The 144,179-nt window shown below is 44.7% G+C and overlaps 1 protein-coding gene, 1 long non-coding RNA gene and 1 pseudogene across 5 annotated transcripts; 2 read left to right on the top strand and 1 right to left on the bottom strand.

Moving 5' to 3' along the window:
• Positions 1-22,728: 22,728 nt before the first annotated feature.
• LOC146064460 (uncharacterized) lies at positions 22,729-36,054 on the bottom strand. The gene is made up of 3 exons (XR_014471811.1): positions 35,773-36,054; positions 29,195-29,443; positions 22,729-22,949 (listed from the first exon to the last, which is right to left on the bottom strand). It is a non-coding gene; the product is annotated as an uncharacterized LOC146064460 (long non-coding RNA).
• RHBDD1 (rhomboid domain containing 1) lies at positions 35,799-119,097 on the top strand. Of its 4 annotated transcripts, none has more exons than XM_083177970.1 (8): positions 35,799-35,939; positions 60,034-60,533; positions 62,038-62,170; positions 88,068-88,153; positions 89,936-89,989; positions 96,574-96,693; positions 99,978-100,100; positions 118,369-119,096. In XM_083177970.1, exons 2-8 carry the CDS (start codon positions 60,101-60,103, stop codon positions 118,437-118,439), a joined length of 1,020 nt encoding a protein of 339 aa, XP_083034096.1. In that variant the 5' UTR covers positions 35,799-35,939; positions 60,034-60,100; the 3' UTR covers positions 118,440-119,096. The 4 variants fall into 4 exon arrangements, with proteins under 4 accessions (XP_083034096.1, XP_083034095.1, XP_083034097.1 ...); XM_083177969.1 differs by lacking the exon at positions 118,369-119,096 and adding an exon at positions 104,497-105,080; XM_083177971.1 differs by lacking the exon at positions 99,978-100,100 and having other exon boundaries at positions 118,369-119,097.
• LOC146062994 (uncharacterized) lies at positions 42,081-45,941 on the top strand (annotated as a pseudogene).
• Positions 119,098-144,179: the final 25,082 nt, after the last annotated feature.

Below are 144,179 nucleotides of genomic sequence, written 5' to 3'. Positions count from 1 at the left end.
AAGGCTGCTGAGTAAAACCGGCTGCCGCCGGCGCAGGTCTGACCAGCGCCGCTCAACCTGCCCCAGGCTTCTGCGGACGCCGGTCGTAGAGAAGATGAGGCGGCGGGCAGCAGTATACGCCCGCCGCTTGTCGGCATTACTGACATATGGGCCCCTGGGCCCCAGGTGACGGTCCATCACTTCCACCAGGGCCAAAAGCTCTGAGGTGGAAAAGGGCCTAGCTCTTGGACAAGTCATATTGGCAATGGCGCAGTTATTAATTGCAGGTACATATATCACTTTTGGTGCTTGCTGATTGGTCGAAAAAATTGTTTGTTTGGTATTAACTTTATTAATCCTTCTTACATTAACAAACTGGATGCGAATAGAAACTTACGCAGACCGTTCCGATATACACACACCACAACCAACAGCATGCATTCAATGAAGAGAGAAGTACTGTATTTACAGTGTGCGGAAAATAATACACACAACCCTCTACTTATAACTACGCTGCTTAAAGGGGGCACGATACACCGATATGCATGGAGAGGAGTACTGTATATACAGTAGGCGGAAAATAATACACGCAACCCTCTACTTATAACTACGCTGCCTAAAGGGCCACAATGCAACATGTTGCTGTATGACAATTTCATACACATTACATATGTAAGGAAAGCATTATAACGTGATGTTTTGAAATGTGACTCACAAAGCATACACGAACTCCAACAGATACCAGCTGACAACACTCGTCATTGGAATGACAGGTGCCCACATTTCACGATGTAGCACAATGCTCCACAACCTGTGTATGTGCATATACAGGTGTTTGATCAGGTGCGTTGAGACCTGCGTAATTTAAGCGGGAATTATCGGCGGGAAATATCGGCGTAAATTTGCATCTACATTGCGGGAAAAAATATACGCCCCCTTGTTCATGGCGGGAGATTAACATATAAATATTCAGTCAGATACAGCCCACAATTGCTGCAAACATGTCTGACGATTCTGCAGCAGAGGACGCTCTGCAGAGAGCTACAGCACAATCCATGCTTGATGCACTCAACAAGAGGGAACAGGAGCGGAGAAGGAGGGCCCAAGAGAGGAGTCGCCTGCAAGATCAAGCGGGCCCCTCAGTAACAGGCCCTGGTGAACCTCCACCAGCTCCACAAGGGCCAAGCAACCAGCCAGAACAAGAGGTTGCATCTCTCCAAACAGGTGTGACCCAGCAGGTGCATGGTGAGAGAACTGGGGCCACCAGAAAACGTGCTGCAACATCTAGGGTGATGACTGAGCAGGATACCACCACCAGAAGGAGAAACCCTGCATTTGTAGAGGCCGAAATGCGAATTCTAGTGCCCAGGGCACGCGAATGGATTGAATTGGCAACCAGGAAGCCGGGTGCCAGTGCAAGGAGAAACCTTTGGGACAAGATCACAGAGGAAGTGAACCAGGTGTCACCAGTGGTCAGAACTTGGGACGCGGTGAAGTTAGGTTAGTGTGTTTGTCAGGGCAATTTTTCAGCAGTCTCCAGCAGGAACTGAGGCCCTTATTCTAGTTCACTCTTTCTGCCCAAATATTTCTTAGATGGACAAAACCATGTGCACTGCAGGTGAGGCAGGTGTTACTTGTGCAGAGATAATCAGATTTGGGTGGGGTTTTACACCTGCCTCACCTGCAGTGCACATGGTTTTGTCCATCAAAGAAATATTTGGCCACACATGGCAAAAAAACATAAGATCACCCACACTAGGAAATGTCACGTAGCTAGGGGTACCACATAGTCCCTTTAATTCCGGACACATATTAATTACACAGGTTCTGTGGCTGGCTGACTTCAAGACTCCACTTCACCTAATTTTAAACTGCCACAGAACCTGTGTAAGTAACATGTGTCCGGAATTAAAGGGACTAGGTGGTAACCCTACACGTAGCACAGTGGTGCACATATCTCATGGTGATATTTGTATTTTTAAACTTGTAGGTGGACTGACTTCAAAAGTGCCCTGAAGAGGAAGATGACTGACCGGTACAACCACAGCATGTCCACCGGGAGCGGTCCTATGCCTGACCATTTGGAGTATACCCCCCTGGAGCTGGACTCCTGTGACGTGATCGATGTGGGGGAGATCAGGGGGATCTCCAATATGGACAGTGAGCTCCCGGCGGAGGTCTTTGCTGCTGCTTTTGATGGTAAGTCACAGTAATGCATTGTATTTAGAAAGATATTTTTTATTGCGTATGTGATGGTGACATTGTTTTCAATTCTTATCCTAGCAGAAGCAGAAAGTCAGGATGTACCGGCAGCATCTTCCTCTGCAGAGCCACAGGTGGAGCAAGTGGTCCAGCCTCCACCAAGACGTCGCCCCCAGCCCCAGCCACAGGAGACATGGAGTGAGAGCCTGTTGGTGACGCTGGACAGGATCGAGCAGCAAGGGGTGGATGCTGTGATCCGTCAGCAGCAGGTGGCGGATTTTCTGGCGGAGTGGAAGGCCACAAACCAGCTGCAGGTTGAGGCCTTGAACCGCATTAATGAAACTCTGGCGGCTGGCATGCTAAGCATTGGCCAACACCTCAGCCGCCAGAATGAACTTCTTGCGGAGCAGCTGTCCACCGCCAGGTCCCTAAGGGACAATCCCCCATCTGCTGCCCCACCCCAAGCTGCTCCCCAACCTTCCACCTCGGCTGACCCTCCTGTGTCGACTAGGGGAAGATGCCGAAAGCCAGCTGAGCCAAAGGCCCCTGTCCCCAAGGCCCCATCTAAAAGGGGCAAAAAAGGGCCCAAATGAGACCTGGTTCACTTCCTCTGTGGTTGGAGGCCAAAGGTTTAAATTGCACTGGACATCCGCTTCCTGAGTTGCCCATCGATCCATTTGCGTGCCATGGGCATGAAAGTTCGTATTTTGACCTCTACAAATGCAGGATATTTTTTTTTGGTGGTGTGTATCTTGCTTAGTATTCACCCTGGTTGTTGCAGTACGTATTCTGGTGTCCCCATTTCTTTCACCATTGCATTTGCAGGGTAACACATGTTTGGAGATATGCAACCTCTTGTTCTGGCTGTTTTATTATTTGTGTGTCTATTTTATTTTTTTATTTGATTTCTCACATTAAAGTGTCAAGCTGTGATGCTGAACAGCAAATAAATTTATTTTACAAATTAAATCTAAATTGTGGTATGTGTCATTTCTTGTGTGAAACAAATACTAGATTTATGTGTACTTACTGACCAGGGTATTTTTGAACATTTGTTGAAGTGTGGTCGAAGTTTCCCATGTGTAACCCTCTCCATGGCCATTCCCATGTTCCTATCCAACTTTTCCCTGCTAATTAGTTTGTGTCAGCACATGTGCAGAGCAACTTAATAGGTGAGAAAGCAGTTTGTGTGCAGGTGAGGTAGCTCCTACAGTAGTAGGTAAAAGCAGGTCCAGAACAATGCTTTCCTCATGGAGTGGGTGAGGCAGACAAACAAGGGTGAAAAGGTACATTTGTGTAGGAATGCATATGTGTCCTCCCTAAAAAAAGATGTGTGAATGGGCCAAACATGATAAATTAGCTTGTGAACAAACATGCCTAACTTTTTAAACATATATGATTTGACAGTGTCATAAGCATATGTAGGAATCCTTTGTTAGAGAGATGAGAGTGCAATAATGTGATTGGTGGCATCTTACATCCAGAGTGTAGTCAAATCCAAATCATAGCAGATGAGATAGTGGTACAGGTCATTATTTTGGGTACTATACAAAGATTGTGTGGAAAATAGTGGTCATGGGCTTCAAACATTGCTGAAACATCCTTTGTAGGTGTTAGATGTGGTTTATGTTATTGTATCCTAAATACAAAACCTATGTTAGTATTAGAGTGAACACGTTGACACATGTCGACTTGTGTAGATTGAGTGTGCTACTGCGTAAAGTCTATGAAAGCACGTAGTGAATGTGTCTGTTTAGCAAATACCTACCTTAGCGTATAAAAAGATTCTTACCTTAAATTAAACAAACCTTTAAATGTGGCGAAGTATAAAAACATAAGCTTCCAATGTGTTTGCGTGCTGTATGTGTGGCTTGCAGGCAGTGAAATCATGGTTTGGAGTTAATAGACTGCAGCATTGCTTATTACATTCAGGTGTATGTGTTTGAGTAGTAATCAGCGTTAATTAGCCAACTCAGGCGCACGCTGGCATGCGGTATCTGTAGGGGTGGTTTGAGCTGGCGGTTGGCGGCCGCCTGTTTGGTGTCCGAAATGAACGGTGCCTTAGTCGATCGTGCGGTAGTAGCACCGCTCATTTTTGGTGCACACCCCCGTGTACGCCCATATTTACACCCATTTTCCCTCATTATTTCGGCCGCTCCCATCAACACGCCCCTATGCCGCCCCATTACCCGTACGCTCGCGTACAGGTTTTTTCACACGTTGAGACACCGGCCGTAAGCGTTGTGGAGTGTTCGCGCCGGCGCATTAGCGTATCTGCACATGCGCAGATCGTTAAAAACCCCGGGACGTACGCGTACGGCCCGGACGCTCCAACCAGAATAAGGCCCAGTGAGTACACCCTTGGTGTCAAAGTATACCAGAAGGACAGTCACACCAGGTTACGCCTGTAAGCGGTATTCTGATAATCAGGTTGTAAATAATTATTTAGGGTACACCCCTGGTTCCTTGCGGGTAAATTACCCGGCACAGGTAGTGTGTGAACTGGTGGTACACTATGGACTCACCACCGTGTTCTTTGTGATCGCAGCTTACCCGTTAGCAGTGAGATCGCCGCGCTGGTTTCTCCGTGGAATGCCGGAGGCGCCGCTTGTACACGTCAGTACTGCCAGCGCCAATAGGAGCAGACAGCTGTTTCGCTAAGACAAGCTTCCTCAGTGCTGTATGTATGAATGATAGCAGCAGTGTATGTATGTAAGTATGAATGAGAGCCGGAGTGTATGTATGTATGTATGAATGAATTAGAGCGGCAGTGTATGTAGTATGGTTGTATGTATGAATGAGAGAAGCAGTGCATCTAGCATGTATGTATTTATGTATGTATGTATGTATGAATGAGAGCAGCTGTGCATGTAGTATGTATGTATGAATGAGAGCAGCAGTGCATGAAGTATGTATGAATGAATGAGAGCAGCAGTGCATGTAGTATGTATGTATGAATGAGAGCAGCAGTGCATGAAGTATGTATGAATGAATGAATGAATGAGAGCAGCAGTGCATGTAGTATGTATGTATGTACTGTATGTATGTATGTATGATAGTGGCAGTGCATGTAGTATGTATGTATGATAGTGGCAGTGCATGTAGTATGTATGAGAGCGGCAGTGTATGTATGTATATATGTACAATATGTATGTGAGAGGCAGTGTATGTATGTATATTTGTACACTATGTATGTGAGATGCAGTGCATGTATGTATATCTGCACAGTTTGTATCTGAGAGGCAGTGTATGTACAGTATGTATGAGAGCGGCAGTGTATGTATGTATGTATATCTGTACAGTATGTATGTAAGAGCAGTGTGTGTATGTATGTATATCTGCACAGTATGTATGTAAGAGGCAGCATATGTATGTATGTATGTGAGCGATATGTATGTACGTATATCTGTACAATCTGGCAGGTATTCAATGCAGCCGGCGAGGGGGTTAAACAGCGAGGATTGCAGAAAACCTGCGAACCTCACTGTTTAACCCCCTTGCCGACCGCTCACCCTATTCAACGTTCTGGGGAGATTTTCCCAAACAGCGAGACCCGCGGCTAATGCAGGAAACTCGCTGTATTTAGCCGCGAGTATTGCTGCTTCTAGAGCCGCATGCACCAATTCCCCCTTGCTCAGAAAACGGAGCGAGGGGGAATTGGCGTATGAGGGGGGTGCATTGAATACTGACAGGGTGAGTGGTGACAGCGAGCAGGAAGCCTGCTGGCTGTCGCCGCTCGCCCACGGCATGGAATACCCCCCTTTGTATATGAGAGGCAGTGTATGTATGTAAGTGAGAGGTACACGTGTGTGTAATTTTATCAGTGATTGATATGTTCCTATGCTAGTATACGTTATGTACTTTACTCCATTTGATTATATATATAATATTTATCCTCTCAATGCAGTGCCAGCTGCCTAATTTCCCCGTTGTTTTATTGTTGTTAGACTGTCACCTACATCTAGTGTGTCTGTGTATGTTACACACTTTATCCTTTGTTTTCATTTTTTCACAATGTTCCACTGATATAGCACACATAGGTAGTACAGAGATGTTTTACAGTGTAGTGTATATTATTAAGGGGTCACTATGAGTGTAGTGGTATGTGTAGAGGGGACGGTAATGTTGCTTAGGTTATAGTGGGTCAATAGTGAATGGTATAGCGGGATCAGTAATGTAGTGCAGTGCATAGAGGAGTCAGTGATGTAGTGGTGTGTGTAGAGGGGTCAGTGATGTAGTGGTGGGAATAGTGGCCAGTAATATAGTGGTGGATATAGAGGGGTCAATAATATTGTAGTTATTGCATGTGATTCCCTAATAAATAGATTTATATAGATACAAAATATTAATGTATAAATAAATACAATTATATAAAATGTCGGATTCAGTATTGAATCCCGGCGGTCGGGATCCCGGCGTTCAGAATCCCGACGCCGGAATCCCGACAGCTAAAATGCCGACAAGGGGGGGACGTGGATCGCCCCCCCTTGCGGGCTCGCTGCGCTCGCCACGCAGCGGGCCCGGTGCCTCGCTACGCTCGGCACACTAATTTATTCTCCCTCCAGGGATGTCGTGGACACCCACGGAGGGAGAAAGTGTCGGCATTTCGGCGGTCGGGATTCCGGCGTCGGGATTCTGAACGCCGGGATCCCGACCGCCGGGATGGTAACTGCATCCCAAAATGTCATATCATTTTTTTGTAATTCAGCACAGGGGAGGGGGCGCTAAAACATACCCTTGCTCCGGGCCCCGTGGCACCTAGCTACACCACTGCTCTCACCCTATTACATTTCACCCCAGATGTTTCTTTCTCTGTATATATGGGGTTAGCTCACATCCATTTTGAAGTTCTCATTAATGAGGACAGCGTAGTTTCATTCATGAATTACGTTGGGAGTCGCTATAGTAACCAGCTCCTATACCTCTAAGTCAACCTTGAATCACCCGATGTACTGTATTTATAATTGTGAAGTGGTTGACTCAGCTAATAATCCTGCGATCCCTCCTGTACAGCTCTGTGTGCACTGCCTGAATGTACCTTCTAAATAACATACATATAATACACTTGATATCCAGGTAATTTAGGGTGATTCAGATCTGAACGCACAGGTCCGAATACGCTCCCCCGGCCGAAAATGGGGGTTTGCGCATGCGTTAATATGCGCATGTACAAGCCCCTGGAGCGAATGCCTTTGGCGAGTTTCACCCTCACTTGGGCGTTTGCTCACTGATGGGTGGGCATGGGCTGGGCAAGGGTCAGATGCAGATGACCGTCCATTGGTTTATGGATGTGGACACAAAACTGGTGGCCGCGCCCATGGAAACAATGGGCGTGTCCATGCCTGCTTGGGCCGGGTGGCTGACATCACATGTTGTCAGCACCCGCCCCCATTTTGACCATCTCCCTCCAGGATAAAAGTAAGTATAGACTTTCTTACAAAGGGAGAAAAAAAAATCATTCAACGGTGAGCAACCATCAAATGATATTTCCTCTGTGCAGCCGCATACGAGTGGATGTGGCCGCACGGAGTAAAAATACAAATATATGCAGCATAGAGAGCAGGTCTGAACCAAGCCCTTATTATGTAGCGGGGATTGCTTTATGGGTGGCTATATAGCTCTGAATCAACTTCATTATTCTTTATGTGCATATTTATAGAGCAGTTATATCTAATCGTATGCAACGTTTGTAGTGGTTAATTCAGTACCCAAGCTCACATCCCTATTGTACAGTCTATACTGCTGCAGGGGTTCTTCTCTCCAGTCTGCAAGTACCACCAACAAGTCATGTTTTCTGGATTTCTCTAATCATGCACAGGTGAGTTAGTTATTTTTGCTGGGTCTGTAATTGTTCCAAAACGATTAAACCCTAGTGCAACATAACCTATGCCACCTTAAAACAGGGGTTATATCCACATAAACTATAATAAAAATGCAGCTCCCAAATGACAACACAGTTACTGATGAAAAACATACCTACAATCAAGTCGATAGATCCATCAAGGAAGCACAATTAATCTATAGATGAATATATGTATTCAGTATTGAATCCCGGCGGTCGGGATCCCGGCGTTCAGAATCCCGACGCCGGAATCCCGACAGCCGAAATGCCGACAAGGGGGGGACGTGGATCGCCCCCCCTTGCGGGCTCGCTGCGCTTGCCAGGCAGCGGGCCCGGTGCCTCGCTACGCTCGGCACACTAATTTATTCTCCCTCCAGGGGTGTCTCCCCAGGAGGGAGAATGTGTCGGCATTTCGGCGGTCGGGATTCTGAACGCCGGGATCCCGACCGCCGGGATTTTAACTGCATCCCGAATATATATTTAATAACATATACAATGAGCAGCAAAAGATAACTGATTAACAATCTCCAGTTCTACTAGTTGTTAAAAAGAGAGAAAAAAGTCCACACTGTACATTAAAATCAGACACTTGTGCCCTCATTCCTCCTTTAACCTTCAGTCCAATTTTTTCAAACAGTCTGGTTTCAATGTTTAAATTATTTGAATTATTTTTTTTAAATAAAAAAATGGTCTACATTGAATGTTGAACGATGTTAATGTTCTTATGTTAAAGTGGCTCACCAGTGGATCTGCTACTAGCGCTAGGGCTGTTTAGCCTGACTAGACGTTGGACTTGAAGGTGTTAAAATATCATTAGGTGATTGCAGAATCTCCAGAATTGCTGATGAAGTATGCTGATACCTAGTAGATTCATGCAGAAATTTTTATCCAGCGGCAATTAAGTGTAACAAGAAGAATAGAGGATAGCTCTGTGAATTCTTTAGTCTTAAGCACTATATTTAAACTCTATGAACAGTCTGTTATTAGTGTAGGGAGGGAGGGCAGCGGGCCACACAGGCAAGATAGGACTTCCAGGATTTTTAACATTTCACTCCATTCTGTTTTTCACCTAATCGCAAGGATGCTTGCTGGCCGCTCAGCTTATCAGAATGGTTACAAGAATAATCAGTGTGGCCTATCAGCCTGATTGGTGGCGCTGATTATACTTGTAACACAAACTGAGTGGCCCAGGGGTATTCTCTGCTTGTCTCCCTGCCACCAGATGCATATGCATGCTGCCAGCCCCAGGACACTGAAATTTTACTGGCCTGGGGGACATAAGGCACTCTGCCCCCCAGCCCACTACTGGCTATACATGCGTTGTAAAGGGAGTATACACCAATAAATGTCATACAAAATAAAGGTTATTCTTGTTCATTATGTATGAACATGGACGGCGTGGGTCATGGGTTTGATTCCCACCATGACCCAAACAGTGCGGAGTTTGTATATTCTCCCCCTGCTCGCGAGGGTTTACTCTGGGTTCTCCAGTTTCCTCCCATAGTCCAAAAAATAGGATTTTAATAGACCTAGCGGTAAATCCTTTTCTCGTAGTCCATATGGAATACTGGGGTTCAATACTATGGGGATAGAGATCCTCCGCAGGAGAGACAGGCACATAAGATCTTTCAGTATGGGTGCACTGGCTCCTCCCCTCTATCCTCCCTCCACTAGTCAGTTAATGAAAAACTGTGCCGAAGGAGAGCAAAGTATATGAGGAGTAAGCGAGTAAATGTGGTGAGATTCATACCAGCACACCGTCACAAAAATAACAAAATAGGTGAAGAAACCTATAATAATAACCTATGGTGAACACCATAACTGAAATATTTAATAAATATATATCTGTATATATATACATATATGGCAACAAGCCAATATTAGAACGTCACTCGTTCAAAAAGGCAACCAGCCAATACAAGAACGTTAAACTTCAACAAGGCAACAAGCCCAAGAAAGCAAGGTATTACATGCAGCAGAAAATTCCGCACTGAGGCGGGTGCCCAGTATTCCATATGGACTAAGAGAAAAGGATTTACCGGTAGGTATATTAAAATCCTATTTTCTCTAACGTCCATTATGGAATACTGGGGTTCAATACTATGGGGAGGTCCCAAAGCCATCAGAACGGGTGGGAACGTGCGGAGACTGCTGTAACACCGATTGCCCGAACTGGGAATCCTCCCTGGCCAGGGCATCAAATTTGTAGAACTTTACAAACGTATGCTGCCCCGACCAAGTAGCAGCTCTGCAAAGCTGTAAGGCCAAGCCTCCTTGAGCAGCCACCCAGGAAGTCCCTACAGACCTTGTCGAATGAGCCTTCAATGAGGATGGAATAGTCAATCCAGCCATCCCATAGGCTTGTTGGATCGTGGTACGTATCCAACGGGCAATAGTCTGCTTTGATGCAGGAGCACCCTTCTTCTGTGCATCGAAAAGCACAAACAGACCATCTGTCTTCCTGAACCTAGAGGTTCGCCTCACATAGACTCTCAGGGCCTGAATAACATCCAGGGATGCCGGAATCCCTGGATGAGCCAAACTGGACCACAATCGGTTGGTTTAGATGGAAAGCCGACACAACCTTAGGCAAGAATTGCGACCTAGTCCTCAGTTCCGCCCTGTCGCTGTGAAAAATCAAGTAAGGGCTCTTGCAAGAAAGGGCCCCAAGTTCGGACACCCTCCTGGCCGAAGCCAAGGCCAGCAGGACCACAGTCTTCCATGTCAGAAACCGCAAATCTGCCTGATCTAATGGATCGAACCAGGATGACTGCAAAAAAGATAAGACTACATCCAAGTCCCATGGCGCAGTGGGCGGCACAAAAGGGGGTTGAATTCTTAACACCCCCTGAAGAAAAGTCTGGACCTCAGGTAAGGATGCCAGTTTTCTCTGAAAAAACACCGACAGGGCCGATACCTGGACCTTTAAGGACCCCAGCCTGAGCCCCAAGTCCAAACCTGCTTGCAGGAACCGCAAGAAGTTACCCAGTTTAAAATCCGCAGGTGGTAGGGCATTTCCCTCACACCTGGCCACATATCTCCTCCAAATGTGGTGATAATGGGAGGCCGTTACCGGTTTTCTGGCTTGGGTCATGGTTGTTATGACCGAGGAATCCAAACCCTTGCGCCTCAGGATCTGCCGCTCAACCTCCAGGACGTTAAACGAAGCCAAGGCAAGTCCTGGTAACCGAACGGCCCTTGAAGAAGAAGGTCTTCTCTGAGGGGCAGGCGCCAAGGGCCTTCCACCAGCATGGCCTGAAGATCCCCGAACCAGGCTTGCCGAGGCCAATCTGGTGCCACCAGGATTGCCTCTGCTCCTTGGTGTCTTATTCTTTTTAAACACTTTCGCCAGTAGTGGTAACGCAGGAAAGAGATATACCAGCCGGTATTCCCAAGGCCAAGTTAGTGCATCCACTGCCTCTGCACAAGGATCCCTTGTCCGAGAGCAGTACCTGGTTACCTTGTGGTTTCTTCGAGAGGCCATGAGGTCTATCTGTGGAGTCCCCCACAGATCCGCAATGGCAGTGAACACCTCCTGGTGTAATTCCCATTCCCCGGGATGGAGGTCGTGGCGGCTGAGAAACTCTGCCTCCCAGTTGTCCACTCCCGGTATGAATATGGCAGACTTGGCCAGAACGTTTTGCTCTGCCCAAGAGATGATCCTGGCAGCTTCTCTCATGCACGGCATGCTCCTCGTTCCACCCTGCCTGTTTATGTAGGCAACCGTGGTTGTATTGTCAGACTGCACCTGCACAGCCCTGCCCTGGAGCAGCCTTCAACAGGGCGTAGTAAACCGCCTTCAATTCCAGCCTGTTGATATGGAGCTTGGCTTCCAACAGGGACCATCTGCCCTGAAGATGGACACCCTGAACCACGGCCCCCCATCCTCTCAGGCTGGCATCCGTGGTCAACAGAAGCCAATCCTGGATTTGAAAGTAACGGCCGGCCAGTAGATTTGTCGACTCCAACCACCATTGGAGCGACAGCCTTGTGGTTGCAGAGAGTGTTATCAGCCTGCGTATCTGGCTGCGGCACCCGGACCACTCAGGATATCCAGCTGGAATGTCCTTGAGTGAAATTTGGCATACTATATGGCCTCGAAGGAGGCCACCATCTTGCCCATCAGCCTCAAGCAGAGGTGAACCGACACCTGTGGGCCCGCCAACACCTCTATCACCAGTTGCTGGATTGCAGCCACCTTCTCTGGTGGAAGGAATACCTTCTGTTCTGCTGTGTCCAGGATCATGCCCAGGAACAGCATCCTTTGACTTGGGACCAGGGATGATTTCTTCAGGTTCAAAATCCACCCGTGGTCCGAGAGCATCCTCCTGGTCAGCTGAATAGCACTGCAACAGGCTCCTGCCGACCCTGCCTTGATCAGCAGGTCGTCGAGGTACGGGATGACATTCACCCGATGCTGCCGTAGAAGGGACATCATCTCCGCCATGATCTTCGTGAAGATGCGGAGCCGTGGACAGGCCAAAGGGCAACGCCCGGAACTGATAATGTTCCCTTCCCAGCGCAAACCTCAGAAACATTTGGTGTGGGGGCCAAATGGGGACGTGTAGATAGGCGTCCTTGACGTCTATGGAAGCCAGGAACTCCCCTGGCTCGAGACTGGCGATGACCGAATGGAGGGACTCCATTCTGAATTTGAACACCCGCAGGTACGGGTTCAAATCCTTCAGGTTCAGAATGGGCCTCACTGACCCATCTGGCTTGGGCACCAGGAAGAGGTTCGAGTAGTAACCCTGCCCCTGATCCTGCACTGGAACCGGCAGGATTACCCTGGACTGGAGCAGTCCCTGGATTGCCCCTTGTAGGAGAATCCGGTCCTCCGCTGCTGCGGGGAAGGCCGACTTGTAGAACCTTCTGGGAGGCGGTCTGTCGAACTCCAACCTGTAGCCCTGCGAAATAAGAGTCCTGGCCCAGGAATCTAGGCACGAGGCATCCCACACCTGGCTGAAGTACGACAGACGACCCCCCACCTCGAGAGGATCCCGTGGTGGGGAGATCCCGTCATGCTGACGGCTTGGAGGCAGCTGCAGTGGCAGCACGGTCCTGTGTGCCAGAGGGGTTAGGTTTCCTGAACTTACCCCATCCACCTCTGTTGGCATTGGACGCACCTCTGGCCCTGGAGCGGAACCGAGTCCCGCGAAAGGACTGCTGGGTAGGCAAGGTAAATGGACATTTTGGCGCAGGAGGGGCTGATGGAAGAAAAGTGGACTTACCAGCCGTAGCCTTGGAGATCCACTCATCCAGCTCACTCCCAAAAAGCCTCTCCCCTGAGAAGGGGATACTTTCCACGCTGCGTTTGGAGTCCACGTCCGCCACCCACTGTCGCAGCCACAGGGCCCTCCGGGCTGAGACCGCCATTGCAGAGTTGCGGGCATTTATGGCCCCCCATTCCTTCTGGGCCTCGCATAGGACCATTGTCGTTTCTTGAATGTGACGCAGATTTTCACCTATCTGCGCCACCGACATGTCCCCCAGCAAACCTTCCTGGATCTGGGTGGACCACGTGTGAATGGCCTTAGCTATCCAACAACTGGCCAGTATGGGACGTTGAGAGGCCCCACTAGCCGTATACATCGACTTGAGAGTGGTCTCCAGTCTCCTGTCAGCCCCGTCCTTAAGGGTGGAAACACCTGGGACCGGTAGTAACACCTTTTTAGAAAGGCATGAAACTGAGGTGTCCACAACGGGAGGCTCCTCCCACAATTTTCTACATGCAGGTTCAAAAGGGTATGCATTTGCGAACCTCTTTGTGAGCTGGAACCTCTTCTCAGGGTTTTTCCAGGCGTTTTTGAAAACACCCTCTAGTTCCGCCTGCTCTGGGAAACACACAGACTGCTTTTTCTGTGTCATAAAGAAAAAGTCACCCTCCGTGACTTCCTCCAGAGGGAGCTCTAAGACCTCCCTAATAGCTCTGATAAGAGGCTCAGGGCCATGTACTGGTGCCTGTTCTTGTACAGGCTCCTGATCCTGCAACTCCTCCCCCTCATCAAGGATATCATCCTCTCTGTATCAGGGGCCACAGCCGACAAGGGCCCTTTCTGAGGCTGGCTAGACTGGCTGGGAAAAGGAGTGATGATATCCACCCTAGCTGACAGGATGGCTAAATCCTTCTGCACCCTCTGAGTCTGCTTTGTATATGCAGCTAGCTGGGATGAGACTGAGTCTAACAGCGTTTTAATGCTGCTGGCCCATGCGGGCTCATTATCTCCCTGTGACACCCCACTATATTGTGGGGGCACACCACTAGCCAGAGAGGTAGTCCCACTAGGCTGTGGAGACATACAGGGTTCACAGGTAACCTGTGACTGTGAGGCAGGGATAAACTTGGTGCTGCACACCATGCAGGTCAGTTTCTTCACCATTGTGAAGCTGGACACAGCCACACCACACACACACACACACACACACACACACACTCACACTGATTTGTAAGTGTTCTTTGGCTATGTGTTAAAGACTAATATCTTAACTAGCCAGTGTGGGGTAAACAGAGCTACTTGGGAATCCAGGGCACCCTGTAACCTGAGCTCACAGATTGGAGAGAGCTGGTTCACAGTAAAACACACAGTAATTCTTCAGAAAAACAGTGCTATGCAATATTCATATGCTAGGCAAACACAATGTAAGTGTTAATTAGTGCTATAACTTGCAGTCTCTGCAAGCAGAAAGATCCCAGATTCACCCCACCGATGAGGAGCTGTTAATGGCTACCTCAGCATGCAGGAAGAAGCAGGAAGTCTTGCCCAGCAGAGCCTGGTCCCACTCTGAGCTAAGCCCCGCCCCCAAAATGGAGCTGGTGCTTTTAGCATTAAAAAGCTGGCTTCCACTTGGTGACATAATCAGACGTCACGGCCTGGTCTACCACTGCTATGCAGATGATACCCAACTGTACCTGTCCTTTGCTCCAGGCACCGTTAACACAATAACAACCTTAAATGGCTGCCTAGCTGAGCTCCAGGAGTGGTTGAGTGCCAGTTGGCTGAGACTGAACCCAGATAAAACAGAAGTCCTGATGATAAATCACAGGACAAGACGGCAGCATAGCCAACTGACAGGTCTTAAGCTGGGGGGCACAGCACTAAAAAACTCTGATCATGTGCGGAATCTTGGTGTTGTCCTGGATAATGGCCTGACACTTAAACATCAGGTGTCAGCCACAATCAAATTCTCATTCTTTCATCTGAGAAACATAGCCAGAATCAAGCATTTAATTCCCTCAGAAGACCTTCCTAAAGTCATACATGCATTTATATCATCACGACTAGACTACTGCAATGCTCTCTACCTGGGTCTTCCAGCAAAAGAATTGCACCGCTTGCAGCTGGTACAAAATGCAGCCGCCAGACTATTAACTAACCAGCCCCGCTCCTGCCACATAACTCCCATTCTCTACGCCCTTCACTGGCTACCTGTAAAATGGCGAATCGTTTTCAAGATTGGCTTACTCACTTTCAAGGCCCTACATGACCAGGGCCCAAGGTACCTGCAACAGCTGCTGATCCCTTACTGTCCTACTCGATTACTACGATCCACTGAAGAAGGACTACTAACAGTACCCAGAATCTCCCTGAATTCATCTGGGGGTCGAGCTTTCAACTTTGCTGCTCCAACTCTGTGGAACTCTCTTCCTCGCACAGTGCGAGAAGCGCCCACTATAGAATCCTTTAAAAATAGACTAAAGACATACTTATTTACTCAAGCATTTCACTGACATCTACTGTTAAGCTTGTTTTGTATTTCGAGCTGTAAAGACAATGTGTGAAGCACTTTGAGTCCTATTGGGAGAAAAGTGCTATATAAATATCATTATTATTATTATTATTATTATTTTTAGGCTTATCTGTGCTTTATGCAAAAACCAGACATTGCCATAGCCCTGGTGGTCCAGTGGCTATCTGTACCTGCCAGCAAATATATAAAAGATGGGGGGTTCGCGCGGTATCTGCGGGAGGTCTGCCGCTACTGTCAACGCCATCTTGCCACACATAAAGTCGGGGTACCCCCTGTGGGGGACCCCGACCAGTACTCATCACTTGTAGTCTTCAGACCCTGCCAGGGGAGGTCTGCTCGCCCCAGCACAATGCTGTGCGGTGACAGAAACCTCTCTCAGGACAAAGTCCTGCAGCAGGGCAGCTCTGCGCCTGAAGAGGCCGGTGACTGACCCTTTCCCTGGCACCCTCGAAGCAGGACTGCTGCCTAGGTCTAAAAGCAGCGCCCCAAAATAACAAATTAAAACAAAATGTTGAAAAATCTCTTTGGAGCTCCCAGAAGTGCAGCCTCTCCTGAGGCACATTTTTCTAAACTGACTAGTGGAGGGAGGATAGAGGGGAGGAGCCAGTGCACCCACACTGAAAGATCTTATGTGCCTGTCTCTCCTGCGGAGGATCTCTATCCCATAGTATTGAACCCCAGTATTCCATAATGGACGTTAGAGAAATATACTGGTAGGTCAATTGGCTTCCAACAAAATGAACCCCAGAATGTCTATGTGTGTGTGTACATGTGGTAGGGAATATGGGATCCGGGCAACAGGTCTACAGCAAAAAGGTCAACACCATTAGGTCGACAAAAAAGAAAGTCAACAAGCAAAAAGGTCGACAAGCAAAAAGGTTGACATGCAAAAAGGTCGACACAATCATTAGGTCGACAGTAAAAACTTTGAGATGGGGTTTTTCACTGTTTCTTGAGCCGACATGTGCCGACAGGTGGTATTTCATGCCCTACCATCCACTAGGGCGTGCTGGGAGAATAAAATAGTGTGCTGAGTGATGCACTGTGCCCGAAGCATAGCGATCGATGCAAGGGGATGCCGTGCACTTCAAACTGTGTCTATGTCAACTGTGTTGTGAAAAATCCCATGTCGACCTTTTGACTGTCGACCTAATGCTGGTGTTGACCTTTTTGAATGTCGACCTTTTTGCATGTCAACCTTTTTGCATGTCAACCTTTTGTATGTCGCCCTTTTTGCTTGTGGACTTTGCTTGTCGACCTAATGATTGTCTACCTTTTTGCTGTAGACCCTTTTGTCCCAGTTCCAGGGAATATAGATTGTAAGCTCCACTGGGGCAGGGACTGATGTGAATGTTCAACTATACTCTGTAAACGCTGTGGAATATGTGTGCGCTATATAAGAACCTGTTAATAAAAAAATAGATAACATGCACCTCTGCTACTCAGTCCACGAGCCTCTTCTCAGAGACAGTGATGGCCTGCAGTATCTGCTCCAATATAACAATGGCAGGCATCACCATGTCAGAAAAGGATGGTGCACAAACAAGGATAGGTGCTTCCTTCACGGCAGCAGAAACTGGAACAACTTGTACAAATCTTCTGGACCATTACGTAAGTATTAATAATGAAAGCAGGTCAGGGGCGGGCTGGGCCGGGGGGCAGGGTGCCATATGCCCCCCGGGCCAGTACATATATGCGGGACTAGGGCCGCTTGTGCTGCGCATACCTGACAGCCGGGAAGGATCTTCTGCCTGCCTCCCCGGCTGTCAGTGTCAGGAGGATGCGGCCGGCCGCTGCTCAGCTCACTGCTGTGTGCACTGTGCAGATGCTTAGGAGGCGGAGGGCTCTGTGAGGGGCGGGGCTTAGCTGGGCTCCGTGAAGGGGGCGGGGCTTTAAGGAGCTCCGTGGAGGGGGCGGGGCTTATCGGGCTGAGCTGGGGGAGACGCTGACAAAATGGTCACTTGCTAGCTGAGGTGACTGCACTGCTGGGTGCAGACAAGCTAGCAGCCTTTCTGATTGTGCGGCTCACACCTTCCTTCCCTCCCTCAGTAGCCACAGGATTTATACAGCTGCTGCAGCCCTGGAAAGAGGGATCTTTTAGAGGCAAGGGGTGTATGCAGCTGTACCCCATGCAGTAAGTAAGCCACAGTAAGCTACTGTTTTTTTTTTTTTTTAAATGAAAAATTTTAAATCTTAAACTGCCTACACTTTACACAATGGGCCTGATTCAGACATAATCATACACAGGGGCGGATTGGCCATTATAACTACCGGGAAGTTTCCCGGGAGGCCGATGATAGTGAGGCCAAAATACCATCCCCAGGCTCCCTGTGTAATGTGTCATTCAGCAGCAGCCCGGCTGCTGAATGCGGCTCAGCCTCCTCTCGGCCGCCTCCTCCCTCTTGCGCTCACTTAAGTTCTATAGACAGCGCAGTGCATTGCGCAGCGCAGTGCTACAGGTCTCCCAAGCCAGCGGCTCTTTGAAGTGCGGCACCGGCCGCCAGCCAATCAGAACTGTTGTGTTCCAGCAGCCGCGGTGATTGGCTGCCAGGACATGAGCTCTGATTGGCTGACGAACCGGAGCCATAGTTCTCTCTGCCGGAGCCGGGGACTAGATGAAGCAGCAGCGGGCGGCGGCAGCGTGAGTCGGGCTGGGGTCTGGACTGAGCTCTGGGCTGGGGTCTGGACTGAGCTCTGGGCTGGGGCTGTGCTGGGCTGGGGCTGTGCTGAGCTCTGGGCTGGGCCATGTGCTGGTCTGGGCTGTGCTGAGCTCTGGGCTCCCTGGGGCTGTGCTGAGCTCTGGGCTGGGGCTGTGCTGAGCTTTGGGCTGGGCTGGGGCTGTGCTGAGCTCTGGGCTGGGCCCTGTGCTGGTCTGGGCTCTCTGGGCTGGGCTCTGTGCTGGTCTGGGCTGTGCTGAGCTCTGGGCTGGGGCTGGGCTGAGCTCTGGCTGCATCTATGGCCGCACCTATGACAGCCACCCCAGCCCCTGCAAGAACCAGGTGCACACATGGCTCCGCCCCCTCTCTATTATATGTTCCTCCCCATCTACCTTCCCTAGGGATGTGTCAGAATCACAGCACACCTGCCCTGGGACAAGCAGTCCCCTTACTCTCTTTAATGAGTGGGGCAGTACCCAGCTTCCTTATGTCCTTGTCCTGTGCCAACCTACTCCTGCTGTCCCCAGCTCCCACCTATTCCGTCCTGGCTCTCCTCTAATATGCAGCACTCCTCCTAATACAGTACCAATTCCTCCTTTCTCCGGCTTCCACTGCAACCTGCATCTTTCTGCCCTCTCTAGCGCCCTACGCCTCTCTAGCGCCCTGCATCTTTCTGCCCTCCATAGTGCCCTATGTCTCTCTCTATCCCTCCCTAGTGCCTGTGTCTCTCTATCCCACCCTACATCTCTCTATCCCTCCCTATTGATCTGTCTCTCCCTGCCGTCACTGTCTCTGCGTCTCTCTCTGCCGTCACTGTCCCTGCATCCCCGCCGACAATATCCCTGCATTGTGGCCCACTTCTATGTGACATAATGTGAATTTTGGCTCCTACTATGCGGCAGAATGTGAATTTTGGACCATTCTGTGTGACATATTGTGAATTTTGGCTCAATTCAGGTGGCATAACGTAAATTTTGACTCCTTCTTTGTGAATTATGGTTTATTGTGTGTGGCATTATGCAAATTTTGGCTTATTCTGTGTAACATTACATAATGTGAATTTTTACTCAATCTCTGTGAAATTTGGCTTATTCCATCTGGTATAAAGTGTAAGGGACAAGTACAGTATAAGGGGGTCAACTATTGTGTTGCATAATTTGCGTAAGAGGTATATGGTGGGGTACACTACACTCAAGGACATGCCCCCTTTTGAGCGGCCACACATCTTTCCCTGCAGCGTGCACGCTGAACCATCACTTTGCCATACCCCCACTTAAAAATATCTACTTCAATCACTATATATATATATATATTAAAAAAAATTTAAATATATTATATTTTATTTCGTCATTTACTTATGGGCCGGTGCTCTGTACTTGCCCCCCAGGCTAAAAGTTGCCAGCCAGCCCCTGAAGCAGGTGCAAAGTCAAGCAGCAGGAATCAATGCCACCAGCAGCAGAGTATCATAGCACTGGTATCCTTAATAGCATGTAGTTGGGGCAAGAGCGTTGCACTGAATAGCAGCAATGTGGCTGAGGAGATCAGGAAGTGTAACATATGCATCTTCTTCCTATATCTTAAAGCGGCACAAGGCAGACCCCAGGGAACTACAGTATAGTGAAAATGGGGGATCAGAGCTGCATGGGGTTGCACTGCAGAAGCATTCACACAGCACTTTGGACCTCCAGAGCTCCTACCTAGTTACTGGTGACTTATTGGATTTGGGGAGAGGTGTTAGGAGTCCCTTGAGGGCAGCAGGAAATATGGACTTGAGAGCAGGAAGACTTGTGTCTTACTCCATGCATATCCAGGCCATTCCCCTAGTTTATTTGGTTTTACACATAACAGTTATATTAAAATACAATCATTGAAGTTTTTACAACATGGTTACCTTAGATAAAAACTCTTCCCTCTGCTCACAAAGATAACCTTCGGAAGGCTGTGCGCCTCACCTCATGGTATAATTTGCCAGTGTTGTCTTCAAATTGCCCCCCTTTCTGATCTTTCATTTAGCATCAGAATTAGTATTCCCAGAGGCCTACTTGGTGCCACAAGGGTTTTTCGAATGAAGGTCCTTTACCGTTGACTGATTATCACGTATGTAGTGTTTTGTGGTTAGGGAGTGTGGCGTGCGACCCCCCCATTTTTCTCTTCCCACTTTATTGATGTATGTGGTTTCTAATTGACATTATGGGCCTTATTCTGGTTATTGCGGTCCGTTCCGACTTCTTTCGGAAATGACCGAACGCCACTCACGGCGGACATTCTAAGAACACACGCCCACAGGACGTCCGCATCACTTCGGACGGACTGGCTAAGAAGAGGGAGTGTCTTCGGACTACATCCAAACGTGCGTGTGTGGTGGGAACACAAAGATTCTGCACGGTCTTATAGTGTCCGACCGGACGGGAAGCTGACCATACGCACCGAGTTGGTGTATTTCCGCAATCCTCAGTAATATATTCGGAACTCATGCTTCTGCAACATGACACACTTATCCAATTAGGCAACCTCATAACACATAGATTAATTTTAAATGTAATCAATTAATTCCTAATTGATAATTTAACACATTACTTGCACTTTAGATTAACCCTTACATCATGTTAAGTGGCATTACTTCATTGTTGCCCCTTTACCTATGTTTTATGTATGCATACTACTGTATATATTAATTGCACGTCAAATGCAATCTTTGAAAATGTGCAAATTGTGATTAACACATAATAAATGTAAATTAACTACAGTTATAAGCACAGTGTGTGTGTGTGTGTATACATCATTATGCATATTGGCTAATGTTATATGTACGACAATTATATTAATTTTGTGTCATGCAATGATTTGCTCACTATAATAAAGGTACTCTACCTCGCTGTGCTAAAACACACACATACACACCAACACACCTTCAACACCATTTATTCATTACCCTTCACTTTATTACACTGTATGCAAACACACATCTAAATACAGTATATACCTTTTGCAAGTGACATAAATATATTACACCATTTACACATATACTGTAATATTACACAAAAACACACAGACAACTTCTAACTGTCAATAAAAATTTATTCATAACAAAAAATATAAAAAAAATTAAAGTAGCAGGTCTGAAAGATCCTGCAGATCTGCAGCCAGCAGTAGGAGGTGCTCTCTCATTCCGTGGAGGGCACCTCGGACGCCCTCGCCAACTTCCCTCTGGTCATCTGTGGGCATGTTAAAGGGGGTTCAACATTACTATTGATATTCATGTAGACATTTTACATTGTGATACCTAAATTCAATCAAAATGACCTACAGGATGATAAATCATAGATACACACATAGGCGACTGCTTCCCACATGAAAAGAACTACTATGATGGTGACACCCACACAGTGGTTTACACTACACAATCTGTTACTTATAACAGAAATTGTCGATGTATGTTTCAAAAGCCCACCAACACTTGAACCTCACTCAAACTTGTCCTGCCTTACCACTCAGCAATGTACTATAAAGCTACAACCAGTATAAGTTCTTCCCTTTTTGCATAAATATAATCATGTCATGCCAATGACATGTGATCAAGTTGTGGCTCTCATTCCTGTCCTTTCTGTAATACATACTAACCTATGTGTGATGTTGCTGCTGCTGGTGAAGGCTAATACCATCAGGGTTTCAAAATGTATAAGCAACAGGCTAATGGATACATTATGGCCTTGTTTGTGATGTATATTTTATGCGCCTACCCTGCTTTTCAATTATCTATAGAGGCCAAACATTTTTGTACAATGTCCCCCATACTCCATTGATGCCATAGTCCATCGTGTCATTAAAAAAACATACAGATGTTTCGGGATTCATCTTTGCAGGTGATGGCGATGGCGTCGCCATCACCTGCATCCCCGCCATCTATATGCCGGAAGGGGACGCACGCGCACGAGGGGCGCGCGCGTCCCCTTCCGACGGTGCTGCCCTCGGTCGCCGGGTGCCCACACCGGGCGACCGCACCCCCCGCAGCCTCCTCGGGTCCCCCCCAGCAAAGATAAAACCGGCCCCATCTGTAACACAAACCACTAATCAAGTACATGAGGCTATAGATTGTAAGGTTGCAGCAGGGCCCTCTAACCCCCAAGTCTGTCTGTTGTTACCCACTTTGTTTTATCACTGTTTACTATTGTAAAGCACAACGGAATCTGCTGTGCTACATAAGAAACTGTACATAAATAAATAACTAATGAGGCATTATGTATACGTACCACTTTCCACAACCTCTGCACCCATTTCTTCCACCAGGTTGGTGGGTGGAGGGTAGTTGGCTGGTGGGAGGGTGCCTTCTGTCTCCGCAGTGTAGCTGGGTGGTGAAGAGAGGGTAAATCTGGAGGTTTGGAAGTGTGTAGGGGAAGGCTCGTGGGTTTGGGTAGGGTCGTGAGTAGGGGAAGGGTCGTGGGATTGGGTAGGGGAGTTGGAGTGGGTACTGGAGTGCGAGTGGGTCTCCTCCTCACGGGCCTGTCTTGCTCTTTCCCGTGCTGTGAAAATAAGATACAATAGAGCAATGGATGAGTGACAATTAAGGGACATTAGTTTATTCATAAAATTCAATATTCATATACAAGTACATATTATATCCACATGACTGCATGTCAATGAGGAAGTATCACACATATAGTATATGCCATTTATACCTCATTGACACCCACTTAACCTCATTGACACCCACTTAACCTCATTGACACCCACTTAACCTCATTTACTTATATTAGTTCTTAATGTGAAAATGAATGCATTCACTGGCAATTATGTGTTTATAGCGTAAAAACTCACATGAGGAGAAGATGAAACATCTCTGCGCCTCTCCAGTCCGTGAGCGGGTACCAGCCGGGAGCAGCGCGTCTGCCGGAGAAGATGTCGGGGTCGTCGCCGGGGACCAGGTGAGTAGGATTTCCTTCCTCAGGTACCCCTTTTGGATTACTTCGGATCCTGGACCCCGGAGACATCAGCCCTGGAGCCCAGGACCCTGGACCAGCCCCGGAACCAGGACCAAGGCCCCGGAACCGGACTCTTTAACCCAGGAGCCCCGGACCCAGGATCCAGGGACCGACCTACGGGCTCAAGGTAGGTAAGTATCAGTATGTGTGGGCTGTGGATGTATTAAACTTTTATTTTTCTGGGTGTCAGTGTGTTTTATTTAACTATTTTTTGTACTGTGGAACTACAAGTGCCAGCGGGCCCTTTAATGCCCCGCATGCTGGGACTTGTGGTTCTCCAAGTCACAGCATGCGGGGTAGGCTTGCTGGGACTCATAGTTCTACAGTATAAGACAATAGTTTTTATTCTTTTTTTTTTTACACTTTTCATCAGCCCGATGCCCACCGCCCAGGGGCATCGGGGACAGCCCCGGACTTTCAGCATGGGCTGGTAAGTCCTGGAGGGGGGGGACCCCTTCATTGGGGGGGTCCCCACTTCCCCAGGACCCCTACCCATGCTGACCAGCCACGGGGATTATGCTTTGGCCGCGGGACCTTATATAATAAGTGTCCCCCGGCTGTGGCATTACCCTGCTGGCTGGTTGGGTCTGGTGCTGGTTCTTAAAATACGGCGGACCCCTAGTCATTTTGTCCCCCGTATTTTGGGAACCAGCGCTGGGCCTTGAGCCTGGGGCTGGTTATGCTTAGGAGGGGGACCGCACGCCGTTATTTTTTTTTATATTTTTTTTTTCAACACACCGCACAGTACTGAAAATGTGCCGATTTTCATGACTGAAAATCGCACATTTTCAGGACTTAAAAATCGCCCGAAATCGCACTTTTTTCCGCAAATTCGCATCTCATTACATATGCGAATTCACTGCAAAAAACTCGATTTTTAAAAGGTGCTATTTGGTTATTACATTTCGCCCCTGGTTTTATTGCTATTTTTTTTCTGGGGGAGGGGTGTGGCGTTTGCGCCGCGAAAGCATAGCGTTATACGCTGCCGTACGGTACGCTGCCGCATGATACGTAGCAGTACAGAACGCTGCGTGGGGGTGATGTAAGCAAATTAGGGACATGGGTATATATAGGTGTGCTGCCATAAGGAGAACATGTCTGGGTCTGAGTTTGACAATGGTACTGAGCATGACCTCATCATGGCTCGGCTGGAGTCCATTACCTCCAATGTCCATAGGATGCCCAATGTGTCCCTGAGAGGTGACCAGCAAGTGGGGTCTGCAGGCCCATCTTCTGCAGGGCCATCTTCTACCTCAGAAGAATCATTGGGAACACAGCAGGTGGCATCCCAAGAGAGTAGCCCAGCCAGCACTTTGAGATCAGCAACTGGTAAGCGTGGCCGGAAGAGGACAACAGAGCAAACAACAACAAAGAACAAACCATTCCAACCGGAGGAACTACAAATACTGGTACCCCGCGCACGGGATTGGAATGAGTTGACACACAAGAGGTTGACACCCACAATGAAGGAGAAGATTTGGGACGACATCACTGCGGAGATTAATGCGGTTGCTCCACAAATACGTGAACAAGATCGTGTTAAAAAAAGTTCTAGTGTGTACAACACCGTTAGGCGTACTTATTACAAATACACAAGTACATGTGCTAGCACACACATTGCTCTGAGACTGTAAGGCCCTACATTGTTTACCTATTAGTGGTTTTATGTAATTATTACAAATATACGAACTCCGCACAGGTAGGGCCATGCAGGGTATTGAAGCCATGCCCTCACTGCGCTGAGCCAGTAATGATAACCATTACACCATCCCTACTTGTCCTAATTAAAGCAGTAATTTAAAAAAAAATAAGGTGATATGTCTAAATTTTCACATTCTGACATGTGTCTGATATTTCTATTGTCCTTAGTTATTGTGTGTAACCTGTTTCAGTGTACAATTGAATGAACCACAATATATAAGTATTGCAATACAGGTAATGTGTTTATACAAAGGTAAATGACAGCTCACGTTGCTATGCACAACCCACATTATTGCCATGTCACATATTCAATATATATTAAATGGCGACTGTGAATGTATATCAATATGCTCAATGGCCATGTTCAAGGTGATTAGTTTTAGTTTTGAACTAATGTAAGTTATGTTGAATGAAGCATCCTAAGAAATCAGTAGCATATAACAATGCATGCTATTACAAACTTCAGGTGTGAGATGTAATCATTTTTATTCTTTGGTTGCAGGTGGCATGATTTTAAATGCAACTTAAAGAAGAAAATGACCGCACGTTGGGAACACTGCCACACCACTGGGGCTGGACCCATGCCATTAAAACTGAAGCTCACCTCCCTGGAGCAGTTGGCCGTTGATTGCGTCGCTGTAGAGGAGATCCGGTGGTGAGCAACATGGATAGTGAGGCCCTAGTGGATGTATTTGTGGCTGAACTAGAAGGTAATTTGTTAGCATGACATAACTACTTTTTGATAAGTTTCAAGGAATGTGTTCTATTTCAGACCCATCTCCAACGTGCGGTAGTGATCTTCTTGAGGAGGAGACAGTGGCATCCATGCCATAGGTGCAGCAGCCCCCACCAGCCACACCGGATGTTGAAGGGTGGACGCAGCTGCTTAATACCATTCGGCAACAGGGAGAGTCAGCAGCAGAGCGGCTGAGTAGGACCGAGGAGGTCATGCAAGCTATTGTCGGCACATAGCAGGCAATAGCTGGGAGCCAGCAGGCAATAGCTGGCAGCCAGCAGGTCATTGCTGATCAAGCTGTTCGGCAAAATGACCTGCTGGTGCACCAAAATGACCTCCTCCTACGCCATAATGAGCTTGTGGCGGAGCTAATCGCCACCAATAGGGCCCTATTATCCGTCGCTTCTGCTGCAATTCCACCATCAGCACTCCCTGCTGCTCCCCCCAACCCACCAGCACAACGTGGCTGTGGCCGAAGAGCTACTGCACGTGGCCAGGCCCCTACCAGGGCCAAACGTCCACGAAAATAAAGTAGTATCCGCATTAATCTCCGCCCTTATGTCGTCCCAAATCTTTTCTTTTGCTGTGTGTGTCAGCATCACCTGTGCAATCCAATCCCGTGCAAAGGGTACCCACATTTGTGGTGCCTTCGGTTGGAATATTTTGCTTTGTTCCCCTGTTGCCCTCTTTCTGGTTCCATTACTGGCTGCTGGTCTCGAAGTGTTGTGCCTATACATTTCTTGTGAAGCCACCTGATGTGTTCCTAATGATTCTGCTGTGGCTATGTGTAAAATTTTATACACACTCTTTATTATTTACCCTTATTATTATTTACCCTTTATTATTTACCATGTGACAAGTAACATGGTTAAACTATGTTATAAATTGTTATTATTTAATAAATAATTTTTACCACCTCCACATGTGTGCTGTTTCCGATTAATGTAATAGTGAGATGTGCATTTATCTATGGTTAACAGAGTTATGTCCATTGCTTGTCGTGTAAATGTGGGTCAGATAGCAAAAATCCAGTCGTGTTTGCAGCATATATTCTATTATTTTGTAATGGGCCATTTAGGCAGCAATGCTTCTGTCACATACCTAGTTATTTCTGCATATTTGTTCAGCATGTTCTCTCCAGTTGCTGCATTCTCAGGATATTCCAGCCTGCACTTCTGCTGCCATACATTCAATGAAAGTCTGTGTGCTGCTAACTGCACACCTGTGAGAACCCTAGCTAGCCCAGAGACTCCTGGTCAGCCATTAACTCCTTGGCTCCCTGTTTGGTGAAGTCATGCTAGCTCTCCTCTTATGCACTGATTATTCCATGCAAGGCAAGGGGTTTAAATATTCAGCTCCTGGACTAAGAGGTTGCTCTCAGCAAAGTCACTACCACGTCCTGATACCAGGGCCGGTGCCACCACTAGGCAGCTCTAGGCATTTGCCTAGGGCGCCGGCACCTGGGGGGCGGCAATTCGCCCCTCACCCCCAGCGAACTGTGTAAAAAAACTTGCAGGAGCGGTCAGGGGTGTCCGTGCGGCAGGGGTACCTGCGGCGCCGTCATGTGTATAAAGCTGGCTGCGGCTGGCGGGGTCCCTGCAGTGAATAGAAAATAACTAGCGCTATGCACGCGGCGGCGCGGGAAGCGCTAATTATTTTCTATTCACTGCAGGGACCCCGCCGGCCGCAGGCAGCTTTATACACATGACGGTGCCGCAGGTACACGGACACCCCTGACTGCTCCTGCACTGCAGGGATGCCGGGGCAGCAAGTTTTTCCCTCAGGTACCACCCCCGGCACCGGGGCGACCCCACCCCGACTTGCCTGGGGCGCTCCGGTGCCTTGCACCGGCCCTGCCTGATACCAGGTACTCCACAGGTTCCTGGGTACTTGTGAGTTATCCGGGCTGCCGATTTTGTCCTTAAGTTTGGTTAACTTAAGGACACCCGACCGACGCGATGCCCACGATTTAGCTCCAAATCGGGGGCATCGCGTCGGTCGTGGCCGTTATAAGGGGCCGCGACGCGATGCCCCCGATTTCCCATAGACAGTAATGTTAAAAGACACGATATCGGGGGCATCGCGTCGGTCGTGGCCGTTATAAGGGGCCGCGACGCGATGCCCACGATTTCCCATAGACAGTAATGTTAAAAGACGCGATGGACCCGATTTCCCATAGACAGCAATGTTAAAATAAAATTACAATGTGAAATTGGGCAATATGTTTTTAAAATAAATGTTTCATGGCCCCCCACCACCGTTAACGCCACCCCGCTATTGACGCCAACCCGAAGCGTGGCGAGCGCAGCGAGCCCGCGAGGGGCGGCGGTACGCGTCCTCCGACCTTTTCATGCCCTACTATCCACTAGGGCGTGGAGTGAGAATAGAATAGTGTGGCGAGCGCAGCGAGCCACCGAGCCCGAAGCGTGGCGAGCGCACGCGGACACCTTCACAGGTATCCGCGTGTCCTTGCGGGCTTCACAGGTGTCCGCGTCCCCTCGCGGGGCTCGCTGCGCTCGCCACGCTTCGGGCTCGGTGGCTCGCTGCGCTCGCCACACTATTCTATTCTCACTCCACGCCCTACTGGATAGTAGGGCATGAAAAGGTCGGAGGACGCGTACCGCCGCCCCTCGCGGGCTCGCTGCGCTCGCCACGCTTCGGGTTGGCGTCAATAGCGGGGTGGCGTTAACGGTGGTGGGGGGCCATGAAACATTTATTTTAAAAACATATTGGCCAATTTCACATTGTAATTTTATTTTAACATTGCTGTCTATGGGAAATCGGGTCCATCGCGTCTTTTAACATTACTGTCTATGGGAAATCGTGTCGGAAATCGGGTCCATCGCGTCTTTTAACATTACTGTCTATGGGAAATCGTGGGCATCGCGTCGCGGCTCCTTATAACGGCCACGACCGACGCGATGCCCCCGATTTCGGGCGCGATGAAAAAATCGGCAGCCCGGATAACTCACAAGTACCGGTTCCTGACCTGCATCCAGCTATTGTGTGCTACATCTCTGCTGTGAAGCTTCCAGTAATCCTGCCATTCAGCTATATCCAGACCCTCATCAGTTGCTACACTGCAATCCTCCAACTCTGGTCCAGTCTCTGGTTATTCTCCGGTCAGCTCTACAGTGCTTACAGTTCACCAACTCTGGTCCAGCTATATCTTGATCCCAGCAGCTGTCAGCAAATCATCCAGTCATCCAACCATCCAATCTTCAGTCATCCAACTATCCAATCTTCAGTCATCCAACCATACAATCTTCAGTCATCCAATTCTCAATCATCCAATCGTCCAATCTTCAGGTATCCTTCTGTTTCTTTAAACTCAAATCCTGACCATTACCTTGTCCTCTCAGAATTTCCTGCATGTATTCTTGTTTATTTTGCAAAGGACTGCCATCTCAAAGAATTATTGAACCTGGTTATATTATCCGTTGTATGAGTTCATTCAATAAACTTGTTCGTGTTAACCCATCTCCTGCTGGTCACGCCTCTCTTCCTGAGATCCGCACAACACCATCAAATCCACCATCTGACCACTCCAGTCACGACTGATTCCACACACCCATCTCGTGACCGCTTCCAATTGAACCTGTGAAAAGAGTGTAATTAATCACTAATGACTAGAGGAGTGGATTGTATTGTGCTTAAGGTGCGGGCGTACTAATTGGGCGATCCGAATGCCTAGCGCATGAACCAGTGCTCTCCGAAAACTGAAACTTGCTTATGGACTCCGCAGATTTCTGCCGTGTTGGTTCGCTTACACTCGGTGTCCTGTCCGAATGCACGCCTACAAATGTTCGTGCACTCCCATGTGTACGCCCAGTTTTGCCCACTTTGAAACCACGCCCTTGTGTACGCCCACATGACGCCCATGTTACACCCATATATCCCGAGGGAGTTCAGTGCACATTTCTAGACGGTATTGGTGAGAACGAGTGCGCAAACACTACGTTGCACATGTGCATTGCGTTGCATGCGCAGATAGCTAAAAAGCGCCCTCCGAAAGAAGGCGGAACAGACCGCACCAAGCAGAATAATGCCTTATGTGCTTTGTTCCCATTTGGGTTTTTTTTTTTTTTTTATAGCACTGCATACATGTAATTTAGTGGAATGTGTTATTCTGCGACAATTTTATGTTTATCTGCAATGTACATTATATTTTGAGTTCTTCCAACATGGAACTATGTACATGTACTTTATATTACTTGCAGTTTTTTTCCAAATAAAGCAGTGGTTCCCAAACTTTTTTGAATCATGGTACCCTACAGCATCAAAATGTTTTGCCTAATGTTTCTTATTGAGAAATTTAGATAGATATGTATGGTTTTAACCCTTCTACAAGTTACCGAGTTGGGTCTGCCGGACTTTTAGTGCTTATGTTGAACATTGGCCCCCAGTTCTGCTGCCACTTTGCTAGCTACCTTATATAGACCCATACTTACCTCATGTTTGGTTACAGCTGTGCAATATTTGCCTAGAGAAATGACAGACTACAATTTGGGCAAATTTAATTTTATCTATATGGATCTGGTTCTGGAAGCTAATGGGGCCTACACATGGGGATATGTGCTGAGCATTCTGAGCAATGGTAGATCGAAGAGAACGCTCGGCAAGATCGCATAGCACACAGCGATGTGCCGCTGAGTGATCTGTTAGTGCCATTGTTCTCTGTTGAGATCATTGGCTCTGACGGGCGATTATAGATTTATCCATCATGCTGGATTTTAATCGCCATGCGATAGTGATGTACAGAGCAGCGAATCGCTATCGCATGGACCCTACACATGGAGCAATTTTAATGTAGGGGCATTTTCTAAGCCATCTGTTTAGATGGCTTAGAAAATGTCCTCAAATCGCTACGCATGTGGGCCTCTTTAGTCCAATATGAAATCTGATTGAGTTGGGGATGGCTAGTGCCCATATAAAGAGTAGTAATGACAAGGGTGTTCTCTGGGACACTTCTAATGACTTGCTTTTATCAAAAGCGTGATAGTGGGACCAAATGGCATAGGATCACAGCACTATGACAAATCCAAAAATAGGCTACTCTCGCCCACTACAGCAAATCAGAAGCAAAGGAACAGGACATACAGTATGTGGAACAAATGTAGTTCGTAGTAACACTTTAATCAAATCTGACTGTGATTTAGTGCAGGATTCCGATCTAGTCTTCAGTAAATCACATTTGACAATGTGACCTGGACCGAGGCTACTCTATGTTATTCTGTTTGATATTGTTGCCTTTTATTTTTAAGGTTACTTCCAGTTTTTAAGTTGTTTATTAACAGTATGTTCCTTTTAAGCTGCGCTTCTCCCAACAGCTGTGTGTGGGAAATGGGAATACATGTAATATTAGTTACACTGCTAAACACCAACAGTTTCAAACAGTGGGGCAGATGTATTAAGCCTTAACAAGAGATAAATGCAAAGGTGATAAGGAGAGATAAACCTCCAGCCAATCAGTTCCTTACTGACTTTTTTCAAATACAGGCTGTACCATGGCAGTTAGCAGGTGATTGGCTGGACGTTTATCTCTCCTTATCACCCTAGCATTTATCTCTTGTTAAAGCCTAATACATCTGCCCCAGTATTCCCAGATCTATAGAAAAAGATTGTTTATTTATCAAAATCTATAATTGGAAGAGACACTGGTTCAAGGTAACAACAGCCCTTTTTCAAGGTGCAGAATTCTGCACCTTGATAAAGGGGTGTTGTTACCCCGAAACGTTGGATGTCATGCACTTTATAATTGGATAAAAACATTTGGAATTAGTTGAGTCTCTGAGTGCCTCTATTGTTACGAACTGAGCAGATGATCTAATATGATGTGCACTGTCTTAGCTTAGAATAGAAATCAGTCTATGAAAGTTGTCCAGTACTTATCTGGTCATGGATTTAAAAGCAGACTGTCTCTCTGGTGCAGGCAGAGCCTTTCATTGTTCAATGATGCATACAGAGACTGTCCCGGAAAACCATGGTCTTATCCATATTTAATTAGATGAGCTCTACCCTACACTGGAAGTGCACACTGACTTGATAAAAGCTAATAACATGGTAATACACTTTCTTTTAATGGTGCTTATCCTTATATTGTGCTTCTGGTACTGCTGGATTGCCACTTGAGTAAGATCCAGCTTGTATCAATCCAAAAATTGAATTGAAAATGCTAAAAAAACTTTTGCTGCCTTTTAGTGGAAAAATAAGCATTTCTTTAAAGTTCATTGTAGGCTAGAGATATCTGCCAACATGCATCCAAGAAGTTGGAATAAATCTGTCATCTAGCCTCCCCCTACCCTATTCACTGCAAGAGAGCAAGTAAGGCCAGCACAACTACTGTAGTTTTTATTTCACTCAAGACTGCAAAACAGATACCTACTTCTGATAAGACTTGTTATATGCAGTAAAGGATCACAAACTGCCACATACATACATCGGTACAGTATTTATCAAACAAGAATCATTTTTGGTGTGCAATAATGACAGCATCAAACACAAACTTCTTGTAAAACAAAGAACTAGAAGACCTCTTGAGACTAGAGCTGCCAATTTACAGTATTCTCTACCATGTCTGATCCGACTCTCCTACAGATTTCACATTTTTAAATGCTATCTGAAAAATCAGCTCTTTATTATGCTACCTAGACTAAGGCCCTTATTCTGGTTCACTCGCAAAGACAAACTCCTTCTCAAATGGACAAAACCATATGCACTGCAAAGGAGGGGGGGGGGGCAGATGTAACATGTGCAGAGAGATTTAGATTGGATGGGTTGTTTTGTTTCTGTGCAGGGAAAATATTGGTTGCTTTATTTTTATACTGCAATCTAGATCTCACTTTGAAAAAAAACCCCACCCAAATCTAATTATCTCTGCACAAGTAACATCTGCCCCACCTGCAGTGCACATTGTTTTGTCCATTTGAGGAGGAATTTGCCTTTTTGATTGAACCAGAATAAGGGCATAAAGCTAGTAGGCTCTTATACCCCCACAGCAGGATTGCCTACTTTGTGCCTGCATTCTCTGGGAGAGGGTAACCAGCTCCTTGAAGCCTGTGGCGCAGCAGCCAGCATGACACAAAAGGGGTGGGCCGCAGCTATGAGGGAAATTATGTGTTTGGGCCGTGGCCAGCATGATAGAGTCATTATGGCCACGCCCCTGCAGTGCAATGCCAGTATTACAGGCATTACACAGTGGTGGGAGGTGCTACAATGACGCAGTCCGTGACATTTGGTCCCACAGACCTCCGCCGAGGGCAGGTCCTGGGAGACTGGCAGCAATGTGGGGGACTGATTTTCAGGAGTCTCCCAGCCATTTCGGGAGGGTAGACAACCCTGCCCTAAAGTACACGTTCTATACATGTCTGCTCATACTGCAGTCAAATGTAAACATAATTGGCATAGTGATTGGAAAGGACTGTATTGAATATCAAATACAAACAGAAAGAGTTATAAAAGGATCACCATTTCTGTACAGTTGAGTACACTCGTCCAGCTTGAGTTTAAACCGGAAAAAAGTTTGTGCTTGCTGTATTGTTGCTATGGTGACAACACTTCGAGAGAACTAGAAGAATACTCCTGATGACTTCATGAACTTTCTGCATATAGATGAAAACTCTACCTTCCAGGAGCTTCTCCAAGTGGTCAGAAAACTCACAGACGGTGACACCTACAGTATTTTCAGACACCCATTCATGCAGAGCAGAGACTGGCTGTTATATTAATGTTTTTGACTATTGGAAGGATGCTGATTGATCTTAGTCAGTGCTATTTTTGTAGGAAAATAGGTTCAGGAACTGTGGGCGGGGGCAGAAAATGGGCGGTGATGTGGGAGGAGCTACAAAAGGGGCGGAACATTACATTAAAAAAAGAAAAACATAATTCCTCACTCCGGCACGCTTATTATACATATGCCACACACAGAGATTCGCATTATACATATGCCACACACCGTGATGCCCATTATACATATGCCCCACACTGTAATGCCAGGCGTAAGTTCATCAATGTAGCCCGGAGGGATAAAGGGTGCTGGAACTGTGACAGAGCAAAGTGCCCTTTCAGGGCTTAGTGCCCGGCGGCTTGATACTCCGCCACTGGTGAGAGAAGGATCATGTGTATGGATGTTACACACAGACACATAAAACATACATAAGTAGACACATATGGACAATATGTGGCAGATGTGACGTATGTATATACACTTATAGAGTACATATTCAGTAAGTGAAAGGCACAAACACACATACACACTAGTGTGGTCAGTATGTGACAGGAGACATATATGTAGACCCACATGTGGTCAGTGACAGGCGTCTGACACACGGACACGCAGGTGGCGGCAGTGCAGAAGGGGGGACAGCAGGGTGACAGTGCAGGCTGGGTGCAGGCTGCAGGGCCCAGGGTGACAGTACAGCGGGTAACCGGGGCTGCCCTCCTCTCTCTTACCTGCTCCCGCAGTTTGAGGATCACCATGGTGCGCAGCACTTCCTCCTGCATGCAGCTCCTCCAGGCTCCGTGGATGGTGAGGGCGGCCTGTGCCCGCGGGGTGAGCAGTGGATGAGGGGGGGGGGGGGGGTAGCAGTGTGCACTCCGGCTCCTGCTTGCTGTACCATCTCCCGACTCCCACCTCACAAAGCCACGGCCACCGCAAAACCCTATGGGGGAGGGGGGGAGCCCGCAGATACTTGCTCCCTAACCAGCTGGAAGTGTGAGAGAGCAAAGTGCTCCGTTGTCTCACAGAGTTCCGCCACTCAAGCCAGGTACAGCAGGGAGCGGGGCGGACCGTCCAAGGTACTGATGCCGGGCACAGCGGGGAGGACCGAGCGGACGGACGAGCAGGGCGCCTCTGTGCAGCGGGACGGAGACCAAGATGGACCATGGAGGGAGTGTGTCCTGAGTCCTCACTGCTGCGGTGCCCGGCCGTGACTCACACAGCCGATATTGTATGAGCCACGGCCGGGCAGCGCAGCAGTCAGGACACAGAACAGCACGAAGCGGGCGGGCGGCGGCAGGGATGATCTTCCTTGCCGCCGCGGAAACAGAGATTGGAGATAATCTATGTGCCTGCGCCCGGCGTTGAACTTCCGGAACGCCGTTCCTGGTGAGGTCATTTTTCAACTGATCTTCAGGAACGGCGTTCCGGACCGTTCCGCCACAAATATAGCCCTGATCTTAGTTATAGCACAATAATACTTCTATAAGTCCATCGCTCAAGTTCTTTAAGAGCAATAATTGAAGGTTATTTATTCAACTAGTAAGCCCGCTCAAAGCAAAAGCTTTGAAAGCTAGTCTGCTACCTTCTGTGTTTGTGCGTGTGTGATAAAGGGATGTAGTTTCATTACAGGTCACATATCCATAGCGACCTTTCAATTCCACTTTATGATAGCAGTTTAAGAAATGTTTTACTGGAGTTTTGGAAATGTTTTACTGGAATTTTGGAAATGTTTCACTTCACTACTTTTAAATATACGCTATATGTGATGGCTCTGGGAGCGTCTTTCCAGTGAGCAATATGCAGGATGTGACTGTTAGAAGCTTTAGCTGTAGAACTGCAGAAAACTAGCTGCTAATGATGAATGCAGTCTTTTCCATTCACTTTCTATCTCTCTCACAGAGTGTAATAATAAAAGCTTCTCAATGCCTTTATAAATAAGATATTTGTAATCTATATCTGAGATATGTCAGTGCTTTAAGATAGCTGTAGACTCTCCTCAATGCAGGGGATTTGATGTCTCTCAACTGTGTTGGATTTGTTTTGACTGTAACTTCCCTGTCAGCTGTAAGTGTATAGCTGCTGCTACTGTCTCTGTCTCACTCTCTGCTGTAAGCTCAAAGAAAGTATATTATGTGCGCTGCTGTCAATTTGCTTGGTACAGCCTACACTGGCCATATATGGAGTTCCTGGGGGCTGAGCTCGCTCACCACTCCTCTCTCTTCTGTATTGTAGGCCTTCTTCCTGACTCTGCCTGGTGCTGCCCCTGTGATGACGTAGCCTGTTTTCTGAGATGCTCTTTCAGGAATGCGCTCTGGATCTGCTGCTGACGCTTCCTGGTAACTGCTGAGAGGGAGGAGACGCTGACAGCACTCTGGTAAGTCTCACTCCCCTCTGTGAGGTAGCAGTAATGGCTGGGTCCTGCTCTGCCGTCCAACAAGTCTGCTCAGGAACTGTTTAAAACTGTCACCTGCCTCCCCAGTATTTATCAGTTCCTCCACGAGCCTGACAACTTTATTTATGGCATTAGGTAGCATACAAAAGTTCTGCCCCTGTAAGCAGGTAAAATGGTATATTCCTCCAATGTTGTCAGATTATTCGGTCTATACCATTTTTACTTTATGAGGGGAAAACAGTCCTCAGTTCTCAATTTTCCTTTCTTGAGGAGTTTTAACGCCTTAATACTTTCTATATGGCATTTATTTATTACTAATGTTACATTTACCATCCTCTATGAGGAATTTACTGTATAACTTTAATACAACATTTAATATCTATGTATATATAGTATATAGTGTCTTTCACCACTTTGAGGGTATTACACTGCTATTGGCTGATAGCAATATGTTGGCCAAAGTAGGATCGTAAGTAACTGTCATCAGAGACTAGGCTTTTATGGGATGCGGTCATTTGGTCTGCAGCATGATGGTCGACATGGGAAGAGGTCGACATGGTTCTAGTTCGAAAAGTCTTTAGTTTGACAGGTCATTAGTTAAAAGGTCGACATGGGGTTTTTCACAGTTTTTTTGAGCCGACATGTGCCGACATTTCATGCCCTACCATCCACTAGGGCGCGGTGGGAGAATAAAATAGTATGCCGGAAGCATTGCGAGCGATGCGAGAGGATGCGGTGCACTTTAAACTGTTGAACTAGGGACCTTTCGACCTAGACCCATGTCGACCTAATGGTGTTGACTTAGTGACTGATGACCATCATGCTGTAGACCAAATTATCCCAACCCGCTTTTATAGGGTAACACAGTATATGGCAGCAGTGCACCACCATCAACATGGCAGTAGGCCTGTGCACTGAATTGTATAGGGACTATTTACTATAGTGGGTTATTAAGGTTAGGACTGTGATATTGTTATGCCAGGGAATGGGCTCTGGATTGTACCTAGATCAACCAGTGGCTGGCCAATATATTGTAGCACTGGACCACCAGGGCCCAGCATTATATAACCACCACCAGGGACTAGGCGATATATGGTAACAGTGAGGCAAGTTAATAAAGGTACATAAGTAGGTGTGTGGCATAATGTGTAATGGACATTGCGGTGTGTAGCAAAATATGTCATGGGCATTGTGGTGTGTGGCATAATGTGTAACAGCATTGCGGTGTGTGGCATAATCTGGCATTGGCGGCTCATACCTCTGTGGAGGAGGGGGGCTTCCACAATGCTGCCCCCCTCCTCTGCCGCTGGTCTCCACTGCCGGTCCCGACCCCCATTGTGGAACCGGCGCATGCCCTGGCCCCCAGCCTCTATGGGCTGCTTCAGCAGCAGTACATAGAAGCATATTCACAGTACTGGGTCCAGCACATGTGCAGAACCCATTTTTGTTTTTATGGGCTGCCCAGAGCAGCCTATAGAGACATCCCAGAGGGAGGGAACACAGTGGTGGATTTTGCCTGATGCAGCCCATAGTTAAAAACCACCACTGGTCAGGTGGTTTATTCTAGGTCACTCTTTCTGACAAAAACCCTTCTTAGATGGACAAAACCATGTGCACTGCAGGTGGGGCAGATGTTACTTATGCAGAGAGAATTAGATTTGGGTGGGGTTTTACTTCAAAGTTAGATCTATATTGCAGTGTAAAAAAGAAAGCAGCCAGTATTTACCCTGCACAGAAACAAAATAACTCACCCAAATCTAATTCTCTCTGCACAGGTAACATCTGCCCCACCTGCAGTGCACATGGTTTTGTCCATCTAAGAAGGATTTTGTCAGAAAGAGTGAACTAGAATAAGGCCCAGTGGGGCAGATGTACTAAGCGTGGAGAACAGATAAACTGGAGATAAAGTGGAGATAAAATGAAAAGAGATAAAGCACCAGACAATCAACTCCCAACTGTCATTTTCAAACACATTTCATTGGCTGGTGCTTTATCTCCTTTCACTTTATCTCCACTTTATCACCAGTTTATCTCTTCTCCAGGCTTAATACATCTGCCCCAATGTTCCATGGGCATTGCAGTGTGTAATGGACACGGCGTTGTGTGGCATAATGTTTCACAGCATTATGGTGTAGCATAATACATCACAGGCATAGCATCAATATCACTGTCTTAATTAAAGTGATTGATATTTTTTCTATAAAACACTTATTTAATTTTCATTACATTACATTACCTTAAATTTATTAGTTATTAGGCAGATATATTTTTTAACATCTTAGCCCAATGAGTATGTGAAGTAGAATAAATGATCTAAATTAGTAAATATAACAATGATTTAAATTAATAAAAGATGTTTAGAGAGCGCCACACAATTTTTGAAAAATTGATTACAGTTTATTATAAAAAATACATATAAAAATAAATATAAAAATACACAATTAGAAAGTATGTGAAGTGTCCATCATATTGGGATTTGTTTGTGATTGGTCATCACTGGCTTAAATTTGACCAGGACCTAACTAGAGACATTCTCCTTGAGAAAGACCGCAAATGCAGTTGAAAAAGCGGTCGTAGCTCTAGCTACTCATTTTGTGTGGAATTGTGGACTGACCAGGGTCGCCAGCTGCAGCAAGTAGGGGGTGGGGCCGGCGCGTATAGCACAAAAGGAGGTGGAGCCATGGGTGGGACTAACCAAATGAGATTGCAAGCAGTACTCACCGCTGCTGCTCCAGCCGCTCACGCTGTCGTTCTCGCTCTCCGTGCTGCCAGTCCATCAGAGCCCTGCAGTGGCTGCCACTCACTGCTCCCACCGCTGCCGCTCACGCTCTCCACTTCATGCTGCCAGTCTCCGCGGTGGCCGTCACACAGGACAGCGACGCCATGATGCCAGGTATGTCATGATGTTGCGCTGGTACTAGCACCCGCCCGCCGGAACTTTGGGACTCGCGCATGCACAGTCCAGCAAGAAGGCTGAAACCCTGAGAGGATGGTGGGGCTTTCCAGGGGACCGGGAGAAAGATTCAAAATTCGGGAGACTCCTGCTGAAAGTGGGAGGGTAGGCAACTATGCTTTGGACCATACAGTAGGTGCCGATTCTGTGGGTGCTGAAGGGCCCGAGCTCCCACGCAAATTGATGAGCACTCACGGGCCCGAGTCCCGCTGCTGGACCGAATACCTGCCTGGCCTGATTTGGAGGGTACATCCCGGGTATACCTCCCATTTCATGCGCTTATGAGAACTGAAGCCTTTTAGTTCTCCACCATCTGGGTAATTGGCCAATTTTATTTTCACTTGTATGCATACATGTATGTTTTTATGTGTATAAAATAAAATGGTTTCACACTATATACCATTTCTTCATTTATTTCCGGTATCATTCTGAGTCTCCTTTGGACGATCCAATGTACATCATCATCTGATTCAGGTTATTCTCCCATCGAGAGGAACGTATGGTATTTACATGGTGATAAAAACAATCTATTTTTGGAGAAGAGGATCGTTCCTTCACCCATAGGGATGTATCATTCTCCTTTTAAAGGCGCCATCGGAGGGAACACCTATACAGTATCTTCGTTTTTATGTTATTTGTTAGTGGTGTAGGTTCACCCACCTCAGGCTGCCAGGTGCACTGACTGACCCATCTTTTCTCTGTTGATAGTCAAAAAAACCATGTTGACCTTTTGACTGTCGACCTAACTCGTGTGTCGACCTAGTCACATGTCGACCTAGAACCTTGTCGACCTTGCTGTATGTCGACCTAACGGTGTCGACCTAATGACTGTTTATCTAACTGTGGTCGACCAAAAGATCCACACCCATCTTGCATATCATCTGCCTTTATCGAATTGTTTGTATGGGGCTTTTGATTTGGGTGTGGTGTGTTCTAACATAAATCTAAATTTCAGTGTAAAAATAAAGCAGCCTGTAATTACCCTGCACAGAAACAGTATAACCTACCCAAATCTAACTCTCTATTTCTTTCCATTTTACATCAGTCGCACTTGCAGTCCTGAAAATGTTTGCTGGGTTCCTAAATGTATATTCATATCCAGTGGTGTAATTGTAGCTGTTCCTGCAATGCACTAAGTTACATTTTGTAAGCTGTTTTGTTATGATAAGTTGTATCTGGAAGACTGCCAAGTTACTAGTACTGTATGTGTCTGGTTACACAATGTAAAGCTTTGTACACACAGGGCGATTTTAAGCACATATAGCTGGCAATATGGTTGCTGAGCGACTATATTGCCAGTGATTTGTATGTGCTGTAGGCGATAAATCGCTGGGTGCGCGCTTCCGTGGTCACTGGTCGCAGAGCATGCTCCTGCGAACAGCTATTTCCCCCTGGGGCTCCCCCGGCAGAGTCTCCTTTTCATTAGCGACCATCTCTGGTCACTGATGAATACAGGACACTGAGCAATATATTACTCAGCCAGTGGCGTAACAATAGCTCCGCAGACCCCGCGGTCGCTTGGAGGTGCTAGGTAAGTTTGGGCGCCGTAGGGTCTGTGGAAGCTATTGTTAATGGGACTGCCGCCGAATCTCTACTGCCTGCGCAGTGCCTGTCTGCACTGAGTCCCGATGCTCCCCCTCCTCCTGTCCTCCTGTCATTTGTAAAATGGCCACCCCCTTCACAGCAAACAGTTACTAAGGATGCTAGAGGAGGCAGAGACCACCTCTTGCATCCGAAATAATGGTCTGCCCTAAGGCGGTGGCCATTTTGTATGTGACATTCTGAGAGAGGAGCAGGAGCACCAGGACTGTAGACAGCAGCAGGTCCAGCGGCGGGGGGGGGGGGGGGGGAGGGGGGTGTACCAATAGTAGTTATGCCAGCAGGGCTGCCAGCTGAAATTGTGGGACACAGGACTGACAATAGGCAGGGCCCCCACACCTATTGTTACAAAAAATATTTTCTACAGATATTTTGTATATACCGTGCTAGTTGGCACTTCACGGAGGTGTTACAACGTACCTGCAACATATATTTTAAAGGTAAGCTGTAACCCCATAATGCTCATTACATATTGTCACACACCGCTATGGCTATTACATATTATACAACACACCATAATGCCCGTTACATATTATACCACACACCGTAATGCCCATTGCATATTATACAGCACACCGTAATGCCCATTGCATATGGTACAGCACACCGTAATGCCCATTACATATTATACCACACACCGTAATGCCCATTGCATATTATACAACACACCGTAATGCACATTACATATTATATTATTATATTATATTATACCACCCACTGTAATGCCCATTGCATATTATACCACACACCGTAATGCCCATTGCATATTATACAACACACCTTAATGCCCATTACATATTATACAGGACACCATAATGCCCATTACATATTATGCAGCACACTGTAATGCCCACATAAATGTGGAAAGGTGAAACTGTCACCATTATTTCATCCTCCACAGCCTCTGTGTACATTGTTGGCAAGTGACTCATCAGATGCCAAACATTTTCAACGGAACATAAGAACATACAATTCTTCTTTCCAGATGACCTCTTTTGGAACAACAAAACAAATAGCCGAGCCAGGATATACTGTATGCCAACATTCAAGGCACAGGGGCAAGTATATCATAAAATAGGAAGCCTCCAAGCTTTGCCTACTGAATTTAAACAAATTTACTTTGTTGCAGATAATATCCAACAAGCTGAGCAGCGTTGCCAAAACTTTCAAACCATAAAACAACACTTGGTGTAGCAGTTGCAAGAAATATTTCATCGAGAAAATTAGCTACATAAAAAGCTTCAAATCGACTATAGAGAAAGTCGCACCAGAAGTCAAATTAATTATTTTAGCAGATAAAACACCGCAAGGTGAACATGGGAGACGTTTCAATGCACCAGTGGCATCAGAAGTAGCAGTAATAATGTCTGGAACACAATATGGAAGTCGAGATATACTATTGGAGACAAAAACTTGCAGAAACTCACAGATCTTATGATGCCTTACAGTATCCAATATTGTTTCCAAGAGGAGAAGATGGATACCATTTTGCTCTATGTCAAACCAATCCAGTTACAGGAATTCTGACAACACGAAATATTTCAGTTATGGATTTCTATTCATAAATGATCATGGTGCGTTCTTCAAATTTCAATATTCTTCTCCAAGGTAAAGACCTATTCCACCAGTTCATCAAGGACATGTATGCGAAGATTGAATAGGAAAGACTAAGGTACATTCGTCTGAATCAGAGGTCACTCAGGGTGGATGAATATGCGCATTTGAGGGATGCTATTATCAACGACGGTAATGTTGATCATTTTGCCTTCAAGCTTCCCTGGTGGTCCAAGATATATGCACGAGCATACACAGGAAGCAATGGCGTATTTGCAGAATTATGGTCGGCCAGATCTCTTTTTTACATGCAATCCCGGTTGGACTGAAATCCAAAATGAACTATTTCCTGGTCAGAAACCCCACAATCGTCATGATTTGTTAGCAAGAGTTTTCCACCTGAAACAAAAGACTCTCATGAATCTCATTACCGAAGGCAACATTTTTGGAAAAGTACAATGTCATATGTATACAATAGAATGGCAAAAGCGAGTACTTCCTCATGCTCACATTCTGGTATGGCTTCAACAAACTTTGCATGTACAAAGAGTTGATAGCTTCATCAGTGCAGAAATACCAAATCCAGAAGAAGACCCAAGCCTATTTAGCATTGTAACAAGTCAGATGGTACATGGTCCCTGCGGAAATTACAATCCATGTTCCCCTTGCATGAAGAATGTAAAATGCACAAAGAGAAATCCACGTTGCTTTTTAAAAGAAACACAAACGGGAAAAGATGGGTACCTACTCTATCGACGCAGAATCCCATCAGATGGTGGTTTCACAGCAAATAAGACAGTTCGGAGATCATCTGTGGTTGTGGATAATACATGGATTGTCCCTTCTTGTCCACTTTTAACAAGAATCTTCAATGCTTACATAAATGTAGAGTTTTGCAATTCTGTCAAGTACATAAAGTACATTTGCAAATACGTCAAAGGCTCTGACATGGCTGTTTATAAACTAACTACTAACGAAAATGAACATAATGAAGTTCATCTGTATGAAATGGGAAGGTATATTGGCACCAATGAAGCAGTATGGAGAATACTTGATTTTCCGATTCACAAGCGCCACCCAACAGTCATTCACTTAGCCGTCCACCGCGAGAATGGACAAAGAGTCTATTTCACTACAGAAAATGCAACGTTCACGGCTCCCTCCAGAAACTACCCTTACAGCCTTTTTCAAACTTTGCTCAGAAGACGAGTTTGCTTGCACAATATTATACCACCAAGTTCCAAGGTATTACACGTGGAACAATGCAAACAAAAAATGGATTTCTCGCAGAATCGGACAAAGTGTTCAAGACCACCCAGGAATCAAGTGTAGTGTTGCACTTGGTCGAGTGTACGTAGTGCATCCAAACAACTCGGAATGTTTTCACCTGCGATTGCTACTACATGAGTTACGAGGACCTACTTCATTTAATGATCTTAGAACATTTCAAGATAGACTTTGTGAATCTTATAAAGAAGCATGCCAGCTTAGAGGACTTCTTGAAAATTATGAACACTGGAACAGGGCACTTGTCTATCACCAAAGACGTTACGTAACCTGTTTGCTGTTATGCTCCAAATATGCTCCATGACAAGTCCTTTACAATTATGGATTGACCATAAGGAAAGCCTGTCTGAGGATATACTACATCAGGCCCGACTTCAACAGCACAATATAGATCTACAATATAATGACTCCATCTTCAATACAGTTCTAATTATTATTAAGAACAAGATTAAATCATTAGGTGGATCAGATCTACAAACTTATGGATTGCCACAACCTTTAAGAGACCAACATTCAAGAGTACCTAATGATTTACTAGCAGAATTATCTTACAATACAGATCACCTTACACAATATTTAGAAGAGAATGAATCAAAATTGGTTCCAGATAAAAAAAAAAAAAAAGCATACGTCACAATTCTGGATTCCCTTTCGAATCAGAGTGGTGGCATATTTTTTTCTGGATGCTCCAGGAGGAACAGGGAAAACTTTTCTTATTAATCTTCTTTTGGCCAAAGTACGTCACAGAAAGGAAATTGCTCTGGCAGTTGCTTCATCCGGTATTGCTGCTACACTCTTGACAGGAGGTAAAAAAGCTCACTCTGCTTTCAAGTTACCTTTAAATCTAGCAAACACAGAGATTCCTACTTACAACATTTCCAGAGGATCAAGCAAAGCAAAGATTTTGCAGCATTGCAAACTCATTATCTGGGATGAGTGTACTATGTCACATAAGGCTGCATTTGAAGCCCTAGATGTCACTTTAAGAGACCTAAGACTTAACAATATGATAATGGGAGGTATCACTCTGGTTTTGGCTGGTTCGACAGACATTACCGGTCATTCCGCATGGAACCAGAGCAGATGAATTGAAGGCCTGCATTAAATCATCTTATATTTGGAACACCATTGAAAGGCTCAGACTAACAACAAATATGCAAGTTATCTTCATGAGGATCCTTTAACATTTTGCTGACAAATTTCTGCAGCTTGGTAATGGAGTTTTGGCTTCTGATACAGAGGATGGTTCTATATCAATTGTAAACATTGGAAAAACTGCGACGACCCATGAAGAACTCAAGCAAGCAGTGTTTCCTGATTTTAGTTCAACACTTTGCCAATCCTTCTTGGCTTAGCGAACGAGCTATCCTTGCACCAAAAAATGATGCTGGTAATTGCACCAACAGGCAACTGTTAATGACATTGCCTGGTCCAATTCACATTTACAAGTCAGTCTACACTACATGCGATATAGATCAAGTGATCAACTACCCAACTGAGTTTGTGCATTTACTCGATCTACCTGGAATACCTTCACACATTTTAGAGTTAAAAATCGGTGCTCCTATTATGCTTCTCCGGAATCTTGATCCTCCTTCATTGTGTAATGGAACACGACTGATACTGAAGAATTTGATGCCCAATATTTTGCATGCCACCATTATGACTGGACATGCTGCAGGTAAAGATTGTCTTTCTTCCTAGGATACCGATGATTCCTTCAGATGTACCCTTTCAGTTTAAACGTCTTTAAGTCCCTGTTCACCTTTGTTTTGCAATGACCATCAACAAAGCACAAGGACAGTCTTTAAAAGTTGTCGGCCCAGATCTTCAAATTCCATGTTTCTCACATGGTCAGCTATATGTGGGACGTTCCAGAGTTGGAAATAATAAAAATCTTCCCATTTTAGCTCCAAATGGAAAGACCATCAACGTAGTTTATCCAGAGGCTCTTCAAGGTTAAAGAAATAAAATGTAAAGAAATTAAACCCAAATTTCTTTAGCACAATCATACTGCACTAAGGGCGGGATGTATTAATATACATCGCCGCCCTTCGCCTGCCAGCCGCCGCGATGCTGCCGCATATGTACTAACATATGCGGCTAGCGTCGGGTTGCGGTGACTGAGACCCCCGCGATACCGGTGATGTGGTCTGCGGGGGTCTCCGTCACATCCCGGCAGCTGGCAGTGTCCCCCTGCATCTCCTCCTCCCCCCTGCAGCCGGATGTCCTGCCGGCTGTGACACCTGCTGGGGGAGGAGGAGATCAAAGGAGAACGGGAGGGGGGCGCGCGGACGGCGGGCGGCGATAGAAGCCCACAGGCTTCTATAGGGTATCGCCACCCTCTGGAAAACGGGGCGGACGGGTAATGGTAAATAGGAAAATGCAGTAAAACCCCAGTTTTACCGCATTTTCCCTTTAGTACATCCCACCCTAATTGTAGTCCTCTCCACTATACGCTGCACATACATTTTCCATGAGAACCTATTAATAAAAAATCTATATAATAACTTAAAGAGCGTCTGTGTCTGTAAGTTGAAGAGTGTGTGTGCATGTGTGTCTGTCGCCTTTGCGGACACACCGTGGCACTCAGAGCCACCAAATTCAGCAACAAGCTACCTCCTGGACCCGGTGGTGTGCCCCTCGAAGCCATTTTTGGGAAATTTCACTTAGAAATTTATAAAACACCAAGTTTTAATTTGATTCAAGCTGATAATTGTTTGGATGGTGGTGGGTTGCGAAACAAATCTATAGGTGGAGGGGGTATGGATATTGTGGGCATTATTGGTGTTTGGGGGTCCCCAGTTGATGAGAAATTTTCACTACAGTGTCACCGTAGGGAGATATCCAATTGCGGTTTAGGTGGTCTTTTAGGGACCCTGTTATGCACACGGGTGTCCTCTCCAATAGTTATGGACATGGGTGTCCTCACCAACCCTAACTCCGTTGCCTCTACCTGGAGTCGATGGACAAATGCAGGGCTAGTCTTCACCTGGGCCCCTCTCGGCTGAAGGGCGAATTAGGTCCGCCCCACTCCGCTACAGGCAGGTCTTAAGTATGGACAATTCATCCGCCGAGGCCAGGAGAGAACAAGGGTAAAACTAACTGAACCAACTGGTGAGGACAACCAAGCCCTAAGGGCGGATGTGAGGGACGCCCCGTGAACAGGAAACTTCTGAGGTAATACGTTTACCGGTGAATGTAACAATACACATGAGTTGACACAATAAGAAAAGAATACTAGTGAACCCAGGGGGGTACAGGTGTAACAATACACTACGATGACGCAATATTAGAATAACGAGTGTGCCCCCACGGGGTAATACCATGGGATTCAGGTGTAACAATACACTAAGAAGATGACACAAAATATATAAATGCACGGTGATCTCAGAGTAAGAAGGTAAGGGAGAAATCCCAACTTATCTGAGAACAGTGACTGCTGCAGGCAAGGCAGGTAACCACCAGGAAAATAGCCAGGAGGCGGATGGGAATGCTTAATGCTGCAGCTGGAAATCCACTGACAGGCAGGAGCAGGACAAGACAGCCAGGAACCGGGAACACTCAGAACGCAAGGCATGAACGGTAACCGGCATCTGAGTCCCCCGGTGAAAAGGTTTAAATAGAGAGCCAGCCAATGGTGAGCAGCTGCGGCTGATCACCTGGGCGGGCGGCTGAGCCGGAGTCTTCCCCTTCCGCCTGGTTGCCTGATGTCCCCCGTCGCCTAGGCAACCGGTGCAGCTGTGGGGGAAGAGACTGAGGAGGCGGACCTGGACGCACGGCGGCGTCTGCCGGATGTCGCGGCCGCGTCCAGTGACGCGAGGGCGTCTCGGCCGCCTAGCAATAGCCGGGACGTGCTGCAGGGAGTCCGCCGGGCTAGCGCCGGCACTACCCGCGCGAGCCCTGACAGACCCCCTTTACAATCCCGTTGGTCTCTTCTCCTGGAGCCTATGGTCTTCCTCAGTGATTGACTATCATTAAGGGAGACCGTAGGCTCAAGGAGAAGAGACCTAGGGGTTTGTAAAGGGTTCCTAAAAGACCACCTGGACCCTAATTGGGAATCCTACTATGGTGACACTGTAATGAAAATCCCATCAGTTGACGACCCCCTGTAGGTGTACCAAACACCAATTATGTCTACAATATCCATACCCCCCACCTATAGATTTGTTTCACAACCCACCCCCATCCAAACAATTATCAGTTTGAATCAGAACTTATTTTTTAATCCTACTTTCTTGATTGTACTTCTATGTACACTTATATTTTATCACAATTTATTGAGTAAATTGTACACTTTAACATGGCAAAACTTTATCTCAGTCTTATTCTTCAACTTCTTACACTCCAAACCTTATCAATGCACCCATTGATGATTGCGATGGCTGGATCGGTGGATTGGCCCGGCGGGTGTAGGGAAGAATTTGGCCCATTGCACCCATTCCCAGTGGTGCGGGTAGCGTGCGTCACGTTATGATGCCATGTGGCCAGGCCCGCGGACCTGCTCCCACACTCAGGGGCTGCCCCACTGTTTGGTAGAGATGCCCGGTGCATGTGTTTTACAGATCTCCAGACCTCAGAGACTGCTGCAGGCAGGATCGGTGAGGGGAGCGGCAGTGGCAGGGAGTGGTGAATTTATAATTAATTATGGCGCGGTAAGTAACGTCCACCCCGAACTCCACGCACTCAGCGCCTGTAATTACACACCCTAGAAACTGTACCATTGAGTATAGAAATGGAGGTGTGGCCACGTCCCTTTCTGATTTTTTACCTCAGATGCTGGAAGGTATGTCATAGGTGCTTAATCTCAGGAGTGGATGTGGAATTCATCAACACATACAAGTTGTCAACTCAGGAGTGTTGTGTTTCAAACAACAACACCACACCTGATTTCATTGCTGTCATTGAGTATCAATGCAAATACATTAACATTTTTTGGTGGAATCTATAACAAATTACAAGCTTAGATCTTTGGCACAGCATACTGTAAGATGACATTTTTCAGCAATTTTGGAAATAAAGAAAAACCCAAGGTTTTTCCGGGCAATGCCAGGCGGGTCAGCTAGTATGAAATAACTTAGGGCCTTATTTTAGTTCACTCTTTCTGACAAAATCCTTCTTAGATGGGCAAAACCATGTGCACTGCAGGTGGGGCAGATGTAACTTGTGCAGATATAATTAGATTTGGGTGGGGTTTTACTTCAAAGTGAGATCTATATTGCAGTGTAAAATAAAGCAGCCAGTATTTTCCCTTCACAGAAACAAAATAACTCACCCAAATCTAATTCTCTCTGCACATTTTACATCTGCCCCCCTGCAGTGCACATGGTTTTGTCCATCTAAGAAGGATTTTGTCAGAAAGAGTGAACCAAAATAAGGCCCTTAGTATTATTGTATACAGCATTTGCATAAGTAGGACAAGCCACACTTCAAATTTTCATTCAAACACATTGTTGTTATAAAGCAGCATGACCCCCCCCCCCCCATTTATTGTGAGTAGGCTTAAAAAATGCAGGCGCGTGGCAGCTGAGGTTAGCGACAAATAATGACTTTAAGCATGACCTTACAGTTTGTACATTTTGGAGGCAGTGGCAAAGTTTGGAAAATCATTGGAGAAGAATGTTTCCTGTGTTTCTGAAGAACCTTGGGCTGCATGTGAAGTGCTTTTTTCATTAGTGCAAAATAGCTGGCATTGTTCTACATTTCTAAGTCCGTATGACAATGCAAGTGTCCACGTCATATCAGATTGTGTTAACTACTACAGCTTGGAGCCCGTAGGTTAGAATTAGGCAGGAGGGGGGCTAGGAATTATAATTAGGGTTAGCAATGAAATATTTATATATTTATATGCCAGAGAAATGGAGGTATAGCAATGTCAACATTTCATACCCCACTCGGGAACACCCCTTAAGGCTAAACGCTGAGGATTTAAACTTTGGGTTTAAATCCTATCTTTAATTAGCATTGGTCATGCCATCAGTGATTTCAGTGTATACTGTAAAGCAGTGGTTCCCAACCTGGGGTACTATTACCTAATGGGGGTTCTCTGCAGGGGTGTGGATCATTGGGTTGACCACAATTAGGTCGACAGTCATTAGGTTGACACCGCTGGGTCAACATACAGCAAGGTCGACATGGTTGAAGGTCGGCAGGGATCTAGGTTGACAGGGTTCTAGGTCGACATTCAAAAGGTCAACATGGGGTTTTTTACTGTTTTTTGACCCGAACGTTGACACAGTCGACATGGACATAATTTTAAGTGCACTGTATCCCCTTGCATCGCTTGCTGCGCTCGCCATGCTTCAGTCACACTATTTTATTCTCCCACCATGCCTAGTAGATGGTAGGTCATGAAATACCTCCTGTCGGCACATGTTGGCTAAAAAAAAAAACAGTCAAAAAACCCATGTCGACCTTTTGACTGTCGACCTAACACATGTGTCGACCTAGACCCCTGTTGACCTTCACGCAGGTCGACCTAGAACCCTGTTGACCTTGCTGTATGTCGACCCAACGGTGTCGACCTAATGACTCGTCCTAATTGTGGTCGACAATATGACTGTATCCCCTCTGCAGACCAGTTAGGGGTACTTGAAAATAATATTGGTAATTGCAGAAGAAAAAAAAGTCTCCATATGGCGGAAGGAGTCTCCCATTGCCATGGAAACAAACCATGTTGTGTCACTTCAGGTTCCTTTTGCAGGGTCATCAGAGTGTCTTTGTGCTTCTGCTGAACCAGCAATCCACTGGGAGCTACCTGCGCTGCTCTCAGACTTTAGCGACCATCTGCCCCATGCTGATATGGGTGGAGGAAGCAGCTGCATTAACCCTACGGGTGTTAGTGGGAACCCCGGAGACAGTAACCAGCCAGCGGCCAGACACAGGGGGACCCAATTCCTGATTGCACACTACTCCCCTGCTTCTCCTTTATATAAGGACACGCATAAGGATACATATCCCACTCACTTCCACTCCACTTGTAAGCACTGTGGATATTTTCAATTGAGAGGAGGGGGTACTCTTAAATGAAATGCTTAATCAAGGGGTATGGGAGAGAAAAAAGGGTTGGGAACCGCTGCTGTAAAGCCTTGCAGTATAGGCTGAGGCACAACACAACCTATACAGATATAAGTAAAGCATCCCTGTGTTTATATCTTTCAGTCAGGGACATGAGGTAAGATGTTAGCTGCTCATCCTTCAAACTATTTATACAGTGTTTGTTGTGGATCTCTAAGTTACTTGCAATCTACTTGAAGTGCTTAAGACCCAGCTGATATATTGTAATATACAAATTGACAATGTGCTACAGGAAAATCAGTGTAACCGCATATAGCAACAACCTTGACATTGTGTGCAGTAGTGTTACTCCACCGCTCCATACAGTGGTTATATTTGTTCCACTTGTGGTGGGTAGATAAACAAATATCCACTTCTTTGTTAGCATTTGTTTTCTGAATGAAAGAATGTGACTGTCTGTGCGTTCAGTATTTCAGAACAAAAAATGTTTTCTTTAAGTTCTAGTACAGTAATGCTAAATGGCACAGACTCCCATGTCACTCCCACCAGAGCAGCTAATAGAATTTTAATGAACAATGTCAGCAGCTATACACTAACACCTAGACTCAAATGCCAGATGTTCTCCTCTGCAGAATAACTCCATAGTCACATCTTATATCTCCTTAGTGCCGCTTCTCGAAGCACTACTTGGGTGACCGCTAACAAAGTCTTTTTTACTATTAAGATAACAAGTAACAAAATATTAAATTGTGATGTTTATATTTGGGTACATATATACTGGCTGATATATTGGGTGTTTGATCAAGCAGGCGATATATCGCAAGGTGGGTGTGTACTTCCGATAGGTCTGTGAACAGCGATGTTACTGATCCCAGTACCATCTCCCTTGTACTGAATAGTTTACTTATTACTGTATTAGACTAATAGACTAGCATGGTTAAGCTATAATATTTATAATAATATTTAACGAGATCAATTGAGGTAATTACAGAGAACACTTATGGTTTTAGTAGATAGCGGGAGAACAGCATTTGTGGAAATATGTAATGATGCTAAGAAATTTATCAAAATGTGCAGTGTTGCCTGGTCAATAAAATACAATATTTAATGAATGTTAGAAAAACTAAATGATAAATACTTTAAAAAACAATAACCAGAATTGCAAATAGCATCTAGCGTGAATGGAGTTGTACAGTTTATGATCCAAATGACATCCAGTGATTAAGGTGGTGTCATCAAACTGTTTAACTTAGTCAATAACCACCAATTCATAATAGAAGAGGTGCATGTAAAAATAACATATAATTTAGCCAGTGAATCAACAGTACCCTGTTGGTATTAGCCATCCTTCGTTGCTCCTGAATTGACAAGCAGTCCTCATGGATGTCCAAACAGTGGTCAGTATGTACACTAGGGGTGAGATTTAATAGGATGAGAGATTCAGAAAGTGAGATATTTGGTAAGAAATCTCCAGTTTTTTTAAAGCGGCAATCATTTACACTGCAAAATCAAATTGGTTTTGCAGTGTAAATGATTGCCGCTTTAAAAAAAACTGGAGATTTCTTACCAAATATCTCACACTCTGAATCTCTCATCCTATTAAATCTCATTCAAAGTGTCTCGGGTCTCCAATGTACCAATAAATGTAACAAGACGCTCAATGCTTTTCAGTGTGGCAATCACCCTACAACTTTCGCATGAGCAATATATGATTATGGCACTCCCCATTGTCTTAAAAAGTTTCACAGACTAGTCCAGAAGTCAACTTTCTGGAGAACTAACTTACACATTTTATACCTACGTCTCAAGCACCAGTATCCAAGAAGGCAAATGTATAGGTAAACACAGGAGACCACTGGTCTTTGGTTGATTTTCAGGACTGCTCTTTTTACCATGCATACTGATGGCAAAGGGGCTCATTTATGGCTCATCCTCCTTTTAACATATTTTCTCATATGTCTGTTTTATGTCTTTTTGATGATGTATTGCATTTGTTTTATGTCAGACATAGGAGGTCATTCTGGTTCATTCCGTCACCGGCAAATTCGCAACAGGGATCGATGGTGAAGGCCTGCGCATGCGGTTATTCGCTTATGTGCATGTGCAACCCTTCTGTGCGTGCACCTGAGGAGGTGTTCTGGGGGAGTTCGCATGAGAATGCCTTACATTTCTTGGGCGTCACCATAAAAATGCTGGGTGTCCCCATGCAAACGCGGGTGGGCACCTGGCTTCCGGGGGCAGGTGGCTGATGTTAATGGGCGTCAGCTGCCCACCCAGTTCTCGGAGCAGGCACCGCAGATCAGCAGAGACTGAATAAAGTTTGAGAGCACTACAGAAATCATTCAATGCTCGGCGACCATCAAATGATTTTGGGCCATCAGGCAAGCCTGCAAATGGATGTTTATGCAAGACATCCATTTGCAGGGCGGTGGGGACATTCATTGTGTAGTGGGGAGTGTGACTCGCATGCCCGGCGGGCAACGCTACAAGGCTCAAAAAGCAGCAAACTACCACTGTTTTGCGAGTCAACCAGAATGATTCTATAGAGTAGCCAATCCTGGGATCTAGATCAGAGGGATCCTAACATTTAGGCCTAAATCAGTGAGATTTTACATGTGCCACCCAATCCCAAAATCCCAGGATTGGAGCATCCAAACCTGGGATTTAGGGATTGGGCGGCACACGCGCGCCTTTTAGCCAGTCAGCTTGGCAGATGCCTTCCATAGAACCTCCATAAAAAAATGGGAGGTGTGTGTGTATGTATGTATGTATGTATGTGTGTGTGTATATGTATATGTATATGTATATGTATATATATATATATATATATATATATATATATATATATATATATATATATATTAATATATATATATATATATATATATATATATATATATATATATATATATATATATATATATATATATAGAGAGCAGGGTAGGATCTATTGAATCCAATAAGGGCACTCACCAGCGTCTCATCATGTAGAATTTATTGGTACATTACCAGTCACAGAAAAGGACTATCCTGATCCTGACCTTTATGCTGTGAAGACGTCAATTGCTGTGTGTCTTGAGAAAGGCCACCTGGTGGCCGAAACGTAGACCTACACCCTTTTCTGTGACTGGTAATGTACCAATAAATTCTACATGATGAGACGCTGGTGAGTGCCCTTATTGGATTCAATAGATCCTACCCTGCTCTATATTTGGGACACATCTGTGTTGCCTTAAAGGAGCACCCCATATTATTTGTCAAAGCTGGCTGGGAGTGCGGAACCTCAAAAATCTATATATATATATATATCCTCAAGGACATTGGCACACCGGACTAAGGCTGTGATTTTGGTCGCTTTACTGCCCTGTGTTTTCGCACAGTGGAGCGATGTATAGCGAAGATTTATGTGCATGTTCAGCCACATTATGCAAGCCACCATGGTGAAGTGATTATTTGTGGGCCGCTCGCTTGCAGACAGCAGTGCAGGTGGGGAGTGTGGGGCGGCAGCCCGTGGTCACGTCCATGGCGCGATTCGTATGTATTCAGCTGAAAACACTGTGCTTTCCCATGGAAATTCGGCCCTGACTTGGGTGCGGGGGGGCAGGATATCAGCTGCCCGCCCTCTTCCCATGCAGTGCGCCGCAGATCTAAGGCCAAAAGAGACTGACTTAGATCTGAAAGTGCTAGGGAAATCATTTGATGGTCGGCAACCATTGAATGATTTCACGCATGCAAGCTGCGAATGGAGGTTTATGCAAAATATCCACATGCGTGTGGGTAGATTTACGCGTCATGGGGGCTTATAAATGACTCGCAAAGCTGTGAAATTCACAGTTTTGTGAGTCAACTAGGATCACCCCCTAAAAATGTTCCACACAATTCAGTATGCCATCAGTAACGTTTCAGCCCTTTAATGGCTTTTCCTCTTCTTGACAAAACTAACGAAACTAGTTAGCACAGATCGCTCAGCACACAGCAATGCACCAGCGATCTGTACTGAATGATCTGGCATGTCCAATGTTCTCTGGTGAGAGAACACTGACAATGGCTAGATTTATACTGCATGCAGTCTAAATCTAGTTCGGTCCCGCATGTCGCCGTCGCTGGGGTGCCTACACATGGAGCGATCTGTGCTTAATTTCTAAGCAATCTAGTCAGATCACTCAGAAATAGAACTACAATCACCCCGTGTGTATGCCACATTTCCTTTTCCACTACCCTTTTTTATTATTCCCTGTTCCCTTTTTTTTTTTTTTTTAACAAGTAACTACTAAAGATACATAAATAAGAGATATGGATCAAAAATCTCATCCTTGGCATTGTGCTTTATAGGGGAAAGCGAAACAAGATGTTCTTTTAATTTCATTGCTCCTGATTAAAAGCAGAGGGGATACCAAGCTTTCATTAATTATAGGAGGATGTGGGAAGTGGGATGCGATGACAGAGTCTAAGCTGACTTGTTTGATGCTGCACTTTCTTTCCGGCTTGCCAACTGTAGTTCTAGGTGAGGTAGAGGGTTGGTTGAAAATATATATTCTAGAACAATATTCATGTAGGTGGAGCTATTATTTAAATAGTTGTGCCATATATGACTGAGTGTCATTGTATTACGGTGTAAGCCAATTATGATAGGTAAAACAGGGAGCTACACATTGCCTGTGCTCATTATTATGCAATGTAACTTAAGGTGCGTACACACGGGGGCGATTTTGTGTAATATCATGGGCAATATGGTCGCTAAGCAATCATATTGCCCGTGATGGGAGTGTGCACCGGCGATATATTGCCAGGTGCGCGCTCCCGTTTTTACCCCCATAGTGATCGCTGGTCGCAGGAACATGCTCCTGCGACCAGCTGATTTCCACTGCCGGGCTCCCCCCCCCCCCCCCCCCGCAGTTTCTTTTTTATCAGCGACCATCTGTGGTCGCTGATGAAAAGGAGAAACTGAGCAATATATTGCCCAGCCATTAATATATTGCCCACCCAACCTCCCAAGTACTTATCTATCCTTGTTGTAAATATTCAGTGCTGTATAGCACGGGGGTCTCCTGCAGTGGCCGTCAGTCCACCCAGCTGGACGCGCGTTTCGCCTGTGTGGGCTTGTTCACCAGTGAACTGGTGAACAAGCCCACACAGGCGAAACGCGCGTCCAGCTGGGTGGACTGACGGCCACTGCAGGAGACCCCCGTGCTATACAGCACTGAATATTTACAACAAGGATAGATAAGTACTTGGGAGGTTGGGACCATATGTATGGACAATTGTGTCAGCAGTTTCTCCGAGATATTTAAGGGGAATACTGCCCTCCTTTCCCTCTATCCATACCCTTGTGCTTATATAGTAAATTGATGCGATACAATGTACTACCCTGTTTATTGAGATCGTAAAAACTATAACTGTATCAGTGACAGAAATTTGGAAACAGTTGCTATTTATAGTGCTTAGAAGAGAATTGGAGAATAGTTAATACACGTGCAATTGAGTAAGAGATATATTTTTACATGATAACAAACTTTACAACGGAATTATGGCAACATAGTGTATTAATACCTGATAGCTGTAATAGAAAGGCTCATGTGTAGTTGTGAGCCCTGATTCTGTGACATAATCATATGTTCAAACAGCACTAAAGTTGTGACGCACACAACTCCTTGAGATCTGTCACTTTAACCTATTGATTCTCATTAAGGGACTCTCATTGCGGCCTGCCAGTGAGTGACCCCCTGCACTGGTTGTTCCAACAGGGGTGATCCAAGGGCTAGGCCCCAAAAGCAGATCCCGGTATCTTTCTTCAACTGCCCCACTAATTAGTGGCCCCTTAACCTGGACACCGCTTGATCCGTTCACTGCCCAACGGCACACGGGCAAGCAAGGAACAGGTGGGACCCTAAGGGAGCAAACTATTCTCACTTTTTTTCCCCTCACTATACAGTATCCTAACAATTAGGCAGTACATGAAATTTAAAGGGGGCTCTTTGTCAGTGGCCCGAACCACCTAATATCAATATCATCGCCATCGTTTTAACACTTTGTGTAATTTTTTTAAAACAAAAAAAAAATGTTCACGTAAAAAATTTTTCACGTCAAATTTTGTATGCATATAGCACACGTATCACTTAGCAGATTTGAAAAATCCAAAAAAATCTGAAAAATTCAGCATAAACGGTCAACTGCCCCTGTGGTTCCATGAAACACAGTATATGGATAAATTGACCAATTAACAGCTGATACAAATATTTATTTTCATTCTATTTTTATTTTCATTCTATTTACACTTTTCCACTTTCACCTACACTAATCATCTACATTAAATATTATAATTTCGTGCATATAGTGGCGGCACATGGCTAGGGTGCTCACGATTTAGATATGCCAGGAGTTTTTGGGCTGACTTAGGCCAACATATTCTGGCATACCTCAACCCACCACATGGTACATTATCCTTCCACAAACCACATATACTTAGTTTTCTCTCTCTCACGTGCCACATAGTGTCCTCCCATTAATTCATTAGTCCAGAGCTCCACCCCATTAAACTGCTGTTCAGTTGTTTGTAGTACCTCCCACCCATCCTAACAGTATATGCATAATTAATCTTTTTTGATAGACATTAAAAGCAGTGCCCCCAAAAAAAGTTATCTTTTTTCTTCCCACAAAAAGAATGGAGAGGTGACAGGAGGGCAAGAAATTAGAGAATAAGTTAGCCCAGGAAGGGTTGCATTGTATAGCTTGTACCATGGGGACCATACAGTATAGATCTTGTCCACTGTGTAGTTCTGAAGGCTGGTGATATATTCTACTTTTGACACAAACCAAACACGATTGAGAAGTTTCTGTTGAGGGGAAAGTCATTTCCAAGATCTAGCAATCTGGTATTAAGCTGCACAACTAATGTATTTGTTGTGTATAATGTAACTAAAGAATTTATTCTCATATTTGGATAACTGGCAAACTGGGGCACACAGAACAATGCAGCCAGATTGGAAAGGCATTGTGGGACCACAGAGTACACAAGTGTGTGAATCATTTACTAAAAAGGAGCTCATTTTGGGCATGTCCACCATATGTGGAAAAAAGATCCCTCTTGACCACAATGTCGCCAACCTAGAGCAGAGGTTCTGGGATAAATAGTCGTTCTGGGACTAGCAACCAACGGGTATACACTTTGTAGGAATTCTCCTTAATGGAGCATTCTGAGCTGTTGAGACAAATCACCTCCCGTGTTTCCTCGTCCAAAGCAGTACGGAGATCCAGAGATGCAAAGATGTTCCATCTCCATAGGGTTGTGGGGTAAGTTGAGGGATGGAATGGATGAGGCAACAAAGTTCCAAACCTGGATGTATTGTTAAACAAGATTGTGGCAGGAAGTGTCACTCACGCCAGTCAGCAAAAGAATGTGGGGTTGACCCTCCAAGAATGTGGCGAAAATGGGTTATGCCAGCCCCCCACCAGGTAGAGGCCATATGAGGAGAGTTTCTAGGGGGAAAAGAGGGGTGACGCCATGAAGAAGTCATGGGGGAATGGTATGTGGACAAGCTGTATTTGTAAGAGAGCTAGTCCTAAACAGAGAAAGTGAGGGCAATCGAAGCAGCTGAGCGAGGCCTATGTTTGTGGGGGAGTCATGAGAGGTCAGAGACAGAAACATCCCCGCTCAAATTGGACTCAAGGTCAATCCAGCTTTTGGCAGCTTTAGGAGAATGCCAAGCTACCAATTGACTGAGCCTAGAAGCTTGGTAATATTTAGATATGGGTAGAATGCCTAGGTCTCCATCCACAGAGCATTTGAAAAGAATATCTCTGCGCAATCTGGGCCTCCTATTATTCCATACCAATTTACAGTAACAACACAACACTGGGTCTGAAGCGCTAGGGATAGTTTACTATGTGCTGTGTACGTAGGCTGCCCAATGGAAGAGGGATGTCGCCCTAAAAAAATACCAGAAAAAAGACAATAACCATCTGGCGCCAACTGTACCCAAGTTACAACACTTTAATAAATAATTAATTGCATGCATGCAAAAAATACATGCTGAGCTGTCCCGGCTGCAGGGGAGCAGTAGGCGTCTGGGAGGTGACGGAGATCCCCCCACACACTACAGTACAGGTATCGCGGGGGGGGGCCTCCGTCACCGCACCGCGATGCCAGGCGCATATGTTAATAAATATGTGCTGGCTTCGCGGCGGGAGCATGGTGAATATGTATATTAATACATCCCGCTCTATGGTATATGTCATTAGGACTATCAGGGGCTGTCTGTCAGCAAATACCATACAGTATGACTGCAAATTTTTTCATGTTGAGGCATTGTTTTTTATACCCGGTGGGAGCAATGTTGAATCTTTTCCTGTGGGGGCAATGTATTTATTACTGTCAGAGCCAGTGTGTGATTTCTGGCAAGGCCATATCTTCTTTTTGTAAGGCCACACTCCCTTGTGCCATCTTGGTAGATCATAAAAGCTTTTTAGCTTTCACAGCAGATTCCTTGGTAAGGGGTGCCAGATGAGCATAGCTGTTGGTGATGGGTGTTGCTGGTTGCTCTGTGGTCATTGCTGCGGAGAGGGGTGATGGGTCAGAGGTGGAACTATCGGAAGCGCTAGGGGGCACTAGCCTACAGCATTAAATTGTTTGGGGCCACTCTGGCAACAACCCAGCTACTCCTGTAGCTCTAATAAGCAGTTTTATAGGATAAAAACAAATGTTGAAGATAATGAAGCATCTGATTCAAAGGTGAGCATGCTCACTGCCATATCTGATCCCAGTCATGCACATGGTTAAGCAAAGCATTTGCATGTATATACATCCCAAAGACATGTTCATCACATTCTGTTTATCAGTAAGATCCACAATATTTTTACACAATCTGGAACACTGAGCTTGAAATAATGGGGTGTGGATCAGTTGGTCACCAGCAAGTTGTTAGACAGTCGTTAGGTCGACACCATTAGGTCGACATGTGTCTAAGTCAACATGCAGGAAGGTCGACAGGGTCATTAGTTCGACATAGGTTAGGTCGACAGTCAAAAGGTCAACATGGGGTTTTTACCCGAATGTCGACAGTCAACATGGACACATGTTAAACTGCACTGCGTCCCCTCGCATGGCTCGCTGTGCTTGCCACGCTTTGGGCTCGGTGCCTCGCTCCGCTCGGCACACAATTTTGTTCTCCTACCGCGCCCTAGTGGATGGTAGGGCATAAAATACCACCTGCCGCCACGTGTCGGCTCAAAAAAAAAAAACAGTGAAAAACTCCATATCAACCTTTTGACTGTTGACCTAACCCATGTCAACCTAATGACCCTGTCGACCTTATGACCCTGTCAACCTAACCCATGTCAACCTAGACTCATGTCGACCTTCCTGCATGTCGACTTAGACACATGTCAGCCTAAATGCATGTCGAACTAATGACTGTCTAACAACTTGCTGGTGACCCAATGACTGTATCCCAAATAATGTATCCACTGGAAAAACCTAATAGTATAAATGAATAGTTAATACCTTCTATGATTGTCAATGCGTATTCTCTTAGTTTCTTGGCTTTCTCTGGTCTTTTCTGTCTAATCTCTCCTATTTAACATTCTTTAGTCTACAGTATGTTCAAAACTAAATTGACAACCTCTATTGTTCAATTACTTCTACCATATTTATTTCATTTTGTGTTCCAGATACTGTACAAAACCATTGGACGAGTCACATTCCGTTCTGTCCGTTTATAACGTGTGAAGTTTCAAGATGTTCAGAGGGCGTAGAGGTGGAAACGTTGGACTTATGCTATTGTTCTACCAAATCCTTAATTTTGGCCCCAATAACATACCCCCTGTGACTTTGGCAGTACTTGGACTTAACATTTATCTTTTTTTTTACCCTTACAAATCTCTGCATTATGCTTGCATTAGTGTACATGAAAGTTATTACCACGAAGACTGGCAACGCTTGCTGCTTTCGCCATTTCACCATGCTGATGACTGGCACCTGTATTTTAACATGATGTCCCTGTTATGGAAGGGCACTAAATTAGAGCAGAGGCTGGGCAGCATTTTATTTGCTATAATAATATTTGTATTCTCACAACTGACTGGAGCAGTTTATCTCATGGTGCAGTTATTACTAGCCAGATATATGGATGATCCATTGTACACATTGGTGTGTGCCGTAGGATTCTCAGGTATTTTATCAACACAACTGTGTTTATACTTTGAACAAATTTTTATATTATTATTATTATTATTATTAATAATTTTTTTTTATTTTTTTGATCAAGAGAAAGATGTGAAATGTTTTACAGATGGAGCAGCTGACATTGGAGCTGCTCTTGGAGATTCTATCACCATTTGCCGCACGCCGCCAGCCACCAGAAGGGGGCGCACAAGAAGCTTGTGCGCCCCGTTCTGACCGAGCCCTCTGCTGGCTCCCCCGTCCTCCCCCATAGCTGCCCGCACCCCTAACTTGCCTACCCCTCTCCCTGAAGCGGAGACGGGCAGAGAATCTGCTCCCCGTCACCGTGCTGACGTGGACGCGCAAGTGTGTGAGGCGCTCGCGCGTCCCTGTCAGATGGAGCTCCTGTCGCCAGCCTTAGCCAGCTCAAGGGATCTGGCGATAGTTCTGGCTGGATGATTTATCATGCCACCTTTACACACTGCACGGTGGAGGCGGTGGACAATTGAGCACTGTATCACTGCCAACTGCGTTAAAATGCACTGGGTGTGCAGCATGCCCAGCGGGACAACCTGTGGTCGAACGATATTTTGTCTAATGTGTATCCAGCGTTACTCAAAGTAGTCTATCCAGGCTTTTCCAATATTCAAAATCTTCAGGATTACACACTATAATACTCATTTTAGAAATAAAAATAAAACGCTGAGTCTTCGACAGAGTCAAAGTCCTGGAAATTGCGACCCGGGTTGTCCCTTGCATACATTAGTAGGACCTAGGTTGACCTGGCAAATAAATCGGTCCAAATACTTGACCCGGCAGTTCATTCTTTTGTCTGAAAGGGGGCACAGGACTTGGATTGGAAACAAACCCTCCTTCACATTCCGGGTAAAAGCCAGGTCTTCGACCCTTTTAATGTGAAAGCGATATTAAATATTTCTATATCTTTCTCACTCCAATTGCTTATAGTATTGACTTTAAACCAGCAATAATTTGAGACTATTTATTGCTAAAAAGTGGACCTAATTCATTTTTTAATCTAGCCATTATTTAACATGATAAATGGAAAAATATATATATGTAAATAAAAGTGACAAACTCTTATTCTAACCACATTTCGGTTCCACGCCTTTATAATTCCAGTATTGCACTTGCTAGTGTCGTGTTTTTTTCTTTTTTTTTTTTTATCAAACCCTCAGCAAGTGAGTACTGAAAAAATCGAAGCACAGTCTGTATATTAGGATAAATGTTTAGCATTTAATGTTGAGATATACAGTAAGAATAAGTGAAATAATTATCTTGTTGTAAAACATCTCATTTTAGTTTTTAATGTACCGGTAATTAAATTTCACGTAAATTTTAACGAAACAGACGTGATCTGCTGTAAACCGGAACAAAAATAATTCTTAACCAAAATTAGAAATGTTTCTTCCCCTGTAATACAGCAGTGAAATCATAGTTGCCGGGAGAACTAGACAATACTTTTTAACTGTCTCTTTTCTTATATTTTCTTCTAGGGGTTTTGTTTGCCTTAAAAGTTCTTAATAATCATTATCACCCTGGTGGAGCATACAACTTTTTTGGCTTCCGAGTTCCTAATAGGTATTCTTGCTGGGCTGAGCTGGTGGCAATTCACTTCCTAGCTCCAGGGTAAGTTGCTATAATTCCTGCTTTTTGTCCATTCTTTTTTTACATTGATGCACATTATTATCACACAAGGCTACAGGTTTTAGTTCAAACAAAAACCTGTATTACAGATTATGTTTTTATATAGAGCAATGTTTGTTTATTTTCATTTCCATACACTTTCGACATTGTATTGTGTTTCTAATACCGCCCATACATGATGTGGCAGACAGGTGTGATGCGTGCTCCCACGCACATCCCATCGTACAGCACATATGGTGCTGCAAGTATGTGCTGCTTGTACTTTTTTTAACTATATTAAATCGCCTCTAATTTAAAACGCACTCTGCTTTAGCCCATCGCATGCATTTAGAACTAGATATTTAGTACTTGATGATATTTTTCGAAAATTGGTACTGTAGATTATAAAGGTATTGGCAAATGGGAGGTGCTGAGGAGATAAACATGGTGATTTACCACGACTGGTACAAAATACACACACGCAAACTGTCCATGGATTACTGGCAGTACCGTATGTTTTGCCAGTCCGCCTTAAGTACAGTAATCAATTGCGACTCTGATGAAGATTGAGTCAGAATAGAACTCACCCGTCACTTCAATTTGTTCCAGAGGTTCTCAATAGGGTTAAGATCTGTACTCTGAGCTGGCCAGGACATACGGCTGTCCTGCGTTATCTATGAAACATAACTTGTGGCATTGTCTTACCTAAAATAAAATATAATATGTCATTTTCAAAGAACTGCCACAATGTGGGGAGCATAGAGTTATCGAGAACATCTCTCAGAAAATCAAGAGTCAACTTCTCAGAGTTAATGTGAACCCATGCCACAATCAGCTGAAACAGCACAACACACCACCTCCATGTTTTACTGTAGGTACACTCTCGCATCAGATGTTTTCTTGGCACTCTCCAAACCCAAACCTGTCCATTTTTAACTTCGATGAAATAGACATGATTCATCTAAAATAAAGTCTTAGGCTTGTTGCCCGTTGGTATTACATTGCACATGTATCTGTCTGTCTGTGTTTCATATGCATTTATTACTATTGTTTGGTGCTCCCTCCATATTTCATCAATACATTTACTGGTACTGAGTGCATATGGATAAAACCAGATGCTTTTTTAAAAATGGTGATGCAAACAGAAAGTTACCACTACCAGGGCCGGCTCTACCACTAGGCAGCTTTAGGCAGTTGCCTAGGGCGCCAGGTTCTAGGGGTCGCCACCAAGTCTGCCTATCAAAAAATCATTGATGTCTGTGACGATCCTTGTTGTACTTAATGCAGGTGGCTGCTGTGGAACTTTTAAGATCTCACCTCCATACTTTCTCTTGAGGCATACTTCCTTACATTTCTGCCCTGTACTCTGTTATGAGTGTCAAAGGGCAGAGTGCTGGGGGCCTCCAGGGAAAGCTAGGGTCTTGCCCACCTTCCTGGGGGGCTGGGTGGACCACTCAATTTTTGGGAGGCTCTCTGCCATTCCAGAATTTTAGGCAAGTATGCATTAAGGGGTTGTTAAATGGTTATTGGTGGCAGTATGGGGGGGGGGGGGGCAAGGGCGGCAGTGGGTTGATGACATTTTGCCTAGGGTGCAGAGAAGCCTTACACCGGCCCTGACCACAACACTAGCTGACACTACTAATATAACAATAGTTACTTTGAAATTCATGTAAAATTCATGTAAAGTTCATGTAATTACTGTCAGTATTATGCCTTAATTTACCACTACCCATGTTAAATAGCTTCCTTTTCTAAGAAGGTTGTGTAAAGTTCTGAGAGTTCTAAAATTCTTTATGGTTCTGAGAAACCTTTTTGTAGTTCATAGTAAGATGTACTATAGATTTATTTATGTTGCCAAACTACCTTGTAAGTGTGGGAACTCTGCTAATTTACCTGAGGGTATTTATCTGTGAGAGACCTCGGGAAGAAACATGATATTTAGTAGGGGAAAATATCAAAGGAGAGCAAAATAAGTTACACAAATAAATGTGTCATAGAGATTTATATCATTTTTAACTAATGTTTTAGCCTGTTCCAAAATGTTTTTTTCTCTTGTGTAACAGAGTGATACAAAAGTAGTAATATATTTGTACGTTTTTTTTCTATCAAAAGTAGCAATTCTGCAAAGGCTTTTTTTTCCCACTTAATTGTTCAAAGAATACAATGCAGCAATAGTAATTATCAAAGCTGTTCGTTCCCTGAAGAATCCTTTAATTTATCACGTCCTAGTGGATGGTTGGGCATGAAATACCGCCTGTCGGCACATGTCGGGTCAAAAAACTGTGAAAAACCCCATGGTGACCTTTTAACTGTCAACCTAGACACTGTCGAACTAATGACCTGACAAACTAATGACCTTTCGACCTAGAACCATGTTGACCTTTTCCCATGTCAACCTAGACCCATGTCACCCTTTTCCCATGTCGACCTAATGGTGTCGACCATCATGCTGTAGACCAAATGACTGCCTCCCAAAACAACATACTAGCCTACCTGATATTAGACCGTACCTTATTAGACTGTGCCTTTCTGTCTCCTTATATAGCCTTAAGGCCCTTACATCAGAAAGATATTGTACAATCTCAACTGGTTGTATGACTGTTTGACAGATTGTGAGTACATTGTGTGTCCAAAAACCACCAATGCCGGGGAGGTGAAGGGAAAGTTGGACACAATCGTGACTGTAAGACGGGTCTTTCTGATGTATGGCCACCTTTACCCACCTTCAATTTATTTGCACATGCCAAGGCCCTACCCCCAACTTTCTTCATCACCCAAAACTATGAGTAGTGGTTCTAATCATAGGCTACATGGAGATTTCTCGACATTGCAGCCTATGTAGTAAACTTCTGTATGACTGACATCCCAGCCACAAAGAGCCAATTACAATGGACGTCCAACGTGATTAACTGATGAGTTTCCTAGTGACAGGAGTCACCCAGAGACCCATCAGTTATTATAAGATAACATGTCCTGACTGAGAATAGTGTCTCTGTGCACAGTGACTGCTCTGCTACTCTGGAGTTAGTGTCTCCAACCTTGCGATTCCTGTGCTTTAGGTGTCAAACTCTTTGGAGTCGATCCTAATAACCCCGAAGAGTTGCCGTTCAGCGTGAAAATGGCACCCGAATAAACCCTAACTCGCACCCTTTGCAGGGCCGAATTTGCTCGCACCCCTATGTGTTACCTTCCTCCTGCTGACCGTTTCAGTCTGCAAAGGCACCACCAGTCTCCAGCTGTCCATGTACGTCTGCAAAGGCTCTGTCTTCTGCTGTCCACTTCTGTTAGCAAAGGCACCTCTCATCAGCTGAACATTTCAGCATGCCATCAGGTCCCTAGTTAGCTTCTCATATCTGCTTTGAATTCCTTCCACTTCCATTCCTTAGTATCAAATCTGTATGAGGAAAAGTCTCCTAAAACCATCCAGCTTCCTTTATCCACTCTCCTGATAAAAAGTCCAGCCCCAGGGTTCCTGAACCGAGATTCCAGAATTGTTACAGTATTTATCATCTAGGATCCCTTTGTGGAGCTGTCACATATATCCTAGAAAGCAAGTTCCAAATTCGATTCCAGAACCTTAGATCAAAATGGTGACCAGAATCTGTCCTTGAAGATATACATATTTGAGCGACAGCCTTGCTATGACACTATTGCTTTAAGGGACTGCATCAGCCGTCACTCTTTTTGAGGTAGCTCCAGTTGGCTTCAGCACGAGATGGCAAGCTTCAGTTACTAGTTTTAATGTCATGTCTCTCTACCGAATAGTTGGTTCCAACAGAATGCTAACCGTAGATACTTCCGTGGTTAATAACCACCAGTTTTACCTGGCTGACCCAGAGAATGGCAATTATTCTAGTTTTTGGTGAAGAAGTTTGATCGCTTTTAGGTTAAAGGGGATGGATTTTAGACTCTCACTAATTGTTTGATGGATTTTAGACTCTCACTAAGTTTATTCGAGAACATGTTCTCAGCATGATAAGAATGTTTAATGGTTTGGTACTTGTTTCCTATTTGGGCGCCCAGGTTTTCTACGTACGGCACCGTAATGAAATCGGATCGCATCGCATCGTACACATACACGATATTGAACGATGCGATGCGATCCGATTCGATTTCCCATAGGAAACAATGTGAAATGGCTCAATTTAGCCAAATTCTCATAGGAACAATAGTAAATGGGCCAAAAACACCCCTGAACATTGAAATGTCCCCCCAAAAGTAGTTGACGCCACCCCGCCATCAACGTGAACCCGAAGCGTGGCGAGCGCAGCGGTACGCGTCCTACGACCTTTTCATGCCCTACTATCCACTAGGGCGTGGAGTGAGAATAGAATAGTGTGGCGAGCGCAGCGAGCCACCGAGCCCGAAGCGTGGCGAGGGGACGCGGATACCTTCACAGTTATACGCGTCCCCTCGCGGGCTTCCCAGGTGTCCATGGCGACGCGGACACCTGGGAAGCCCGCGAAGGGACGCGTTTACCTGTGAAGGTATCCGCGTCCCCTCGCGGGGCTCGCTGCGCTCGCCACGCTTCGGGCTCGGTGGCTCGCTGCGCTCGCCACACTATTCTATTCTCACTCCACGCCGACGTGGATAGTAGGGCATGAAAAGGTCGGAGGACGCGTACCGCCGCCCCTCGCGGGCGCGCTGCGCTCGCCACGCTTCGGGTTCACGTTGATGGCGGGGTGGCGTCAACTACTTTTGGGGGGACATTTCAATGTTCAGGGGTGTTTTTGGCCCATTTACTATTGTTCCTATGATAATTTGGCTAAATTGAGCCATTTAACATTGTTTCCTATGGGAAATCGAATCGGATCGCATTGCATCGTTCAATATCGTGTATGTGTGCGATGCGATCCGATTTCTCTACGGAGAATAGCATGGTGCGCAATTAACTTAGCGGGCGCCCAGATAGGAAACAAGTACCAATGGTTTTATTCTACTAATGCAGTATGCAGCTATAGACTATTAAATATCAGCAAATAATAACAGAGCATATTGAATGGGAAAGAACAATTTGTAAGGGAATAAAAGCCAGAATCTATGGTCTGAGAAAGGGGTGTGCGAGGAGGAAATGAGACAATATATGAGAAATATTTGACATAACTAGCATCGAATAAATGAACTTGGCAGAAGGCACCTTTTCCACCCCTCAGTAGAAAATCTACCATGTTTTTTAATACTGAAGAGCGACCTGGTGATTCATGTTACATGTATGAAGAAACAAAAGCTATCAATCTCACTTAGTGTAAACGGTTGAAGAACAAACATTGCCACAGGCGGCAGCATTAATAATATACATTTTTCCACAGGAATGTCATACTTTGTAGGAACCAAAGAGGAGATAAAAATATTTGTCTCCGTGCCATAACCTATATTGTTATATAAAGCATTCACATGTTTTCATCTGGGATTTTCAGCATTCTGTGTATACAACCTTCTGTACCAATAACAGGGCACACAAACATATATTTATTTATGTTATTATGAGTTATTTATATACCGCACACAGAGAATATTTGTCCTCTCACATTAGTCTCTGGCCCAGTGGAGCTTACAATCTATATTCCCTATAACATGTACAGTTGTGATAAAACCATAGAAAAATAGAGCTGCGCACCCAACTGGAGTATAAAAATAACAATTTATTACAATTGTATACGTACAATACAGAAATAAAGATAAAAATATATGTAAAAATACAATAAAAAACACACACGAGATATGAAAAAATGGAGGGGGGGGTGGATTATACAACCGGTTGTATTCACTGTAATCCAATCCTGGTATTATTGGTTAATGTCAGGTTAGTACTGTTAAAACTTAAGATGTTAATGGCAGTCACTATGCATTCCTGGATTTTTCATAGTATTGTTAAACTTGTGATAAGCTGCAGTAAATAATTAGATGGAGTATTAGTAGCTTATTAGGTCTGGCCAGACAATATGGGTACCTTACAGATGACCTGGTGCTGCTATGTCCTGTCCTCCCAGTTGATGGCGCTGATTAGCCAGATTTTCAACTTTATCCGGAGTATGGTTATTTCAGGCAAGCTGGTCACAGTGTACTCTAAATTTAAAGGCGGGGAAACGCGTTAGAGTACAAGGACACCGGCACTACACCTAAGAGATTTGGTACCATCGATTACACTGTGACCAGCTTGCCTGAAATAACCATACTCCGGATTTTTTTTTAAATCATTATATTTTTTTAATAAATAAGGAAAGTGATTTTGCACAGCGCTGCCTCTATTCTTTTTTGTGGTAGGCTAATTGGCTCCCAACAAATTAACCCTATAATGTGTGTGTGTGTGTGTGTGTGTGTGTGCATGTGGTAGGGAATATAGATTGTAAGCTCCACTTGGGCACGGACTTATGTGAATGTTCAAATACTCTCTGTAAAGTGCTGCGGAATATGTGTGCGCTACACAGATTGAGCCCCTGCCATCCTTGGCCGGTGTTTGCCAGACCCTCCCTGCTGGCGAGCGCCGGCGGCAGGGGCTACACTGAACTGTGACGCGCGTGCGTCTTACACGCACGCGCGTCCCAGTCTCTCGGCGGGGACGCTGCGTGTCCCTGCCTGTCTCCGCTTCAGGGAGACGGGCAGGGTTAGGGGGGCGCTCGGGTGGCAAGGGCGACGGCAGGGGAGGCGGCAGGGACCGGAGACAGGCTCCGTTGTCCATGGGGCCATCTGTATAAGAAACTCTTAGTAAATAAATAAAATACACGAAATACAAGGTTCAGACAGAGACAACACTGGCGCTCAAAAAATGTAAATGTTACTTCCCTTCAAATGTATGACTTTCAACACTTGTCCTCGATTGGATTAAGTGAATCCTTACAGATGAGGTTTTTCACGCTAATGTGTACATGAAAAATAAATATATATGAACAACAGTAGTGAAGTATGTCCAGACAGTTCCTTATTTTTCTCTCTTTAACCCAAAAATTCTTCACCCATGTGCCTGGGTCTAAGAAGCTTGTGCTGGTCAACCCTTTGCCAGAATAAAAGGATTGCGTACCGAACTCACATGAAATGTGGGTATAGGAAAGCCTATCAAGGTATCTTTCAAAGGCCAATACACAACTCTCCCTGTGTGAAGTCTGTGCTTATAGAGACCGGCAGGAAACGAGGTGCGTACCCCAACTCACTCATAAATGAGGATGCACGTTCCTATCAAGGTATCTTTTTTGGAGGCCAGACGGTAGGTATTTTTCACACAAGAATCTCTTTAATACAACTTCCTCCAAAACAGGATACAAACAAAACAAAGGTGGTGAGGACAAATATAATGGATTCCAGACTTTCAGATAGGCAGATGTTTACAGCAAAAAAAATCTACAACCTGGAATGGTGTCCAGACTTGTATCCCAGGTGTATCTTGCTTCAAGCCACAGTCTGTCAATCTGGATCCAAGATTATCATCCTCCTCCTCTGCCTTCCTACGCGTTTCGACCCTTCCTGGGTCTTTGTCAAGGACACCTTTTTCATGTACACATTACCGTGAAAAACCTCATCTGTAAGGATTCACTTAATCCAATCGAGGACAAGTGTTGAAAGTCATACATTTGAAGGGAAGTAACATTTACATTTTTTGAGCGCCAATGTTGTCTCCGTCTGAACCTTGTATTTCGTGTATTGTCTTTGGGGGAGTGGTGTCTCTCCCTCAGGTGTTGAGACTATTTTGGCTGCTGCACCAGAGGGTGTACTCACTCATCCATTTTCTTTGTAAATAAATAAAATACCCTAGCAGAATTTGTGATTTTCTGAGATTTGTCAGAGAATATGAATGATCACTCACAAACTTTTCTTTCACTCATGGTTAGTGGTTGGGTGAATCCATTTATTGTCAAACAACTGTGTTTACTCTTTTTATATCCTAATGACAACAGAAACTACCCAAATGACCCTGATCAAAAGTTTACATACCCTGGAGATTTTGGCCTGATAACATGCACACAAGTTGACATACAGATGTAGCCCGGCTCATCCTTGTATGATCTCCCGCCAGCGGCCGGCTAGCGCCACGGGCACACGAGATGCTCGCATGCCCCGTGGCAACGGAGCTGGGCGGGGGTCCCCCGCTGCTTCCCCCGCCGTTGCCACCGGTCCCCCTTCGCTGCCCTGACCCCCCGAACTGGGCAGCGTCTCCCTGAAGTGGAGACGGGCAGATGCTGCCCAGCCGCCATGATACTTGGACGCGCACGCATGTCCCAGTCTCTCTATCGCCGGCGCTCACCAGTGAAAGGGATCTGGTGAGCGCCGGCCAAGGATGAGCCCGGCTCCATCTGTAAACAGGTTTGAATTGCTACTAAAGGCAACCATCCTCACCTGTGATCTGTTTGCTTGTAATCAGTGTGTGTGTGTGTGTGTGTGTGTGTGTATAAAAGGTCAGCAAATTTCTGGTCTCCTGAAAGACCCTTGCATCTTTCATCCAGTGTCTGGATTCTGAGTTATGGGGAAAGCAAAAGAATTGTCAAAGGATCTTCGGGAAAAGGTAATTGAACTGTATAAAACAGGAAAGGGATAAAAAAGATAGATGAATATCTAGCACTTGATTGCACAAATACACGCTGTTCCAGTACAAAACAGTAGCATATTTACGCTGCCCAGTAAAACAGATAGACACATTCAGTACAACTAACAGACACGCACAGTCTGTTGACTCAGGTGTAAATGGACACTCCCACATGATTTACTGATCATGCTTATTCATGAGCGGCACAGGTACTTAACCAGCTCCCAGGTACCGCCCCGGGTTGGTCCTGACGAAGTTCCCCAGCGAAGCATGCGCTGACCACACACCTCGTGTGTGTGCCCCCTTGTCCCCTTCCCCATTGAATGTATTTTGATCTGTCTAGATAGGAGATATTGATACATACGGTGGTACGCTTGCACCTGTGTATGTAGCCTAGAGGCGCGGCACAGGACGCTGGTGACCACGACCTCTGTTTGAGCTCAGTGCAGCCCAACACGCGGTGGTGAACTACTTCCGTTCACAGGCTTCTCCGGATCACTAGACGGGTACACGCAGGATTGACTAGCAGTAGACCCCAGTCTGTTCTAGGTCTATCTAAGTCCTATCTATACAAACACTTTCCGGTGCAATTGGTCTTGTCTCTCTCTCTCTTTGGATAAAAAAAGATATCCAAGCAATTGAGAATGCCAATCAGAAGTGTTCAAACTCTAATTAAGAAGTAGAATATGATGGATTCTGTGTAAACCAAATCGTGGTCAGGTAGACCAACAAAAATTTCATCCACAACTGCCAGGAAATTGTTCGGAATGCAAAGAAAAATCCACAAATAACTTGGGCTGCATGGTCGCCAGAAGAAAGCCATTACTATGCAAATGCCACAAAGCCCGCTTACAATACTCCAAACATCACAGAGACAAGACTCAAAACTTCTGGAACAAATTGAACTTTTTGGCCACAACCATAAATGTTACATTTGGAGAGGAGTCTTGCGAGGGGATGCAGTTCACTTCAAAGTGTGTCCATGTTGAAAGTGTCGACATTCGGGTAAAAAAAAAAACAGTGAAAACCCCCAAGTTGACCTAATGACCCTGTCTACCTAACCCATGTCGACCTTGTCCCATGTTGAATTAGACCCATGTCAACCTTGCTGCATGTCAAGCTAGTGGTGTCGATCCAATGCTTGTCGACCTAGTGGTTGTGTGTGTGTGTGTATGTATGTGTATATATTCCTGCTGGTCTATTGTTGCTGTTTTACAGTCTTGATAATGACCCGTTTAGGGTCGAAACATCGACTAACTGATATGGATTTTATCGGAATAAATCATCTTTTGCAATTGATTGGTGAGTGCCCTCCTCAGTGGTCTATTTGAAAACTGGACTTTGTTGCTATATTTGGATTTCCCCCTTGGGATCTCTCTAAAGGTGCACCCCACTACCAAGTTCACCCCTGGATGTGAGTGCGGACCCTCTATATTGTGTGTGTATGTATGTATGTATGTATGTATGTATGTGTATGTGTGTGTATATATATGTGTATATATATATATATATATATATATATATATATATATATATATATATATATATATATATATATATATATATATATATATATATATATATATATGTGTGTGTATATTTATATATATATATATATACGGAGAAGCAGACAGCGGCACTCTGGGAAATTTTCAAAAACGTATATTTTAGCAAAACAGCATACCAACGTTTCGGGGTATAAGTCACCCCTTTGTCAAGGTGAAATGTGCAATAATAATAAAATATATATTTATATATATATATATATATATATATATATATATATATATATATATATAAAATCAACAAATGAGGCGTCACTCTGGAGACTTGAAAAAATGACATTTAGTGCTCAAAATATGCGGACAACGTTTCGGGGTGCAGTACCCCATTATCAGGACAATGTGACATATTAAAGTGTGACAATAAATACATACAACTTACCAGCCTCCTGCCCAATCCTGTGTTCCCCCGGGCCGCGCTGCTAGGACCCGCTGCCGCCAGCCGGACAGATCTCTCACGCTTCCGCCGGAAGTGGTGTTACGTATCATGCCTTATTACACCTGCTCACGTAATATTAGGGATTTGGTTGCGAATTAAATCTCTCTACCCAGGGGGTGATTTGTATATCACAGGTAGGTGCACAGAATAGCATTGCCTTAAAAAAAGCCATTATTCCTATAGCTAGATTGCCCCACATGCTTTTGGGAAGTTTTAAAGTCACTGCAATCAATTTCCAAACAATAGAATGGTGTTTAGAAGCTCAAATCGAATTCTCCTACTCATTTGTGGATTTGAAGTTCAATTTTTAGTCTGATTTGCAGTTTGACTGGGAAAACATCAATGTTTGACCTTTATTCCATTTTTAATGGTGATTTCGATTTCTATGTTTGATTTCTCATTCAATGTTGGCTTTAGTAAATATCCATAAATAATAATATTAATAATTAAAATACGCAGATTGAATTAAAAATGGAATGGAAAATCGTACAGAATCCAATATTAAACTTTTCTAAATTTAACCCATGGCTTCTGGCTCGGTGTGGTCCAGCAAACCTGCTACAGTTTTCCTTCTAAGCATTTTGTTTGTTTGCAGCACAATTTTAAATAAAAAAAACTTGTGTTTTGTCGGGATTTAACTCTAACTATATCTTAAAGACACCATTTTGTACCCATATGACGCTAGGCCCAACCAGGGCGGCCACAAGGAATTTTCAGCCTGGGACTGATTTCCAGTCCGGGTTCCCCCATCTCCCCCGCCTTTCTTCACTTACTGCCTGACTCCTGCTCCCTCATCCCCTGCAGGTCCCGAATCACAGGCTTCTTCAATGCAGGATGCCGGTGGCCAATAAAATGCAGCACTGGCTGGTGAGCCTATCAGAGCTCGTGTACCAGCAGACACTCTGATTAGCTAATGGTGCACAAGGTCTGATTGGTTCAAAAGCTGGTGCAGTATTTTAATTGGCCGCCAGCATCCTGCATTGAAGAAGCCTGTGCTTCGTTCAGTGCACATAGCGCAGCTTAGGCAGCACAGAGGAGGCAGTCGGGGGGGGGGGGGGGTTGCGGTGGGCAAAATTAGCTGCCTGGGCTCTTACAGAGGCCGGGGCCCCAGACAGCTGTACCCACAGCCCAGCCCCTGTCTGTGGCCCTGGGCCCAACACTTCAGCTTCTCATGCCTTCAGGTTGCTAACTCTCCGTTTGCCTCCAGCAGCATTTCTCAAATAGTAGTACTGGTAGCAAGGCTATTTGGTGCTCAAGCTTGAGTACTACCTTCAAAGCTTTGGCACCCAACCCTGCTGCTCACAATCTGACAAAAGCAGCAGTCTTCAATGTTATGTTACATATGCTGCACACAGCAGTGAGGTCCGTGGTGCGGGCAGTGAAAGGTCTGTAAATGAGGCAGAGAAATCTATGGAGGCGGGCAAAATGAAGAGTGATAAACAGCCAGCCAATCAGCTTCTACCTGCCATGTCACAGACTGTGTTTGAAACATGTCAGACAGGAGCTGATTGGCTGGCTGTTTATCACTCTCCATTTTATCACTTTTGAAGCTTAGAGGATCTGGCCCATTGAGATCTCTGCAGGGCGCTATGTGAATGAATGTCACAAATGCTTACATGTTACGTATATTCATACCTACTGCAAGTAGTACTTTAATTATATCCATAGTTGCAATGGGATTTGGCATTAATGATTAAGATCCACTGGTCTCCTGGATGTTCTAGGCTCCCCCAGCCAGCATTCTCCGTATTGGGGTTTGAGTGTGGGTCTTCATGCACTCTTTGCTGGCAATCATGTGACTGAGTTTGCAGGGGCACAGTAACATAGTTCTTAAGCTTCACTCCTAGCCATCAGTGTACTCCTGAGTTATGGGCCTCATTCTGGTTCACTCTCATTGGCAAATTCCTTCTCAAATGGACAAAACCATGTGCACTGCAGTGGGGGGCAGATGTAACATGTGCAGAGAGAGTTACATTTTGGTGGGGTTTTATGTTTCTGTGCAGGGAAAATACTGACTGTTCTATTTCTACACTGCAATATAGATTTCACTTTGAAGAAAAACCCCACCCAAATCTAATTATATCTGCACATGTTATATCTGCCCCACCTGCAGTGCACATGGTTTTGTCCATTTGAGAAATAATTTGCCTCTAAGAGTGAACCAGAACAAGGCCCTATGTGTATGACCCTGCTTGTTCTGACTTGGCTCTCAATCAGTGTGTCCCCGTCATTGACCTCGGCTTCTGTTTCTGACCTTTCCATTGATTATTTGCTCCCTTTGGCTCAGACATGTCCTCTCCATGTAACAGAACCTGCTTCCTGACCATTCTCTACTATGCTATGAACCATCTGAGAAGGCCACATTCTGACATCATGACAGCAATGTTTCAAAAGGGTGTCTAAAGATTCTGTCATTTTATACATGCATATTGGCATACTGTAGAACATGTGCACAAGTCCTCACTCAGCATAGAAGCTCTATTCTCATATAGCCAAGTTCCAGCTCGCTCCCCTAGTAAGTGGTTAAGTAGCGTCTGACTGTGTGTCTTTACTGCCAGCTGTTGCCAGAGCTAAGTGAATACATAATATCAGTGAATAACAGCTTTTTGGGGACAGGATAACAGCCTTAATAAATGGTCCGCAATAAAACACTTACAGGCATGTGGATAAAGCTGCTGCGTTTTCACGTTATTTATCGGTGTTGAGCTGTTGGTCTTTAACATAGAGAATTTATCAGAACAATGATATTGCAATGTACACAGCATATTAGGAAGTTATCTATATTATTTATCTTACCCCAGACAACGATTTATTCAACAGTAATAATTTTCTTTTAAGTATATCCGTTTCACTGTTCTTCAGCCATGGAATTAAATCAAATGCATTGTTAGTGTGGAAAGCACATTATTGAATATACAAAAATGGTTTCCTGCTGTCTGACTGAATAATGTGCATAGCGAGGAAGGAGAATTCAGTTATTCTTTGTAGTTGGGAGGACATAATAAACAAGACCTAATACTGCTTGGAGACATACTCTATGGCTCAATATACAAAACAACCTTTAAATGGGTAAACAGTTGCTTAATATTAAGTAAAATGTATGCAGAATATACTGAATATATATATATATATATATATAAAAAAAAAAAATATATATATATATATATATATATATATATATATATATATATATATATATATATATATACTGTGCAGGGGTCCGGCACTGTGAGCCTCCTCTTAGCATACTAAATAAACCTGGCCCGGGTGCTCGTTCATCCAGAGTGGAGCTCTGGTACATACAAATCTTGAATAAAGAAAAACGTCACTCCAGGCACTTAGTAAAGGTGAAAGACTTTATGCGTCTGTGTTGCCAACGGCGTTTCGAGCCTTATGGCTCGTCTTCAGGACAATACCTGTCCTGAAGACGAGCCATAAGGCTCGAAACGCCGTTGGCAACACAGACGCATAAAGTCTTTCACCTTTACGAAGTGCCTGGAGTGACGTTTTTCTTTATTCAAGATATATATATATATATACAAAAAAATATATTTACAATTTTAAGAATGTCATCTTGCTGGCGTAATGGAGCTAGGCAGAGAACTAAATGACAGGAAGTGGCTCTTTGTCCGTGTAAGAGGGGTGTTTGCGTGCTTCTAGGAAAGTGGGAGTGGCCTCCATGGGAATAACTTATCCATGAGCTACGCCCCCGTTGGAGGGGCAGTGGGTGATACCAGGGAATTGTTGACATTGGGAGGCAGTGGGTGATTTAGAGGATGACCAGGATATACAATGAGTGACAGGGAGAGGATATGGGAGAGATAGTGGGAGATGGAGAGACAGCGGGTGACAGGAAAAGGTGTCTTTATCTTGTCCTCATGGCCCCTCACCTTTTCCCACAATACTGGTAATCTTGGCACAGCATTGTATGGGGAGAAGATTTTGCGGACACCCCCCTTTGCATCATCGCTCCCGCCTACATGCCAGCATATGCCATGCCACCACCTCCCAGCAGCCTATTAAACTATTAGCATGCTAGTAGTTTAATAGGCTTTTGACTTAAATCTGCTGCATGTTCCATGACATCAAACGCATTTCCGATACCTGCACATTTCAGTTCTAAGTGCCAAGTCGTGGGCATCATGGCAATGTTGTGTGTTCATTTTGCGGTACTGGAGCTTTTTTCAAATATGTGAAAGTCAGTAAATCAGCCTGAAACATTAGCACAAAGATGGCAGGAGAGTGTAGAAGGCGCCATACGCACAGGCACAAGTGTCCAGAGTATGTTAGGGGACAGTGAAATATATTTGTAGTGGTTTTTAGTCGTATATACAATTATTTCGGAAAATCACTTGTAACTCTTCTGCAAATTTGAAAGCCCATTTGCCATCAATACACCTTTATCATACATGTTAGCCACCCATTTTTAGGCTTTTTTAGAGAAAATAACATGACAATAACATGACAATAACAATGACATTGGCCATATTGTTTAAATGAAAAGAAAAAAACCCTCTAAATAAATTATTATTTAATGGGAGGGTGTCCTGGGATACTGCTCTACAGCCTTACATATTTACAGTATATCAGAACAAGGATATTTCCCTATCAGCTAGTCTTGAGATGCATTAAATTCCAGTGAATCTTCTGACTGAACAGCAGAGTCATGGCCACAGTAAATTGTTGCGCGACCTAGTTTGTGGCTAAATGAATCTGCCCCATGTGTGTTTGTGATAAAAATAAATATATTGTGGAATTATTTATTGTAAAACATAATACTGCACTTGTTCCTGGGTCTTTAAGCACGTAATGAATAATGGCCAAGGGGAAAATAGCTGAGGAGCATAGTAATAGAAATGGTAGACTGACATGGACAAATGGATGACACAAACATTGAAACTAAATTGTGTTTCAGGGCACCAGGTGCTTCTCAGTACTGTATAACCGTCTGCTGCAGCATCAAAGGAAATATGATGGTTTCATAGATGTATACGGAGATCAGAGAGAACCGCACATATAGGAAACTAACGTCAGCAGGAACAGAACAGCAACCTGCAAGGCAGTGACATAATGAATGCATGCCCTGAGCACACAATCACATGGGACTGCTTTATGTTCCCAAACCACCTGCTCGGATTTATGGTTAATTTAACGTTTTTGAAGACTCATGACACACAGCGAGTTGCAGTTAATTGCACATTCTTATCATCGATTGTAGCAAAATGTAGGAAATGACCATTTATTCCAGTAACAAAAAACAATAGTTGCAAATGTAGTAGCTATAATCACATTATTGCATTACACATACGGTTTAGGGGCCTAATTTAGCATGGATCGCAACGTTAAAACTCAATCAATTATCGATCGACTGCATGTGTACATCATTCGTATTGCGGAAAAAACACACAAGGGGTGGTGGAGCGCTATATAGTAAATAAATGGAAATATATATGACCAATTGGGTATTACAAGTATTTATTTTTACTAATAAAATATCAATGGTTAAAAAGCAATTGCATAAGATAATATAAACTGGTATACAGCCTGATAGGGATCATATAAATCTTTAGGTACAAATGTATACAATAAGCAATATCTCACTTGTTCCCAGGGTTACTTTCCCAAATGGAATAATCGCAATCTCCCATATTGATTTTAGTGTTAACTGAAATGACGGGTGTCCATAAACCTGACTGCATATTTTGAACCTGATCCTGGTTGTATATGGATACTTGGTCTCAGTCCTTAATATGAAGCTCCAGTGAATGGCAGGTGCTGGTGTCCCTTGTAATGTCCAGTGTAAATGTCCATCAGATGAAAATGGCTTGGGAGGGGGAGAGTTGGTCCAAGTGAGAATAACTTCGGTTATGAATCCCAAGACTGTACCGCTTGGCCTGACGCATTTCGTCGTCCACAGACAACTTTTTCAAAGGTATGATATCTTTGAAAAAGTTGTCTGTGGACGACAAAATGCATCAGGCCAAGCTGACGAAATGCATCAGGCCTCACTATATAAAATCAACTCCACGCCGACGTGGATAGTGGGGATATGAAAAGGTCGGAGGACGCGTACTGCCGCCGCTTCGTGTTGGCGTTCATCGTGGGGTGGTGTTAACAATGGGGGGGGGGGGGGGGGGGATTTCACATGTAAAATACCCATAAGGGTGGGTATACAATGAAAAATCGGGTCCATAGACCCATTTAACATTGTTCGTACCAAAACTGGGTTTTACACTACTGTGTAAACCCTTGGGAGCGCTTAGATTGAGTTGTTGGCTCAATTAGAGCAGCTGCTTGGGTAGGGATGGTCAATCCCTACATATATACAGGAAAAAAAGACAACACAAAAAGCAGCGCTCATATATAATGATGAGTGAATCAGATGGAAAATTCATATAACAATTTATTAAAAAACAACAATATTAAAAATGTAGCAGCATATAGATTTTTTGACAAGTGTACACTATTGCAATAGGATTGTAGCAAAAAATGGGGGGGGGGGGGGATGTAAAATCACAATTGATATAGGTGCCCAGATCTCACGTGTGTCTGGATGACCCCGTCCGGGGTTAGGAGGAATGAAGAACCCGCACTGTCCACGTATGAAATACAGTCCCAATGAATGGTGGAGTCCATAAACGGCGATTTGTATCCTGCGAGCGCACCGAGGGAGTGGCTGATGTTATGAAAGCCTACCTGCAACCTCGTGGCTGCGTGTCCAGGTTGGATGGTGAAAATTGAGCCGTAGACTTCCAGGGAACGTTTCAAAAGAATTGTGGTCATCCAGACACACGTGAGATCTGGGCACCTATATCAATTGTGATTTTACATCCCCCCCCCCCCCCCATTTTTTGCTACAATCCTATTGCAATAGTGTACACTTGTCAAAAAATCTATATGCTGCTACATTTTTAATATTGTTGTTTTTTAATAAATTGTTATATGAATTTTCCATCTGATTCACTCATCATTATATATGAGCGCTGCTTTTTGTGTTGTCTTTTTTTCCCATTTAACATTGTTCCCTATGTAAAATCGCATCGGTCGTTTTAATTGTCGGGGAAAAGGCTAAAAATAGCCCTGAAATCGCGTCGGTCGCGTCCATTGCATATCTCAAGTTAAGGTATGCGATCACCTGCGATGGGCGCCGTGCTAGGAAACAAGTACCCAAAAAAATAAAGCAAAGTACAATTCGAAAAAAAAAAATAAGGAACAGTGGTACATTGTCTAAATATTTGACATAAGTGTGACATTCGAGTATAGCTGAGTAACCTCTACTATCATAGGTTCTTTGAATGAGTAGTAGTAGGGGGCGTTGCACGGAGGCGGCGGGTGCCCAAGCAAGGCACACATAATCAGGACAGTGGAGCAAATTAGGGGGAATGGTCTTGGATGTACAGCGGAGAGTTTTGCCATAGGCCCCAGACCTTGTCATAATTACTTTCACATCCACGTTTAGAGTACATAAACCGTTCATGTGAGAGGGTGACATTAACAAGCGAGATCCACATAATGCAATTGTATTTTGATTGACAAGAAGCCAGCATTAAGGGGAGGAAACATGGCGTTTTGTTGGTGTGTTTGTCCAAAGGCAGGCGTGCCAAGGTGTTTTTCAGGTGGGCATTTGATGTCAGCGATGACCACTTTCAGCATATTGCTTTAGCAGAGTTGTGGATGCCTTTGACTGGCACAGATGGAAGGTACACTTCGATGTTCTGTTTTGATGCAAATGCAATTTCTACAATGGGTGTTTCTTTCATTCTGGGCGGCAATTATTTGATTACAGCACCTGCTTTTTCTCAATTTACTGATCCATGCTGAATTAGGGCCCATAGGGCTAATTCAGCATGAATTGATCATTTGAGCATTCGCAGTGGACTGTGAGGAGAAAGCTCCTTGCTAAATTGTGAATGGTGTGCTAGTCGCTGCTGATTGGGTCCCATCTCACAGTTCAGTGGGCGCACTGTAGGTTGCTGCAGCACAGGTTGAGTGACACCAGGCTGCAGTAATCCTGTCCCCTATTGCGGGTGTTAGCAGGGCTCCTGAGATAGAGGAGCAGTCACATTTGGATCCTGCTGTGAACCACACTGGTGCTGCTGCACATGCAGGTCCCCCTTCAGGGTTTGGAGCCCGGATGCAGGTGACTTCATTGCTCTGGGAGTTGGGCCCCATGTTTCTACATAGTGTACAATGCTTTAGTTAACAGAGAATAATTTTTAATTTCCTGTTCGTTCCTACCCCGTTACAGCTTACTCTCATGAGCACACCTTTAGGTATCCCATACAAGCACAGGGAAAGCGTACCAATGTCACTGAACGTTTTATCTACCTGCTGTGTCATTGTGCTACCACTTATGGTAGTGTCCCTTTCACAGAGCATTAATATTAAAGGTGCCCATACACTATGGTGATTCCACTTCGATTTGGTCACTTTTATCTTACAAGAAAATTAATGAAAATTGTCAAAATTGCATGGTTTGAATCAGGTCTGATGTGATGCTCGGTCCCGTGAGCATCGCATCGGAGTCTAAAGATCTATGCTGTATATTTATTGCATTGGCTCGGATCACATAAGATTCATCGTATGCAAAAGGACTGCGTACGGGGGCCGACTCTGGTTCACACAGAGTGAATTGAATTCAGCCCCTGTCCCGATGGTCAGGGTATGGGCATGCTCATTTCTACACATGTGCAAACCCTGATTGCAATTGGCCACAGCGATTTACACTGTCACTGGGGCGTTCGCAGCTGGGAGGGGGGCGGTGGTGGTTCTGGACATCCCCTTGAAATCGCTGGCCGTTCCCATGGTTATATGTGCAGGCCAATGCCTGCCGGGTGGCGGGGGGCTGATGTCTCATGACATGAGCCGCCTGCCCTGTTTTTGACCCAGGCGCCCGCAAATATAAGTCCGTCTCAACCGACTTATATTTGCGAAACCAGGAGAAATCATTCAATGGTTGCGGGCACCCGACACATGCGAGGGGATGTGTCTTTGTAACCCTTCCCCTTGCATAGCTGCGAGGGGATATGGTGGCAAGGGAGGGGTGGCGGGAATTCGCTGGGGCGGCATTTCATGGACTTGGTAAGCTGCGAGGTGTCTTGTATGCAGTCCTGCCTCACAAAAGGTTCCCGGGCAGTTTGAAGGGGGTCGCGGGCGACTTCTTCCTTCTTAAAAATCCACCTACAGTACTGTATGGACACCTAAAGATAAATGTGTCTGTAGCATTAACAAATGAGTAACAATTACCTATTGACCTCAGAACACACTAAAATAAAAATGTCTTTATGACTTGTACGCACATGTGCTTGAAAAGGAATTCACCACAGACAAGTGACGTCCAGTTCATTAATATTGGCCACTTTGCCGTGCTTGCTCTCTCATGTATGGAATTTCTCTGACATATAGACAACGTCACCTGGGCATTTATTTCTCTACACCGCACATTATTCTGATAAGACTGAGCACTGCAGAGCTTGTGACAGCGGAGAGATTTCTCTGGAATGCTTCCAGTACGGAACAGCTCCAATAACTCACCTTGACGCCAATATTCGTCTCACCTTGAAGAACACAACCTATATTTTCAGTACATATTTCCAAATGCAGCAGAAAAACATGAACATTCTAATCAGAATCATTTTTTGTATATGTTCACAATGCAATTGTGGCTGCTGTTCATCACTTCTATCCATTATAAACTGCAGGAGCCATACATTGGGCCAAGAGCCTGATTCAGACATAGGCTTTGTATGTTCGCAGCCTAGTGAACAGGAAAATGCTGCCCCACTGAAAAAAAACATGTTGCACTGCAGGTGGGGCAGATGTAACACGTGCAGGGTTATGTAGGGTAGACGCTAAGCAAAGTGTGTACATGCAATATTGGCAGTGGCGGAGACCCAGCACAATGCCGGCATCAGCAAGTGTATATACTCATGCCGATGCCGGTGGGGGTAAGCGACAGCAGGGGGCTATGCTGCAGCATAACCATCGCTAACGAGGTCCTCCCTCAGCTGTACTGAACAGACGAGGGAAGGAATCATTAATGAGGTATCCGCTCCCTAGATCGGCAATGGTGACTAGGTTGACACCTATAAATGGTTGACATATCCGTGGTCGACATTGACAAAATGTGAAAAACTATTGTTGATATTTTCAGTGCCGACAGTGCCAATGTCAATCTTTTCTTTGTGTCGACCTGCCAGTGCCGACCTAGGGTATGTCGACCATTTATAGGTGTCATTCTAGTCACTGTCGACCATTAGTGGTCGACATAGTGACTGTTGAACCACTTTACCATAACAAGGGAGCCTGCATCGGTAATGATGTTGAATGCACACACTAGACAAGAAAGTAATACTGCTTTCACACTGCAAAACCGGCTTTGACTCGGTTTTTGACATGTTTCTTAAAACGGGTCAGAGCAGGTTAAACCCCTTTCACATTGCATGTTGTAAACTGTATATTACTAGTTAATTACCGTTTTTGTACCTTTCACATTGAACCCGTAGTGAAAGGTACAAAAACGGTAATTCACCGGTAATATACCACCCATTCCCTGGTACCTGGCCTGCGCCCCCCCTCTCCCCTGGTACTAGACAGCGGGTACTGTACCACCGCTTCCTCCCCCCCCCCCCCGTTACCTGGCAGCGGGTACCCCCCTCCCTTGGTACTTGGCAGCGTGCGGGGATCCGGGCAGCACGGTCTGCACTGTCCTTATTTCACTGCAATATCCATCTTCAAGATCCAAAATCTCCACCTCATCTAGGATAGAGGTTTCTGCTTTGCAGAAGTCAATCAGTGGCCCTCAGACAGGTCAGCTGTTGCCTGGTACTGTGTGTGGGCACAGGGCTAGGTAGGCATAGTCCAGCGGGCGGTGCCTGGGCCAGGGTTGCTAGCCGGCATGCGCCCGGCTGATGCATGGTAGGAGGAGGCCAATTCACAGCCGATCCCCTTTGAGCTGTTAGGGGAGGTGCATTCCGTCCTTCCCGAAGTGTGTCATGTTGGGGAGGTATGCTGTTGGTATTTGGAAAACTGTAGTAGAGGCCTCAAGATCTCCTATAAATTCATGCTTGTGTGACTTACAATTAATTTGCTGATGGTCCTTGTCATTGTCTCCCAAATGCGCACTGAGTCATTATTTTTCTGCGATGTTCATTGCTACAGTTACTTTTAAGGTTAATGCCTGGAGCACATTTATTTAATTAATGACAGAACAAATTCAATTGCATATACTTTATTTCCCATGCGAAGAAGCACATTAATAAACATTGCAAAGGCTGATTAATGATTGAAACCAATAGACCAGTGCGAATTAGAATTCGATGATGGGCCTTTGGTAAATAAGTACAAGATGCTTAACGTATTATTCAGTGAATTGTCATCTGGCTCCTTGTCTTACCATAACATATTTTTGTGCTCATTGCCTCTGATTGGTTGGCTCCCCTGTTATACACTGGCTATTATATAGATACCAATTAATATGGTCTATTTGTTTTTGGTTAAGACATGTAATTATTGCATGATGCTGGAACCTCTATTAATATTTACCCTGAGATCACTTTAAGATTGCTGTAAATGCATTTATTTATTACCATTTATATAGCGCACACATTCTGCAGCACTTTACAGAGATTATTTGCCCATTCACATCAGTGCCTGCCCCAGAGGAGCTTACAATCTATTCTTCTTCTGTATTATATGTATTACTATTTATCAGGAGATTACCCCCCATATATCATAACATACTGTAGATCTGGGGTAGCCAACGCCAGTCCTCGAGAGCTACCAACAGTTCATGTTTTCCAGCTCACCTCGCAGGTACACAGGTGCACTCATTACTGACTAACACATTATAAATGATCCACAGCTGGAGCTAATTACTTCACTTATTATTCTGTGAGGAGACCTGGAAAACGTTAACTGTTGGTAGCTCTCAAGGACTGGAGTTGGCTATCCCTGACATAGATCATTGCAAGTCGATAAGACTTGCAATAATCCTTTACACACTGTGTGTTGTCTCCCTACCAATCCTTATTCCCATATTAGTTAGGCATCAATTCATTCTCATCATTTCTCCAGAAACCCCTCTCATTTGTATTGTTACCTCAGTTTTCATGTTCTGAGCCTGCAGAACTTGTACTTCATCTAAGCTGACCTCTCTTCCTCTCCCCACCATCGTATTACTGTCCATAACCAACTCTGCTCTCATTTACCTCACCAGGCCTCACTTCTGCCTCTTGACCAGTGTGAGCATTTTTTTTAAATAAAAAATAAAGAAAATTAAATTTAAAAAATAAATTCAGATTTTTATTTAAAGCAAAATATAATTATTTGATTCACAAAGAATCATCCTTCAGCACTCAGGAGAGGAAAAACCCCCTGTGGGGGAAACCTCTGGGGACCCATGGCTGAAGGACTGCCCGTCCCTCTGGGCATTAGGAGGCTATACAGAGTGTTCCCAAACCAGCCACCCACTAACCCTGCGTAACTTTTCTGACTGGCGAAGTACATCTGCATTTCGATAGGGGCACATATGTCCATGGTGAGAGATCTAGAAAAGAGAGAGAGAGACTGGTAAAACTGGTAGGGGAGACGGAGAGACAAAGAAAGAACAAAATAAATAGAAAGAAAGAACAATAATTAGAAAGACAAAATAGAAAGAAATTATGAAAGAAATAGGACAAAAGAAATGTAATGAAAACTCCTGCTAGTGAGCTGCGTGTTGCCAGGTCCCTTGATCTGTATGAATGCAATAGTGTAGCGCTGACCGAGGCTATTACCATTATGACATCACAGCATAATCTCACATCAACCTATACAAAAGGGGTGGCCAGAATGCTGCTTTTTTCTTAATGAGATGCGGCTCCTGCACCCGTGGCACTGCTGCTTGCCTCCTTTGACTGTGGCTGTGAACAGGGGTCACAGCACTAAGCCACGCCTCCTCTGTCCTAGACTATGCCCACATTACATACCTCCCGATTTTAAAAATACAAAAGTTGGAAGGTATGCAAATGTGCTGCTAGTAGCTAGGCCACAACCGATTAAAAAATGGGGCATGGCCTTGTAGGGTATTGCATGGTATTGGCTCTTTGTCTTATCATAACATATTTTTTGTCTCATTGCCTCTGATTGGTTGGCCACCCCTGCAGTAGTCCGTCTTAATATTTGTTTCAGGTTTTGTTTCTTTGGATTACAATTACTGTGTACTACAAATATTGAATGGTACTTGTGTATTATCACGGCGCCCATTAAGTAGTTTGCATAGTGGTGTATTGAGAATACCAATACATCACTATGCTAGCTACGTAAACTACGTAACTTGTCCTGGAGCTGTGATAATACACAATGCTTTATTTCCCCACTATCCATGTCATACCCACAGTATCCACGTGGGCGTGGAGTTAATTTTATAAAGTATGGCGCTTCGGGCTCACTGGTTCGCTGCGCTCGCCACACTTTATAAAATTAACTCCACGCCCACGTGGATACTGGGGGTATGCAGTGGATAGTGAGGATATTACATTGTCATTGTGTGTGTTTTGTGCTTTATACTTACCCTCCTCCGGGCCAGCCACCACGTCCATCACAATCCCACGATCCACCAATGCATGCTCACTATCCGGCGGCAGCGTTCAGTCCCCCTCCTCCAGCACTCGCTGCGGACAATGTACGCAATTAGCATAGTGCCGCTGGGGGAGCAGGGAAACCATGTGATGCTCCCCCAGCGGCACTACGCTGAATTCCGTACATTGTCCATTGCGTACATTGCTGGCGCCGGGGAGTGACTGCCGGAGGTGGGGGACTGAACGCTGCCACCGGGGAGTGACCGTGCGTCGGTGGAGTCAGCGGGGATCATGATGGACGCGGTGGCCGGCCCGGAGGAGGGTAAGTATAAAGCACAACACACACATCACATTATCACGGCGCCGGCTACGCTGACAACATACCTTAGGCTACATTGAAAATGTAGCGTAGCCAGGCGCCGTGATAATACACAAGTAGCTATTTAACTTTAGGGCAGCCCATCTGACTCTGTGCTGGATGCTTTTTCATGTTATGTGTAACTATTTAGTTATATTTTTTAAGACCTGTCTTGCTTGTTTGTCAGTTCCTGATCTAGACATTTGGAGGCATGAAAACAAGGACAGTTCTAGTACTCCTGTGTGCAAAGGCGTAACTACCATAGGTGCAGGGAATGCAGCTGCTATGGGGCCCAGAGCTGAGAGGGGCCCACTTTGCCTGTCAAAGTATCATGTGCTATATACTTTTTTCAGCCTTAGTTGATGAATAGGGGCCCTAACAAACTTTTGCTATGGGGCCCGCATGTATCTAGTTACGCCACTGCCTGTGTGTGTGTGTGTGTGTGTGGGGGGGGGGGGGGGGGGTGTTATTCTACCAGATAACAACTATTACACTATTCAGTAGCTGCCCTGATAATCTCTGGATGTGGGTAATTACTTATATGTTCCTTCCTGTACTCATTCATTCAGCAAGTGTAATTTGCTATTACAATCTGTTTTTCATGTTTTTCCTCAAGTGATTTTAATAAGCAAATAGTTTTAATAATAAATGTAATTAATACAATATTGTATTCACCGACCACAGTCCTGGAACCGGTTATGCACTGGCATTGCCTTTGTGTATGTGTCCGATTTTAGGGTATACCTGCAGTTGAAGACACTTTAACATCCATCTGCTAATACATCCAGATTTATCCTACACTGTGCTTTTGTACTTTTATTTTAATTGCTTATTAATTTACTAGATCTCCAGATGCGTAATACCCATTTGAAATCCTTGGGCTAGTGAACATAACAGTAGATGCTCTCCCAGTACATTATTAGACATGAAAAAATACAGTTAACTCCCCAATATATTTTTAACCCGCCCCATTACTTAACATCCTGGATTGATAGACTATGACGTTGGGTTCCCGCCTGCTTCATAGTCTTCTACTGAAGAATTCACAGTGCGGAGTCCTCATACCTATGGTCATTGGTGGAATGGACACTGTATGAGAGGAGTGGGAGGCACAGCAAAATCCCACAGGCTCCCTGCATTAGCTGCGAACTTCACTGTTTGGGGGAATCCTCGCCATCCTGTGACAGGTGTGTGGCCGGCGAGGGGGTTAAACAATGGGGATTGCTTGTTTTCTGCAACCCCCACCATTTAAACCCCTCGCCCGTCGTATTGAATATGGGCCATAGTATAGAATGGGTTCTCTTTAAACATATGTTAAAATGCATTGCATTCATATTAAAAATTCAAGCATTTGATGGATGTAACTAGTCTAATCAAGCAGTGTATCATACAAATGTAAAATGCTGTGTTACATAATAAAGAATGTATCTTGTCTTGATAAAAATACAAATGTTCCTTGTCTGCCAGGACTTCCTTTGTTGGACACCTTTCCGGGATTTTGGTGGGCCTGTTATTCGTACACGGACCTCTGGGGCAGATTCTGACAGCTGCAGGTAATGGCAGCATTATGGGAACAGTTGAAAGATGAGTAAGATCCACATTTCAAAGGCAATAATCTTTTATAAGCCACACCTGTGAGTTTAATGACTTACTTATGTGAGTTTAATTATGTAGTTGTCATTCATCACAAGCCATTTGTCGTAATATTAATACTTTACTTCTCCAATAGTGAATACAGGCATACTTTATAGCATACACAGAGTGATTGGCATGATACATCAATAATAAAAAGGGACAATAAAACTGAACAAGGCTTATAGTGTATAATGAGTTTAAGTGGAGATAAATCAATGCCTACAGGCAAAGAGAACAGCGCTGAGAATCTCTTTCATTCAGTGATGAGAGACATATGGCTTGCAATACTTTGTCTGTTTTACACATTAAACAAACTACATGTGTATGTATAATTCAGTGTAACTGAGCAATATGGCTGTCCTTAATTACCCCTTTCTTATACTACAATACAGTCTTAAACATAAACTTTGATTTAGTAGTTCTCTAAATCCATACTCTGTCAGTGGTTCCCAAATTTTGTGCCTCGGAACACTTGCAGGGGTGCATTGGACAAATTCATAATAGTTATGGGCAATGCCTGATGCAAAACCAGTTGATGGCCGCTAATCATGAAATATGTGGGCAAACAAAAGCAAATCTGGTTCCTCACTACATAATTGATCCTAAGGATGACCTATAAACACAATTTACTTGATTTAATATTGTTTCTTAATCTATCGACAACAATTTTTTTACCTAGGGGTGCCGTGAAAAATATTCTGATACTCAAGGGTGCCGTGGTTCAAAAATGTTTGGGAACCACTGTCCTTTCAAACTTAGAAGCTGCCAATACAAACTGCCATTTGGAAGACCCGTTCAGTTGACTCGAAATTTCTGCATGTGCGGACCTAGAACAACCAGTATTCCACTGTTGGTCTGGACTTGAGTAAAACTGAGTTTATAAAGGACTGTCAGTGTGTAAGGATTATGGCTTACAGTACTTACTACACTATAAATAGGGCCCCAATTTATTCAGTCACTGTACCTTAGAGCAGCGGTTCTCAAACTGTGGGTCCTGACCTTCTCAGCATGATGTTGCTGACCATCAGGCTGATGACTTTTCTAATCTCAGTCAGTGATTCAAGGGGTCTGAAAAATCTGTTGAATTGTCTGTTATATTAGACTCCTCCCATCATTTTGTGCCTCCACAATGCTGCCATGTATGTGCTGTCTGCTGACTACACGTGTGATGTGATGACCTTCTGCAGTTACTTGCTGGGGTCATGTAATAATTTTTATCGTCTGTTGGGGTCCCAAATCAAAATAGTCTGAGGACCCCTGCCTTAGAGCCAAGGGACTGGAACAGTTCCTCTGGTCATATATAAGTGTGGCCATGTTAGAGAATCCTGAACATTCAATGCAAGCAGTCAGCTTAATTTTCCACCCTTAATGCCTATCTAAGCAAGCCCTCTCACCCCAGTGTATGTCATTGAATGGTTAGCTCGTCTATCTTTGCATTATGCCTTTCTATTTCATATTATTAATTGTACATGTAGACAACATGACCTTAGATACCTCACAGACCACACTTTGTTGGCATGGTGAAAGAACACCTGTTGATGGGAGTACTTTTGTCATAGCCTGTATCTCTGAGTACCTGGCCTGTTCACATGACACTGATAACCTGTCAGTATGCACTGAGCTATCCCTCCATAATATTATATTTTTGTATGTTTAATATGTACTATACATTATTATTATTCACCTGTATTCCTGTTTAGTACCTCTCTTCAATGGTGGCCGCCCGGAAAGAAGAAGAAACGTCAGCAATGATGGTAGGCAATTGTAATACAAACCTAAATGCATAATTATTTTTACATTTCACTTTAACTGCATTTGGTATATTGAATTATGTCATTAACCAAATATACCCAATTTAAACAGACTGTTTAAAGTCATTTATGTCATTAACCACTTAATTTGCCATTTTTTTTTATATGGACTTTCTAGAAATTAGGAGGTGCATCAACCCTCCCTCACCAGTCCCCAGTGGTAAAAGTGCACTACAAGAAACCCCCTCCCAAGATAATGCCCCCCATCCTTGGCATATCCCCTCCCCAACATATAACTGGTCATCAGTTCCCCATTTCGCAGCTGATTGCTGCACTTGTAGAAATCAGAATTAAAGTGCTCGGACTTAGGTTTCTCTTATGGCATTTTTTATGTCTGGCTCATGCACCTCAGAATGCCATTCACACTGCATTCTGGGATGCAATTCTGGTGGTTGCAAGCCAGCGATATGACTGGCCAGGGCCACAATAGAGGCTGGAGACTCATATTTCAAGTGTGCACAATAGATCTTCCCTGAAATCACTGGGGACACAAGACAACAGCATAGACTGAAGCTTAGTTATAGTCCCTTACCCTGCAACTATACCAGTTAAGTGCTTAATAAAGGGACAAAAATAAGGGTGTTTTCTCTTAATGTTTGTTTAATATCTGCAGCACATTAGATCAGATGATTAAGGGAAGCAAACAGTTTAGAACTGTAAATACTATATATTTATTTATAAATAGGAATTTACTGAAATCACACAGTGCTTTACAGCGTGACCCTGCTGCAGATTAATGCCTCAATTTACTGTGAAACTAAAGAAGAAGAAAAAACAAATCAAATATATATATATATATATATATATATATATATATATATATATATATATAGTGGAGTAAAGAACAGGCGGCACTCGGAGGTCTTTTCAAATACGTATATTCAAGCAGAAAGGCTTAACGTTTCGGAGCAAAGCTCCTTTGTCATCGCACGCTTTTGACAAAGGAGCTTTGCTCCGAAACGTTAAGCCTTTCTGCTTGAATATACGTATTTGAAAAGACCTCCGAGTGCCGCCTGTTCTTTACTCCACTACCTATACCTAGAGAGGGCACCGGGGCAGCTGCAAAGGGGACCGGAGAGTGCCAGGCCGCAATCCCACTAACTATATATATATATATATATATATATATATATATATATATATATATATATATATATATATAATCGATTTACTCAGCCCAACTGGAAATGAGCCTGATTAACTATGGTAAGAGATAAAAAAGAAATCCTAGTGGACGCAATGGAGAAATACATCCCAAACAAAAGATCAGTAAAAAAATCACAGAGGCTATCCGATGCCACTATCGAAATTGCAAACAAAGGACGAGCAGAAACAGCCTTTGGCAATAACACCAATTTCAGATGTGTAAATGCAGAATTTCAGAGAGAAGCAAGGCGGGACAAGGATCAATATTGGAATAAGCGCTGTGCAAAGTTATGGTGTGTACACGCGGTAAGATTCCCTTGCTATTCGACTTAAGATTCGAGTGCTATGCAATCTTTGCAAACTCTGTACTATTTACATACAATTCATACAATCTGCATTCGATTTTTACTTTATAGTCATTGCTGCCCTGTCTATCTGGGTTTCTATTTGTGCTGCCACGGGAGCGCATATCAGGATTGCAATGTAAAAAACCTGTGCGATCTGCATGCGATTTTGAATATATAGACAAAATCTAATGTCAAATCTCACTGTGTGTACAGCATTAGAAGAGGCAAACAAGCAAGGGCTTACTCTGGAACTCTTCATGTACATGAAGCAGGCGCGTGCACCATTTGCCCCAATAAAGGCAACAAGCATCAAAGATCAAAAGGGCAAACTATTATTGGATAAAGCGCAGGTGGCAAGAATACACAACGAGCCTATATGCAGCCAATGGAGCATTCCGAATGGCTAAACAGGGCAGCCAGACTGAGTAGGAACCAAATATTGTACCAGAAGAAATAGCCTGGGCACTGAAACTACTACCCAACAACAAAGCCTCCTGGCATTGACAACATACCATCTGAATGAATCAAGTCCTTATCAGTTTCAATGCTAACCTCTCTTTATCCAGCAGATCTGAAGAACAAACTCATGGCGAAAGGATAGGAAAAGGTCAGTCTTTGTCCCACTTGCAAAGAAGGGAGATGCACAAGATTGCAGCAATTACCAGACCATTGCACTATATCACATGCAAACAAAATCCTGCTGATCATCCAAAATTGCATCAAGAAGCCACTGTTGAGACAATGCAACTTGGACGAGTCTCCAAATGGAGTGAAAATCAGAGGCAGGAACATCAATATCCTGCGATATGCTGATGACACAACACTGCTCACCGAGAGTGAAAAAGATCTTGATTATCTGGTTAGAAGAGTCAAGGAAGAAAGCACACGATTGAGACTGCACCTCAACATCAAGAGGACAAAAGTAAATGACCACTGCAGACAATGATGCAAGCATAACAGTTGGTATTTTATCTTTCTTGATTCCAAGATCGACCGTATGGGTGAATAGGGTCCTGAAATCAAATGCCGTATTGCACTTAGCTGTGCTGCTATGCAAAGAATGACACAGATCTGGAAGAGCAATGACATCAGCATTGCGACTGGTCAATGCAATCATCTATCCTATTGCCACCTACGCATGTAAAACCTGGACACTCAAAAAAGCAGATCGCAGGAATATAGAAGCCTTTGAATTATGCTGTTGGAGGAAGATTTTACGTGTACCATTGACAGCAAGGACCATGAACAAGGACATAATGAGCGTTTTAAACCGAACTCATCACTGGAGGGAAGATCACCAAGCAACGGCTTTCATACCTCAGCCATGTCATTCGAGCAAACTCCTTAGAAACAACATTAATGCTCGGTCTCTTAGTGGGTAAAGAAAAAAGAGACGTCAATCTACACGATGGTTGGACATTGTCAGAGCGGATACTAACATGCAAATGAAGGACTTGAAAGAAACAAAAAGCGACAGAATGACAGGGCGAACATTGATCCATTGGGTGTCCGAAGGCCAATATCAACTAAACGGATAATCATCATCATCATATTTTTTTTTAAATAATGTAAATCCTCCAGTAGCAAAGCCTCAACCAATTTACCATTTAACTTTCTGGGTAATTAAATAGAGATTCTTACCATCCAAATGCCTGTCCAGACAGTCCCTGTGTCTCAAGCTAGGGTGCTATCGGCAACCTGTGTGCCGCAATCTTCATCCAGCCTACTGTGTTCATCCAGCGCCACTGAGACTGCAGCTGTATAGCATGTCTCCCCTCTCACGTTGGCTAGCAGTTCTCCGCTCCCTGCAAGCATGGTGTTTACGTATTTTCATGCCAGAGCCTAACATGGGGCCTGCCATTGTTTGCTCCAGTCACCTGTTCTCCTGAGCCAATCCTGTGAGGTCTGTTTTCCCTGTCATACTGGGCCTTATTCTAGTTCACTCTTTCTGACAAAATCCTTCTTAGATGGACAAAACCATGTGCACTGCAGGGGGGCAGATGTAAAATGTGCAGAGAGATTTAGATTTGGGTGAGTTATTGTGTTTCTGTGCAGGGAAAATATTGACTGCTTTATTTTTACACTGCAATATAGATCTCACTTTGAAGTAAAACCCCACCCAAATCTAATTCTCTCTGCACAAGCAACATCTGCCCCCACCTGCAGTGCACATGGTTTTGTCAGTCTAAGAAGGATTTTGTCAGAAAGAGTGAACTAGAATAAGGCCCACTGTCCTCAGCCAATCCCCATCTCCCAGTGGGTATAAGTATGCTGGGAAATCCAGACCGAATTGCTAGCTGATACAGTTGATTCTGCTGCAGTGTGTTTCCTTCCAGGTATTCCAGCTCCTGTGATCCTCTGCCCAGAGAAGGATACTCAACTAAGCAGCTATAAGTGTTCCACCATTGTTCCTGTGCTATCAATGTTCTGCCATCGTTCCTGAGCTATCGCTGTTCAGCCATCGTTCAAGTGCTATCGATATTCTACCATTGTTCCTGTGCTATCGATGTTCTCACCATCATTCCCAAGCTACTGATGTTCTAACCATTGCATCCAAGTAATTGATGTTTTATCATCATTACTGAAACATCATCTGCAACTGAAAGTAAAGTTCCATTTATTATGCTTGTCGACTTTTGTCGTATTCAAGACCTGCATCAGTGTTTTACACTGCACCTTTACTTACCATCTCTGCATTTACAGTTATTGTCTTACCATTCCCTGCCTGTGTGATTACGTTACCTCTTGTCAAGTTGCTGAGTACAATCTCTTCATTGCTGTTACCATCTGCTAAGTGTTCAATGAAATATTGTACTTTTATCATCTGTCTACTCCATGTTGGTCACGCCTCTGGGCTAACTTCAAGGCCATATCCTGGTTTCATGTACAAAAGCTTAATTAAGTCTTCCCTGATTTATTCATTGGCCAGAGCCTACGCCTGAGGCCTTCGTCATCTCATCTCAAACCCCAGTCGTGACACTTTCACATTTTCAAAGGCATGCAACAGATTCGTATCCTCCAGCTGGTCTCATCCAAAGTCCTGTAAGGAGACCTACTCACTCACAGGGCTCCAGTGAGACCTGAGTGTTTGTTTCCTTGGGTGGTTAAGTGGCTTCAGTAGCTCTCCCGGATGCCAAACTTCGATATTCTACGGCTTCATCTACTGAGTCTCTATTGACATCTTGCCACGTAAACAGCTCTGGCAACATGGGAACGTCACGGCCCAGGATCAGTGGATAAAGTGGTATGGAGTTGACTGCAGCTACCAGCTTTATTCACCAGCCTTGAATTATCAGGTGTAGATACAATCCATTGGGTCTCCACGCCCTGCCCAGTCCCGCCGTACAGACCAGACTTGCCACATTGAAAGCATAGCATGGGAGGCAGAGCGACAGGAACCTGGGTTCTATGCTTTGGTACATGCACAAGCCCTTGTCTAACCTTCATCAACTTCGCAAGGGTCATGTGCCACTCAGTCACCACTGCCATCTTCTCAAAACTTTTGAGGGTCCACCTGCAAGGCCCATTGTTGTACTGTCTGGTCTAATTTTAGCCTAGCTTGGTCTAGTGCAACAATCTCCACAATTTGCCCTGCCGACTTTTTACTCAGCTGCAACCAGGCCCTAGCCAGCCGGGCTAGTTTGAATCCACGCTGAATCCACGGTGGCTCAGAGCCCTCCTAAGGCCTGTCATTCCATTTCTTTCAAGTATAGCCTTCTTAAGGCTAGGGAAGGAGCCTGAATCAGCCACAGACATATAGGCATAGGCCCTCTGTGCCTCCCCTGGGAGCCAGCCTGTCAGACAATTCCTCTGCAGACCATCCCAAAAGCATGGCTGTCTGCTCAAAGGTGCAGAGGAATGCCTCTATGTCATCAGCTGGAATGAGCTTTGGTAGCCTCTCCTGCCCAACTTTTCTCAGCTCTTTTAGCTCCTTCTCATGCAGCATGTGAATTTGCTCTTGCTGCCCCTGTATCCGGGTTTGCAGTTGTTCAGCTAGGTGCTGTTGGCCTTTAATCTGAGCTTGCTACACCTCCTGCAGCAACTGCACCTGAGCTAGTTGACCCTATGTCTAGGTGTGTTGCCCTGCAGAGAGTTTAGGCAACATTTGTATTAATGGCTCCATAGTATCCTGCATTTCCCTTTTTTATGGGCAAATTTAGGAGGCTTAATATAATGGGCCAGACTCACAAAACAGATTAAGTGTATACCTGCCTTCCTCACTGGCCACTTAATACAAACCAGCAAATAATGTCCCTTATTCAAATCTGATAGCAGTACAAATTTGTTCTCAAAATGGGCAAACCCATGTGCACTGCAGGTGGGGTAAATGTAGTTATTTTGTTTCTGTGCAGGGTAAATACTGGCTGCATTATTTTTACACTGCAATTTAGATTTGAGTTTCAACACACCCTACCCATATCTAACTCTGTCACATCTGCCCTACCTGCACTGCACATGGTTTTGCCCATTTTGAGAACAAATTTGTACTGTGATCAGATCTGAATATTATATTTTATACTACAGTGGCTCATACAACCTCCAACATTTCCAAATTGCCATGCTATTCAGTCTGGCACAAACTGGGAAGGTTTACCCAGGCTTACCAGACAAAAAAGGCACACCACAACCACAATATTGCCCAGGTTCCCAAGCCTGCTGTACAATTTGTAACTAGCAAAAAATTTTGCCAACTGTCTTACCATGGTTCTTGCCGTTTTGCAATGTCTGACAATGTGATACCCCACATTGGGCGCTAAAGATGAAGTCTGATTCTTTATTATCAGTCCAGTTAGACAGGTGCTGTTTATGCTTCGATATGTGTTTACTTTTAAAGATGCAATTTTTATTTGAAACATCAGATACTTGCTATGTACTTATGTTGTGTTATTAGCCATGGAACCCCCAGAAATTATGACTTTCATAAAAATACTTGACTCTCTAATATTGTTCATTCCAATACTATATGTTCCTGAAATGTTTGCGAATACATTGGTGAATGCTAAATTATTAAACCAAAATTATACGTTTCTCTAGGGCATCCAGAGTACCGGTTTAGACACAATAACCCACCAGGGCATTCTCGTGTACACACCGGAGGGCTTAGTGAGGAGGAACAGCTGCAACAAGCCATAAGGAACAGCCTCAATGAAAGGGGTATGCATTTTATCACTCTGCTAATTTAATGAGCTGGGAAAGTAACGTTTATGTTAAACAGTGAATGTGCTGAAAGATTACCAGGCATGAACGTGTTATTGAAAGTACTTGATCAGATCTACAGTATACGCACAGTAATAAGATCTGAGACCGAGTATTTATCTCTATCATTTTGCACCAATCCATACAGGGCCGGATGCATAGTGGGTACTATGACAGGTTGTGCTGCTATCTTGCCTGAAATTGCTAAATGTACATGAGATAAGGAGTTTTTTATGTATTAGAGACATAGGGCAGTATTCAATGAGAAAAGTTCTCCGTGTTTTGTGGAGAACTTGTGCTTTGTTCGCCTTGGACGGAGCATTTTGCTCTCCAAAAGCGAGCAACCCTATTCAATGTGAAATGTTCTCCGTCTTTCTAAGTGACTTTCTCCGTGTCTCTCCGTGTAGCAATTCTCCATCTTTTGATGGAGAGCTGGAATGTGAACTTTTAAACTAAAAGGTTTTTTTAAGAAATTTTGGTGTCAAAAAATCAGTTTCTTTTTTCTGTGAAGGGGCATGTTATTTTTATTCATGTGCTTATAGCACATGAATATATATTTAATTGTAAAAAAAATATTTTTTTTTATTTTTTTTTTTTACACAGTGCAGCCAGCAGGGGGCCGGAGCGCTCGAGCCGCTCATTAGATACAGGTCGAGTATCCCGTATCCGAATATCCGTTATCCGAATTATTCCGAAATACGGACATTCCAGAAAGTGAAAAAAAATTTTTTTTTTGCTAAAAACTCACTGGGGACATATGTAACAGCATCACTGGGGACATGATATGTAACTGGCACTATATATGTGCAAGACAATGATTGCTTGGCCTTCAAATTCAGTGCTGAGATAGTACACACATTTTGTTTTACGTTTTGAAACCTTGTTTTTTGAACAATTAAAATATGTTTGTGTGTATTTTATGTGGTAATAAAATATATTTGTGTGTATATTATGTGTTTATACAGCATAAATGCAAGATACTTCAAAATACATCATTGAAATATTAAAATATTCCGAAATACGGAATAATCCGTTATCCAAAATTCTCCTGGTCCCGAGCATTTTGGATATGGGATACTCAACCTGTATTCATATATTCACTGCACCCGAACGTAACTATGCACAAACGGGTGCAGTGAATACTTGGTCCCCCGCTGGCTATAGGGGGGTGCAGCCTGGGTCCTGGAGAGCCCCCCTCCCCTCCACAGTCCTCTGGAGCAGCCAGGGAGACTTTAATCTCTCTGGCTGCTTCCGGCTCCCTGAAAGCTCCCTGCTCCCTGCAGGGGTTAAGACTCTCCGCGAGTGGCGGAGAGCATCAGCCACATTGAATAGAGGGAGCAGGAGTGGCAGAGAGCCCTCCGGAACACGGAGAGTGCATGGAGAGCGAAATAAAACGCTCTCCATGCATGGAGAACTTTTTCATTGAATACTGCCCATAGTGATAGTTTTACTAATTCCTGACAGCAGAATGGCTAGAAACATTGCTAGAAGTGTATGAGTAATGTGCCTGGCATATATCTGCTATTGGTGTGAACCTGCATGTACATTGCGATAACCAGAATGATTTACAGCAGGAGCTGTGTTCTCCTTTACAGGGCACACGTTTTAATAATGAATGCCAAATGGAAGAAATCAGAACTCACTATTTATAAGCAGTGATTCATCTTTAGCCCCGCACACAAGGGGCGCTTTCAGACAAAATTGCTGGGGATATTGTCTGACGGCGGAGTTACTCGTTTTCATCAATAACAATCGCTGGTCGCTGATGGTCAGCAGTTTGGTCCCTGAGCGATATATATCGCTCGGCAGCCGTGTGTACGGAGCTTTATACACATAATTGTGTCACCTATGTTTTATTAGAAGTTTATGCTGTTCTAATCTAGACTGATCTTTTTCAATCTGCTCAACTGTGCAGAGTGATGGGTCAGGATGTTTGTTTCAACCTAGGAGACTAGATTTAATGGGTTTTCTAGGTCAGTGGTTCCCAACCTTGGTTTCTAAGTACAGGTGGAGCGCTTCTCAGCCAGTGCTGGGAATCGCCAGATTCCCTTAGCTGGCGATTTGCTGACGGAGAGGTTCTCCTTTGACGAGGACGTGTGAGTGTCTCACGTACACGCGCATCCCCTTCAACATGGCAGCAGGTAGCGCTTTCCCTGCCCGTCTCCGCTTCAGGGAGATGGGCAGGGATCGGGGAGAGGTGGGGGCAGCTGGGAACCTGCAACAGAGAGCTCCATCGGAACAGGACGTGCGAGCGTCTCATGCACGCTCGCTCCCATCCACTATTGTGGATTCTTGAGGACTGAGGTTGGGAACCACTGTTCTAGGTCATAAAGAGACCCGAGGCCTAGAGTTTATACATATACAGATGGAGCCGGCCTCTTCCTTGCAGGGACTGGCGATTCTATTGCCAGCTCTCGCCAGGGTCGCGTGCACGAGACACTCACGCGCGCACCGTGGCTACAAAGCTTTCTTGGCCACCTCCCCTGGTGCCCCTCGCTGCCCCGCTGTCCCCCCTATCCCTGCCCATCTCCCTGAAGTGGAGACGGGCAGGGACCCGCAGCGGCGCCGTCCTGAAACTGGGACGCGCGTGCGTGTGAGTAGCACGTGCGTCAAAGTCAGATGGAGCGCCTCTGCGCCAGTGATTGCCAGCGGAGACATGCTTGCAATCCCCGGCCAAGGATAAGAGGCGCTCCATTTGTAGTACACAGTTATAAGAGGCACCGCTTGGAATTATTAAATTGCATAGAGTAAATGGCTGTTTTACACTATGGTAATAAGACATACCGACATTCTTGTCATTTTTTGGGCAGTCATTGGGGTAAATTTGCCCATATCAGCTAACTGGTTTTTACTTCTTACTTATTTAGCATCTTCTGGGAGATATTAGGGGCAAGATACACCTAAGCTTCATAAAGTGATGAAGTGGAGAGTGATAAACAACCAGCCAATCAGCTCCTACCTGTTATCTTTCAACCCCAGCCTGTAACATGGTACGGTAGTTAGAAGATGATTGGCTGGTAGTTTATCACTTTCCACTTTATAATGTTTTGAAGCTTAGTACATCTGTCCCTAGATAGTATCTGATTGGTTGCTATGGGCAACATCCCATCTTCAATAGGACTGCCTATCAAGGATTATGCTTCGGGTCCCTGAGATCGTCTTCTTGTGTTTGAGAATTTCTATATAATAAAGGGCTAACACTGCTCCTATTTGGTGAATGTTACTGCACGTTTCTCTATTAGGGCACCCAGAGTACCAGTTCAGAGACAATAACCCACCAGGGGACACTGATGTGCACACCAGAGGGCTTAGTGAGGAGGAACAGCTGCAACAAGCCATAAGGAACAGCCTTAATGAAAGGCAAGGTATGCATTTTATCACTTTGCCAATTTAAATTAACTAGGAGAATAAATTATCTGTTAAATAGTGAATGTGCTGGAAGATTACTAGGCATGTGTTATTGAAAGTACTTGGCAAGTGTCAGACGAGAATAAGAATAACATTACCTGGATGATCACATCTGTGTATAGTAATGAGATCATCTTTCCATCTCTCCTTCTACACCCCCCATCCAAACATACAGTTTGTACGACATGTTCTTAATTTTAATTCTACCTTAATGTCAAATTCCCTAGCTGAACAGTGTATTCCCTTGTCAATTACTGTATATCAGAAGTCATTTGTGTGACCATAGAAAGGCACAAAGAAGCAGGCTGAGTATTTATGTACATTTTACAGAAATCCCAGATGACTTCTGATAGCCTTAATGATTTACAAGAGAAGCTGTGCTATTCCTGATAACACACACGTTTCCCTTGTGAACACCGCATTAATGTGAAATCCCCATTTATAACCAGTGACATCACAACTCATATTTTTTTGCATATACAGCAGGGGGTTATTTTGGTTCACTCTTGGCAAATTCCTTCTTAGGTGGACAAAACCATGTGCACTGCAGGGGGGCAGATGTACAATTTGCAGAGAGAATTAGATTTGGGTGATTTACTTTGTTTCTGTGCAGGGAAAATACTGACTGCTTTATTTTTACACTGCAATATAGATCTCACTTTGTAGTAAACCCTACCCAAATCTAATTATCTCTGCACAAGTTACATCTGCCCCACCTGCAGTGCACATGGTTTTGTCCTTCTAAGAAGGAATTTGCCAGGAGTTAACTAAAATAACCCCTAAAGTCCTTTTACCGTGATAACTAGAGACGGGATTATATGCAACAAAAAAAGCATGCAAATATGCATGAAAAGTGTTAAAATATGCTACATTAAATAATAAAAAAAAAGTAATTTATAACTTATTTATTTAAAAATCAGCATACAATTAGTTGCAAATAAACCTCAAAAATAGGCCCACAGCATCTGCAGATGTCTAGTGCTGTACACAGGATTTTTTTTCTTCCTGGCTGCTACAGCAGACGGCAGCGTCCAAAGCTCTTGTTGCATCAACTACACGGACCCTCATCTCCAGCGCTGATGGATCAAATGTCAGCATAGCGTGTGAGGGCGGCACAGAGGAAGGCTTCCTCCCTGCGCCGCATACTTACTGTGACACGGCATTTCCTCCGTGCTGCGTGATGTCACAACCCTTCCGCCCACCTCCTCTGCTGCAGAAGTCTGTCTCCTGGTGTAAAGTCCCAGGCCAGGGGCAGGCAAAGGTTCAGGAACTTCGTAATGGCATCCGCCCCGACTGACTTTTATCAACATGGATTGGCAGCCTAGAGCAGAATCAGACATAGCGTACATCCAAGGTTCCCCACACTGCGCACATATTGCCCCAGCCCTCACACTCTACCACTACCTGGCCAGCAGCAGCAGGGCAAAGCAGTGCTGTGACTCATAGGTGGGAAAATGGCGGGGCATAAAATATGCACCATCACTAGATTTTAGGTAAAATATGCAATAACCAGTGAGAATGGGCAAAATCTGCAAATACATATGCAAATATGCAAATGCATATAATCCTGTCCAGGGGCAAACGCAGGATTTTCAGAAGGGGGTTTCCAGAGGGGCGGAGCAAAGCACAGAGATGGACACTAAGTTGACCCAGTATATGATGCTGGGTCAGTTAGTGTATTAAAGATATACAGTACCAAATGTATATTAATAATATTTTAGTGTATACATATATATATATATACATACAGGGGTGTCAACAGCAGTGTAGACCCCTGGGCATAGCGATGTATTGGGGCCCCTACCGATCCTAAAGCGGTAGGGGTGGGGGAAGCTTTGATGTCCCACAGGTGGCAGGGGGTATTATATCAACCGCTCAGCATGTAGGGCCTGGATCAGTAATTTCCAGTAATTACCCCTTTACTGCACAGATGGTGTGAGAAGGGGGCATTGGGCTGAATGAAGGGGCCCTGATACATAACTTCCAGGGTGGTAGAGGATGTTCAATACGCAGAGGGGTGTATAGTGAAGTGGGCTTATTATTCATAATTTTCTGGTGGGAGGACAGCTTGCTTGACTGCAGATATCTCCAGTTCCCGGAAATAGATTTCTTAGATTTTAGTGGAATTAAAAACTAGAGAATAGGAATAGTAATTAACAGGCTTGGATGGGGACCAATGCTTTGAAGTCAGATATCTCCAGTTCCCATGGGCCGATTTTTTTAAATTCTTGTACTCCTGGAAAGAGGGGACCCTCAGCTTTCAGGCTAGGGCCCTTAGACTCCTGGGGTGGTTTCTGGGTACTCAGAAACCCCCCCTGAATGCGCTACTGCTGTCTCTAGTGATAACCTATATGCTTCTCTAAACTAGGAAAATGAAAATGATCTTTGACCATTGAAATGTATGTAAATGTGCAATTATAGTATAATTCACCTGTTCGCCAACATTCCCAAATTAAAGTACAGAAATTGATAAAGGGTGAAAATTGAATAAGGTAGGGAGGAGAATTGTGGGGTTATCTGGTAATGTAGACTAAGGGGTGATTGCATTAATATTCACAGAGATTTTTACATTTGAAAAATGGTCCCAGTTAAAAAAAAATCCTTGTGATCCAACCCCAATGTGCTAAATAGTGCAAGATACGCCAGCGAGCAGCCAGGTCTCATGAAACTCTGCTAATATAGGACAGATTTTTTTTTTGCCCAAAATGCGTTTTAGTCTGAATGCAATTTGACCAGAATGCACAGAGTGGTATTCAATTGTTTTTCACTATCATTTCAACTCGCTATAGTGCACATAGGCCCATTTTCTCTTGTCACTTTAGATGGCGTGATCTAAAAATTGAATAACACTTAAAGCAGGGGTAGCCAACTCCAGTCCTCGAGAGCTACCAACAGTTAATATTGTCTCCTCATAGAATCACAAGTATTTAGATACACCTGTGGATCTTTTAAAATGTACCAGTGAGTAATGAGTAAAACTTGTGTAGTTTCGTGGCGCCGTGCTACTTCCGGGTTCTACACTCACCACAACTATCTAAAATAAAGTAACTTAACTTCATGCCAACTTGGATAGTTCATACCCCCACTATCCACGTTGGCATGGGGTTGATTTTAGATAGCGTGGTGAGCGTAGCGAGCCACCGAGCCCGTGAAACTACACAAGTACCCACCTCTGTACCTGTGAGGTGAGCTGGAAAACGTGAACTGTTGGTAGCTCTCGAAGACTGGCTTTGGCTACCCCTGACTTAAAGAGACTGCTGATTAATGTGATATGACACATGTATATTGTATGCGACTGAGTCTGTATACGGAGCATAACAGAACTTGTATTGAAAAAAAGGTGTATCGCCTACATTTAGCACTTCATATAGATATCAGAGACTCAGTCGCACACAGATATAAAAGTGACATATATATGAATCGGCACAGTGTCAACCTAGTCACATAGGAGGTTATTCTAGTTCACTCTTAGAGGCAAATGTCTTCTCTGATGGACAAAACCATGTGCACTGCCGGGGGCAGATGTAACAGGTGCAGATAGAATTAGATTTGGGTGAATTATTTTGTTTATGTGCAGGGTAAATACTGACTGCTTCATTTTTACACTACAATATAGATCTCACTTTAAAGAAAAACCCCAACCATATCTAACTCTCTCTGCACATGTTAAATCTGCCCCACCTGCAGTGCACATGGTTTTGCCCATCTAAAAAAAATTTGTCAGAAAGAGTGAACTAGAATAAGGCCCCACCTGCAGTGCACATGGTTTGGCCCATCTAAAAAAGAATTGGTCAGAAAGAGTGAACTAGAATAAGGCCCATACTGTGGTGACTAAGATGCATCTTTGGCAAAAAAAGAAGCAGAAAAGACACCGATACTAAAAGATTCTCACACACACACTGGCATAAAGGGCGGTTTCCTGTGATTGAGGACAGAGTGCATGGTAGCATGGAGGAGGAAAAGTCCTACCTACAGTATGATTTGGGTGTAATAATAGAAATAATGTATATTTGCCTTCATTTATCACCCAATTTGTAATGGTTTTTTTTGTAGTGACCAAAACTAATTATTAACTAACTTACCGTAAGTTTTAGTTGCCTTCCAATAGCATTGATTTGTTTTTTTTAGGAATTTGAGTATTATATAGTTTATTTGTTATCTGGATGCCCAATTTGGATTCGGAACATCCATTGCATCATCGGCATGTATTTGGGATTTGTTGACTCTTATTTGGTTTGTGTGATGCTCCGGAATATTGCGCCATGGTTTTCACTTCTTGTTTGTCAAGTAGAGATGCGGCTGAACTGTAGCCCTTGAAGAAGGTTATGACCTCTGCCCTCTGTCCTTTTACAGAGAAGCGCTCCTGTCAGATTCATTCAAACATTTCTAGAGCTATCGGGAGGCTCTGCAGTACTGCAGTTCTCCGAACTTTAATTTGGTCCACAGGCATAACAATCGCACACAGTGAGAGGGCTTTAGACCACCAGGCAAGTACTTTTGAATTGACAGATTGATGTTTACCTACACAGTGTGTTGTGCATATAAACAGCCTCACACGTCATGTGTGGGAATCAGCTAAACTTTTCACCATCCAATGACCAGCATGTGCTGCAGGGTCTCGGCAGCAAAAAGTCTTCTGCAAACTTGTATAGCTGCTCATTTTATACAAATCTGATAGTCCCACTTCTAGGTTGGGAATGTGGTCAGCATCCCGGCATTCAGTATACCAATTCCAGCATCCCGACCACCGCTGTCAGAATTTTGACATCAATTAGGAACAACACAGGAGTGAGATGTATTGTGCTGCTGGTAATAGTTGTGCTCCTAATAATTGGCTGATTCAAAGTAAATCAATTAGGAACGCCGACTGCTGGGATGCCGAGTGGTAAGTATGCGGGCAACGCTAGTGTGCACCCAGGGAAGAGGGTAATTAGGTTTAGCCTCCAGTGGGGAAACCTAGGTTTAGCATATAGGGAGGGAGGGTTAGGGTGAGGCTGCTAGTCCGGGGGGGGGGTCGGGGTGGGTTAGGTTTAGGTGGCAGGCCGGGTATGGGGGTTAGGTTTAGGCACTAGCGGGGAGGGTTAGGGTCAGGCTGTGGGGGCGGGATTAGAGCTAAGCAGATCGGAGGAAGGGTTAGGGTGATAGTGGAACGGTAAGTATATATACCTGACCCCCTGTCGAGTTTCCCTCACTCTGGACTTTGTTGTCAGTGTTCTAACCAATGGTATCCTCATTACCAGTTAGCAGTATATACAGTATCAGCATCTATGCATTGGTCAGAGCAAGGTGATGCCTAACTTTACAGACAACCTACCTATTTCCATCTAAACAGTTTGTCTAGCACTTCCCAGGCATAATATAGACTTACCTCTGAATCCCTTTAAATTGGGACCTCTTTAAGATTAGATGAACTGTATGCAGATGATAATGTTTGTATATATTCATATATAGGCTAGACATGCCTTGCCCTAACATTGACCCTTGTGTAAACTACCACGAGGTCCTACAACAATACTAAGACTTCACAACACTCACCAGCCACATACATTGGTTATTATCACGTATTCGTTTTCACAGCAATTGAAATAACGTAAGCCCTTGGTTAATCTTGTTAAGACAATATCAGAATCGCACTGTGCTTGTGTGTTGCTTTTATTGGCTGGTATTCCATCATGATTTAATGCTCTTCGCAGTGATAGAATGCATTCTCACCAGCTAGGACCATGCCACACTGCCTCATACTCCTTTTTTTGCTGCGGCTTTTGGCAACCCTTGTAAGCTAAGAAAATAAAACCCATTTCTATGAAAGCATGTTTTGTCTTCCTTCCAATAACAACATTTTCGCACACCAAGTTGTTAAAGGCGATAATAAATGAATCTCTTTTTACCTTCATTAACACTCAGAAGAAATATTTTAATTCCTGGAAATATCCAACCTGGCATTTATTTGTGCAGAGTGTTCAGAATTATGCTGCTGTCCTTCCCTTATTTCCATTGAAGAGCCGTTTCCCACTTAACGGATTTTGTAGTATTAGATATAAATCCGCTTTTTATTGATAGCAGGATTCTGAAATAGCGCAGTGTTTGTGATGACCAAAATTCATTTGATTGAAAAGCATCGTATGGAGAGCTGTCGCCTATAAATACATTTTTTATTAATATGTAGTTCCCCTGTATGAGGACAGGGTTGCTTTTTTGTAAAGTAATAGCCCTTTCACACCAGCCTAAATTCCCGGGTTGGGTCAGAGAACATCCCGGGACTAGCTCTGGTGAGAATGGTTCCAGGGACAAATTCCCTGGTTATTTTGCAGGGTTGCTTCCGGGTCCTTCCAGGGTTACTGGCTGGTGTGAAAGGTGCAGGGACATGTCCCTGCTTCCTGTGTTGCCTCTGCTAATGCTGATTGGCTAGCAGGGCAACTTCCTGTTGTGGTGGACACCCACAGACACGCCCAGAGACAGCATGCAGCGTGCAGGGAGACCGTGTGCATGTTCTGTGGCACCACAGACCCCAGAAGTTCATTTTAACCCCTGAAAGCCTGCAATGTGTGCCATGTCTTGGACAAATGAGGAGATGAGAGAGCTATTAATCATTAGAGGGGAACATGCTTTCGTATGCCTTATAATTTGTTTTATACAAATAAACAAAGGCTGAAACACTACAAATGTTTTGTGTCTTAATTATTAATAATCAATAATCTAGTGTGAGCCTAAAAAAGGCCATTTTCAATGCTATTCTCATAGAAATGCAGGGTCATCCGTGGGAAAGGTGCTGACCCGGGTGTCCCTGCTTCAAAAGCATGTGTGAATGGGCCCCAACCCGGGAATGTCCCTGCTTGTCCCTGAATTTAATTCCCGGGGTTGTCTCTGCATTTCTGGTGTGAAAAGGGTATAATAGTGGCTGTTGCCACTCCTTTGCCTAGAGTACCCCTGTCTGACGGTCACAGGGAGTGATTCACTGGCAGGTATATTATTTCCAGTACAAATGGCTGACTGTTACGGGCTGACGCTGAGCATAAGCCTGCGTGAAAAGCATACAGTATGTTGCATCAATTCACTCAGTTAATGGTGCAGGTTATAGCAGAGTCATATGAATTTTATTTGCATCTACATTTGTGACCACTGTTTTTTTTTTTTCTTGGGGAGTTTTCAGAAGAGGTGTGTGGGCTATGGAAACCTGTTTGTACTGTAAGTGCTGCTAATATACCTGTTTGGAGCTGTAACTGCACCAAGTGTAGGTTGTGAATAGTAGCAAACCAGGCGTATCTCAAGATGCATGCAGGTGAATTCATGCACTTTTTCTGTGCACAAGCTTCTTCTAGGAAATGCTTGTCCAGTTTACATCCAATTCTGCATCAGCTGGTGAAAAAGGGGTGGAGTTTTAGGAAAGAGGCAGGGCTCCCAGAAGGGGCGAGGCTTTGCTGCCTGAATCACGATTCTTTAACACTCCGGGGGTCTGGGTTGTACATGCTGCTTCCAGAGAGTGCTGTGGCTGCAGTGCTGGCTCCTACCGCTGAGCAGGAGCTGGCAATTTGGTATCACTTTCTTGATGGAGGGAGTGAAAAAATCCTATACTGTATCTGCCTGATATGGCTGGTTGGACTGAAAATCTGCTAACGGATGCGAGCACATGACAAATCAACCATTTGCTCTCAAACACTGGAAAATGTACAAAACCTGTCGTTCAGACAAACTGGTTAAATAAGAGTATAATGTGATCATTTTCGCTGATTTTGGTCCAGTGTAATCTGTCTTTTGGCTTCAGGTACAAGTGTGTATGTATGAGTAATGTATGTGGGGATAATGCCTATTTAACCAGGGTTATCAACCTTTAGGGACAGATTCAATTAGCTACACATTCTGTGCCTGTGGGCAAAGTCAATAGATCCAAGGGAGGAAAGAATTACTCTTATTGGGGGCACTCCTAAACCTCAGGGAAGTGTGTAAAGTGCCGGGGATCTATTTGATTACAGCATACTTGCCGACTTTGGCATACTCCTTTCCGGGAGAAGCCCGGAGAGGAGTGAAAGGGGGCGGGTAGAGGCTTAGTTTTGGGGGCGGGGCATGGGTGATGACATCAAGCCCCGCCCCCATGACGGGCTGAAGCCTCAATTTGCGGGTCCGTGGGTGGGGGAGGGGCTAAAAATTACGCGAAATGCCGCGAATTGCGTCATTTAGCCCCGCCCCTCCCCGCGGACCCGCGAAAGTCATCGTTTTTAGACCGCGGGGAGAGGGGGAGCCGGGGCTGTAGGGAAATGCAGGAGACTTGCCCCCCTTCCCGGGGGACCGGGAGGGGGACCCGATTTGCAGGACCCTCCCGGCCATTCCGGGAGGGTAGGCAAGTATGGATTACAGACCTGTGACCAACCTGTGAGCAGCACTGAGGTACCAGTTTTAATGCCTATATATCTGGATCTGTAATTGAGGGGCTTAGTCAAAAGGAGGTACAGTACATGCCAGAAAATTTAACTTTTTACTTTTCAACTAGATCTGTCTTTACATGTATACCAGAGATTTGTATTTTGCTGCTAGAGAGATATAGGCACATGCTACTATGTTTGAAGTTGGGGGAGTAGACACTAGGGGTGAAATGTAATAGGGTGAGAGAATCAGAAAGTGAGAGATTTGGTAAGAAATCTACAGGTTTTTTTTAAAGCGGCAATCATTTACACTGCAAAATCAACCTGGTTTTGCAGTGTAAATGATTGCCGCTTTACAAAAACTGTAGATTTCTTACCAAATCTCTCACTTTCTGATTCTCTCACCCTATTACATTCCACCCTAGATGGCAGAAACTGCTTGATGGCAGGAAAAGTTCAAAATCAATGTAGATGTGTACTGTGCCTCTTACCCACTGCGCTCAACTGCTTACAATTAGTGCGGGCATTTTAACCATGGGAGGAGACCTGACACTACAACTATTTGAGGGTGGGATGTTCTAAAATCTGCCACCCGTTTTCGCCCCTCTCCACCAGGTACCGCATTTTTACTAACATATGAGATTAGTGATGCAAAGGCCACATTGTCCTTTGCAATGTGGCCACAGGGCATGCTGGGACGGATACCTCATTCTGCACTGTGGAGAGAAGCCCATAGGCTTCTGTAGGGCATCACCAGCAAAAGCTGGAGATACCATCCCCAGCGCTGCACCAGCATGTGGGATTTAGAGCATGTAAAAACCCAGATAAAGGGGATTTTACCTCATTTTCGCTTTAGAGCATCTCCCCCTGAATCTTCGTCTTAATCTAACAAGGTCCAAATCTGAAGGGCTGCTAATGCTGGGTACACACTCTGCGATATATTGTTAGCAATATGCACAATATAATGATATATCGCACATATCGTCTAGTTTGTATGCTGAATATTGTTACGATAAACTCACCCCCCCCCCCCCCCTGTCCTTGTGTGTACATGCAGCTCAATATTGCATACTGCATAGAGTCAGCGATGTATGTATGGAGTGGGGACCGGGGGATGTCACTGACAATCGCGGCACAGCAAATATGGTTAACCACTATCGGTGGTGCTGCAAATTGCCCAGTGTATACCCAGCATAAAAGGCTCCCCTGTACATTGATATTTTTTTAGCTGAAAGTATAGATTTAAAAAATGCCCTTTTCACTGTGTACACCGAGAAGGGAACCAGGGACTTTTAAAGGTAGAGTATATACATTTTTGCAAGTGTTTTGAATTAATATACTATTTATGTAATACTATGAAGCTTGCTCTGTATTGCAGAAGTACACTATGTCACTTACTAGTCCGTTCATTACAAAAGAAAAAAATAATCCAACGGGGTACTTGTACTGTATTTTGCCAACACCGCAGCTGGATATCTTCTTGTAGTTTGTTAAGAGGCCCTGCTTGTAATCTATGGACATGATTTATGTATTGTGTGCCAAGACACAAACAAGACTTTCTATTATAAGCAGAACAGGAATATTACATAGCAAGGGTTAGAGATTGCATGGTGAAGGCAAGCAGAGGAACCCTACACGTGCCTGCAGAACATTGACCTCTAAATCCTATTTGTAGAACAACGGCAGCTTTCTGTCAGATCAGCAAGCTGTGTTCTCATTGTCCATACTCCATTATATGTACCCCATTGTAAATTCGCTAGGCAGTTTGGGAAGAGAGACCCCAGACAAGTTTTTTCAAATAAAGTTCTAGACCTCCAAAATATTGTGTCTAAGCAAAGTCGGGAATTGTTTTTTCATGGTTTTTGGTGTCCATTTGTACAGTTCATCGCATGGACCCCAAATAAGTGTAACGCTACCATTGTGCTTGGCCAAATTGGAACCAACGTGGATGATAAAATATTAAAAAAATATAATTTCTTTACGTCGACCCTTTAATGTGTCGACCATAGCCATGTCCACATTTTCTGGTATATGTCAACCTTGTCCATGTCAACCATATATGCCAACCCAGACATATGTTGACCTATGTACAGGATACCCTTTGGAAACACTCCTCATGAAAGAAAATATGCCTGCACTATTGGAATTATAAAATAATAATATCAAATCAATGTCCAATGTTCCACTTTAGGACAGTCACTAGGTCGACCACTAATAGTCGACAGTGACTAGGTCGACACCTGGAAATGGTAGACATACCATACAGATGGAGCCCTTTTAAGCAGCGCTGTGAATCGCCAGATTCCCCTGGCTGGTGATCGCCGGTGAAGAGGCGCTCCATCAACACGGCGGCGTGGAGCACTTTCCCTGCCTGTCTCCGCTTCAGGGAGATGGGCAGGGATCGGGGGGCTTCAGCGGGTGGTGGGCTCTGTTGGAACGGGGCGCGCAAGTGTCTTCCGGGGGATGGCTGACGGTTGGCCAGCATTGACAGAAGGTCTACACAAGCTTTGTGTAGACTGACATGGGTATGTTCGAGACTCACAAGGTCAAAGTTTTTACTTTGTTCATACTTTACTATCCAAGTGGGCATAGACTGAGAGTATAATAGTGTGCTGAGTGCAGCGTGGCACTGTGCCCAAAGCATGGAGAGCGCAGCGGCACACTTACACGGTGTCCATGGCAACAAAGACACCAAAAATTATGTGAAAATCTCACATTGTGAGTGTTGACCATGCCTATTTTCAGGCTTCAACCTTGTGGCTGTCAACCTAGACAGTGTGGGGCAGATGTATTGGGGCAGATGTATTAATCCTGGCGAAGAGTTAAACTGGAGATAAAGTGGAAGGAGAAAACACACCAGCCAATCAGCTGTGTTTGAAATATGACAGTTGGGAGCTGATTGGCTGGTGCGTTACCTCCTTCTACTTTATCTCCAGTTTATCTCTTTGCCAAGCTTAATACATCTGCCCCACTAAGTCTTAACAAGAGATAAATGCAAGGGTGATAAAGGAGCAGCTCCTTACTGACTTTTTTCAAACACAGCATGTAACATGGCAGCTGATTGGCTGGATGTTTATCTCTCTTTATCACCCTTGCATTTATCTCTCATTAAGGCTTAATACATCTGCCCCACTATTTCTTACCGTTACCATTCAACATTTGGCTCTAAAAAAATTGTTTATTTCATAAATAAAAAGTGAGGGGCAGTTGCACCGTATAGTGCTTTTTGCTCTTTAATAAATTGTCCTGTAGAGCATGCCTTCTCACTGAGGACTCCCTGATTGGCAGTGACAATGGAGGCATACACTGGATGGGGGGCAGAATGCAGACAGCAGGGGAGGAGATATTATCAGGAGCTGTGCACTCAGTGGAAAAGTAGATGTAGAGGTCCACGGGCAGAGTTTGTGCACAGAAAGAAGCTGAGCTTCCACCTGTCCCACTTCCAGCAGGACAGTCCTGTTAATCATACCCCATCTCGCTGTACCACATGTGGGCCGCAGTGTCCCACCAGCGGGGTAGGGGAGGTTGGGAAAGGCTGTGATCACTACTGCGCTGGTGATCGCTGAATAAATGCCATAGGCACGGCATCTATACAGTGAAGTGGTGAGCCGGGTCTGCCTTCACGGCCCAGCTCCCAGATGGGGGATGCCAGGGAAAAGGGTGTTAAAAGAAATTCAAAAACAGAGATAATGGAGAACAGGCAGAAACATTGCTGCCACTATTATGATTTCTGGATCAATCTTATTAATACATCAAGCCTCCCAGGCCAATCTCACCAAATTATTTCTTGCAGAGTGTACCACAATGCACCTGACCCCCCCCCCCCCAATCCTTCCTGCCACCCACGTGATTTGTTATGTGATGCAGTGCCAGATTAAGCCTTCGGGGGGCCCAGGTCACTTTAGACAGGGGGGGGGGGGGGGGCTTGCACTCGTCATTACTGGCCGTAAACTGTCAAAACACAGAGTAAAGGCAGTATAAACTTGGTCAATGGGTAACTGCAGGGGATATATACATACATACCACATGAAAAGTAAGGTGTCCCTCTGCACCTTACTATGTAGGACTGTAGGAGACCTCACAGTCCCAGTACTGCCTCTGATTAAAAAGCCTCCCATGACTAGGCTGCTGCTGCTTTCCTCCATGGACCTTAGAAGCATGTAATGAGCTCTACCAATCAGAGCTCAGCACAAACCTGTCAGCCTCTGCCCTCTTGTGCAAAGTGTCATGGGACTTAGTCAACTTCCAGTAAGGCACTGCACACTTGTGCAGTCAGTGTGCCTTGGCACCCCATGCTCAGCACCATTAATCATTGTCACATTAGCAGATGGGTGAAGCTGCAGCACTACCCCACTCCCATGCACAAAACCTTTAGCTAAAAAAAAAAAAAGAGGGGGGCCCAGGGGTACTGACCCCTTTTGCCCCTGCTTTAATCCGGCCCTGATGTGATGTACAATAAGGTGACGGGTGTGCCATCATTTTTTTTTAACAGATAACCTTTGTGTACAGGTATATGACCTATCTGTTATCAAATTGCTGTGAAGTCTAAATATTATTATTACAGTTACAGCAGTGTTCGATGTAATGGCAGTTCTGAAATACTGCTATCATTACATTGCTATGTTACCCACATTACCACGTTTCCCAGGACAGTGTCAAGTTCAGCAGCCAAATAGTTGAGGTTTATATTGACCTACACAAGTTACTGGAAGATTGGGGTATAGCCTGTTTTATCCTGATTTTCCATTCTAGACTGTAGTGTGTGACATATACTGGTTTCTGTGGATAGTGTATTTATCATTGTAATCTCATTGCGCACCAGTGGGAATGAGCTGGGGGTGCCGTCTATATTTATAGACGCATATAAATGGGAATTGTAGTCTAACACAATACAACAAAAGGCTTGCAGACACACTACGTTTACAATTTTGGACTAGACTTTTACAGTAAAATAAAAAAAAACATACGTGGAGATCCCGAGAGCTTTCGTTCGCTTTGGGTGAAGCCTGATGTGACACAGAAGCTGCTAGATGTTGCAGAGTAATCCCTGATTTTTAAACCAGACAGACAATAAACAACTCCATAACATTCAGTACAGCAGCTTCTGTAGTGCCCATCTGCTTCAAAATAAGCCTAATTCTGCTTACTATGTGGAAAGCTTTGCTGACTGGCATTTGTCCTAGATTTGATGCCTGTGTAACTGTGAACAACTCTGGTGCCACCTGCTGGCATATGTGCTGCAAAGCAAACTAATTACAGTTTACTTAAAGCTGCTATGCTACTTTAGTTTAAGTGGCTCATTATTAAATTGCTTCCTCTGGCTGACCTGCATTAAGCCAAATCCAAGTACTTAACTGGAGCTTCTCCATGAGCAGCCTGAAAATCACTGACTCAGGAACATAATCATACTGATATCTGTCCATCCAAGTGTTTAGGGAGAGGCATATCGCCTGCCACAGTTTGCCGCTGGGGCACAAGCCAAGATCGCTCTGAGCAGGATCTTTTCATTCATCCAGCCTGCGGCAGCCAATCTCTTTGGTCTGCAGAGCTGGCTGCTACTAGTGCTACAGCCTAAGCAAAGCCAGTGGCTGCTGCAGGGGGAAACATTTAGAGATTGACATACCCAGCAGTGACCCACTGTCCATGTAAGCTACTAATGTGCTAACCACACACATACAGATAGAGGTAGATGCTCAAATTAGTTCAGTAATACTACTCAGGTGCATGCAAGGGAGGGGTTAATACTGGTTAAGTAAAACAAGACATTTTTTTCCCCCAGCTCACTGAGTGGTATTAGTAACCAATCTTGAACACTACATGATAATAGAATTCAGAGATATTGGTTACATATACCTGCGCAGGTGTATGATATGCCCCCAAGCCGCGTCAAGGCTTCTCTGTATAATGTGCTAACCAGCCTGATTCAGACCTGTTTGCTTGTCAGCGTGTAATTGCAGCCTAGCAAACAGTTAAACGGGGCCTGGACGAATGCCCATTCTTATTTGTGGGGCACGTGGTCCCTCTGCCTTGTCTTATGTAACTCCCATATAGGTCTCACAGTTTGATATTTATATTTTTAAGACCAGTAGAGGAAGAAAATGTGAATGATACCTTCAGTAGTCTGAAAGGGTTTACTCCCCTTGTTCCTCTGCTTATACACAGGACGTACCTGACTTGCACCGCGCATGCATCAAGCAGTATTTCAGTCCCTGACAATGAAACTGGGCATCGCAGCCCTTGCACATTTGGAGGCACAGATGTACACCAGGGAAGGGCTCGGTAGCATTATTATTTTAATACTATTATTATCCTTTATTTATATGCCCCGCCACAAGGGTTCCGCAGCGCCCAATTACAGAGTACACGATCAAAACACAAAATCGGTGACTTACAATTGAAAACAATACAGGACAAGTACCGGGTAAATGACCATAGGAACATCAGCCGATTACTGCAACATAAGTAATCAACCGCATCATTTGCATATAGTCCCAGACGTGACTGCAGTAAGAGACACAGACATGGACGCGGCCCTGTATGCCGCCTCAGAATGGTTTACTGGCAAAAAAATACAGTCAAATGTAAAAACACAGTATAGAGCAGGGCTGGGCAACACCGGCCCTCCAGATGTTTATGAACTACACATCCCAGCATGCCTTGCATCAGTTTCTGCATGGCCACATAACAAAACTAATGCAAAGCATCCTGGGATGTGTAGTTCATTAACATCTGGAGGGCCGGTGTTGTCCAGCCCTGGTATAGAGGGTATGTGAGTCTACTATGGGAATGTACAGATGTGGAAAGCACATTCATTGCCCAATACAATAAAATGGTTCCTAAGCACTTCAATATGAAGGGTAGGGCTTAGCTTTTGGAAACCTTTAATCTGGGTATGGGTCAAAGCGTCAACATTAATTAGGTCAACAGTCAATAGGTTTGACCACTATTGGTGGACTGGCCATAGGTTGAAACATGAATAGGACAACATACCTTAAGTTGACATGGTCAAAAGGTCGACATAAGCAATATGTCAACATGGAAAATGTCGACATGAATTTTTGTTGTCTATCGACAGAGGTTGATATGGACACAGTATAATTGTACTGCGTCCCCTCACATAGCTCGCTTCACTCCCCATGTTTAGGGATCTAAGATAATATAAATATATGTCCATTTAGATAGTAAAGCAACCTTTTTCATGTGTTGACCTATGGCCGACCTATTGACTGTTGACCTTATTACTGTCATCTTGCCAACTGCATCCCCTTTATCCTACCCTATAACCCCCACAGGAGGGAAATTATAGGGCTAATTGAATGCTGATGCCTTAGCCTGTCTGTGTCACTCCACCTCTGATCCCTCTGCTGTACGTCATCATACAATACCTGTGAAAGGTGCAGAGAGAGCTCCCTGGAAGCAGTGCACATGGCTGCCAACTAATGGGTAAGATGTAAGTTCTATTGAAGATAGGATGTTGCCAATAGTAGCCAATCAGATTCTACCTATTATTTTCGAGGAGGTGCTAAATAAATAAAAAGTAGCATCTATTTCAGGCTTTCCCAACCACGGTCCTCAAGGCACACCAACAGTGCAGGTTTTAGTGATATCCAGGGTTCAGCACAGGTGGTTTAGTCAGAATCACTCAGGTACTAATTAAGTCACCTGTGCTCAAGCCTGGATATCTACAAAGCCTGCACTGTTGGTGTGCCTTGAGGACCGTGGTTGGGAAAGCCTGATCTATTTGGTTGTTATGGGCAACATCCCATTTTCATCCCATTTTCAATAGAACTCCCATCTTACCCATTAGTTGGCAGCCATGTGCACTGCTTCCAGGGAGCTCTCTCTGCACCTTTCACAGGTCTAGTATGATGACGTACAGCAGAAGGATGAATAGAACTTTCATCTTAGTAAATTGACCCCTAAGTGTGATTAACATGTAGAGGTTTTTTTGCATATTATGCAGTTACATAAAATAACAAGTTTCCCATGTGTCCTCTTCTCCTTAAGGTGACACAGACCACGCGGTAGCACATCTTTGTGAAATCTATGTTAGATGCCACAACATTTTACAGTTGAATTTGTGTCTCGGTATTACATGCTGGTATTGGTTCTAGAAGTAACCCCAAGTTCTAACCGATATTCCATAATATGTTTCTTCTCTGTAACTATTATTGAACTGATGGAGCTTTAGACTTTCTAGTTATAGGGGCAAATATATGGTTCTATGCGTAGTGGTCACATTGTATGCTTGGAAATAAATGTGGTTCTTGGTCTGCAGTTGACTGCATGTACAAGGGTGGTTAAGTAACATGGACTAACATTGAGGTGCATAGTGTGATCAGATTTCTGTATTTAAAGGGCACATTTGCAGCAGCTGAAATTCATTGTTAACTTGTTGAGGTTTATGGTGATAAAATTATGCCACAGAAACAGGAGTCAATAATAATGACAGGAGACAGACGTTGTTGAGTTGTTATGGCGCTACCATAGGGAGGTACTGGACCATGCTCCCTACAGCAGTAGTCCATCCCACCACTGAAGAAGCACCTGGGTGGAAGGCAATTTGCAACTGATGGTGAAGATCAGCAAGCTATCAGGCATTTGACACTGATTTATTTTTTGTCGGGATAAATACATTGGTGTACCTTTTGGATCAAATGCTAAGAAAAGTATGGGGACTACAGTATGTGATCTGCACCAAGGCCAATCTATTAATTGTATGTATACATATGAATTGAATAAATTTTGCTTTATATTTTTAACCACTCTCATATTTGGCTGTGCCAGCCTTATACATCTGCATTAAAAGTAGTTGTCATCACTATGAGAGTTCCTCTGCATCAGCCCCATCGTTGGCGCAAACAATCCATATGGAATCAGCTGGATCTGCATAAAATCCCCTGCCTGCCTGCCGTTCTGTCTTTATGCTCATTGCACATTTCATCTGTATTATGCAGTATCCTGGAGTTTAAACAAAGTAGCTTTATATACGTTAGTAAATCCACATATTACAAGGTTCTAACACATTAGAGTATACTTCTCCAACAACCAATAAGGGAAAACCACAGAACTGCCATCGCTTACAGTATCGCTATCCGCAATCTAAGCTGCTTTCGTTACAACTTCTAACATCTAACGCAACTCAGTTCAGCTAACGGATTCAGTATGAAATCCCGACGGTCGGGATCCCGGCGTTCAAAATCCCGATGCCGGAATCCCGACAAGGGGGGGACGTGGATCGCCCCCCCCCCCCTTGCGGGCTCGCTGCGCTCGCCACACAGCGGGCCCGGTGCCTTGCTACGCTCGGCACGCTAATTTACCTACGGAGGGAGAAACTGTCAGGATTTCGGCCGCCGGGATTCTGAACGTCGGGATCCCGACCGCCGGGATTTAAACTGCATCCCCAGCTAACTCCCTCCCACCTACAGTACCATTCTTATTCTAATGCACCTGATGTGTCCGGATTAAAAGAGGTTCCAGACCATCAGGTGCTGGAAAAACAGTTGTGTACCTGTATTCTCTATATCATTTGAATCCCAGTAGTTGAGATGGGATATGTTCAGGATGCCAGCAGTCAGAATACTGACACTGGAATCCCAACAATGGTTTTCGCATCCAGTTCTCAACCTGTTGATATATGTCCGTAGTTTCCAGATTAGGTAGGCTCTATTTTTTCATTTATTACACTTTATTATCAACTAATCCCACAGCAGCTAATGTTATTAAATCTTATACGAAAGTTACAGTATACTGCATGTTTCAGATAGTTTGATTTACTGTATTCGACAATATCATTATCAAATATTCCTCACTGTTGATTATATATAAAATGTGTATTTTTTTATTATTTGCTTTGTGCTTTTCTTAGGGCAAAATGCATCACAGCCACTATCCTCAGAGGAAATCAGAAGACGGAGATTAAACCGGTTTGATAGATGACACCTAAGGCCATTCTCATCTTTTGCTTATTCTTATTAAAGGAAGAAGACATTTGCAATGATTTTTGTATACCTATTTTTAATGTACAGTAATATTGAATGTTTTTTTACGGATGATTTGTACTGATACCAAATATTTTTTAGTGCTTTTCAAGGCATGTTGCAGTCTGGCGAAGGCAGACACGCATTGGAAAAGGATTGGAAGGAAAATACAGCGCCGTATTTTAGGTCATATAGAAAAGTGTAAATATGCAGACTCACACCTTCCAAAGACACGATTACAGGAAACCACATTTCTAGCAATAGTGGTGGTTTAGTGGGACCTTCGCTCTCTGAAATTTTGGGGGCGTGGCCTTGCGGTGAGGGGACGTGACCTTCAAATCGCGTCACTCGTGCGAGGCAACGCCCCTGTTTTGCCGACCACGGGACACTGCTGACCCCGGGACGTTCCAGCTGAAAACGGGACAGTTGGATGGCCCTAAAATGTTAGTACTGTAGGTTGGGATTTCAACTGAGGTAATTATCAGCCGCATGCAGAAGGTTGCACAGATCACTTTGAGAGAGAGACTCATTCCAATATAGGAATTATGGTCAATTTCTTGTCTTTGTAAAGTAAACGCTGTGCACTAATAAAAATGTGTGGCTAAACTGGATATTTTGCAATTGGTTAATGTTTTTTTCTACTCCCCCCCCCCCCCCTCCCCTATGGTATTTCGAGTTAACATACGTATGGGCTACATTCAGTATTACTTTTCTGCTGTCTTAGCAATGCACCAGTTAAGTAACTGTAAGTAATAGACAAACCCCACATTATGTAACGTATTTTTTTGCATCAGAAAAGAAACTATAAAGGAAACCTTTGCTGTTGTATTATTATTTTCCCAAAGATGCAAGCTGCAATGGAAATTCTTTAGTTAGCGCTATGTATGCTACACAGCACAGATGGCAGCTTTGTGTCTCCGTGAATGAATGCAGGATGAGATAATGCGGTAGACCTGCAGACCCCGGCCTTTACGTTCTTACAGTGTGAAGAAAACAGGCATGCATTTAATTACGTGCTTCAGACCACAGACTATAGAAATCGGATACTGAAAGCACTGCCCTCACTTTATTAATTGGTTCATGCTCCCCTGTATTTAGACTCAGTACCAGTCGTTTAAGGACACCTTTTTCTCTTGCTGTCAAAGTGTCCTTAAATCATTCGTTCTACCACCCCAGCACCTTTTGGCAGCACTTGAAAAAGAAAACTTTTCGCATGGTGCAGCGGCGCATTGACAGGTCCCATTGAGTCTTTCAGCACCTCCTCTCCATGCACTGAGGATTAGACTCTAGTTCACAGCTGGACTGCTTAAAAAGTAATGTATGAATCTGAAAGATCCCGTGTAGCCTTTCAATAGACGCCACCAAAATCCTGCTTTTGAACAGCGTGCTTGCCGGTGCTTTTACTTACCAAAGCATGATAAAAAAAACTATCGTTGAGTTGCCAGTAGTGCCCAGACCTGCCCGGCAGGAACAGAATGACTTCACGTTACATATATGACACTCAATGCTTCAAAGCTCTGCTGGCCGATACATCAAACACAAAGAGGGTTTAAGGCTCTTTTTATGTTTATGGGATTCAAGAAACTGTAAAGATATTTATTGTTCTTTTTAACAGTCATCTCACCAATTTCTAGCAAGCATATTATTTACTTTACAGCTGCTTATTTAAGGCAAGTGGTTGTATTTATAGGAGTGGCTAGAATAAGGGCTCCCTTTTGAGAAATACATGTAACCAACTAATGTGCAGTATAAAGAAAAAAATAATTGCAGACAATAGTGATTTAATCCATCTGTTTACAATATACTATTGTGTATATATAATATTGGCAGTACGGATGGTGTAGTGGCCCTAACTGTGCAGAGTTTGTATATTTTCCCCGTACTTGCGTGGGTTTTCTCCGGGTACTCTGGTTTCCTATCGCAACCCAAAAATATACAGGTAGGTTATTTAGCTCCCTAAAAATTTTCCCTAGAATGTCTGTGTGCGTATACATGTGGTAGGGAATATAGATTGTAAGCTCCACTGGGGCACATTGAACCGCAAATCACGATGATAATGATTTTTTAATTGTAGATTTTAACAAACAAAATAAATTAAAATAAATGTTGTTGCGACCGCACATACCCTGAGCAGGTTGTAGCAATTGAGTGGAGATGTCCTGTTTATAGTATGTCACATACTGTACCAAGCCTGTGCACAATGAGACTGAATTAGAATGATTTATTTAGCACCTTGTAGAAGATAATAAATAGAATCTGATTGGTTGCCCATCATAGTAAATAAGCCCCAGAGAGAGAGAGAGAGACAGACGGGTCCAAGTCTTTGATTACCTGAAGAAGGGTTAATGGTAATCCCAAACATTCCATATAAATGGAATGGGATCATTGGGTCGATGGTCGACAGTCATTAGGTCAACACCATCGGGTCGACAGGTGTCTAGGTCGACATGGCTCAAGGTCAACAGGTGTCGTGGTCAACGGGTGTCTAGGTCGACACATGCGTTAGGTCGATATGGGTTAGGTCGACAGTCAAAAGGTCAGCATGGGGTTTTTCACTGTTTTTTTTACCCGAATGTCGACACAGTCAACATGGACACAGTTTTAAGTGCACCACGTCCCCTCGCATGGCTCGCTGTGCTCGTCATGCTTCGGGCACGGTGCCTCAGGATGCTCGGCACTCTATTTTATTCTCCCATCACGACCTAGTGGATGGTAGGGCATGAAATACTACCTGTCAGCACATGTCGGCTCAAGAAGCAGTGAAAAACCCCATGTTGACCTTTTGACTGTCGACCTAAAGCATGTGTCGACCTAGACACCTGTCGTCCTTGTCCCATGTCAACCTAGACACCTGTCCACCTTGAGCCATGTCGACCTAGAAACGACCTTCCTGTATGTCGACCCAACAGTTGCGACCTAATGTCTGTCGAACATCTTTAGGTCGACCCATCAACCGTATCCCATACAAATAATCCTCAACGTTTTGTCACCTTGTCGGATTTCTCAGATTAACTCACTGTACATACACAGCTAAGCAAAGAACAATGCCTTGAAAATATAAGTGTCAAATATAGGAAGCAGGATACAGTAATTCATATAATGTCATACCTCCCAACTTTGGCCGTCCAGCAGGCGGGACGCTGCTGCTGTGCGCCGGAGGCGCGGTGAAATTTTCGGGGCGTGGCCTATGCTCGCGGCACTTCCGAGAGGCCACGCCCCCATTTTGCCGCTATGGGGGCATGACCCAGAGGCTCCTTGGAGCCTCTAGCCATGCCCCCAGCCCCCTGGCTGTGGGAATAGACGCTGTGCGCATGCGCACAGCGTTTATTCCCAGCTGCTTAGCAGCTGACAGGGGGGACTCCCAACAGCCCCCCCACACCGCGGGACACTGCCGCCCGCGGGTGGGACAGCGGGACAGGCCCTGACAATCGGGACTGTCCCGATAAAATCGGGACTGTTGGGAGGTATGTAATGTTATACCTGGTCTGCGTATATAAAAGTGTGTGTGCAAGTGTGTCACCAAGGCTCCTGTCCTGTGCAACAGTGAGAAGCCTCTGTGTATTAGAGGCACGGAACTATTCTTACAGAACCTACACAAATATCACAATACTTAGCACAATATAAATGAGGTATTTTGAAATACTTTGCTTGAAACATATAAACATCAAGGGTGCTTATTTGCAAACCCTGAGATGCCTTAGAACTCGCCCCACAAATATAAATTCTGACCACAAAGAGCAGGTTCCATTTATCCCCAGCAGTGCACTAGGGTTTTACGGATATTTCCACTCACTGTATATTGTCTGTGCAGTACAGAATATAATAGGGATCATTCTATCCTGTACAGGTCTCTTTTGGCTTTGTTTCAGTACACTGTGACAATGTAATATACTATACCCAAAAATGCAATATTACAGAAACTAGAATGACTACATACTGTACATGTAAGTAGTGTGGGGCTTATCTTTTTTTTTTCAGAAGTTGGGCAACCCCTGTTATGTAATATTTCCACATCTTTCTATGAAAAGCATGTTCTGCTTTTCTCTCTGTGGTTTTCAACTTGCTCCACCTAGTGGGAACTGTCAGTATAGTCATGGATAATAAAATAAAGTAACCCCTTAACTGGATTTGGTAGGAAATCTATCTTCTGAAATAGTTTTGAGTTGTTGGCCACCTACATGTATAATTCCTTGCTTGCCTTGAAGAGGTAGACACATTGATGTTATACACTGCTCATCTGTCTCCTTAGATTTGGATATAATCTTTTATTGCTAAATAAGGGTCTGATTCAGAGAAGTACACTGCAGCTGCAAGTGAAATTTTCTAAGCAACGCAACTGCTGATATCACCTAGTGAAGCTGCCACCCAGAATAAACAGAGGCACCCACTGGAGCTACCACTGCTCACTCGCAATTATGCACCCACAGGAAACCTATACTTAAGATCAAGGAACAAAGGTCTTAAGGTCTATTTCACACTGGCCATACCTCCCAACTTTTGCAGCTCAGCCGTCGGGGGCGTGGCCTAATTTGGGGGCGTGGCCTATACTCGCGGCTCCCCGCGAGGCCACGCCCCCATTTTGCCGCTATGGGGGCATGACCCAGAGGCTCTGTGAGCCTCTAGCCATGCCCCCAGCCCCCTGGCTGCGGGAATAGACGCTGTGCGCATGCGCACAGCGTTTATTGCCCGCTGCTTAGCAGCTGACAGGGGGGACTCCCAACAGCCCCCCCACACCGCGGGACACTGCCGCCCGCGGGTGGGACAGCGGGACAGGCCCTGACAATCGGGACTGTCCCGCTAAAATCGGGACTGTTGGGAGGTATGCACTGGCCGTGCGGCGAAACCCCGCATGGCCGAGAAGCCGTGCCGCACTCAGGAGCTTAGAATGGTGGGGATGGCCACAGCCCAGCAGCCGTCCCTTCCAGTGGAGGGATCCGGCTGCAACCGGTCGGCCGGGCCGTGGCCGCCCCGTGTGAATGGACACAATTGTGTCCATTATTAACTACGGTGTGCGACACGGATTTTCGCCGTGCGGGGTTTCGCTGCCCGGCAGGAGCCGGAGCATGTGAAATAGCCCTACGGGTATGCAGGCTGGACCCAGCAGTCATGCAGGTGTCATGTTTTTGTATGTTAGAGCTTGCAGCTAATGTCAGATACACAAACAAAAAACAGCCATGACACACCTGCGTTTTTAATACTAACCACTCACATCATGTTCACACCCCTTATAGGTCATTCTGCTATGGAATCCACGTTGCGTGCAGGGTAGCGCTGGAACCTTAGCACGTACGCAATGCGAATGCAGCATATGCGCTGTCAGCTGATGATCGCTGAGTTCCATGGAACATCAGCTTTGTGTTCAACTCTGAGTGAAGCCCTATATGTCTGCAAGTACTAATTTTATTGATATCTGTTATGCAAGAAATGTCTCCTCCTGTGAAAGAACCCAGATATTGGAGTGTGTATGCCCAGCATAAGAAGCCTTCCAGTCATACATGGCTCTCTTACAAGAGACACATCAAATAGTTCAACCAATGCAATAAGCTCCTGCATTTCCCTTCTTACTGACCAGGGCCGAATTAAAGGCTTTATGGGCCTGGAGCTGAAAATGTTCCATGGCCTATTGTGAGAAGGGGAGGAGGTGAGGACAAGGCGTGTAGAACCCATACACTCTAGGCAGGGGTGTAACTACAACCACCCCTTACACTCAATAGGAGGCGGGCACATGCTCACGTGGCACCAGCAACACTCTATGAGAATCTGTACACAACCTTTCACATACATACATACATGCATGCATACATACATACATACATACACAACCTCTCACATACATACTGTACAGATATACATACACAGCCTCTCACATACATACACAGCCTCTCACATACATACAGTACATGTACTGCCTCTCACATACATACTGTGCAGATATACATACATACAGATAGAGCCATCCTCATCTAGCCCTTTAATAGAATTAAGTGAGTAATAGGATTACTCTGCTAATCCCCTACTGTATTGTTCTATGTATTGTATGTCAGCTGAGAACAATGGCTCACCGTGGCTATCCAGAGGCTGGCTGGGGAGGGCTCCATCTGCACACTGCCTCTCTCATACATACATACATACATACATACATACATACATACATACATGCATACACTGCCCCTCACATACATATTGTACAAATATACATATATACATACATACATACACTGCCTCTCACATACATACAGTACATATACTGCCTCTCACATACATACTGTGCAGATATACATACATACAGATAGAGCCATCCTCATCTAGCCCTTTAATAGAATTAAGTGAGTAATAGGATTACTCTGCTAATCCCCTACTGTATTGTTCTATGTATTGTACTTCAGCTGAGAACAATGACTCATCGTGGCTATCCAGAGGCTGGCTGGGGAGGGCTCCATCTGTACACTGCCTCTCTCATACATACATACATACATACATACATACATACATACATACATACACTGCCCCTCACATACATATTGTACAGATATGCATATATACATACATACACTGCTCTCACATACATACTGTACAGATATACATACATACACTGCCTCTCACATACATACTGTGCAGATATACATACATAAACTGCCTCTCACATACATACTGTACAGATATACATACACAGCCTCTCACATACATACAGTACATGTACTGCCTCTCACATACATACTGTGCAGATATACATACATACAGATAGAGCCATTCTCATCTAGCCCTTTAATAGAATCAAGTGAGTAATATAATTACTCTGCTAATCCCCTACTGTATTGTTCTATGTATTGTATGTCAGCTGAGAACAATGACTCATCGTGGCTATCCAGAGACTGGCTGGGGAGGGCTCCATCTGCACACTGCCTCTCTCATACATACATACATACATACATACATACATACATACATACATACATACATGCATACACTGCCCCTCACATACATATTGTACAAATATACATACATACATACACTGCCTCTCACTTACTTACATACATACATACATACATACATACATACATATGCTGCCTCTTACATACATACTGTGCAGATATACATACATACATACATACATACATACATACATACATACACACACACTGCTCTAACATACATACTGTACATATATACAGCACATACATACACTGCCTCTCACATATATACTGTACATACACTGCCTCTCACATACATACTGTACAGATATACATACATACAGTACACATATACTGCCTCTCACATACATACTGTGCAGATATACATACATACAGATAGAGCCATCCTCATCTAGTCCTTTAATAGAATTAAGTGAGTAATAGGATTACTCTGCTAATCCCCTACTGTATTGTTCTATGTATTATATTGCAGCTGAGAACAATGGCTCACCGTGGCTATCCAGAGGCTGGCTTGGGAGGGCTCCATCTGTACACTGCCTCTCTCATACATACATACATACATACATACATACATACATACATACATACATACATACACTGCCCCTCACATACATATTGTGCAGATATGCATATATACATACATAAACTGCCTCTAACATACATACTGTACAGCTATACATACATACCCTCCAACATTTAGTCTGCTGTATGGGGGCGGACAATTTGTGGTGGTCCTCATAGCAGAAGAAGGGAGCCGGGACAGCGCGTACTGAACGTAGGTAAGACTGCGGGGGATGGGGGGGTTTGCATGGGCGGCGGGGCGGGGGTTAGTGCGGCGGGCGCCGGGCACCCTGTCTTTAACGGCGGGGGAGCGCCCAAAACCTAGTTACGCCACTGGTCCTGACGCGATGCATGCTGGTCCGGGACCCACGATGCACCACTGAGAACGGTGCAGAAGACAGCAACAGGCCAGATAATAGATTTCAAGTACCGGCCGGGACCGTGGATCACAGTGATGAGAAGGCGGACTGAGGAGCCGTCTGAAAACTAAAGAAAACCGGTACATTCGGTACACTTTGATTTAGCCGGTACAGACTGTTAAAAACTGGTAATGTACCAGCTAAATCAGTACAGTTGGAGGGTATGTACATACATACATACATACTACATGCACTGCCACTATCATACATACATACTACATGCACTACTGCTCTTATTTATACATACTACATACTATATGCGCTGCCGCTCTTATACATACATACAAACATACGACATGCACTGCCACTGTCATATATGCATACATACATGTACTGCCGCTCTAATTCATACATACCCTGCCATTCATACTTGCATACATACACTGCTGTTCTCTTTCATACATACATACTACATGCACTGCCACTATCATACATACATACTACATGCACTACCGCTCTTATTTATACATACTACATGCACAGCCGCTCTCATACATACATATATAAATACATACATGCTACATGCACTGCTTCTCTCATTCATACATACATACATACATAATATATGCGCTGCCGCTCTTATTCATACATACAAACATACTACATGCACTGCCACTGTCATATATGCATACATACATACATGTACTGCCGCTCTAATTCATACATACCCTGCCATTCATACTTGCATACATACACTGCTGTTATCATACATACATACATACTACATGAACTGCCGCTCTCATTCACACTTACATAAACTGGCAGTATAATACATACATACATACATACTACACGCACTTCTGCTCTCATTCATACATACTACATGCACTGCTGCTCTCATCCATACATACAGAGGCAGAACTCTGGGAGGCAATGGAGTCCTCTGCCGCCGGGCTGCTCCCAAGGGGGCACCTCTCCTCCCCATCACGTTTGAATCAGTTAATTGAAAGCAGTTGATATTGCTAATGTGATCCCATGACCTTACTGGAGCTAGATACCTTACTGATTGAGCTATTTGGGGGGGCACCAATAGTTATCTTGCCTCCGGGCAACTTGGATGAACTTACGCCACTGCATAAATAGTACATACACTGTTGCTCTCATACATACATACATACATACATACATACTACATGCACTGCTGCTGTCATTCCTTCCTACATACACCCCACCCCCACACCTAGGCACCCTGAGACCACTTTTCTTGTCAATTTTTGCTTTGTATATTATAGATTTTATATATATATATATATACAGAAGTACCAACGCACTCGCCATTCCTAAGAATGGGGTGCAAACAGCACCCACTTCCCATGATGGGATGCAGTGGCCTGTGACCACACACTGTAGTAAATACAAAAACAGGGGGCCCAGCACTCACTGCAACAAACTAACTCACCTTAACATTCAAATAATCAATTAAATAAATAATGGGGTTTTAGTTCTAATCGCATATAACACAGTTTTTCAATAATTGTATTTGTCTAATGTTTGCCATATGTACAATGTGAGTGTATATATATGTATGTTTGCATGCATACGTATAATAATTTCTTAGTTAATGTTTGCTTTGCAATCCTCTATTACAGCGGGTGTGACCATCTTTATTCTGCTGCTTGTGGCTTCTGTACCAAGGCGCACTATGGTTTGCTATAGCCTGGCAAACAAATATCCATACACTTTATAATTTGTGGCACATCATGTTTATTTGTGTATATAAAACTAATCTGGATTACACTTAATTTGCTTCATATATATAAAAAAAACAATTAGACAGTCATTTTCTGAAAATTGTTTTGGCTGCCCCTTAATTAAAGTGATCTATGAATTCTAGCGCTGTGATACAGAAATGTCATTATACACCTAGATTTGGGGAGTTGCAGTAACAGGTCAGGCCTCTTGGTTGTGTGCCAAGACAAAACCACAGTTATGCGGTAACCACCTGGGGCCAATAGTGAAAATCCATGTTGATAAAGAGGCTGGTAAAGCTAAAATGTTTAAAATGTGGGGAGCCCAAACATTTCCAGGTGGAGGGCATGACACAATAGAAGTCCTAGATATGATCAATGAACCCAAGCTACTGTATCACAAGTGTACCCCAGAAGGACAACAGATTATTTTGGCTAACCGTCCTCTTTGACCGGAACATGGTCCTGGTCTTGGTCAACACTGATTGTGAACTTACTTTGGTTTTGATTTCCCTGATCCTGGTGCAACTGCCAACACAGTTTCTAAAAAGAAAGCTCTTGAATATTTATGGGATCTATGAAGAATATGAGCAACTCCTCTTTCTAGTCACCCTCAGGGGCCAGATTGTGTGGACTGTGTTTGTAGTAGCTCCTCAGCTGCCATATCCACATATCTGGGGATTTGACTTTTTCTTATTTAAAGAGGTAATCTTACAGCAAGTCCAACCCTACATACCGTGAACTGATTCATTGGTTCAGTCTTCCGTATTGACAGATATGCCCAAGGGAATGCACAGTTCTCCTGGGTGAACCCACAGTTGAGCCTATTCAGATTGGACCTTCTTCTTTACTGTACCTGCTGTTTGATGCCAAAGAAGTATCCACGCTTCTATGGAGTTTAGCTCTTTTTATACTTTAGGGGAGGCAACCCCAGGGAATTTTAAATATGCTAAATGAGGGTTGGGAACAACAGAGGCCTAAAGGCCCAAACATAGTACAGTTTGTTTTTCAGATTTATGAGAGGTTGGAGAAGATAAGCTCTATGATGCACCAACAGGTAGAAGAAGCGCAAGGTAGACTGAAGTAAAATTATGGTACTTGTGTATTATCACGGCGCCCATCGCATCGCAGACCATAAGGCATGCGATGGGATGCGATGCAATGTTCCCCGATGTTCCGCGATATCCCCCGATGTCATACAATGTTAAAATTGTATGGCATTGTATATGGCATACAATGCCATACAATGCGATGCGATTATAAATTGTATAAGCCCCCTAATGGGGGCTTACAATGTTAAATGGACCCCCACTATGAACCCGAAGCGTGGCGAGCGCCTCCTCCGACCTTTTCATACCCCCACTATCCACGTTGGCGTGAAGTTGATTTTATATAGTGTGGCGAGCGCAGCGAGCCACCGAGCCCGAAGCGTGGCGAGCGCAGCGAGCCCCGCGCTGGGGACGAGGAATACACGTAAAGTACTTTACATGTATTCCGCGTCCCCTCGCTGGGCTCGCTTACATGTATTCCGCGTCCCCTCTCGGGGCTCGCTGCGCTCGCCGCGCTTCGGGCTCGGTGGCTCGCTGCGCTCGCCACACTATATAAAATAGACTCCATGCCGACGTGTATAGTGGGGGTATGAAAAGGTCGGAGGACGGAATGTGCCCACGCCAGCACTAGCTCTCCTCCCCCCACAGCTGAATACCCCCCGCCAACATCAAGAATAGACCTCGGAAGGTCTGATAAGAAGGGCGGCCAGTAATAGACATTGATCCCTCCCAGTGCTTGGAATACCTGTGGCTGGCTTGGCTGTGTGAGCGCCGGTAACCGGAGGTTCGGGAGTGAGCCTTGTGACAGGCATATCCGTGGACGGCTGGAGCGTCCCCTTCCTTCTTCCTGAAAGCCGCTTGGTGTCAGTGTGACCGCTTCCGCCCGGGTCGTTGCCTGTGTTACAGACGCCGCCGACGGCGAGACGCTGTGTGGAGCGGAAGTGGGGCACCGTGGTCACCAGAGAGAACAAAGAGATTGCCCGCTGGTCAAGTCAATAAGGGAGCAGCACTGTATGATCCGGGGCTGGTGGAGTGCCCGTGTGGCCCCCTCTGCTGAGTCGCAGACGCCGCTGGCAACAAAACACAGTTTGTTGGACTGAGAGCTACACACTGCCGCACACCGCCGAGCCCAGCACTTACGCTCGGCATAAGGTACTGTGATGAAGAGGTGGGGAGACAGTGAGAGGGTCACCCCACTAAGTGGAGCCGATCTGTAATATCAGCAGCTGACTGAGAGACCGCGGCAGAGATTGCAGTAAGATACGGACCCCCGATACAGCAGGCAGACACTGAAGCTGGAGGGAGAGCAGGGTGAAGGTGGGAGCCGGAGAGTTGTTACGTGACCTGAGTCCCGATCCCAGAGACTTGGCAAGACGCACGGTGAAACAGACAGCAAGGCGCACCAGATACCCGATACAGAGCAGCAGAAGGTGGGATACCTGCAGTACTCCGGAGCAGACGGCTGATAACCACACTCTGGGTGCAAGTGCTATCCTGCTCCCCGTGGTGGGCTCACAAAACGCCATACGGGTTGAAGCGGCAGAGCACAGAAGACAGACATATGCTGGGACTGTGAGTACAATCTTGCGCCTTATTGTATAACTGAACTGCATTCTGAACAGTGAGTAGCAGTGAGCAAGGAGAGTATGGGGAAAACAGGCCAAGCCGCCAAACTTGAAAAGTTCACAAGAAGCAAGCCCCAGACAAAAATGCCTGCAAATGAAAAGCGGCAGTCAATATCATTATCTCCCCCTAAGTCGATATCACCTGGTGAAAGCATATTCGAGTCCGTAGATGAGGCCTCATTACAACAGCTATTAGAGGCAATAAATGGATGTGAACACAGGTTGGGAGAGAGGATAGAGAAAACACAGGCAGAAATCAACTCACTTAGAATAGAGGTACAAAATGTGCACTCTAGAATAGAAGAAGCCGAGACCAGGATATCCCACTTGGAGGATACATGCAACAAAGCTACTGCCCAAATTAGCCAATTAAATAGCTCGGTGATGGGTATACAGTCCCAAATGTCAGAAATGGAAGGTCGCCTTTGGCGAAATAACATCAGGATAGTGGGTATCCCCGAAAAATCAGAAGGAGATGCGCCTGAGGCCTGGTTAGAGAAGTGGTTAATAACTGCCTTTGGGAAAGAAGTGATGTCACAACAGTTGTGTGAAGAGAGCTCACAGGGTACCAGGCAGACCGTTGCCACCGGGGGCTCCACCAAGAATGTTTATTGCTAAGCTAATGAACTTCCGAGATCGAGATGTAATTATCCGAATGGCTCGGCAAAAAAAACAGTTGGAAATCAATGGCAGTAAAATTATGTTTTTTCCCGATTACTCCAGAGAAGTTCAAAAGGAACAGTTAAAATATAGTGACATTAAAAAGTGACTGAGAGAAAAAGGGATCAAATACTCAGTTATGTTCCCGGCCAAGCTCAGGATTGAAGTGGATGGAGAAGTGAAATTTCTCGCCACAGCAGAAGAAGCAGTGAGCTGGCTAGATACATATAAGAAGAAAACATGATATTTCGGGACTGTGATGGTGTCATATGATGATAAAATGGCCGAGCACTGAGGTTCCAGTTGGGAAGGTGGGGGGAGGGGGGGGTGAGGGAGACATGAAATCAAGAAGTACAAAGATGATGAATGTTTAATGTTATAATGCACAAATCAGAGAGCCCTCTGAAAAGGTGGTTAGAGGAAACTTTGGAAGTTTCCATTGGTGTCCTGGAGAGTGGAAGTGGATAGGGAATAGCCCTATCAGGGGTGTATGTAAGGGTATAAGGGGAGGATGGAGTGTATAAGGGGGGCATAGGGAAGTCAGTATCCTTGATGGGTAAGGTATACAGGTAGGGGGGGGATGGAGGGTGGGATAGGGAAGGTAGATTGCAGGAAAACGTTCTATTGAAAGGTACATTATTGAAAGGAGCACTAGTGATTAAACACAGAATAATATGGAAAGGCACTGTCACTAAAAAGTTGAAACACAGCACGTTTAAAATAAATACAATTTAAAAACGTATAGGGGGCTTAAATCGCATCGCTGTACATCGGGTGTATGGCATGCGATGCAATGCGATGAAAAAACGTGCTCTGGTATGCGATGGGCGCCGTGATAATACACAAGTACCAAAATTATTATACATGAGACACCCATTGTGCTTGCAGATTTTTCCTCCATAGAGATGCCAATGATGTTGGCATACAAGCAGGCTTGTCCCAGGAAAGCAAGGGAGTAGAACCCCTACTATAGCAGGAAGTTGTTGCCGAGGTAACAAAAAATCACTATGGTAGATAAGGAGTGCCTGGCCACAAAGTGATGCATAAAGGCACTGAAGTACTTTGTTGGGGAGAGAGTTTTCCTTAATCACGGACCATGGACGGTATTCCGGTTGACTTGCAAATTTAGCAGCTTTAAGAGTCCGCCAAACCCCTCCCCCTCAAACGCCGAATTCCCCCCCCCCCCCATATGTGCGAATGGATGTTTTGCATAAACACCCATTCGCCGACCATCAAATGACTTCTACAGCACTTGCAGATGCAAAACACCTCCCTGGTCTTTCACATCGACAAGCGCTCTGTGCGTGAAGCGGACGGGCAGCTGACATCCGCTGACGTCAGCTGCCCACAACATACCCGCATCATTGGCCCATCTCCATGGAAACAGCCAGCGCTTTCATGAGAACACCCATGAACCACTGGGCGTTCCCATGGGGGCAACCCGACGCCCCCCGGCGCAATGCCGCACAGTAATTTATTTATTTCATTTATTTACAGTTTCTTACATGGCGCAGCAAATACCCTTGTGCTTTTCAATTAGATACAGAGATAAAACAAACTAGGTAGTAACAAACCAGCATAGAGGTAGGAGGGTCCTGCTTGCAAGCTTGCAATCTTTAGTCATACCCCTTACACATTTTGCCACACATTTGTAATGTCCTTATATGCATAATGTCACACAGTAATGCTGCTTGCACATATGCCACACAGTATTACAACCCAATCACCTCCCTGGACCCCTGCACAGCACTCACCAGACCTGGAATCTGCAGATATTGAAGTCTATGCTGGCTGCACGGAGTCAGTTAATGTTACCTCATTCTGCTGGATTTCATAAAGGCCCATGGGCATAGGAGCTGCTGTGGTTGGGCATGCACAGCAGTTCTCCTCCAGGGAAGGTGGCATTTTTGTTGCTACTCGCTGCTGCCCCCTTTGTGTCTGCTCTCCGCACTGGCACTCCCACTGCTGCTAGCTCAGTTGTATGAGCTGCATGCCCCTAGGATTTCTAAATGCCCTAGGCATTTGCCTACTTTGCCTACACTAAGGGCCGGCTCTGCCAAAGGTAGTGTGGGCTTCCACTACACAGTATAGATAGATATAAAATACTGAATCAGGTTTAATTAGCTCTTCTATGTGTAATGTAATAATTATTTAAAAAATGACAATTTTGGGGACATTTTTGGAGAATATGTTAGCCAGTTAAGTGGTTAATTACATACACAGTTTCATAATGTCCTTAGTACATACTTTGGGCATGTAGCTGATTAAAATTATTAGGCTTCCTTTAAGTAATTACACTGACAAAAACCTGCACAATATTACTTGGAATTTTTTAATCGTTAAATTAATATAAAACAATAACTGGTATTCAGCAGGATGACCTAATGTCTATCTGCACCTGTAGCCAAGGTAGAAAAAATAGTAGATGGCTGGTTTCAGCTAAAGGAATTATGCAGAATAGTATTTCAAAGCTGATTGCACATTGGACGATGTGCAAACAATCCAATGGTCATCCCAGTTTCCTTTGAACATTATAGTGCGTTCACACTGTGCAATCATTCAAATGCCTGAATTATATATTGTGCCTTGTTTGGTTAATGATATGTCAGGTTTATATGCAGATGGGGTGTAGCCACTAGACGATTTACTCAAAATCGTTAACGAAATACAGACCTTCCGGCAGTGCAGACAGATCTAAAGATGCAAGGAACAATACCCGGGAGCCCACAATAGTGCGTACACATTAGACCATGTGGACAATTTGTCAATTTGATTAGACTCAAAGTGAAAAAAATTGTCCCAAATGCAGTGGTGTAGCTAGGTGCCACAGTGCCCGGAGCAAGGGCATGTTTGCCCTCCCCCCCCCCCCCCCCGATTTGTAGCAGACGGGCCTCTTGCGCGACAAAAGGGGGGCTTGGCCTAACATTATACCCCACACCATAATGACCATTACATACTATATAACACACTGCGATGCCCATTATATACTATGTAACAAACCATAATGCCCATTACACACTGGACACATAAGTGTCACTTACCCCCCCTCCATAATGCACCTTACACTATATGCCACTCACCATAGTACCCCTTACACAATATGACACACTGTAATTACACATCTCACAGGTGTGTGTGTGTGTGTGTGTGTGTGTGTAACTTGTGCTTACCTGCCATGATTCTTGTTCCTGTTGGTCTTTAAGACTTTTAATGACAGCCACCAGCCATGGATGGGGTAGGCACAGGCACACATGAGGAGGTCGCAGATGGTAGGGGTAGGAGCCTCTCATACATGTGTTAGTGGTGGAAGCCTCTTATACATGTGTCAGGGGTAGGAGCCTCTGATACATATGTTAGTGGTGGAAGCCTCTTATACATATGTCAGGGGTAGGAGCCTCTCATACATGTGTTAGCGGTGGAAGCCTCTTATACATGTGTCAGGGGTAGGAGCCTCTCATATATGTGTTAGCGGTGGAAGCCTTTTATACATCTGTCAGGGGTAGGAGCCTCTCATACATGTGTTAGCGGTGGAAGCCTCTTATACATGTGTCAGGGGTAGGAGCCTCTGATACATGTGTTAGTGGGGGAAGCCTCTTATACATATGTCAGGTGTAGGAGCCTCTCATACATGTGTTAGCGGTGGAAGCCTCTTATACATGTGTCAGGGGTAAGAGCCTCTCATACATGTGTCATGTGTGGAAGCCTCTTATACATGTGTCAGGGGTAGGAGCCTCTCATACATGTGTTAGCGGTGGAAGCCTCGGTGCTTGTGTAGTTTCATGGCGCCGTGCGTCTGAGTCCCCTTGCGGGGCTCGCTTTGCTTGCCCACGCTGCGGGCTCGGTGGCTCGCTACGCTCGCCACGCTATTTAAAATCAACTCCATGCCAACATGGATAGTGGAGGTATGAACTATCCATGTTGGCATGGAGTTAAGTTACTTTTTTGGACATATTTCGTGGCGAGCGTACACCCGGAAGTAGCACGGCGGCATGCTGGCGCCGTGAAACTACACAAGTACCGAAGCCTCTTATACATGTGTCAGGGGTAGGAGCCTCTCATACATGTGTTAGCGGTGGAAGCCTCTTATACATGTGTCAGGGGTAGGAGCCTCTGATACATGTGTTAGTGGTGGAAGCCTCTTATACATATGTCAGGGGTAGGAGCCTCTCATACATGTGTTAGCGGTGGAAGCCTCTTATACATGTGTCAGGGGTAAGAGCCTCTCATACATGTGTCATGTGTGGAAGCCTCTTATACATGTGTCAGGGGTAGGAGCCTCTGATACATGTGTTAGTGGTGGAAGCCTCTTATACATATGTCAGGGGTAGGAGCCTCTCATACATGTGTTAGCGGTGGAAGCCTCTTATACATGTGTCAGGGGTAAGAGCCTCTCATACATGTGTCATGTGTGGAAGCCTCTTATACATGTGTCAGGGGTAGGAGCCTCTCATACATGTGTTAGTGGTGGAAGTCTCTCATTCATATGTCAGGGGTAGGAGCCTCTCATACATGTGTCAGGGGTAGAGGCAGCAGCACAGGGGGCTCCTCACCTGTCAGGTTTCTGCTATGTATACAGGTGAAAATAGTGTTTGGCTCTTAACCCCTGATGAGCTGCTGGGTCGAGTTGTCCAAGCTCAGAATATGTGGATATATTACATTAACAGGTGACCCGCACTCAGGCACTAAATGTATGTGCTATTTATATGTAATATATGTGGGCCACTAGATGGCGTGTAGTGGTCAATATATGAAGAGGATAAAAAGATATATGTGGTCAGATTATAGCATTTATTCAAATGTTTGCACACACAAAGTGAATAATGGCATACAATTGTTATAAAAACACAATGTCAATATACACATGGCAATGGATAAAGGGGGGAATAATGGAGCAAAAAGAAATGATCCAGACAGTCAGGATGGTGAGTGGCTGTATATAGTGGAACTGTGGTGCAGGGAGCTGGCGTCCTGACTCCCTGCAGTGCACAGAACCCCTGGTGTTACCTCTGAGTATCTGTGGTCAACAAGAGGACCGACTCCTGGCGTGGTCCCACGTTGTAGGATCGGTCCCTCATCGCCACTTCCCGCTGCCAGAAGGTAGCTGGGGTCCGTGGTGTCTGTCACTCAGAAGCCTATAACTGCCACTTCAAGCTGCCAGAGGTATACTGGGGTCCCGCGGTGTCTGTCACTCACAAGCAGGCACGCTTCCACTTCCACACAGCCGCTTGCAGCTGGCCGGCATGCGTGATTTGATGGCGTCTCCATTCCTTTTAACCCGCGGTGTCGGAGCTGGCTCTCCTATGGAGCTGCAACAGGCATGCCCTGCTCCGGCACACGTAGCTCACTGGCAGGAGGAGCGGGCAATTCAAAGAGCCGAGCGCGGTGCAGAGAGCGTGGACAGGCGTCCTCACAGCCGCCTCTATGGACACTCAATTACAGCAGTATAGCAGAGCTGCCTGGGAGGGCGCCTCTTCAACCCAGCATCTCCCTGCTTTGCAGAAACTGCAGAGCGGGTAGCACCGGCTCTGGACACACTGCAAGCTCTCACTGGCCGGCATATACACGCGACGGCGCATAGGACACAGCAGGGGGGCACCCTGCAAACCTTTGGCGCCCGGAGCATGAGCTCCACTGGTGCCACCCTAGCTACGCCTCTGCCCGAGTGTACCCAGCTTAATAGTTACAATAAAAAATATTGAAGTGGCCTCTTAAGCCGTGCACACATGGTGAGATTTGAGCTATCGATTTTGAATATATAGTCAAAATTAATATCAAGATAGTGAAAATTACACTGTGTTTTTCTATACCTGGTTGCGATTTGACCCCGATGCATGGCCCCACCGCATCGGAAATGAAAGTAGAAATAGATTGTGCAGGCTATTTCTACTATTTCGGCACAAGGGCCATGCCGCACAGTGCAGGTTGCCCCCCCCCCCCATCCTGCATGCCGTCCCTCCCTGACAGCTGATGCCAGCACCCTGTTGAGTCCCGCCGGTATGGAATCGATATCGGCAACCGCGAGATCGCACCGTGTGTACACACCATTACAGCATAACAAAGTAACAAATGTAATCTAATATTGCATATTAAAAAATGGTGCACACATATAAAAAATAATGTGAGGATACATTCATACATACTCATGATATAATAATCATTGACCTTTATCACCTACTTTAGGAAGTATGGATCAGTGTGTGTTACTGCCCCAGTCTTTTACACAGCGTAACTCCACTCAACAATACAGATTTCCCTACTCCCACAGCCATTCAGTGCTCGCTTTGCTGGGATTTATTGACACTTTTGTTTAGATAATAATAGAAGCGGTTATATCCTTCATCTCTTTGAAGCCAGCTATGCTCAGTGGTCTAACATAGATGAATTGCCTGACCTGGTTATGAACCATTGTTGTTATTGCTTATAATTAATGAGAATGAAGTTTCTTTGTCTATCGTTCTTTGGAGTCAGAGCAGGATGTGTTGATTGGGCTTCATCTAACACTAATCTGTAAACCAAACAGTTGTTCACGCATGAGCTAATCTTTATAGATGAAAGATAATTGCACTTACAAGACTCAGACCCTCCTAATGACCAACCGTTTAACTCTTTATTCTGCTGTTATTGTTTTTCTGAGTAGACAACGGCCAGATTTCAGATTATTCTCAAGTTCAATAGTAATCAGGTAATTCATCTCTGGATTTCCAATGCTGTCTGGGTGGTCGCAATTTGTGTGATACTTCCTTTGTGGCTCATTGTGTAAGACATTTTGTACAGCTATATCCTGTCTATGACATCTTATTGACCTTGAGATGATTTGCCTGTTGAATTAAATGTACATCATTTGTACATTTGGCAGGTGGAGCCACTGTACTTAAACGATTCATAATACCATCATGAATGCAATGCCATTGTAAAATATATAATACAGTGTAACATATTTAACATATTCTGGCTATTTTACCATATAGCCATTATTTTATTTGTTTATTAACAGTTTCATATATAACGCACACATATTACGCAGTGCTTTACAGAGAATATTCGAACATTCACGCTTAATGTTTAATTTTGAAAACCAACTGTAAAGGCCATTTTTTACATGTGATAAATCGTCTTGATTTATCACATGTAAAAAACCCGGGGAGCAGGGGGGGGCTGGGGACGCTGCGGGGGACACAGGCGGCATAGAGCCGGGCAGAGGGAGCCGGGAGCTGTCAGTGCTAGAAAAAAAAGCCTATACAATGAATGGGCAGCCTGTGATTGGCTGAGCACTCTCTCAGCCAATTGCTGACTGGCTAAGAGAGCGCTCAGCCAATCACAGGCCGCCCATTCATTGTATGGGCTTTTTTTTTTTTATTCAGTACTGACAGTCACAGCTCCCGGCTCCCCCTGCCCGGCTCTATGTGTCCCCCGCAGCGTCCCCAGCCCCCCCTGCTCCCTCCACTGCCGCGCCGCCCCACTAGGTCCCAAGTCGGGTGGTCGGACGTGCAGCAGGTCCGACCACCCGACGCAGATCGATGCGCACGGGACCGCGCATCGGATCTGAGGGGACATCAAAACTAGCCGATTTTGGTCCGATTTCGGCCAGATCAGTCGGATCTGGCCGAAATCGGACCAAAATCGGCTAGTGTATGGGGGCCTTACGGTGGAGACAAGGTTTTGTTTTCCTGAGAAGTAAGAGCTGAAGAAGGGTTAAAAATTTAGTAGTACTAGTTAAAAGCCCATAAAAATGATGGCTTATCAAACTCGACACCCAACCTCACCCCCATCCCTATCTGCTCCTATCTCCAATCTCTGTCTTCACAGCTCCCTCTCTCCATATCCAGCAGGTTTCACACAGATCAGTGTCCCTGCACAAATTGCTTTCACTTCTGTCATTTTGACCCCCGGGTGGCCTCTAGTGGTCACTGGCGGTACTTCACCTCATAGAAGTGAGGAGTGGTTAGCCTTTTTTTTATATATATAGATTATGAACAGACCATATTTTTTATTTTCAGTGTTTGTACAGTTATCCACATATGGGTTAGGGGGACTGGCAGGAAAAAGGTTCAGGAAAAAAAAAGTCCTATACTTAAAATGAAACTTACCATGAGGCATTATAAACACAATGTTACACTTTATTAATAGTAACAAATGCCACTGCCCCTAAAATAGTGGGAACTCCAAAAACTTCAAGAAATACAAAATAGAATGGAAAAAATGGGACTGCATGCAGGAACTCCTTATACATTTGTATCCTCCTACATCTATCCTCAATATGCTATGCAGCATGAGATGCCTGGTGGGAGTGAGCTGCTAAGGCCTATTTAAATCTGCTAGCATCAGGAGGCTTTTTATGCTTGAAATGCATCTTAGTCGCTACACAACTTAAGTCGTGACTAGGACACACCATGAGACTGTGCTGTTTAATTTGATTTGCAACACTTGTATATCTGTAAGTGACTGAGTCTATATATGAAGCAAAACGGAAATTGGTGCCTGCTGCATTGTAGAACTTTATATGCAGATTCAGATACTCAGTCGCACACAGGGGGGACAGATGTAAAATGTGCAGAGAGAATTAGATTTGGGTGAGTTATTTTGTTTCCAGAGCCGGCCTTAGGCATAGGCAAACTAGGCAATTGCCTAGGGCATTGGGAATGCCTTGGGGCATCAGCAGCTTCTGCTGATTAAAATGATATGCAGCATGCCTATATTCTGTGTGTGAGTGAGGCTGTATCTGCATCTGAAATAGTGTATTCATGGAAATCACTGTAACATAGCATTCCGTATGCAGGTACAGCCACAGTCGCACACAGAATATATTCATGCCACATATTTTAATCATCGGAAGCTCCTTGTGTGTGCTGGTCATAACAATGCAAATAAGATGAATTTTCATCAAAAAATGCACCCAACGTTAGCAGAACTGGCCAGGAGCTGCATGGCCTATTGAGTCAAGATGTATGAGGAAACATCTGTATCCAAGCAGAGGCAGAGGTCACAGTGTTAGCGGCTGTGCGAGTGCTGTCAGCGGGTGGGTTGGTTGTGCAATAGTGTTCGGCATATGTGTAAGGGGCATTATGTGTGTCATGTATAAATGCATTAATAATGTGCGACATATGTGTAACAGGCATTATGTGTGTCATGTGTAAAAGGGCATTAATAATGTGCAACATATGTGTAATGGGCATTATGTGTGTCGTGTATAAGGGCATTAATAATGTGCAACATATGTGTAAGGGGCATTATGTGTGTCATTATGTGTATGAAGGGAATTCATAAAGGTTGGCATAATGTGTAAGGGGCATTATGGTTATAAGTACATTAATAATGTGTGTCATGTGTAAGGGGCATTACGGTGTGGTATTATCAGGGGTGCCAGAGAAAGGGGTAGGGGGTACAAATTACCCAGGCCAAAGTCTGATGGAAGGGCCCAGTGGGGGCCCCGGGCCCCCTCCCCTTAAGTGACAGTAGCAGCTGCAGCTCTTCTCCTCTGCCCAGCACACACTGCTTTGTGCTGGGATGCAGTGTGGCCATGGAGGTGCTTAAAATACAATATTTTCTCAGGATTTTTTCTAAGGGTATAATGTGAATAATGTGAGGAGTAATGTACATAAGGTAAAGTGGTACTACTGTGTGATGTAACGTGAATAAGGGACACCATCGCATGATATAATGTGAATAAAGTGGCACTACTGTGTGGCATAATTTGAATTGGGGGTAATATTGTGTGGCCATGCCCCTTCCCAGCAAGAACACACCCCTGTTTGGGCTGCGCACCAAATGTGTGCACTGTTTCTATTTAAAATATTGCGGATAGGAGCACCAAAATGATGACTGCTATGATGAGGGTTGATGGTGCTGGGAAAGGGGAGCAGGGTCAGAGGCGGAACTAGTGGCGGTGCTAGGGGGCACCAGCCAAAATCTTGCCTAGGGCGTCATTTAGGCTAGGGCTGGCTCTGTTTGTTTCTGTGCAGGGTAAATACTGGCTGCTTTATTTTTACACTGCAATATAGATCTCACTTTGAAGTAAAGGTACTTGTTTCCTAGCACGGCGCCCGCGATTTTGATTGTATTGATCGCAGCCGCAAAAATCGCGTCGATCACATCGCATGCCAACCAAATCCCATGCGATGCGATCGACACGATTTTTGCATTGGAATCAATGTAAAATGGTCCCTGAGACCCAATTTTACATTGATTTCAATGTAAAAAGCCCCAAAACCCCCCATTTTCATTGCAAACCCCCCTCATGGGTGAAATGGCCCTCAATTGTTAACGCGTCCTCCGTCCTTTTCATACCCCCACTATCCACGTCGGCGTGGAGTTGATCTTATAAAGTGTGGTGAGTGCAGCGAGCCACCGTGCCCGAAGCGTGGCGAGCGCAGCACACCCCGCAAGGGGACGCGCATAACTTCACAGGTATACGCGTCCCCTCGCGGGGCTCGCTGCGCTCACCACGCTTCGGGCTCGGTGGCTCGCTGCGCTCGCCACACTTTATAACATGGGTCCTCAAACTGCGGCCCTCCAGATGTTGTGAAACTACAAATCCCAGCATGCCTTGCCACAGTTTTAACACTCCCTTATAGCAAAACTGTGGCAAGGCATGCTGGGATTTGTAGTTTCACAACATCTGGAGGGCCGCAGTTTGAGGACCCATGCTTTATAAGATTATATCCACGCCGACGTGGATAGTGGGGGTATGAAAAGGTCGGAGGACACGTACCGCCGCCGCTCGCCACGCTTCGGGTTGGCGTCAATAGTCGGGTGACATTAACAATGGGGGGGCATTAAGCATACTTAATACCCATGAGGGGGCATATACAATGAGAAATTGGCCATATTGGCCCATTTCCCATTGTTCCCTATGTAAAATCATGTTGATCGCGTCGATCGCATCGCATGCCATTATAATGGCATGTGATCGACGCGATCAACGCGATTTTAACTTTAAAACTCATTTAACATTGTTCTCTATGGGAAAATCGCGTTGATCGCGTAGGTCGCATCGCCATTATAATGGCATGCGATGCGATCGACGCGATCAACGCGATTTTACATAGGGAACAGTGGGAAATGGGCCAATTTACCGGCAATTAAAGTTGGTAATTGACAGAAAATCGCGTCCATCGTGTCGATCGCATGCCTTAAGTACCTTAACTTAAGGCATGCGATCAACCCCGACGGGCGCCGTGCTAGGAAACAAGTACTGAAGTAAAACCCCACCCAAATCTAATTCTCTCTGCACATTTTACATCTTCCCCCCTGCAGTGCACATGGTTTTGTCCATCTAAGAAGGATTTTGTCTGAAAGAGTGAACTAGAATAAGGCACTAAGGCACATTTTCGGACACCGGACAGAAACAGGATCAGGCTTGCCGGGAGGGACTGTTTGGTGCGACCGCAACAATGACGTAGGAGGACATCTGTAACAACGGATATATAAATCACATAAAGGGGGTATGTAATTTAGCAGCAAACCTATTAGCAGTAGTAAAACCAACCAATAATAGAAACAAATCAGGCGCAAAGAATAAGGAAGTTTAAAAATATAAGATATAGTGACCATCCAATTAATTAAAGTAGGTACTTATGTAGTAGCTGGACGCCCGATTAAAAAATCGGGTCCATCGCATCACATCGCATGCGACCAAATCGAATGCGATGCGATGCGATGGACCCGATTTTTCCATAGGATTCAATGTTAAAATGGACTGAGTCCATTTTAACATAGGATTCTATGGGAAAAAGGGTCCTTTTCATTTCCCCACTATCCAACTACGCATGGAGTCGGATATAAACCTGTGGCGAGCGTAGCGAGCCACCGAGCCCGAAGCGTGGCGAGCACATGCGGAATACTTTTTAACGAATCCGCGTCCCCTCGCGGGGCTCGCTGCGCTCGCCACGCTTCGGGCTCGGTGGCTCGCTGCGCTCGCCACAGGTTTATATCCAACTCCATGCATAGTTGGATAGTGGGGAAATGAAAAGGACCCTTTTTCCCATAGAATCCTATGGAAAATCGTGTCCATCGCATCGCATGCGATTTGTTCGGATGCGATGCGATAATCGGGCGTCCAGATACTACATAAGTACCTTAAAGTATATATGCAGCTCCCATTGGTGATCTGGATTATTACCAAGGATTTAAGAAGAGCAAAAATACGAGAGTTGTCTCTCAGAGAGCGCAATATTAGATATTAAGTGATTTATTGCAAATATGAATCAGGATAAAATAAAACTACACAATTCATAAAGGACCATAAAAATACACAATTACATATAAAAATAAAAACGTCCACTAACTAAAATTAGTAGCTGTTTTTTTAATTTTTATATGTAAAATATCCCCCGTAGTATCTTAGCAATTTAAAATAATAAAACAAATTTATCAAGGAATAGTATTGATTACATATACAACATTGAAAGCACACTAAAGAAAGGTTCCCACACTGGATAATATTTGTAAACAGCAATAGTTATAAACCAATAAGTTTACGTTGTAATCCATGTATGCAACATCTGCGGTATTATCATTGGTTTTAAAGTTTTACACTAGCAATAAAAAAGCAATAACAAAAAAGATAAAGACTACTACCTATTTTTGCCAGAGGTACCACCACTATCTATGTCTCTGATTCTGTCATTCTTGTGACCAGATGTAATTATTATTATTTTTTTAAATCCACAAGGATGGAGTTTGTCTGAGACCTGTCATTGAAGTCACTGGAGGGCAGCAGTTAGGAGCAGGTCCCCCCCTGGATGGAGGAGAATGCCAAACTACCCC

This window comes from Crinia signifera, chromosome 3 (genome assembly GCF_055691185.1).
Source record: "Crinia signifera chromosome 3, ASM5569118v1, whole genome shotgun sequence".
Classification (NCBI taxonomy): Eukaryota; Metazoa; Chordata; class Amphibia; order Anura; family Myobatrachidae; genus Crinia; species Crinia signifera.
This window is presented reverse-complemented; position numbering and strand designations above follow the sequence as displayed.

Excerpts from the sequence above, each read along its gene's own strand:
- RHBDD1 (XM_083177969.1), top strand. The coding sequence starts at position 60,101 with ATGTTCAGAGGGCGTAGAGGTGGAAACGTTGGACTTATGCTATTGTTC. Across the intron at positions 88,154-89,935 it reads GCAGATTCTGACAGCTGCAG|TACCTCTCTTCAATGGTGGC; the intron begins GTAATGGCAGCA and ends ATTCCTGTTTAG. Across the intron at positions 100,101-104,496 it reads CAGCCTTAATGAAAGGCAAG|AGAAGCGCTCCTGTCAGATT; the intron begins GTATGCATTTTA and ends GTCCTTTTACAG.